At 38.3% G+C, this 143,692-nt stretch overlaps 8 protein-coding genes across 8 annotated transcripts; 4 read left to right on the top strand and 4 right to left on the bottom strand.

The window, feature by feature from the left end:
• Window positions 1-642: 642 nt before the first annotated feature.
• On the bottom strand, window positions 643-12,346 carry LOC117305142 (activating molecule in BECN1-regulated autophagy protein 1-like). Its single transcript, XM_033789923.1, has 12 exons — window positions 12,102-12,346; window positions 11,236-11,478; window positions 10,557-10,729; window positions 9,732-9,818; window positions 6,650-9,192; window positions 6,256-6,442; window positions 5,600-5,709; window positions 5,105-5,215; window positions 4,443-4,628; window positions 3,750-3,847; window positions 3,057-3,256; window positions 643-2,390 (listed from the first exon to the last, which is right to left on the bottom strand). The coding sequence occupies exons 1-12, from the start codon at window positions 12,237-12,239 to the stop codon at window positions 2,111-2,113; spliced, it is 4,356 nt and encodes a 1,451-aa protein (XP_033645814.1). The 5' UTR covers window positions 12,240-12,346; the 3' UTR covers window positions 643-2,110.
• A 756-nt stretch (window positions 12,347-13,102) lies between these two features.
• On the top strand, window positions 13,103-23,190 carry LOC117305448 (histone-lysine N-methyltransferase PRDM9-like). Its single transcript, XM_033790315.1, has 10 exons — window positions 13,103-13,169; window positions 13,642-13,896; window positions 15,025-15,156; window positions 16,108-16,187; window positions 16,850-17,030; window positions 17,789-17,890; window positions 18,242-18,507; window positions 19,017-19,272; window positions 19,872-20,216; window positions 23,186-23,190. Exons 2-10 carry the CDS (start codon window positions 13,764-13,766, stop codon window positions 23,188-23,190), a joined length of 1,500 nt encoding a protein of 499 aa, XP_033646206.1. The 5' UTR covers window positions 13,103-13,169; window positions 13,642-13,763.
• Window positions 21,842-33,787, top strand: LOC117304997 (autophagy-related protein 13-like). Its single transcript, XM_033789671.1, has 13 exons — window positions 21,842-22,118; window positions 25,107-25,241; window positions 25,953-26,033; window positions 26,269-26,388; window positions 26,875-27,106; window positions 27,491-27,584; window positions 28,881-28,994; window positions 29,716-29,862; window positions 30,172-30,256; window positions 31,035-31,139; window positions 31,887-31,994; window positions 32,819-32,935; window positions 33,184-33,787. The coding sequence occupies exons 2-13, from the start codon at window positions 25,116-25,118 to the stop codon at window positions 33,280-33,282; spliced, it is 1,428 nt and encodes a 475-aa protein (XP_033645562.1). The 5' UTR covers window positions 21,842-22,118; window positions 25,107-25,115; the 3' UTR covers window positions 33,283-33,787.
• Window positions 33,788-35,977: 2,190 nt separating this feature from the next.
• On the bottom strand, window positions 35,978-42,239 carry LOC117304998 (protein C12orf4 homolog). The gene is made up of 12 exons (XM_033789673.1): window positions 41,996-42,239; window positions 40,713-40,861; window positions 40,217-40,398; window positions 39,697-39,796; window positions 39,264-39,483; window positions 39,057-39,141; window positions 38,693-38,814; window positions 38,104-38,241; window positions 37,559-37,654; window positions 36,984-37,186; window positions 36,618-36,743; window positions 35,978-36,220 (listed from the first exon to the last, which is right to left on the bottom strand). Exons 1-12 carry the CDS (start codon window positions 42,153-42,155, stop codon window positions 36,128-36,130), a joined length of 1,674 nt encoding a protein of 557 aa, XP_033645564.1. The 5' UTR covers window positions 42,156-42,239; the 3' UTR covers window positions 35,978-36,127.
• Window positions 42,240-42,490: 251 nt separating this feature from the next.
• Window positions 42,491-46,964, top strand: LOC117304999 (RAD51-associated protein 1-like). Its single transcript, XM_033789674.1, has 8 exons — window positions 42,491-42,636; window positions 42,780-42,829; window positions 43,752-43,914; window positions 44,468-44,622; window positions 44,907-45,167; window positions 45,288-45,506; window positions 45,928-46,143; window positions 46,505-46,964. Exons 1-8 carry the CDS (start codon window positions 42,611-42,613, stop codon window positions 46,624-46,626), a joined length of 1,212 nt encoding a protein of 403 aa, XP_033645565.1. The 5' UTR covers window positions 42,491-42,610; the 3' UTR covers window positions 46,627-46,964.
• A 1,163-nt stretch (window positions 46,965-48,127) lies between these two features.
• LOC117305000 (GRIP and coiled-coil domain-containing protein 1-like) lies at window positions 48,128-59,433 on the bottom strand. The gene is made up of 18 exons (XM_033789675.1): window positions 59,311-59,433; window positions 58,356-58,466; window positions 57,036-57,229; window positions 56,375-56,536; window positions 55,877-55,966; window positions 55,514-55,642; window positions 54,752-54,801; window positions 54,464-54,605; window positions 53,649-53,830; window positions 53,195-53,394; window positions 52,507-52,649; window positions 51,674-51,790; window positions 51,422-51,502; window positions 50,816-50,952; window positions 50,476-50,581; window positions 49,994-50,196; window positions 49,612-49,741; window positions 48,128-49,241 (listed from the first exon to the last, which is right to left on the bottom strand). The coding sequence occupies exons 2-18, from the start codon at window positions 58,438-58,440 to the stop codon at window positions 49,185-49,187; spliced, it is 2,208 nt and encodes a 735-aa protein (XP_033645566.1). The 5' UTR covers window positions 58,441-58,466; window positions 59,311-59,433; the 3' UTR covers window positions 48,128-49,184.
• Window positions 59,434-60,137: 704 nt separating this feature from the next.
• Window positions 60,138-68,913, top strand: LOC117305369 (solute carrier family 45 member 3-like). The gene is made up of 4 exons (XM_033790238.1): window positions 60,138-60,285; window positions 63,765-65,002; window positions 66,304-66,569; window positions 67,169-68,913. The coding sequence occupies exons 2-4, from the start codon at window positions 63,859-63,861 to the stop codon at window positions 67,382-67,384; spliced, it is 1,626 nt and encodes a 541-aa protein (XP_033646129.1). The 5' UTR covers window positions 60,138-60,285; window positions 63,765-63,858; the 3' UTR covers window positions 67,385-68,913.
• Window positions 68,914-85,518: 16,605 nt separating this feature from the next.
• On the bottom strand, window positions 85,519-91,210 carry LOC117305328. Its single transcript, XM_033790188.1, has 2 exons — window positions 90,632-91,210; window positions 85,519-85,756 (listed from the first exon to the last, which is right to left on the bottom strand). The coding sequence occupies exons 1-2, from the start codon at window positions 90,975-90,977 to the stop codon at window positions 85,578-85,580; spliced, it is 525 nt and encodes a 174-aa protein (XP_033646079.1). The 5' UTR covers window positions 90,978-91,210; the 3' UTR covers window positions 85,519-85,577.
• Between the last annotated feature and the right edge of the window lie 52,482 nt (window positions 91,211-143,692).

Consider the following 143,692-nt stretch of genomic DNA (forward strand, 5'->3'; position numbering starts at 1 on the left):
GTCCATTTATTACTGACACTAAACCCTTTGCCTTGACCACCACACCTACAACCTCCAACAAAACTCTCATCCCCATCTTCTAAATTCAAAAAGAACTTACAACCTCAACTTATTCATCCTTACTTACTTATGTACCCCCTTAATTTACATAGTTACTTGTAACATTGATTGCATGCTTCTTCATGCATTTTTTTATAATTTATAAATATTTTTGTTTTTTTACATGAGAAACAAAGTTTTCCATATGGACAAATGCATGTACATAGTACACAGTCAACCCTCCTACTGTCTGACCATTAAATAGTGATAGATGTACGCATTAAGAATTCGGAGAGTGCATCTACAAAGTACACAGTCGACCCTCCTACTGTCTGACCATTCAATAGTGCATTAAGAAAACGGAAAAATGCATTTACAGAGTACACGGTCAACCCTCCTACTGTCTGACCATTCAACATTTTAAATGATGCGTTAAGATATCAGAAAAATGCCTACGTACACTGTAGCACATAGAAAATTACCTCATACAATACATTACAATAACACAAAAGCTGACATTTTAATACATTTTATTCTACTGCACAAATAAAAAAACAAATAAAATTTCATCAGCTGCCTAAGAAAGAAAAAACACAAGAAAAGTTCATGCAGGGATAAAAATTAAAACTAATATTTCTGCTACATTTTGTAACAATTGAAAGAGAAAAAAACATAAGCCTAAAAGCACCAATTTTACATACAATACACACCAAAAACTTATTTCATCGGTTTCTTTTACTAGAAAAAATTAAAATATGGTTTGCATTAATATTTAACAAATATTGCTTTGTTTCTTTAAGTTTAGTTTTACTTTAAGTAAGCATCACGCTCAGGAAATTTCACTGATGCAAAATTCTCTTTTTTTTTGTAAACATTGATACTTCTTTAACCATACATCTTTGTTATCTTTCTAACTTAATATCATAGTGGTTACTGTCAGCACAGGAAAAAAAAACACATTAAGTGTAAAATCCACCGCCCAAAAAACACCACCGACAACAAAATTTGTCCTTAAAAAATGATCAAAACAAGGCAGACTATAATATGCCCCTTCGGCTTGCTTTGCCGGCAGGATACACACATAATTTGACAGCTAAATACAATCTATCCATGAATTCTTAGATTTGCATTAATGAGCACAGTAACAAGGTTACTAACTAAAATGTGATAAAATTTACTTTTTTGCCGGGCCTCTGTAAACGTCTTCTCCTCAGCAGCTTTCTTTCAACATTAATACTTCTCGTCATCAAGGAAAAATCAGGGCACCAGTCGCCAGCTGTTTACATAACATGGTAATTTATGCTGGTTACCAATTATGCTTAGCATTTGCTTTAACAAGACCAGAATTTAAATGAGAAAGAATAACTTTTAAGGTTCAAATTATTAGACTGGCCATCAAGTCATTTACTGTTCATTACTCCTTGTGTAAATGGATTTGGTTCTTGCATCGCATGGGTACATGTATGTTATGAAACAGCTGTAGCAGACACTCTACAGACTCAATCAAGTCTAGGACTAGACTGGCCATCAAGTCATTTACTCCTTTTTTCTCCTTGTGTGTGTGTATTTAGTTATTGTACCACATGAGTATGCTGTGACTCAGTTAGCGGCAGACACTCTATCAACTGAATCAAGTCTAGGATTAGACTGGCCATCAAGCCATTTACTCTTTTTTTTCTCCTTGTGTGTGTGTATTTAGTTATTGTACCACATGAGTATGCTGTGACTCACTTAGCGGCAGACACTCTATCAACTGAATCAAGTCTTGGATTAGACTGGCCATTAAGTCATTTACTGTTTATTTCTCCTTGTGTGTGGATTTAGTTCTTGTGTCGCATGAGGATGTTGTGACTCAGTTAGCGGCAGACACTCAATCGACTGAATCAAGTCTAGGATTAGACTGGCCATCAAGCCAATTCCGTTCATTTCTCCTTATGTTTGGATTTTGTTCTTGTAACACATGAGGATGCTGTGACTCAGTTAGTGGCATACACTATCGACCAAAGGTGTCCAGTGCCTTTAAGCATACTTTTGTGTTTGACATTTTTTTTTTGACAAGTCACCCTTCCCTTCATGGTGATCCTTGATCGTCCGTCTGCGTAGCGGTGCTGAACAGCGCCCTCTGTGGTGTCTGCGTTCCTCTAGCCCGTCTCTCCGGTGCAGCAGATGATGGTGAGGAGGAGGAGGAGGTCGGTGGGTGAAGGCCGAGACCTCTAAGTCCGAGCTCTTGATACATGTACATGTAGCTGCGTCGTCGATGGACCAGATCATGCCTTGGGTAGTCATCATGGGATAGGGAGTCAAGCTGGTAGCTTTGGTCGGCGGAGAAGTCATCTGGTGATGTGAAACTCCTGTAAAAGCGGCAAAAACATATACATGTATGGATGAAATGGCCGAGGGGTTAAGAGCAACAAATTCTTGATCGTGTGGTTAAGTCATCAGAGTGTGGGTTCGAGTCCTGGTCATGACACTTGTATCCTTGAGCCAGACACCTTACTCTAATTGATTCTCTTCACGCAGGGGTATAAATTTGTACCTGCAAGGGTCTTTTAAACTCCGCCCCTCTGCACACAACCAAAGGATCCCCCTCTTTTACCACAATGGCTCCGCCCCTTTCTTATTTCAATTTATTTATTAGACCTCAATGTCTCAAACACTCATCAGCCTCTCCCACCCCGCCTTCTTTATAAACTCTAGAAACCCCCCTCTTCTGACAGGGATGAGAGTCATTACTAACGAAAAAGTCTGAAACTTGGATACAAATTCAAAGGTTTGTTGAAATGATGACATTTCTACCTATTGGTAACCACTGGGGCTATAGATTACAAGGAGCTTTTGGAAACAGTATCCAAAGCACAAGAGAAGTAGACCAATGAGCAGGATTTCTTTATTTGTGGAAACAAATATTGCCTGATTTTCTTCACCAGGCCGACATAAAAAGTCTGAATTCAGCAAAAAGTCTGAACAATCTCATCCCTGTTCTGACCATGCTAGCTCCACCCCCTTTGTGGACTTACGATGGGGAGCAAATCCGCAGGTCTCCTCTGTTGGTTCCATACACCAGCCCTCTACCGGGTTGAGGGATCCATTTCACTGTATTTACACTGACGTGATGACGTCGTTCGGTCTCGCTGCATGTATGATCGACGTCGCAGACGTGAAGTAAGGACTCCTCTCCTGCTCCTTCCTTGTGGAGTTTATAGATCATACCAATAAGCTGAAATTCAAAGAAGACAAAAAACTCAATATGTACAGTCAATTTTTCATCATTCATTTCCTTGCGATAAGAACACTGGACTCAAGCTCTGGTGTTTCTGATCAGCAGAGTGTGGGTTCAAGTCCCAGTCTTGTCACTGTGTGTTGTGGCCGAGTGGTTTTACACACTGGACTCAAGTGTTTTTGATCAGCAGAGGGTGGGTTCCAGTCCCACGCTTTCTTACTTGCGTAGCAGCTTTATGAACAAACTTCAACCCAGTTCCAAAACATGTTTGTAAGCACAATATAATTTGCTAAGCAGAGAAAAACTTGCTTAGTAGAAGTAACTCTACCTGCCAGAGTGCCATGAAGTTAACTTTGTTGTGACTGGGTTCGAATTTTTTTGGGCTTAGCTTAGAAATTTGCTAAGCAATAATTCTTCCCTTTTTCCCCTTTTTCTTCCAATTCATAAATGCAAACAATTCAGTAAACACTTTTAGACTGGTGTACAGTACCTGTTTAGATGACATATGAAGGTGTAGTTTACGGGATGCCAGACCGACCATCACGAAACCACTCAAAGGAGATATAGATACTGTGATGGCATTGGGACCTAAATGAAAAAACAAAAATAACAAATTAACAAAAAACATTGAAGGTTAAAGTTTTCTTGTCTTGTAAGTTCTATACAAAGTTGCATTCCTTTAAGGTAATCCCTTGAATACTGCATGCTCCGGGGCCCAATTTTATGCAGAAAATACTGCTTTAAAAATCAGCAATAATGAGCAGAATACCAGCCACAAGTTGTACAATGTGACATTGTATTTTGGTTGGTAACCTTATTCTTGTAAGCATAATTAAGCTTAAGCATAATTCTGTTTAACTTTTGTAACTAAGGACCAGTCCTAGGACTCTTTTAGGAGTGATTAAAACTTAAGGCTAGTCCTCCTTAAGATGAGTGACTCGTCCTAACTCAAGATAAGACTAGTCTTAACTCTTTGTCTGCGCCTTGAACACCCAGCAGGGTGGATACGTGCGCATTACAAGTCTTACTATTATTATTATTATTATTTGTGAAATCCACCCCTGATGTTCTACTTTATAAAAATCTTTCTGGATCACAATAAAAACCAAATTTCGGTCATGAGCTTTTGCCTTGTTGGTGGCACTTACTGCAGAAAACAACACAGAAGGAAAACTATACTCACCAAAGCTTTTTGTGTGGAGCACGTCCCCAAAGTTATGAGGCATGAGGGAGTATATGGCAAGAACTCCGTCGTCAGGAAAACCGAGAGGACTCGGGACGAAGGTTGCTAGGTAACGGCTGTCTTGGGAGATATCGCAGCTTGCGTCGTTGTAGAGCTTGCAGTGGGGTACGATAACGTTATGATCGGCTGAAGAAAAACAACAAGTTTCACCGGTAAAACCCACTTCAATACCTTAAAGGGCACTGGACACTATTGGTAATTACTCAAAATAATTGTTGGCATAAAAACTTACTAGGTAAATAGCAATGCAGAGCTGTATAAAACATTGTGAATAACGGCTCCCACTAAAGTAGCGCAGTTTTTGAAAAAGAGGCAATTATCTCACCCAAAATATTAAAAGACTTCAGGCCTGAAGCCTTTTATAATGCATCTGAAAGCACACACATTTGTTCAACAAGGGTGTTTTTTCTTTCATTATTCTCTTGCAACTTCGTTGACGACTTACAGATTTGTTATTGTATGCATATGTTGGGATATACCAAGTGAGAATACTGGTCTTTGATAAGCTTAGTCTTTGACAATTAACAAAGTAACCGGTGCCTTTAAAGGGAAGTATACATCTGGTAATCACTCTTTTGGGGGGATAAAAGAAAAAGATTTACCGTCATTAATATCTGGGAGTTCAAACTCTGAGAAGTCCCACCACTGTAACCTGAAGGTGGTACTTCCAATATTGTTGGCCACAGCTGTCTCCCCGCGACCGGCAAACGCACCTGAAAGAAAACCATTATTGATGTTTGTCTTACATCCCTAACGATGCTAAACGCAACAATATGCACCACCAAATGGTAGTTATATTTGACGAAATCTGTCATTCTTTGACTGAATTTGTTGCATTTAGCAGTCTTTTTGTTGTGTTGTTCGAGAGAAATAAAATAACAATAATGTTGGTGATCATTATAGGAACAAATTTGATACACCTCAAAAAAAGTTTCAACCATTCAAAATCTGAAATAAGTAGAGAGTTAAACTTTTCGCAGGAACATTTCTTTCACTCGTCAATACTATCAGAGTGAGGCTAAGAGGTAGAAATAGTCTGGTACCAATAACAGTATGCTATGCATTAGTATTACTGGTATAAAGGGTGTGAGACTTACTGGCGATGGTTCTGTTGATAGCTGCATGGACTACAGGAGGGGGTGGATGGTATGTCTCGTCGAAAATACTGTTTCTTGGTTGGTGATGATGTGCTGAGAACTGGTTTCTCCTAAAGGCCACATACAAAAATATGATAAGACTTTAATGGGAAACTTTAGACTATCTGCAATTCACCAAGAGAGGGCGCTCTTCACCAGGTAATGTCAACAACTTAGGAATAGGAGAAGCATGAGTGACGGTCACTGACAGCAAATACCTTGTGTTTTGTGTGTTTTTGATTTTGCATTTAGATTTAGCCAAACTGTATTTTGTTTTTCATAACACAATGCCAGCATAAACCAAACTGTTCTGGAACAGGATGTACTGGACACGAGTTCCCCCAAGGATAAAAAGCGGTGTACATGAGTTTTTGGGAGTGTTTCTTCTAGGGTAACTAGCAAAAATTCCAAAATGCTGACCTGCCAAAAATTTAGAAGAAATCTGAAGTTTAGTTGTATGACAATGTATCTGATTTAATTGGACTTTTGGCTTCCGAGTATTTGTACTGTTCTTCTATGAGTATTGGTACTGTTCTTCTATTTAGAAAGGACACTAAGGCAATTTCTAATTGATAAAGGACACCACGTTTTGATTGAATATCATTGCTGGATCTTACCCAAGTTGAGAGCGTAGCGGTCCTTGTCGAGACTGCCTCAGAATTCTCCTAGGAACTCTGGCTGGCATGTCCATCCTCTCCGTTTCGTTCAGCTGCCGGGACGGGGCGTTCAAGAGAGCGACGTGAAGATGTCTCCGAGTATGGAGAGGGGCGACACGTCGCGCTCCGTACGCTACACCCGGAGGTCCTATGAAAATAAATACAAGAGCAATTAACAAGAAAGTTGGAGTACTGTTTTCACATTTTGGCCGGAGCTTCTGTCTGTCATTTATTTTTATTAGATAGAGTGCAGAAGAGTAATTGTTAATTATGTTGGTGAAAGGTTGGGATCAACATAACAACCCCTTCCCATCATAATGGATTTTCCAATCTGTAAATACTAGTCTATACCAACCTGTGGGCTGGGCGACGCCTTGTGATTCAGGTGGTCCGAGTTCGACATCCCCCTGGGGCAAGCGCTGCCGATTCGACCCATGGTGACTCCGCCACAAGTTGTAGCGACGATACCGGGAATACCCATCAAACTGAGTAACCGGATTCATCGGATTTACAGTAGAGAGAGAGTCTGAGATTGGTTCGGCAAGGGTTTCCTCTCTTCCTTCTTGCATGTACGCCGGACCTCTTGAACCAATATCCTGGGAGGTTGGTGCGCGAGGTGCGTAACGTGGTCTGGTAACCGGTCTCGCATTGTGCATTGATAGGTCCATTCCCTGACTCGCTTGGAACCGTAACCTGAATGGGTTTTGGGAATCTCCTTCAGACATATTGGCGGAAAATCTAGCGTCCCGTCTGGCGAGATTTCTAGGTCGGTACTCATCCTGGGGATCGGAGCCCTCCTCCTCTTGGTGGTTAGCTATTTCAGATGTTTCAGAGCTTTGAAGCTGCTCAACATTCACAGGAGGTACATGTGCATTGACCTCACGAGGTGCTTCTACATTGTTCTTTTGCCGGGGTAGATTTCTTGGCGAGTTGGAGTCCGCGTTTGAGCGAGGTACATTACACCCCTCAGAGCTACCTCGAGCTACAGATAGATCTAAAGGGTTCAACTCGGAACTAACTGGATTCCTGTTTTGGTTTGTAGATGCGTCGTAAGGCGGGATATTGTACGAGGTGCTGATACTAGTGACGGGATGCGACAATGTCCGCAAGGATGAAGAGCTAGGGGACGGCAGATTTAGTCCACTCGAATGCGAGGTGCTACTTATTGGGTGGGAGGCGCGACTCGCAGGTTGAGCTGTGCTAGCGGCAAGGTGGGAGCTCCTACTGACTGAGTCGGAGGTACTGTTCACTAAGTTTAAGGTACTAGTCATCGAGGTACTATTAACCGAGTGTGAGGTGCTATTCACCGAGTGTGGGGTACTATTTACAGAGTGCGTGGTACTCAACATAGAGGATATGGTTCTATTAGAAGCACTATTCAGTGAGGACGACGCTCTTGATTGAGGCGAGGCATCAGTATCTGACGTGCTGTCTGGAGGCGCCGTGAGGGGAATCGTTCCAAGATGGGCTGTGTAAGCACGAGGCTGCTCACGCATTACAACACCGCTCTGCTGGACGACAGCGGCCTGGGGACATGACAGAGTTTCTGAGAGGAGAGCCGGTTGCATGTCCGACTCCGAGTCTGTAGATGTTGTGACCAGACCTCTCTGGTTGGCAGATCCTCCACTTCTTGTTGGTTCTGAATCAGATCGAGAAGGGCGACTGGCCTGCGCTACCGCCACAGCCTCCGACGAGAGGCGAGTTGATCTTTGGTTTACATTGTTCAGTGTACGCTCATCGCTTGACGTTATTCGATGACAACTTGACGACGGGCCAACGTCTTGGAGACCACTTGACACTTCTGCGTCTGAAAAGGATAACCTCTGACGGCTTGTCCTGACCAATCTATTGCCTGTACTTGATGATGACCCTGCGGGACCTGACGATTGAATGGTAGGGTGTATTAGATTGCTAGGACCTGCAGGTTGGTCTTGCTCAGTCATGTTCGGACAGTGACGCTTTGCTTCCGGTGAGTGGCAATCCTTTGTTGAGCCGTTTTGGCTCTCACTATCCAGGACATGTTGTGAGCTTGTGGAGGGTGCAGTTGAATGCCTGCTCCCTGAGGCTAAATCAAGAGGTCTTGAATCAGACGTAAGAGCAGAGATTCCCTGATCATTGTCCGAGCTCACTGACACTGAAGCTTCTAGTTCCGGGCTTTCTTGATTTGAGGCTGGGGGTAGTTGTTGGAGCCTCCCTACATGTGGTAGCAGAGGCTGCCTTGCCTCATCAGAGTGCTCCTGAGGAACATTCGATGACGTTCTCGCCACTCTAATCTCATCTCCGCCTGTGACATCCATATTCACATACATGGATGTAAAGTTCCCTGACTCCTCCTGTGAAGCACGAGTGCGACTCTCACCATGGCCCTGACCGTTTTCGGCGGAGGTTTCCAAGTCGGACCATTCTCCATGCACTCTTCCCACATTGTCGCTGTGTATTCTTGCTTCCTCACTTCCATCACCCTGGTCTCTTATCTGAGAGCCAATCCCACTTCTGCTACTAGTTGCTTGGCGAGCTATACCATCTGCCTGATGCATTAAATATGGTTCATCTTCACCGTAATACATTCCTTGCGGTGGGACTCGATCATTCCGAGTACCTCTGTGGAACCACGAGAAACTGTTTGAGAGGCTGCTCTCACGGTTGACTCTTCTTAATCCAAGAGCGGTCAGGGTTACAGCCGCAGCGTATTCCCTCGCCTCTTCGAGAGTCTCACTCTGAATCGGAGACATTGGTCTCTCTGGCTCCCGAGGCAGAGAAGAACCTTGGGACAGAGGGAGGCCCGAGGAAGAAGCTCTAGAGAGACAAGGGTCTAGGCGCATTGTTCTTGGGTATGGTGTTGTATTGTCAGAGACTCCATAAAGCCGATGCCTGCTTTCTCTGCTGTCGATCTGTTGTCTGCAAAATGAATAACGAAAACTGTCAATTAAAGGAATAAAAAGAGTGGTGACGAGTTCTTAATTAGGCGTTTTAAAATCGGCTGAGTCGTGGACAAGGGACTTCACTTGGAACAGTGTTCGTTTAACAACTTGGAATGCAGGCTTTGTGATTCACGCTGAATGAATTGCATACTTACTCAAAAGAGAACAATCAATTCTAGTGCTTTCTTTAAAAACTTTTATAGTCTTGGCATTGTTGAGGTTTCATTGTGAGAATGAACTTCTTTTCTCCAAAAAAGAAACTATTTTCTTTTCTCCAAAAGAAACATCTTGTTGATTACCGCAGTGAAGTTGTTTATATCTTGTTGCGCTAACAAAACAAGATGGGATTGCAAGATGCAAATTGAACCATCTTGTTATCGATACAACTGTCTTGTTTTCTCCTGCACAAGTCAATGCCACCAAACCGAGGCTGAAAGGGAAAATAGACTGGTCCCATTTGCTTGAATGAGAAACAGCATTCGAATATCTACTGGGAACATTGGGTTTATCACTTACAGGTTTTCTGGCTCTGGTTCCTCATCAACAGGAGCATTCGCAATTCCAGTCAGGAGGTTTTGACCGAGCGGACTGAACCTCACAAGTCTGCGTAGAACAAAAAAAAAACATACAGTTTATCAAATTTTTATCTGTGGTGAAGACGTTAAGGCATTGTAAACCTTTGGGTTTTTTAACCGTTCGACAGTTTTAATCTAAATGCCTCCTTCTTTTTGAAATGAAATTCAAACAGGTTAGTTTTATTGTATACACTCTACATCTTATAAGGATTAAAACAATCAAACGGTTCAAAAATCCAAGGTATACTCTGCCCAAAAGTATGATGATAATTATCAATTTATAGTTTTCCGTTAAACTTTCCTTGATGTGTACATAATATTAATAATAGTGGCTTCTTAATAGCGGGCATATAGTGATAATAATAATAATAATATTGAAGTCTTATAATGCGCACGTATCTACCAAACAAGGTACTCAAGGCGCTGAGTATTTTTTATACAAACTTTCAGAAAGATAGGTTACTGCAGTGATGAATTTTGAGACCCTATTAGTTAGCACCATATAAGGGTTTACAAGGTGCTACGGTGCATTGAGCAGTCACAGCCAGGAACACCGGGGCGAACCCCTTCTCTTTTCGATAAGTGCACTGGGTTCTTTTACATGCGTTACACAACACACGGGACCAACGGCTGTCACTGAGAAACGCTCAAGGCGCTTCACATGTACTCAATTGTCATGCTAGTGAACAATTGTATAAAATGTTGCTATCTTATGGAAATTTTGAAGTAAGGATTCCAAATTTAGAAGATCTGTATATATTTTAACCTGACTTTCTCTTGTGATGACGAGATCATGACTGACGCAAAGGGTACTGGCTGCCGCCAGTCCCAGAGTAGAATTTGGTCATTGGTTGCAATTGCCAGAACCTGATCCCGTGGATGAAAGGACAGAGATGCTATCATGGAATGATTGTCTGACTGCCAAACTTCACTGCTACCCTGTGATAATGGGAAAAATAAACCAAGAGAATCAATACTCAAAAGTATATCAAGTTGGCAAAGTTGGTTCTTTCCCTGTCTTTCACCTCTGTGGACCACCGTTTCAAAACCACACCTCAGACTGGAACCTTGCATTTGATTTTGGGTTTTTTTTCTGATTGGGATTTTTTTTTCTAAAACAGTTCACTTTTAAGGCATCCTTGGTTCATAACCTGACATGTACAATAATAAAAACATCAATCGACAACTTCAAAAGAAAATTAAAACACACTAGTTCACTTATACTAAATACTTACATTGGGTTTAATTTAACTAGGGGCCTACAAGAAGTGCTCATTATAAATCCATATTATTATTATTATTACTAATTAGTAACAAGAATTGAGTTTGTTGTAATATTGGAACTAGAGGCTGTGGCTAAGGTTTGATCGTCACGTTCTGTGTTGAAGCATAGGAAGCCATTAGCAACAGTCTTAGCAACAGCCGTAGCCACAACATTGGCTTACCTGCAAGTCCCATACTCGCACCTCCCCGCCCAAACATCCCGATGCAAGGATTTCATTCGACGAAGGGTGAAAGGTCACACACCACGGACTCCTTGGGTGACCAGTCAACGTCTGAATGTGTTCGCCGGTAGACAACCGTGAAATGTTAATGCAATGGTCGACGTGAGAAGAGGCTACCAGCTTGTGGTCGGGACTAAACGAGACTAGGAAAGTACAGCGAGGTGTTCCTGGCAAGTTGCAAGCCTTTTTGGAAAGGAAACAATCAAAAAATGTTGTGAACAAAACATTCCAGATAAAATTAAAGTTAAAGATCACATTTCAATCACAAAAAAGGTGTGGTGAAAAAATACCTAATCTGAATCCCATTATTTTAAATACCAGAATTCTCTCCCCAGCCAAATATTTCATTTTTACCTGAAAATGAGCAGTGTATACTCTGCTTTATTTTTAACAACGAGATTCGAGACCCCTACCTGGAAGATTGTGTGGGTTTTCCCCATTTGGTGTGGGTATTCCTTCCACACCATGAATTGAAAGAAACTGAACATATTCTAGTGTCATTCATGAGTGTGTTTGTACAAAATACAATTACAAATACAAGTAAATGCATAAAATAATTGATAATAATAGTAAACAAATGAATAAATTATAAATAAAACAGCGCTAAAATGAAAATCCAACAAAGCAGAAAACAACCTCTATTAATTATTATTTAGTATTAAAACGAAATATACAACAGATTTCTCAATCTATGCTGAAAAGAGGATGCAAAACTGAAACAAGTCAGTTATTATAAGATTAAACAGTGATTTCTTGCAGTTGCACTATGTTTGTGAAAATGTTATGATGGAAAAAACAACCCTCACTTTGTTGTCTGTCGAAGACGTTGCAGCGATCTCTTCCGCGAAATATGGAAGAGTATTTCTTCTAGCATGTATTCGACCTCGAAATCCGATCTCCCTGTTCTTGAGGCTGATGTAAACGTTCCTATGTTGCCGCACCATCTTTGCTCTTTTGGTTCTTCCCAAATAGCTCAAAAATAGAGATATTTCAGTTACATTTGGGAGCGGATATGGAACGACTTTCCGGGGGCAGCTGCTGCTTTGACTACTTTTTGGGGACCATTATCATTTTGTATACCGCCCTCATGCGTTCTGTATATATAAGGGGCAAAGAAATATTTTTTGATACAAAAATAATGGTTGAGCGCGCCCTCACGTGGTCAAGATTACGGCGCATTAAAGTTTTGTCTATAAAGTTTTCCGCAAAATAAATATATATAATAGCAATCTCTTTTCAGGTCTTTATGCAGAAATCTTATTGTATTACTTTGTTCTTTACTATTACAGTTTAACTTTTAAAAGAATTTTTGATTTTTTCATAGCATTTTTTTAATCCACCCGACGAGCGCGGGGGTTGGGTGGAGCTATCTCTTCCCACGCCCCTCTCTCTAAAAAACCCCGAAACGAAACAAAAACAACAAACAAGAAAATTAGCCGTTAAAATGTGTGCCCCTTGTATCAGAAAATCTTGGACCCCCTGTAAACAAATAATTATTCATATTAATTTTGACATTAATTTTGCATTGATTTAAATCAATCATGCATTGCTTGTTTGTATGAAAATGAAATGACCCAAAACGTGAGCAGACGATAACTTCCTTCTAACACTAAAACGGGCATTTCAACCAAGTGAAGTGGTCTATACAGTAAATGAAAAAAACGTTGACTCCAACTACACAATATAAAATAAAATGATAACGCGCTTGCGTATCCCAAAACTTTTTTGCCTGTGAACTAGAATGTTGTTGATGGGGGCGCGCGTTGTGTGTAAAAAGAAGTTAGTTAAGTCATTGTTAGCTAGTTGTGTCTGTTTGGGCAAGTACGTTTCCGGACGACTTCTGAACTTTGTTTGCTGTTTTGAAAGAAAAAACTGTAAGTTGACATTGAAATGTATTACTCTCTAAAACGCACCTCCGACAATCTTCAACAAAAATGATTTTCATGTATTTAGGGATGGCTGTAGTGTAGGCTCATCCATCAAACAGACTAATTATAAATTAATAATAAGTTTAGACTTAGTTTTAGAGTGACCGATTTTATTTTTAGTTTGTCCCTTTTTCCACGTAACATTTTCCAGTTTGACACTGACAGGACACTGCACTGACAATGACACTGACACCTGCCATATCATGACTGCTGACCTGCTGACAGTGACATGCTGTACATATTATAATTTCTGTTTGTTGAACTGCATTTCAACTTAAAATATTGCCATTTTTTATTTGTTATTAAAATATTTGAGAATAAAAAATGGGGCTCATCTAGGTTCAGGCTGTTGAGCTTGATGGTAGAACTACGGGTTTCAATATTCATACTTTATGAACTTTTTTTCCACTTGTTACAGGACATACTCTTCTCGATTTCAAACAAGCTTAGCTTTTGACAATCCAGCTGAAGTTTTTAAATAGCTTAACTTTTGACAACCCAGTTGAAGTTTTGGCCAAACCGATTGCAGTTGTGTTCAAGATGGCCAGGCCAAAGAGACCAGATGATGGCATTGAACAGTTCTTCTCTGCCACTGAATTTCAAGAAATGTCCGACTATGAAAAGCTGAGGCTGAGAAATATGAAAGCCAACTATGAAATGATGGTTGAAATTGGTAAGCAGCATTGTTAATTAAAGGACAAATGATTAAAATTAAGGGTTAGGGCACAAATTTGGGTTGAAGCAAAACAAAACATTATTTCCAGCTAGATGAACAAAATTATCTTTCAGCCACTAGCACTTACTTGGTTATTTTATTTATTCATTTTTTTGTGGGGTCTTATGCCATCATGATGTGCATAGAATCACCATAAAATAGGATTGTCAGGAAACAGTTATATTCAACACTTTACTGACCTCAACATACTTTAGATCATGTACTAAGGTGAACATTATTTCTTGAAGGTCTTTGAAAATACACTGTTGGTGGTTTAAGGTTTAATGGTTTATTTAAAGTCAACTGGAAGTGGTATTTTTTCAAAATAAAGCTTTTGTCACTTATGTGTTTTGATGAGTGGAATGTGAATAAAACTGTTTGGGGGGCTGACTCCGCCTACCCCTTTTTTTGACGTCAATCGAGCAGACTTTGCCTGCAATGCGTATAGTAAACACACGTGCAAAGTACATGTACGGACCAAGTCGTGAGTTTGTACGTTTCAAAAAAGAAAAATTTTTCTTGTCCGGCAATGCCGACCAGGTGTATTGCTGCTGAATGCAGAAAAACACTTTTTGAAATGTACCAACTCACGCCTTGGACGTACATGTACTTTGCACGTGTGTTTACTATACGCATTGCAGGCAAAGTCTGCTCGATTGACGTCAAAAAAAGGGGTAGGCGGAGTCAGCCCCCCAAACAGTTTTATATATTTTTTAACATACAAATCGTGACAAACAATTACTAAACAAGTTGTTTTATTGTTCGTAAGCATATACTCTTATGTTTGAAAGAAAAATAATTCTATTTCCAGGTGACTTTAACCACCAGAACTTGAATTTGATGCTCTTAACCACTCGGCCACAATACTCTACATTCTGAGTTTACAATTTTAAAAGACATTCAATTCACACAAACAAAAGATAATCAAACTTTAGGGTGTGCACGTATTTGTCATTGATGGAAAACTTAATGCAAAACAAAATTCTCAAATTATAGTTAATCAGATTTTGTTATAGAAAAGGAGAAGACATCAGCATAGCAAACAGGTTTATTATTTAATTATCATATTCCTTGTTTCTATTTCAGGTTTGACAATACCCAAACCAGAGTTTATGAATGGTCCATTTCGTAAGAGAAAACCTAAGTTTGTAGAGAGTGACAATGATGATGAAGAGTGGAAACCTGGGTCATCTGCGGATAAAACAAACAGAAAAACAGGTCGGTTAATTGTTATATAATAATGACGTCTTCTATAGCGCCGGTATCCACAAAAAAGTGCTCATGGTGCTTAGGCTATATGACAGAGAAAGTGGGCCAGTGCTTTCACTAAAAAAACTGTTGGTTCACATAATCTAAATTAGTATATTTTTCAACCTTTTGCTTTGCCTATTGTTGAGTGCCATGTGCTACTGCGTGGCAGGAGTGTGCGGTAAGAATCCACTAAATAAGTTGGTATTATTAGTTACAGTAATCTTGGATTCATGTTATAAGGGTAGTGGAAGGCTGCTTGGGAAGTAAGGGACTTCAAAAACTGAGATTGGGCTTTGTGGTCTAAGCAAACAAAAATAAGAAAACCTATACCCATTTAACTGGCCTTACTTTTGCTGCTGAATGTACAACATTGAAAGTTTCTTGTGCAAAGTTTAACAAGGAGTAGATGTTCACACGGATACTTTGTGAAGTTTGTGGTACTATTTTGACAAATGAGATGGTAAAACTCACTGATGTTTTTAACACTTCAATACTACACTTTTTCATACAACTACTTTTAAATGAGATAAACACGGTTGAAAACCGGCCTGAGATTTCATTAAAACCCTATGGGTTCACACTTTAATCCAATTTAGTATATTATTTTTTTAGCTTTTTTTGCTTAGGCTTTTGTTGAATGCAATGTGACACTCTGTGGCAGAATTGTACGCTATAAGAAACCAATCACTTGAATTGATTTCTTTATGGTCTTTTCTCTAACTGTCTTGAAACATTTAGTTGCGGGATGAAACAATTTAAAATTTTATCTGCGTTTAGACATGTTTTCATCTGCCTGGTAAAAAAGGGGAGCTGTATTTTCTTCAAATATTCAACACAGTTACCATTCTTTCTTCTCCATGTAAATTTTTTTATCTATTAAACCTCTGAATAAGTTTGGCTTTTCATTCTTTGCTGCAGTTTATAAGAGAAAAAAGACATTCACAGTTCCACTTAAAGGTACCCAACAACAGTCCACTTCAGTGAACTTGATGGCAAAGGTAAATTCTAAATTATTTCTTAAAGAAATTAGTAAAACAGATAAAAGTAATTATTGAATCAATGATGAGCAATGAGCATAACTTGTTTGTACAATTGGCAAAACACGAGAAAGTGAAGTTAAAAGAAGTTACCATAATATTGTAAATTTGCTTTCCACTTATCTCCCAAAACTCATGGGGGCGACAAATATAATCAGTTTTGTTTCATTGGAAATACTGAGGCTCACCAGTTTTTATTTTAATATTCAATTATTTTTTAAAATGCAGCAAGTAAAAAATAAACGCAGTCAAAGTTCAACCATTTAATAAAACTATGCGCAAATTTTTCTGATTTTTTTACTCTAGGAAAAGTCAGACTTTTAGTATTAATAAGTCCTGAAAATATTTTACATACAGCCTATGTGTACATGTATGTCAGAGCTGTACTGGAAAAAAAAACTGTTCCTACTTTTTTTCTTGGACTAAATATCATGCCTGTTATTTGACGGTATTGAATTTTTTCCCCGTCTACTACCATTTTGCAGGAAGTATCTAAGTTAAGTTATATAAGGCCTGAATGATATGCATCTTGTATTTTTGTTTGAGAAGAAAAGAACAAAGTGTCAGGAAATTTCAATTGTAATTTTAATAAACATTTGTAAAATTATTTCTTCCTTGTCTAGACTTCCTCATCAAGTCACACCTCACCACCAGAGCAGCCAGAGCAGGAGGCAAAACAACGAGAAGGTGAAGATAACTTTGATTTCCTTGGCCGTGTCACAATCAGTGACTCTGGAAAACTCATCCCATGTGGAACTCAAAATCCGGAACCTCCAAAAAGACAACCAGCTAAAAGAAAAAGAGGTACTCCCATAATTAGAAATATTTCTTTACATGCCATGAGTCAAAATTGTTTAATTTATTACTGTTTATTCTTGGTAAATTACTGTTTATTCCAAGGTGCTCGGCAAGAAAAAAAAACCTGACATGAATATAAAAATTGACAAACATAAACAATTTTTGTTTTATATTCAGGAATGCACTTTTCAGCCAATGTTTTGTTTAGTGTAATGCCAAAGAAATCTAAAACAAAAACTAAAAAAGTTGAACCTGTTCCTTTTTACTGTTATTACAAAGTTAATAAATAGAAAGTTAATTACAAAGTTAGTTACAAAGTTAATACAAAACTGCTAAAAACAACCCCCTAAAAAAACTAATTATTTTAGCATCACAAACAAAAAAGAAAGAAAAGAGAAATCTGAGCCGGCCAGATATTGTAGAATAAGTCAGCTTAACTTAGGGCTTGCCACAAATTTGAGTTTAGAATATAGTTCTTTAAAAAATATAGCCATTGGTACAAATTAGTGTTAGCAAAACTATAATGGTTCCACAGTTATTAAATAAAAACAATATAATATTGTCAATAAGAACTGAATCCCCCGAAAAAAATTCAGAAAGTTTTTCATTTGTTTTTAAATTTCGTAGATCAGTCTAACCTTTTTGTGTAACAGTTGCCCAAATGAGGAGACTAATAGTACAAAATGTAAAATATTTATACAAGTTGCAGTCTTGAAAAAAAAAGGTTGGTCTAAAAATGTTTCTCCCATTTTCCACATCTTCAGTTGTTGACACGTCACAGAGAAAAGAGCAACGTTATCCACGGCGTGCAGCAGCCAAGAAATGCTACAAGGACTTGGATGGACCTAACGATGACAGTTTTGTGTGTATGTAAAAAAGTGCTTATGTTAAAGCTTGAGGTTTACTGTTGTAAAACTTTCTAATAAAAGTTCCAGAGAAACCAGGGGTGAAAACTTACTATCAATTTGGATAGTAAAAAATAATATGGGATCATCACAAAATATGATTGATCATCTTTCTGGAATGTTCTTATTCTTTCATAAAAAAATTGTTTAAAAGTCATATATGACTTTTAAAACTTTTGTTTATTTAGTATCTACTTAAAAAGATATGCTGTTTATATGGGGTTGGTTATTAAGACATTTTGCAATAGAATATAAAAAGAATATACAACGTGTATATATATGAGTTTAATTATATCTTCTTTTGGAAAACAGATTGTGAAGACTGCCATGAGCTTTTTGAGAATAGCTGTCCTCAACACCCTCTGACCGTCATCGAAAACACCCCAGTCACAAAAGGATGTAGAGATCATGCTAAGCGTAGTCTTCCAGATGGACTTATCGTCAAGGAAGCTGGTATCAAGAATGCTGGCCTAGGTGTTTGGGCTGAGAAGGCTTTCCCCAAAGGAGTGAGGTTTGGACATTATGGAGGTGAAATTGTTGGGGAAGAGGAAGGCAGAGAAAGTGGCTATGCTTGGGAGGTAAGTGGGTACCTAGCCTGTGAGGGCAGAGATGGTTCTTGTGATTGATTTATTAAACCGAGTAGTGCATTTGTAGTGTATCAGGGAGCTGAGATGGTTTAAGGAATGATTTAAGGCCCAGGGAACAGGGGTAATAGTAAATATAATAGATATTACATATATGGGGTATAAATGTTGGAAGTGCTTCAACAGGGGTGAAAAGTGCGATATGAAAACTGGCGATTATTATTATTTGGACTTTGAAAAACTGAGATTGGCTTTCTTTCCTACTCCAAGTTTACCAATGGAATATGTCCACAGCAATTCTTTGTAGTACTTTGACGTAGTGACTCGAATTAACCTGATGTTTTTAATACTAATGCTCTGCTTTTCCAGACAACTAATTTTAAAAGGTGTTAATAAAAACAGCAGACAACAAATAAAATCATCTGCATAAACTTGGAGAGTTCAATAATAATTTTTAAATTTGTTGTTGTTGCATAACCAACCTTTGTTTCATATCACAACAGATCTTTGATCACAATGGCAAAAGCCATTACATTGACGGCAAGAACCCCAGCAAAGGCAATTGGATGCGATACGTGAACTGTGCATGCAATGAGGCAGAACAGAACCTTGTTGCCTACCAGTACTGTGGTCAGATCTACTATAGGAGTTTTAAGACGATCTCACCAGGTCAGGAGCTACTAGTTTTCTATGGTGAAGAATACGCTTCTGAGCTTGGGATTGTGATGACAGAAAATGATGGCAAACAATGTGCCAAAAGTAAGTTTAAATTCCCCTCAATGTGAACCCAAAACAACTTTTTGTACTAAAAAAAATGTTGTTTTATAAAGTTGCAGGAACTTCTTCAATAAATGTTATTGGCATTTTGAAGGAACCACCTGAATGTGGCAAACCTCAGTTGACTTGCATAATGTAATTATTATGGCTGTAAAATAAAAAAAATTAAGTTGCTTGAAAAATAGGAGGTGATCTTGTTAGCAAACTGCCAGAATTCTCTTTGATTTTTAACATCTAAAAAGAAAGCTAAAAAACTTACAAGTTTTACTTTTATTCGGGCTTGAATAATCTTAATGGTTTATAAATAATTTACTTGAGACAAAAAGGTGTACATTGGTGAATGATTGGAAGGTTTCCCCTTGCTCAGTTTGCTTTCAATGTTTCCTAAAACTCTCTGTATAGTGCACTAATTGCAATACATTTATTCCAAAAAGGGAATCATGTGAAATCATATCCAAGAGTTCTACACCTTAAAAAAAGATGTAGAAGACAAGAAGGGGGGGGGGAATAAAAAATTAATACAATTTTTAATTTAAAAGATGTTAAATGATTATTACTTTAACCCGTTTTCTTTTATACAGATGACCTGCACCCATGTACTCGATGTGACAAGATCTACACAGATTTTAAGTATCTAGCCGGGCACATGAAGTACTCCCATGGATCATCTACTGAGTGGTACGACTACTTGAAATCAACAAAACACTCTTTCAACATCACAGCATGTAATCGCAAAGTTGCTTCTCAAGTACAGAGTTCATTCAGAAACATGAAAGTACCCTTTGGCTGTAACACAAATACAAAATTCATGAAAATAAGCTCAAATGTAACTGAATTGCAACAGTTTGCTTGCAGTCAGTGTAGCACAAAGTTCAACTCAATAAATGACTTGGAAGCTCATGGATTAACGCACATCAACGAAGATGGTGAGAAAAGGGCAAGTAGGAATTTAAGAAAGGGACGATGTAAATCATCACAACAAATCGGGAATGTTGACCTCAGAAGGGAACAAGGAAAGGGCAATTCTAAACTACCTACCGAAATAGATGATGGTGTTTCAAGGAATGCCTCCAACAATTACAAAAGCATAACAAATAATTCAAATGTTTTGAAAAAAGATACAAAAGCAAAACAAAGCTCTAAAAACAATTTCATATGTGACAATGAATTTGCACTTAGTACCAATGAAGTATGTGAACAAAATACATGGAGTGGTAACTTTAAAACACATCAAAGAACTCACACAGGAGAGAAACCATTCGCTTGTAACCAGTGTGAGTCAAGATTTGCCCAAAGGTGTGACTTGAAAAAACATCAAAGAACTCACACAGGAGAGAAACCATTCGCTTGTAACCAGTGTGAGTACAGATGTACAAAGAAGGGTAACTTGAAAACACATCAAAGAACTCACACAGGAGAGAAACCATTCGCTTGTAACCAGTGTGAGTACAGATGTGCACGGAGGCATCACTTGGAAACACATCAAAGAACTCACACAGGAGAGAAACCATTCGCTTGTAACCAGTGTGAGTCAAGATTTGCCCAAAGGTGTGACTTGAAAAAACATCAAAGAACTCACACAGGAGAGAAACCATTCGCTTGTAACCAGTGTGAGTACAGATGTACACAGAGGGATCACTTGAAAATGCATCAAAGAACTCACACAGGAGAGAAACCATTCGCTTGTAACCAGTGTGAGTACAGATGTGCACGGAGGCATCACTTGAAAACACATCAAAGAACTCACACAGGAGAGAAACCATTCGCTTGTAACCAGTGTGAGTATAGATGTACAGAGAAGGGTAACTTGAAAACACATAAAAGAACTCATCACACAGGAGAGAAACCATTCATCTGAAATAAACGTGCAATGAGCAAGTACATCAGTAAAAGTACAATTATTGTTACATGTATAAGGATTATTTTTGTTATTATAAAAAAAGTATAAATGTATTTTCTATCTATTTTTAAGGAAGTGTTTTTATAACTGATTTTTTTTCCCGGTAAAGACAGTTGGGTTGCAGTTAAATTGTTTTCCCTGAAATTTAATAACTATGCCTATTTAAAATCAATGAACTGATGGGACTGACTAAACAACAAAGCAAATTTAATTGCTTTTATACATTTTTTAGAGGGTTTGGGGTACACAAAGAATTTATAAAAAAAAATTAAAAACAAAAAATTTACAAAAAAGTGTTTACCAATTTGAATTCAACTTGCAATTCACTTCAATGTATTATAAACATCACATTTAAAACATGAACAATGCCTCCCAGTGTGCATCAATGATCAATACACATTTTTTTTAAATATTCACTCCAAATCGCTCCAAGTGTACAAAACAGTGTTCATTTTATCCTGTTGTCTAGTATTTATTGTTTCTCCTTCGTATTGTTGGATGGAGATGTGTAATTTACAAAAATTGAAAATATATTGGTTTTGAATGTTTCAATGTTAACCTAAATAAAAACATTGTCCCTTGTTCATGTTGAAAACATATCCCACACTTTTTTAAATCATAAATTTTAAATTTATTTTCATCCTTCAATCTTATTGTCCCTACCAAACATAATTACTCTAAAAACGGTGAGAAAAAAGACTACACCCAATGACCTTTAACCTGCTTGATCTGGTGTCCACTGTACTCGTGTGGCATTTAATGCATCAGTTAGCCTGTCCACAGACTATTCTCATTCAGTCAGGATCACAGCGTACTGAACAATATTGTTACATATTGACTGCCATAAATCGCCTGTGAACTTCTTTTTCCTTACACAATTACACAAGAGAAGACCACCTCAATTGGAGATGAAACTTTGCCCGATTTGGTAATTATGTTTTAACAATGTATGTTGAGGAAATTATGTTTTTGTCCGAGTTCCGTAAAAAATAAAGATTTTAGTAAATGTAAAATTACTAATTTTACATTCAATAACATGGCGACGTCTGATGAATGGGTTGTATTTCTTTTTATTTTAGTTTCTAACTAAAAACACTTTTATGAAAAGTATATGTCGTTCAGTTTTGATTGTTTAATAATCTTTAATAATATTATTGGGTAATCTTCCGGTCGTCGCCACCAATTTATCCGCCGTTAATTAACTCCAAAACCACTGAATTTTTTTCTTACCTTAGAAGAAGGGTTAACGCATATATACATCCAGAAAAAAAAGAGAGAAAAAAAACGTAACAGTTTGTAAACAAAGGTCAAAATTGGGCCGTTTTCGACTCCCAGTGACATCGAACTCCGCCATGTTTATGTTGTTTGTGTGTGTGAGTGTTGTTGTTCAACGCTCCAATCAGTCGGTCAGCGTCCATGCGCAATGGAAAAAATCGCTAGGACTGATTCATTTCCGAAATGGGTACACTGAAATTATTTTGGGAAGGGAGGAGGGGAGGGAGGGAGGACGGAGGGAAATTCGAACAAACCACAAAATAACCACGTGCGTTTATGAAGGTAATGTTATGTTATAAGAATAGGCTGTTATGGTTTCAATACAATGACCGTCATTGCATAATAAGCAGGTTGAACTAGTCTACGGGCCTGTACGGCGGGGGTATATCTTATTTTAGCCACCCAGCAAAAATAAGGGGAAATGAAGTCCAACATCCATGTAATGTATAATAATCCCTTTAAATTGCAGTTGGATGATATGGACATTTTGCCTTATTTGAACTAATGTAACAATTTCTATACCCTGCCACCACTAATTTAATATTACTCACACAAAATTCCAAATGAGATTCCTTTTCTTTGTTGTTTGTAAAATGAGTGAAAATGTGACAGTAACTATTAATTATTCATCCCCAGCTAGACTAGATTACACTTGGTATACGATCACTGTATGAACGTATTCTGTGTGAAGACTACATTCGTACTTTGTTCTGTCTCTAGAGTAGTGTACTGACTGTTGTAGTTGTACCTTTGGTTTATTATTTTTTTTATAGCTCAATATTGCGTGGTTAAACTGCTGTCTAGTCCAAGCAAGCTAGCCCACTTTGCTGGGCTGTTAGTGTTATGGCTCTCTTTTATCATCGGTATTTTGTGCTTATTAATATTATTAATCATGGCGCCTATTGATGTATGTTGATTGATAAGAGTAAGACCGATGAATCGATGATGAAATAGAGCCAAATAATCGTAGCAGTCCGACAAGGTCCCTTGCCCACCACACAAGCACAAGTGGAGATAACAACTTGTTAGTTGCGATAACGTAACTCTTCGGGAGGAGTTATATAACTAACATACAACTAACATAGGCCTAATTGTAAATATCTTGTATGTAGACCTAACTGTAAATATCTAAGGGATTGAGTTCGAATAAAAAATACAATAATAGAAAGTAATAAGATGTTGAGAATAAACAGATTGCTTTTTGATTAATTGTTTTTATATACAAATTTTATGGTGAATTTGAAACAAAATGAAGCCATACACATTTCTTTCTTCATGGAATTAGGCCGAGCCAAACAAAAATAAAGGGTACATTTTAGTTTAGTTCATTACGAAAGTTTTGGATGTTTTAGCATTTTAACCAGCAATCTGCATTTTTGCTACTTCCAATTCCAGCTGTAAATATGGTGTTCGCTTGTTTGTATTTAAATTTTACATAATTTTATTGCATCACTATTTAAGATCATTTCAGTTAGAACAAATGTTTTTGACTTTTTAAACAAAACTTCAAGTTTATAGAAGTGCACTGCATGTGAAAGGCAGAATTTGACAGTTATTTGAATAAATTCAACAGTTATTCAAAATGCATTTCATTGTCTTCTAACAATTATAAAGCCATTGTGTAAAAGTACGGGCAGGCATTGTGTAGTGGGAAACGGGAAGTTTTAGCTGCATGTTACGCAAGCAAAAAAGTGAATGTGTACGTCAGACAATTTTGTTGTAAAAATCTCATGTTTTAAACTTACGTGAAGTTACCATTTCTCACATCAGGTACGTACGTGCTGACGTCTCTCGTTACCATTAAATAAGCCCAAAATGGTGACATCACCTAGAAACGAACAAAAATTATCTGAGACGTTCATGATCACGTTTTTGCCCGCGTAACGTGCAGCTGAACCTCCCGATTGTGCCTAAGTTGATGAGACTACAAGCGTGGAATTCAGCACGTCACAGTTAGAGCAAAAAAAAGTTAATGGCCTGACGTCAGGCCATTAACTATTTTTTGCATTTATACCAACTATTTTTTGCATTTATACCATCGGTTGGTTGGTAAATTGTTTGCAACAGCTAATTTTATTGTCACAGTAAGAGCGTGGAAATAACGGAGTATTTCGAGGAGTCGAGAAGGAGTCCCGCTTCAAAGGTTCAGTATCTGTTGCTGCATGTTGGCTTCAATGCATGCTTTCAATCAACAAGCTAACAAGGCATCAAATTGTTAATTAATGTACTCGCAGTATTTAAAGATTTATGTCTGACCAAATCAACCTCTAAGGAAGTTTAGGGCTGCGCCAAGTCAATGTTTGGAATGGGTCTTGCGAATAATGGCGCAAGGGCTAATTGTTCCCAGAAGCTTGGAAGTTTTACAACATACTTGGAAAAAAGTGTTAATTTGCCAATTCTAGAAACTTTCCAGGAACATGTAAAAAACTTCCAACCTATACGTAGGTATTTCTTGCTGGTATTCATGCTTGGTGCGCCAGGCCAGAAACACGGGACAGTGTTCAGATTATTCTGACAAAATTTGAAAAAGCTGTGGTCGTCTGTTTTTGTTTTGCATTTATGGCTTTCCATAGTTTTCCAACCTCGATTGACGAAAAACTTGGGCTAAGCATAATTTTTTCTTTTCCATCTTTTTACTTAGGTATGAATCATGATAGCCAAGGGTACCAGTGAAGAGCCAAATCCATTGCGGAACACGGCAACCAGTGCCTCAAGTAGCCTCAGTGATCGAGAACAAAAAGATCTGAATAAGTTCATTAAATTTCTTGTATTCAAGGTAAATAAATAATTGCATCAATAAATTTACACTAGGAGCAAGTTCAAGTTCATGATTGACTGGCAAAGTAAACTTTGCGCAGTGACTCACTTCTCATCAGAATGACTCGTTTGTAAGGCTAGTCAACAACCACGGTGTATTCAACGCTTCCATCTCCTTCTGCCTTGTCGCGTATAGTGTCACTGATGCCAAACAAACCTTAAACAAAATTTGAACTTAGCAATCATCTTTTAGCAATTTTGTTTATAATCGTTTACATTAAAGCTAATTTCAGTTGAGCAGGATTTCAGATTTTGATATAATTAGTGAGAAAAAATACCAAAAATCAAAACTGAGCCAGTTTTCAATTTTAGCTCTGTTGAGTATTTGATGCATCTATATGTAGGGTTTCATTTAGACTTTTGAAGAAGTTGTAAAATGGTTGTCGCAGTGAAAGCGTTCTGACTCTTTCTCCGTGCATTCTGAATCGCCCCGGGATTCACGTGACACTGGCGGTATTCACGTGAGACTGCTGGCAACCGCAAGAATTCTCACGACTTCGGTCCCATTTAATAGGGAGTAGAAGGTATTCGATCGCGGAAACCTGAATCATATGCCACCGTGACTTGACTATCTCACCGCGACAGACAATTAGTGACTTGTCCATAAGTATTTGATCTGATCTATTTAAACATGTTTGGTTTCATTTGAACTTTTGTTTTGTTTTATCAGTCAGTTCAGGTAATTGTGCAGTCTCGTTCTGGAGAAAAAACAGATTCTGCGTCAAAGGCAAAATCAGATGGTACTGATTGGGTAAGTGTTTCTGTGCCATAATTATAGCGACCACAAATGGCTGCTTTATCGGCGTAAAATGGCAGCTTAATCGACCAAAAAAGGCTGCCATAACAGCCACAAAGGGCTGCATCATTTGTATGTTTTTTCCCAGACAATTTTTGGAAACATCGTGTCAAAAAAACAAAGAATTTAATCATCTTAATTAAAATGTCTTATTTGATAGTTTTGTTCTTTTTTCCCGTTTTTTTTACAGTTCAATTTAGCAATTTATGACAACCCGAATGTGAAAAGTAATGTCAAGAAGCTACTTTCCCAGGAGCTGCCTAGGGTGGGCTCCCCCTTGAATGTTGAGGTTTCCCTGGAAACAAGTGAGGTAAGATTGCTGAACTTAAGAAATGTTTATCATTCATTTAATGTCTGTAGCGTAGTGGTTTATTAAAAACATTTAAAAAGTCACGGCAAGAGGCCAAATTAAATTTTAATTACAACTATACAATTATTAGAATAAATATGTTACAAATATAATTATATATATGTAAAGGGGCACAAAGGCCACAAAAGGCCACGACACAAACACGGAACACTAAGAAAAAATAATGATATTAAAACTAATCAATTTCATTATCTTGTATCTTGTCTTCATCATACATTTTGAAACTCTAGGGAGACAAGATGGTCCTAGAGGGTTGGAGTCTAGTTCTTAACGACAACTGCGACCCAGGCGCAAAGATACACTACGCAGTCTACAACCGTCTTGGTCTCCTTCTCAAGTCGCTTATTCAAGAAAAAATAATGATATTGAAACTAATCAATTTCTTTAACTTGTATCTTGTCTTCATCATACATTTTGAAACTCTAGGGAGACAAGATGGTCCTAGAGTGTTGGAGTCTAGTTCTTAATGACATCTGCGACCCCGGTGCAAAGATACACTACGCAGTCTACAACCGTCTTGGTCTCCTTCTCAAGTCGCTTATTTGTGTCTCGAGAGTGACGCCTGCGTATCGCATCGCGAGGCACCAGCTAGGAGCAGACTACCGGGTGATCTCTCGGATGAACTTAAGAGAGAAGAAGCTCTCCCATCTCGGTGAAAGTAAGTGTTATGGGTTCATAATAATAACAAGAATTATACTAATAGTTATACTAGGTTCTTTTTTATACAGCACTTTTTCACATCCATTGGGGCATATATGTTGAGCTTCGCTTTGAAGTATGAGACCTATTCCTTTAAAGCATTTTAATGGTTTACAAGGTGCTGTGGTGCAATATGCTGCCAATCAAACCAGGAACACTGGGGCAAACCCCTTCTATTTTTTCATAACCGCAGTTCTTTGAAGTAAGCGTTTACTCAAAATGCACTAGACTATCCATAATTATTACCAAAAGTGTACACATCCTTTAAACAATTTCCGTTTGAAAAAACCCAGCAATGCCAACTGTTATTGTAACCGAGTGTCTCTTTTCTTTTCATGACTAGATTTCCACTCTTTGAATGTTGGTTCAGTGGCTACACCCATCGGCTCCCTCGTTCTATCCGTGGCTTATCGGACCAAACTAACTCTCTCTGTTCAGTAAGTGCTAATCGGACTAAGGCCAGGGGCCAATTTCATAGAGCTGCTTAAGCAAAATAATTGCTAAAGCACGAAAATAGCTTGCTTATTTTACACATGTTACTGGCCAAAATTTCATGCCATATATATTGCTTGTGACTGGTATTTAGCTGTTGTTTACTTAGCATAACAATTGGGTTGAGTCTTGGCCTTGACTCTGATTTTACTAAGCAATGATGTTTCTGCTTAAGCAAATTCTTTTGCTTAAGCAGCTCAATGAAATTGGGCCCTGGTTCACACTTCCTATGAAAGGGAATGCGATACGAATTTCGATGTCACACATGGCTGTTTTCGCAGCGCATGTTTCGCAGGAGTTGAACACTAGTCAACTGATGTGAATTATTTGTTGGAATTTTTGACGTCAAAATCGTATAGTATCGCATCTTATTATCATCTTAACTGTGTCAAAGTCGTATAGTATCACATCTTATTATCATCTTAACTGTGTCAAAATCGTATAGTATCGCATCTTATTATCATCTTAACTGTTTCAATTGAAAAACACACAAAGAGAAGATTGTTTTAAAGGCAGTGGACACTATTGGTAATTGTCAAAGACTAGCCTTCACAGTTCGTGTATCTAAACATATGCATAAAATAACAAACCTGTGAAAATTTGAGCTCAATCGGTCGGCGAACTTGCGAGATAATAATGCAAGAAAAAAACACCCTTGTCACACGAAGTTGTGTGCGTTTAGATGGTTGATTTCAAGACCTCAAGTTCTAAATCTGAGGTCTCGAAATCAAATTCGTGGAAAATTACTTCTTTCTCAAAAGCTATGGCACTTCAGAGGGAGCTGTTTCTCGCAATGTTTTATACCATCAACCTCTCCCGATTTCTCGTCACCAAGAAAGGTTTTATGCCAATAATTATTTTGAGTAATTACCAATAGTGTCCACTGACTTTAAAGGTGATACTCTGCAGAATTGAAACATATTTGTGAAACCCGTAGAGTAAGGACTGGCCATGCTCTTTGGTGAGACCGATAAAACTCGACATTTGAACATCATTCAAAAATACAAGACAATATGACTTGCCCTGTCTTGAGCTTACTGGCCAAACATTGAAAATCAGGCCAGTGTTTTATTGTTTAATTTGAGCCCTGCCAAATGTCTTAATGAAATCAAGAGGATTGAAATGAATGCACTTTTTTCATTTATGTCTATCCAAAGAAAGAGTCTAAATTGAAAGACCATCACCCGTTCTTAGTAGAGTTGAAGCAGTAAACTATATTTCTTGTATTATTTTCTCCATAGACAACTGCACACTAGTGGAGTCAACCCAGTAGCCGTTAAAGATGACTACTACAGTAACACCAGCCCTAAAGGTCGAGGGTCATCTCCAGCAATGCCTCAAAATTACTCACCAGGGTAAGCTGAAGGTGGCCTTAATCAGGTTTCAAAAGCAGGCTTGATATATTTCCTACTGTAGAGTGTCAAGTTTGAGCGGATAAGAGCAATGGGTTCGAGTCCCAGTCGTGACACTTGTGTCCTTAAAGGCAGTGGACACTATTGGTAATTACTCTAAATAATTATTATCATAAAACCTTTCTTGATTACGAGTAATGGGGAGAGGTTGATAGTATAAAACATTGTGAGAAACGGCTCCCTCTGAAGTACTGTAGTTTCCGAGAAAGGAGTAATTTTTCACGATTTTGATTGTGAGACATCAGATTTAAAATTTGAGGTCTCAAAATCAAGCATCTGAAAGCGCACAACTTAGTGTTACAAGGGTGTTTTTTTCTTTCATTATTGTCTCGCAACTTCAACGACCGATTGAACTCAAACTTTCACAGTTTTTTTTAAATTTATACATATGTTGAGATGTTGAGATGACCAAGTGAGAAGACAGGTCTTTGACAGTTACCAATAGTGTCCAATGCCTCTAAGCAAGACACTTAACCTACAAGTGTCATGACCGGGACTATAAACCCACACTCTGCTGAACAGAAGCACATAGGGCTTGAGTTTGGTGCTATTATCCGCTCGAACACGACACCCCATAATAAATAAATAAACATATCGGGCATAAATTAACATATCGAGCATGACAAAGAAGCAGTAAATTTTTGACTTGAATTGTTTTGATCAGGTTGGACGAATCAGCGATCATGGACGGATCGCAAGATCTGTGCGCTACTTCATTCTCTACCTCACCGCCTGATCCGTATACGTTACATGGTTACCTAGCAACATCTCCCCCGAATAGGTCAAAGGTCAATGAGGAGAAACCACGCGGGTAAGAGTTTTTCTTCTTCAGCTAAAAAATTTATATAAACATTCTGGTAACAACATTTTTTTTTTTATTTAGCCTGTACAAAAACCTATTGGCTGTTGTCAGTAACGCATGTCGTGTGGATGGGGCTTTACCTCAACCATATTCATGAGCGAGGGCCGAATTCTCATCCCTGGTTCCTTTACCATCATGTACATGTAGCAAACATATTTTTGTTGTTTACCAAACAAGCGCGCAACTATTAAGCACAGGATAACACGCAATCTTTGAATTAAAAGTTAACTTCTTGTTTTTTCTTTTTTACCTTTTAAGGGGAAGCCCAGCTTTGGGTACGTCAGACATCAACTCAGGAAGATTGGGAGCCTTTGCCTCTCCAAAACAGTCAGTAACAGATCAGGTAAAAACTTACATATTGGTTAAGAAATGCCGAACATCAGTCACCCTAACCTACAAAAAAACCCAATAAATGTGTGCTTGAGAGCTTGGGTTCGCCCTGGTGTTTTCTGGCATGGGTGGCTGCATTCTGACTGAGCCACATTACCTCGTAATCCAATAATTTTCTGAAGCAACATTGAAGCAATGTATAAGTGTGCCATGGTGGAGCGGTCTAAAGTTTTGGTGGGTTACTCCTAGAGTTGAATAGGTTTATGACACTTCCGTCTCTGAGCAAGATACTTCGCTATAATTGCTTCTGTTCACCATATTTGCTTCTGTTCACCCAGGCGTGGGTACCTGCAAGGGTAGAGGTTGATATTGTGTACGAAAAAGGCTTTTGAATGCTACGGCAGCTCAGTGCTGTAAACTCCCCAGGGAGCTGAGAGTGATTAAAGGATTTTATTGGCAAATGACAGGACTCAATTTCAGAGAGCTGCTCCTCAAGCAGAAAATATTGCTTGAAACGTTTCTGCTAAGCAAAGAAATTCGCAGGAAAACAGTCACAGTCATGTGGCATGATAGTTTGGCTGGTAACCTTAATCTGGTTAGCATGATTTTGTTGTGCTTAGCTACTTTTCATGCTAAGAAGCTCTATGAATTTTGGCCCTGGGCACTAATGTAAAGCGCATTGATACATGTTGTTGTAAAACCGCTATACAACATTTATAAGAACTAGTTTTTGTTTTTATTGTAAGAACTGTTTATTTAATTATGAAGCTATTTCTTATTGATGTTTGTAGAGTGAGATGGTTCCCAGTGATATACCATTTCTGTCTTTACTCCAAGAACACACATCTTCTTTAGACCAGTCTAGCATCAAAGATAAATCAAGTTCCTCAGATCAGGTAAGTGTCCCCTTAAAGTTGTCTACATTTTAAGCATTTCTTGTATTCCCTACCTACTCATGGTCTTATTTTTCAGGAAAGTTTTGGAGGTAGATGAGTAATATTTTTCCTTTGAAAATAACGTTGCCAAAACCCTGACTTGTCAAAGGAAATACAACAATATTTTAACTGTTGTATCTACTGTCTTTATGTCAATGCATTTTTACTATTGTATCTACTGTCTTTATATCAATGCATTTTTACTGTTGTATCTACTGTCTTTATATCAATGCATTTTTACTGTTGTATCTACTGTCTTAGTGTCTTTATATTAATGCATTTTTACTGTTGTATCTACTGTCTTTATGTCAATGCATTTTTACTGATGTATATACTGTCTTTATATCAATGCATTTTTACTGTTGTATCTACTGTCTTTATATCAATGCATTTTTACTGATGTATATACTGTCTTTATATCAATGCATTTTTACTGATGTATATACTGTCTTTATATTTGCATTTTTACTATTAGAGAAGTCCTGCATTAGGTCTTGTGTTTTCATTTTTTTTTTCGCGGGGGGGGGGGGGGGGGGGGGGGGGGTTGTGGTATTTCCTTACTTTTACCAGTTGTTAGCTTTTAAATCATTGTGTATAATGAAGAAAACAAAATTAGGCCAAATTATTTCGTTATGAGTTTTTTTACATCTTATGGAATGGGCTCAATATAAATCAATAAATTATTATTGTTGTTATTGTTTGTGACAGACGTCGTCAGATCAGCAAGACCCACAAGCCTCTTCATCATCGCAACACTCTAAGGAATCTTCACAGAGCCAACACTCTGTAGCGGAAGACTTTGTCATGGTAGAATTTGTGAGTAATCATTAATTATGCTCCAAAATGTACAGCATTTAAGGAAATAGCTATATTACAAAAAGACATAAGGCTGGGCTATACTTCTTGGGAATTGCAAAAGAGAAGCCAGCTTCCTTAAATCACAATTTGGAAAATGTTTCATAACTGATTGTTTGCCTCACATAAGTCGCTTCAAATTTCCATACTTGTTGAAGGACTTTAACTGACAATGGTTATAAGTTATTGTTAAAATCTGTTTTTAACATTGAAATGTGTTACAATCAAATGTGCAATATAAATGAATTAGTTATAAAAGTAAGAGTATAGATAAACATTCTGTCAAAGCAGGTTTCCTTCTTTTTACATCACTAAAAAGAAGATTAGACTGGTCTTCTGTCTTGTTTTATAGTAACCACTATGTGGCAGCCAGGGGTTAAAGGCAGTGGACACTATAAGTAATTACAAAAAATAATTGTTAGCATAAAATCTTACTTGGCTTCGAGCAATGGGGAGAGGTTGATAGTACAAAACATTGTGAGAAACGGCTCCCCCTGAAGTAATTTAGTTTTCGAGAAAGAAGTAATTTTCCACGAATTTGATTTCGAGACCTCAGATTTAGAATTTGAGGTCTCGAAATCAAGCATCTGAGAGCACACAACTTCGTGTTTTTTCTTTCATTATAAACCTCGCAACTTTGACGACCAATTGAGCTCAAATTTTCACAGGTTTGTTATTTTATGCATATGTTGAGATACACCAAGTGAGAAGACTGATCTTTGACAATTACCAATAGTGTCCAGTGTTTGCCATTCAATTGAGTTTTGATGACTTATTCCTTTCAGAATCCTGCCTTTGCCAAACCAGAGAGTAACAGCGACGTCGTCAGTTTTTATCGTCAGTTCCAAATGGCGCCCCCATTGGCCATGTTTGACAACCAGCCAACCCTTGAAGAAACACTAGTGAGAAGAATCTGAAATTTTAATTTAGTCTTTATTAAAGACACTTTGGCAATTGATGTATATTTCTATGTTCATTAGGTTCATATGAGAATTTGATGTACTTTTATCTTTTTATCTTCTCCATTTTTTGAGGTTTTGAGGAAATAAATATAGAAAAATAAATAGGATTAAAACAATTAAACGGTTCGAAAAACAAAATGTATATTCAAAACATTAACTTCATTTTTTGTCCCTGTTTTTTTTTTCAGGAAGTGCTACCCACACAACTTGCCAAATTTGAGGAAACTCAGGTTGACTTTGACAATTTTGTCCAGTCACTTCAACGAGATAGTGAAGAAAGCGACTAACGAGTGAAAGCAATGCCAGTACTAAATCAAGTATTATAAGGAAGTTGTCCTGACGATGACTAGAGCAAGCTATAGTCGAAACGCTGAGACCTAAGAACTGACTCCTCGCTAGTGCAGGTAATAACGACCCGTTAAGCTTAAGTAGTAGTCCCAGCCAAGTTTCTACCTTCTGCGCAGGTAGTTGTTAAGAAGCAGAACAGTTCTTCTCAGAACTGAGAAGTCTCCCAAATTCTGAAAATCTCCTCCGCGGTAGTAGAATATAAAGCAAGACAGCTCTCTAAAGAACAAAATCTACCTGGCAAGTAGATATCGGTACTACCGAAACAGGCTGGGACTACCTTTGTTTGCCATGATCTGCAAAACAAAACTCAAATTGTTTGGTTGCTTCTTACACTCACATCCTTTCCTGCTTTACATCTTAACAAGTGACTAGCCCCTTAAAGCCATTGGACACTTTCGGTAAACAGTATTGTCCAAGGCCCACACTTCGTGTATCACAACTTCTATATAAAATAACAAACCTGTGAAAATTTAGGCTCAATCGGTCATCGGAGTCGGGAGAAAATAACTTGTTTCCGCACGTTTCCTCGTGTCATGACATGTGTTCAAAATAAATTCGTAATTCTGGCTATCGAGAATTGATATTGTTTTAATGTTTTCTCAAAAAGTTCAGCATTTCATGGAATAATATTTCAAGAGAAGTCTTTCACCATTATCTTCTGTAAACCCTGTAAGTTATTTGTAAATCTGTGAACTTTTTTGTTTCTGTACCGAAAGTGTATAATGGCTTTAAATGTACATGATTGGGGACGTGATCAAACCAATTTTGTAGTTGCAACTATTTTCTAAAAGAAACAACTTTTGTTGCCCAGAGTTTTCTCAAAAGAGAGTGTCATTTGTATTTCGCTGCAGCCACTGATCGTGTTGGGGAAACTGTAAGCGAGAAATGAGGCTGATGTTGTTGGGGTCTGGATGGGGGTTAGTGGTTGGGGCGGGGAGGGGGGCGAGCGCTCCGACATCCGTTGATCGAAATGTAAACTTTAGCAGACTGTTGTATCAGTAGATTGTGACGGTCGAGTGAAAAAAAGGTCCTAAAACTATTTGTTTGGACAATAAACAATTACAGTAGAAGTTTTGCTCAGAAGCTTCAGTGTTGATTTACTAAGCCTACCTTAGGCCTCTTTAGTTCTTGAATTTGCATCTCCTCGAGTGTGTAATTGTTGGGCATGGCAGAGTTTGCAAAGGGCACCAAGGCAATGAATATGGGCAGCATGGATACATTTGCCTCTTTTTCTTCTGTGAAGTATTATGAATGCAGTGTTCTAACTGTTTGACTATTCAATATCATCCACTGTTGTTTTGGATGCATCAGAACAGTACACAGTCAACCCTCCTACTGTCTGACCATTCATTATCACCCACTTTTGTTTATAATGCATCTACACAGTACACAGTCAACCCTCCTACTGTCTGACCATTCATTTTCATCCACTGTCATTTTGGATGCATCAGAACAGCCAACTCTCCAACTGTCCAATAGTTCATTATCATTCACTGTTGTTGTGGATGAATCTGCACAGTACACAGTCAACCCCCCTACTGTCTGACCATTCATTATCACCCACTGTTGTTGTGGATGAATCTGCACAGTACACAGTCAACCCTCCTACGGTCTGACCATTCATTATCACCCACTGTTGTTGTGGATGAATCTGCACAGTACACAGTCAACCCTCCTACTGTCTGACCATTCATTATCATTCACTGTTGTTGTGGATGAATCTGCACAGTACACAGTCAACCTTCCAACCGTCTAACCATTCAAAAAAAAAATCACTCTGAGGCTTATTGTAAATTTCCAATTGATTTTTAATTGTTCTAGAGCACACCTGTGATGACCAATGTTAATAGCATTCTTAGTTGAACTTCACTTGATATACAAAGAACATCATGCACATGAGCTAATGCTTCAACTTTTTAATTTTAACAAAGTGTTAACATTTTAATTAATGTTCAAAGTTAATCACTGTTTTGTCTGATGACAATTTTGTACTGTGTGTATATATTATTACATTGATGGAAGTGAATAAAAATGTTGAACAAATAATTACAAAATAATGATTTCCCAGTATGTTTGCTTTTTCTTTTTATGATTGTTCCTGAGCGGGTTGGAACTCAAGATGCTGGGTTCAACATTCTATCTTGTATTTTATGCTAGTTCGTCGGGAGGCTGTGTATTTGTTTATATTTCAACCTTTTTACAAATAATACATATATATACATATATACATAAATTCTTCTTTTTCCCCGTTTCTTCTTAGGAAGTGCTACCCACACAACTTGGTAAATTCGTAGAGAACTTTGCAAAAAATTTAAAAGGCAATTTTTCATTAAAGGCAGTGGACACTATTGATAATTGTCAAAGACTAGCCTTCACAGTTGGTGTATCTCAACATATGCATAAAATAACAAACCTGTGAAAATTTGAGCTGAATTGGTCGTCGAAGTTGTGAGATAATAACAAAAGAAAAAAGCGCCCTTGTCACACGAAGTTGTGTACTTTTAGATGGTTGATTTCGAGACCTCAAATTCTAAATCTGAGGTCTCAAAATCAAATTCGTGGAAAATTACTTCTTCCTCAACAACTATGTCACTTCAGAGGGAGCTGTTTCTCACAATGTTTTATACTGTCAACCATTCCCCATTACTTGTCACCAAGTAAAGTTGTATGCTAATAATTTTTGTTGAGTAATTGCCAATAGTGTCCACTTCTGATAAGTGTTGGAGCTAGTTTGTGTGGAGTTGGCATAGCTCACTGTGGACTTAAAAATGTACATTCATTCATCTATTTATGTTGTGAGAGGTCCAGTGTTCGAGACAGTCTGAAGATGTGAGGCAACATTCCACTGAGCTGGGAGAACAAATCGTCCGATATTCCCTGCAAGTTAAAAAAAATCAAATCAATTAGATTTAATATTTTCATGAAGGCCTTCATGAAAATAGTTGCTGATGAAACGCCATACAATTAAGATAACTAGGGGAGAGTTAGTGTGTTGTGTATATTTAAAATGTGTTTTCAAATGCATTTTCAAAATATGGCAAAACCCCGGACAGAAATGTTTTTAACAATAAGTCTGTTTATAAAAATGATTTAAACTTGTAGATTGTTTGTAGGTACAATGTACTCAGTGCCTTGACAAACTGAAATATTTAAGACAGGATTTTGAAGTTTTTGAACTATGAGACCGATTATTGTAGCCACCTTACAAAGGTTTACAGTGAAGGGAAACAATGTAAATGGTAACGGACTAAAAAGTGAATTTTGTTCTTTTTACCTTTGGAACGACAAACTGGATTGTTCGACTCTCACTGCCTCCCCACTGTGCCATCTCCATCATGAACCCCTTCACACACTTCAAGACAAGCTCCGCCCTCTTTACACACCATGGGATTGTCATTTCCTGAATAAATTAACAAATTTGCATAAGTCAATTGATTTGCATAACTTAGACTATTTCCTGAGACTCATTCCAGAGTTTGAGTCCAATGCTCTTGACCGCTCGGCCACAACACATCTGCTGTGATTTAGCAACTTCCGCCCAACTTCCCCCAAGACACATCAATGAATATTCATGAATGTTAATCTTATCCACTTGGCCATGACACTCCAATGAATATTCATGATTGTAAATGTGGCTCACCTCATACATCTCATAGAGCAAGAATAGCGGCAAGGTGACGGAGAGAACATCAAACCGAACACAGCTCTTGAGGATGTTCCTAAGGGCAAGGATGCATGGATGACGAGAGTTGATGTCTCCGTTACGAAGGTTGTCATCAGTGACGAGATGGAACAGAACGTGAACCTCCGCTAAGTTAGAATGCTTAGTGATGTAGAAATCCCCTGAAAAGTAATTATTTATGTCCTTCGTTAAAGGGTTTGGGGATTTTTGTATGACAAAAAAACATACTTAACGTCCAAAGGTTTACACCAAACACAAACGTCCACAGATTTACAGTAAACTTACCGGTTTAAAAACAATAATTGTAGAAAGCTCCCCTGAAAATATTATTTGCTGAGGTGCTGTAGTTTTTTGAACATGAGTAAATTTTGATCAATATTTAATAGTTTTTAGTTTCACCCTTCACTATAAAGTCCTGAAAAAAAAACATTAATTCTTCTGCGCTTTTATGTTGTCCGCCATTTATCAAAATGTAGGCTAGTAATAGGCCTCAACTTTTCAACTTGCATCGGAATTTCAAAACTTGTTTCTACCTGCTTTGAGGTTCGATGTGATTTCTCCATCCTCGGAGGATTGTCTTGACTCGCTAGATGCTACTGATCGCCGGTCACCCCCACCATTGCTGGAACCTAACCAAAAAAGAGGAAACACAACTGTAAATTATAACTATATGCCTAGCTTCCAGCTCTACGATACCCTACCAAGAGTATCTGTCAAGATCAGGGACAGGAGGATGAGACTGGATGGCTACTGTTTCCGCCAACCAGAGCTAGCTTTGATCCCCTTAGTTCTTTGGAAATCCATCGATCGAAACAGGAGCAAAGGCAGGAGGAGACTTACATTCGCAGATAAGCTGAAGAAGGACGCAACTCAACAAGAAACAACTGAGCTTAGGACGTTGATGCTGGATCGAAATGCATGGAAGACGACCATTAGAGTTTCCTGAGAAGGCGTCGGCTGAAGACAACCTCTCGCTAAACTCACTCATACATTAATGTTCCTCAGAAGATGAGAAAACCAAAAGAACAAAAGGAAAATATTCTGAGGAACACGCCAAGGGTTTTCAATTAATATTTACCATCTTGACTGAGTTTTTCAGCCTTCCTAGTCCGGCGTAGTGTATTAGCTTGCACAGCATGCTGCTGGATCACACGTAACTGTGTGTCCAAATCTGGAAAGTGGAAATCTGTAGACTGCTGACAGACAGCTGCAAAGTCTACAAATGAAAAATACAAATAATTCATAATTATTTTAAAGTTATAAAATTCCTAACCTCTGAAGAAGGTTTATGTAATTGGTTCTGTAGGCCTACCCCTTAACCACCTATCTCTTAGCAAGAAGCCAGGTATATATCAATCTTATCAGTCTAAACATTTGGTTGTTCAGTTACCATAGTGTGGAGTATTTTTATTGATTTTTTGCAGCTTCTATACACCAGAGGAAGTTTGTAAATTGTACATTTTAAAATTTGTCAGAATTTCTTGAAAGAAATAGGTCACTTTTTGGAGTCAGAGGAACAGCGACCTTGCTTTGCTTCTGTTCACATTTATGCAAGCCAGAGTTAGGCTGGAAGGGAAAACTGTCTGGTACCCCTTTCTGGCTTGGGGGGTTGTTTACCACAATTGCCTAAGGGTATACGGGGAACATGACCCAAAGAGTGAGCTCACCTCGTTTGATTCCCGTGTAGGAATTGATCCGGTCATCCACCATGAGTATAAGCCCGGACAACGAACCAGAGAACAAGGACATTGCTGTCTGTAATCTCTGGGGTTGAGGTTGAGGAGTTCCCCTGTAAAGGTTAAAGGTCAAAGGTTAAAGGTGAATGAAGGGGAAATACACCTGAGTAAAGAGGAGCAATTATGGTTAAGTGTTTTGCTCAAAAACACAAGTAATATTACCGGAATCAAACCCCTCTGATGATTCAACTATCAGAACTTAAGTTTGAGGCAGTAGACCATTGATCCAGTCATGGCAAGTCACCATCTTAAAATCTTGTGAAACACTCATTGACCAAAAAATAGTAGCACTCACCCATCTCTGTTGGGCTTGTGTTTACACAAATCCAAGACGTCTCTGGACATCAGACGTATGTTGTGCATCGTCTTCATTTGGGCACCTGAACGTGAAAACAGGTAAAGGAAGTTGTTAAATATCGTTTCAAGCAAATGGTTTTGTTAATCTTCACCAGGTAAAATGATATTCTTAACTTGAGTCTTGAGTTTTTTTGTTTTCAATTACCAAGATGAATTGTAAAGCTCTCCTCAAGTTTGGGTTCTTCAACGATAACTTCTCTCCTCGTTGGGGGCAGCAGATCGGACATGGCTCGGATCCGCCGACTGACGGGTCCTTCTGTCCCATTCTCCATGTCATCTCGTATCTGCTGGATCCATGTTCTGAATTCCTCTCTCTGTGAGTCTTGTAGGTTTTTAAGCTCGCTGTGCCATTTCGCTTCTTCACGCTGGGAAAAAATGTCAAATTTCACTTTTTTCGTTACCAAAGGTGACTTATTTTTACTTGACTCATACTCCCGCTTCCTTACCATAGGTGACTTTAATCAACTACACTCATATACCCTTTATTCCTTACCAAAGAGGCATTTGTCACTTTAAGACCAGTGCACTTTGCTGTTGTGCACTAGATGGCTTGCCATCACCACCACAACAATACATACCTGTATATTATCAAAATGTTGCGCAGCTAGCCTGTTAACTTGCTGGTCATTGTGAGTGTAGTCCAGGTTCTGCACTGCTTGTTGTATTTGCACCGCTTGCCTTTAAAAAAAAAAATGCATGGTTAACAAAACATTATGCTATACTTTTATATTGATAATTTGTTTGTAAAAAAAAAAAAAAAGTAAAAACTGCCAATTTGACATCCCTTTGTATAAACATTTTTCCATTGTCTTTGATTCTATTAGAACAGAGTGTGGGTTTGAGTCCTGGCCCCGAAATTCATTGCTTCTCTTAACCGTGGTGTATAAGGAACCTGAGACAGTCTTGTCGCTTTAACTGAGCAGCTAGGGGTTGTTTGTGCCAAGGTGTTGAGAAAGTTAAAGAAATTATCTTAAAGTATGCCCGATAAACAGGGACTTGCGCCTTGATCTAGTTGCTAGGATATGTGCACTTATTATAAGAACCAATTAGTTGGTGGGCGTGAATAAACCCTCTTGTAAAGTATACTGAAGACCGTACGTTTCTTGAAGTTTAGCTAAAGCTTGATCTCTCTGTATCAGAACATCCTCAACGGCCACAGCGTAAGTGTGTTCCAAACGAAACAAAATCTCCAATGCCGGTGAGTGTATAAGCTTGTGGTACAATTCCGCAAATCCCACTTCTGGTTTGGGCTTACTGTCTGGTGCATATGCCACACACTCCTGTTGATTCATAAACCATTGAGAGAACACAAGTTCAGAGTCGATACAAATTTATTTTCAAAGTCTTTCACAGTTCTAAGTGTTGCTAATAAAACAAAACATGTTGAAGCTAAAGGTTAATTAGCTTCTGACTGACAAAAAAAGAAAGAAAATATATTGTCAAAATAAAAAGACTGCCAACATAGGGCTAGATATTTATACAGGCATGATACATGTATTTGGTCCTGTAAAATGAAACACATGTTTAATTATAATGTCAGGATTAAAATGTATTCTATCATGTCTTTAAAAGTTTATTGACAAGTTCCAAATACCTGTGTGTAAGCCTTTGCCCATTTGTCAGCAATATTTCCGATGTCGTCATCGCCGGCCTTCTGTAATGATTCAATGGCCTCCTGGGCATTGTTATTATGAAAGGTTGTCGTTTCCTTGGTAACAAATTTGTCAAGCTTCAACGTTATGTCTGTAAAACAAAGATCAAAAGTGAAAAAAGAAAAATTGATTTCACTATCTTTGATGCTGGAATCTTACTTTGACTATCAGGAGGAAGGGGATGTTTAGGTTATTGCAGTACAATTATTACAACTGAATATGTATGTATGATTTGGATTGTTTAACGTAGGTAGCATTCAATTAACAATGAGCTGAGGAGTGAGTAACATTAGGTTTTTTTGTGTGAACAGAATATATTCAGGTTCAGTCATTTACTTGATCCACCATGTTCATTTTTAGCAATTGGTCCTCTTTTTGATTTTTTTTACAAAAAATATCAGGCTAGCTCGAGCTCTCAGAGTGTCAGTGGTAGTGGTAACAAGACATCTGGGGTGGATTTCACAAAGGTAGTCCTAACTTAGGACTAGTCCTAGGCAATGCTAAGAGATAGGACCAGTCCTAAGTTAGGATGAGTTACTGGTCCTAACTTAGGACCAGTCCTATCTCTTACTTAGCATTGCTTAGGACTACCTTTGTGAAATCCACCCCTGCCCTCACAAGCAAAAGGTTGTTAGTTTGAATCCACCACAAGCGATTTGCCAGAGTTTTTTGTTTCACAGATTGACAGATCCTGGAAAAGTACTGACTGAGTGTACAGAACAGAACAGCAAAGCACACTGCCCCAACCAGTTAATACTCAGTCAAATTGAATTTGTGGATGTGGGTAATTCTACCTCCATGGTCTAACTCTGTAGGTGTAGCAGTCTTGTCTAATTTTATTTTTATAAATATAAAACAAAAAACAAACAAAGAAACATCTTAAATATGTATCTGAATGCATTATAATTATATGCTTTAGAAGTTACAGAATGTTGCGTAGACGAGCAAACTGAGTCGGAGTGTGACTTTTATCACAGTCAGAGTAACTTTTATTAGAGAGAAACAACAAGTACATGTAACATCAAAACATGGTCTCTTATAATACACAAGAAGTAGTAAACAAGGTCGCTTGAGGGCGCTATAAACTTTGTCTAAGTCCTCAATTCAACACAGAAAATTAGTTTGGCATTCATAGTATTATTATGAACATAATTCTTTGTTCAAATTTTCAATCCAAGTACAACCACACACACTGACAGTGACTGGGCGTTTGTTTACGTTTTACCTTCCTCAACAAAACACGGTAGATTGTGGGCGGTGACCAGCCTCCCGACAAACTCTCGAGTGCTTATTCCAAGAGGGATTGGGACTGGAACTCGGAGCTTAGAATATAATTCCTTTGTCTTGAACTGAAAGTTGAACTCTTTATCTACCCCTGCCGACATTTTGATGAAGATCCTCCGTCGCGATGACAATGAAAAGGGAGAAAAACCAGCGAGTTTCTATTACACGATGAAGGAATAGGAAGGTTGACCTTTCAAAGTGAGGTCAAATTTAGAGGCACAGTCACTATTTCTAAAAAAAACACTGTTTTTTAATTTATTAAAATAAAAGTTAAAACGTGCTTTTGAAATAATAAATAATAATTTAATATCAAATTAATTTTTTAAATTGAAATAATGTGAGTTATTTGTCAATAATTACGTTAAAATTAAGTTTAAAAAGAATTATTTATTACTGACCTCTGACCTAAATTATATTTCAGTCCGAGTCGCGCGAACTTACAAATTCTCAGCACAAAATGTGAAGTTTGTTTACTATATTTTTCATACATCAAGCAGGCTTAATACATTGATAGAATTGTTTCGAGTTTAATAGAAGGGTCAGGAAATTAAGGAATATGTCAGACAGTCGCAAATCATCCAGGTAATCTTTTTATTCTAAAGTTAAAGTATAATTTGGTAAACTGTTCGTTGGCCTGAAGTTGAATGAACTGTGATATGAAGAAGCTCACCGACTTTGGTTGGTAAAAATTTCAATATTGTGATATTTAAAAAATTAATTTTCAGATCAAGGAAGACGGTGTGCTATTCAAAATTTGGTGAAGACGATAGTGATGGTAAGGTTACTTTTATTTCTCAGAGTTTTTAGACCCCCTTTTTGGACCAAAAATGTGAACATTTTGTGATGATTGTTATTGTTTTGTAAAATGTTTTGTAACTTTCCTCTCTGCAATTTTTATCTCTGTTGATTGACCCCACCCCAAAATGTGTCAGAGTATTGAAAAGAACAGTTTTATTTTGTCAATACTAACTGAGCAGTGTCTTGAAACAATTGGTGGCCGGATTGACCATCTTCTCCCAGTTCTGATAATTCCTTGCAAAGTGAATATATGAATGTTGTAATATTTATTTGCTGTTGTGATATGTTTCTGTGTTTGTTTATTTATGAATATTTCTTCCATTTTAGGTTTTCGCGTGCAGCATTCTGTAAAAATGTTCAGTAATTGGTCAACTATAAATTGTTATCAATTTGATTTTGCTTGCATTGTTTTGCTTTAATTGATACACTCCCAGTCCCAACCCAACCCACTCTTTCCTCCTGAGTTTTTTTTAAAGGAATTTTGTTAATTGATTTTTAGTTTAGGGTAGGCTTACGTTGTAGTGTGCATTTTTGTACTAATTTTCACGAAATGTATTAAACGTCTTTAAATTCACAGCAATTCTTTTTTGTTTCATATTTTGCTCATAACAAGTGTATTATAAAATCTCTTTGTCTTTTCTTCTGAAATTTGATAGAAATTTGGTAAATTATTTTGGAAGTAATGTGCAATTTTGTATCTTTTGGGGGGCGATATTTAAGCCTAACTGTAATCTGTAACATCTCTTAATAACAGTTACTAGAGGCCTACCCCTAAGTAGATACTTTAATTTTATGCTCCATATTGTTTCTTAAATCAATTTGAATCAACTGCAGTAGTTCAACTGTACTACATCCAGACAGGAACAAGTTAAAACTATGATATTTTGTTTCCCTTCAAGATGACTTTGCTCGAGCAACACCCCCTCCGCCGAAAAAATCTAAGGTGGAGAAGAAAGACAAATTATCCAAGACCAACAGGAGCAAAGAATCAAAAGAGAAGAACTCGGCAGTTACAAATGACGACAACAACAGGGCTGACAGATGTAACAAAAGGACAGAGAGGTATGTGTGTCCCACCCCCCCCCCCCCACAAAGACATTTTCAGGCATGCAAACTTTTACTCCTAGAACTATGAGGTTAGTTCCACGATCCTTCGTGGAGACGATAGAGGAATAAAACTCATAGCTCTAGGGGTAGCAACTTTTCAGCTCTACAGCTGAGTTTCTCTTAGTTTCATCAAAAAAGTTTGGTGAATTATACTATCTGTTGTTTTCTGCCATTTTGTTTTCTTAAAATATAAACAAATTGTGTTCCAGGCAAGGAGGAGCAGATGATTGGTCCCAGTTTCAAAAAGCTGCTTATAAAGCACAAAATAGCTAAGCAGTATAAAATTTGGCTACCACAATAGGGTTACCAGCCAAACTACCATGTCACATTTACAATTTGTGACTGGTATCTTGCTAATACTTGCTTAGCAGAAAATTGATGAACACTATTTGCTGTTTAAGCAGCTCTATGAAATTGAGCCCTTCTTTTCTACCAGGTTGTCCTCGTACACAATTTGTCAACTAATACTCCCCTTGCATCTATTTTTCCTTCCGTGTTCTGGTCTAAGAATCTCCCCTGATGATAAAGCCTTTGATCGTGAAATGCAACTTGCTCTGGAGCTATCAATGCACGACTCTGAAGAATCGCAGCCGACTGAGGCACCCTCAAACCATCCTCCATGCGGCAAGACGAAGGCAATTGAAGCGCAAATACACTTAACAGGTAAACTAAGTCAGGGCATTAAGCGTTAATATGGTATATAAATTGTTTACTTCTAATAGTTCTAATAATAATAATAAGACATTTGTAAAGCGCCTTGCAAAAGTCAATAGGGTTTTAGGAAAAGAAAGAACAATAATTTCAAGAAAAAAATTGAAATCTCGCCGATTACAATAGCTGTTCTTCTCGGAACATCTAATAATTGAATCACAAAGGATATAAAGAGCAAGTTGACACAAAAAAAGCTTCAAAAGACCAAATCTTCTTTAAATTTTTGTTTCTAATAGCACCCAAAACAGAAAACTCATCCACCAGTGATTCAACCAGTGACGTCACAGACAACAAGGAAAACATGGTTGTCATGACGACCAAGCCGCCACCCTCCTTCCAAGAACCTGATGATGAGATCGTCTTTGTAGAATCTCTGGATGAGGATGAGGTTGTTGGAGGAAGGCGGAAGAGGAAAGCGGCCAAGGAGGCGGTTGCCAAGCAACGGAAGATGGCCGGTGAAGAGTGCGAGGAGAAAGAGGACACAGAGTTTACAGTTGGTACGAGAAATAGTTTAATAAGTGTTGTTTAATAAATCTATTTACTGTTGTTATTATGAACCGAAAGAAGTCGTGATGGCCATTTAAATTAAACTATTTCAATTTGTTTTTGCATATTAGACTGCAACGCAGCAATCAGTTCTGATGAATTCGATAGTGGCGACGCCGACAGCGATTATGAAGAATTCACTGCATCAAAGAAAAAGACGAAGCGAGTAGGGAAGGGCAAAGGAAAGAGCCCCAAGTCTGCAGAGAGGAGTGCGAGGACTCCAGCAATCGGGAAGAAGGGTGCTGGGGACAGCAAACCAAAACCAACACCTAACAGAATGGCCATTACAAGTAAGTTGATGAGGTTGGAGGCGCTTAAGGGGCTCAATTTTTGAAGTTTTCCTTTTTTTAGCAGACCTGCTTCTTGTCATTCTTCCCAAGTCTTCACACAGAATTAAAGATCCAGCAGAAAACTACTTCAAACTTACCCCTAAACTTCTGGACGTACATTCCCTCCACACGGCATATATTTAATGACAAGTGGTGAGAGTTATCGTTGAACAACAAGATTGCGCTGTGTTCAAAGTTTGCGCCCCAAGTGGTGAGAGTTATCGTTGAACAAGATTGCGCTGTGTTCAAAGTTTGCGCCCCAGCTATTCTGAGCGGATATTTAAATCAGTCAGATTTGAGAATTGGATGTACAGTGTACTTAAACTTACAAAGGACCCCCACTTGATGGCACTTTTTTATTTTTCCCACTGTTTTTCTTTAGGTAAGACAAATAAACCTTCCACCCCGGTAACCCCCCTAGCAAGACGCCCCCAGGCCGCTGGTCCAGTGAGCAACCCAGTCACCCCCCTAGCAAGACGCCCCCAGGCTACAGGTCCAGTCAGGGGCTTCACACCGCCAGGGAGCCTCGAAGGGAACAAGCGGGCGACCCTACCATCCCCGCTACCCGTCAAACGAACGACTTGGTCCTCACCATCAAGTGAGTATTATTAAAAAAAAATAATTATTCAGTATTAAAAATTAAGTTGAGGTAATAAATGTGAATTTGTTGCTCAAGAAGTTATCCAAACAAAACATAAAGCTCAGTTTTATAACACTAATTTTGTTTTTTTAACCTTACACCGATATGTGTTAGCACTGTGTACTCCGTACTTTCTTGAGTTCTGTGGGGAAAAAATCACGGGCATATTACTCAGGATTCAAACCCAAAAGGGATATTAAAAGTTTATTTATCTATCTATCTATCTGTCAAAACATTTCTGTATCTCCTTAACCTTTGAAAAAAACAAAAACGTTTTGAACAAAAATCTCATTTTCTCAATTTTGTTTGTGTTTTACAGGTTCAAATGAGGCCAACCCACTGGGAGGAGTCAAACTAGTCTCCCCCAACCAGCACATGAGACTCGGTCTGTCCAGAAATATAAGGATAAAACCACTGCATCCGAATGCTAAGGCGATTTGATGCCTTGATTGAAGACTAGCTGCAACTTAGGGTTGAGGGCGCCCTTTAATCTCATGAAATTATGTTAGATGCATTTTTAGCTTATTTTTTTAGCCTGTTTTTTTTTTTTTTTTTATGCTTTTCATTTGATTCACTATGGGTATTTGATGATGATAAACATTAGAAATGTAAAGTGTACATTTTTTATGGTGACTGCTTTATATTCTTCCAATCTCGAACTGTATAGTCTTACTCAGTGCGCCCTATACTCATATTTTATCTAAATATTTGTAAATAAATTACTGTAAATTAACACACGGCATACTAGCCGGACCAAATCAAACTATTGGAGTGACAAATAAAAAAAGGATGAAGTGTGGCGAAAACTTTTCTCTCAGACAGTACTATCATTGGTGTTGTGTTGCCTCATGTGTCAAATCAATTCGATTTAAATAAACTATTTGTGTTCTTTGATCAAAGTTTACAAATAAAAATCAAAACAAAATAAAGAAAATAACAAATAATTCTCTTAAGAACTGGTACTGGTATGAACTTTTTCGGCCGGATACTTAGCTCTGGAGGATTGGTACTGGTATGAACTTTATGATCAGTGAGCTTTCAGATGGAAACTTAGCTCTGGAGGATTGGTACTGGTATGAACTTTATAATCGGTGAGCTTTCAGATGGAAACTTGGCTCTGGAGGATTGGTACTGGTATGAACTGTTCAATCAGTGAGCTTTCAGATGGAAACTTAGCTCTGGAGGATTGGTACTGGTATGAACTTTATAATCAATGAGCTTTCAGATGGAAACTTAGCTCTGGAGGATTGGTACTGGTATGAACTTTATAATCAGTGAGCTTTCAGATGGAAACTTAGCTCTGGAGGATTGGTACTGGTATGAACTTTATAATCAGTGAGCTTTCAGATGAAAACTTAGCTCTGGAGGATTGGTACTGGTATGAACTTTATAATCAGTGAGCTTTCAGATGAAAACTTAGCTCTGGAGGATTGGTACTGGTATGAACTTTATAATCAGTGAGCTTTCAGATGGAAACTTCGCTCTGGAGAATTGGTACTGGTATGAACTTTAGAATCGGTGAGCTTTCAGATGGAAACTTAGCTCTGGAGAATTGGTACTGGTATGAACTTCAGTATCAGTGAGCTTTCAGATAGAAACTTAGCTCTGGAGAATTGGTACTGGTATGAACTTTATAATCGGTGAGCTTTCAGATGGAAACTTAGCTCTAGAGGATTGGTACTGGTATGAACTTTATAATCAGTGAGCTTTCAGATGGAAACTTAGCTCTGGAGGATTGGTACTGGTATGAACTCTATAATCAGTGAGCTTTCAGATGGAAACTTCGCTCTGGAGAATTGGTACTGGTATGAACTTTAGAATCGGTGAGCTTTCAGATGGAAACTTAGCTCTGGTGCTAGTATATGAACTTAAGAATTAATAAAGCTTCAGTTCGAATCTAACAATATGATTGAAGAAAAAAATGAACAAGCCGATTCCTTGTTGTATAACCTTTACCTTTATTATGATCATCAACTTAAATATTTCATAATGCGGTTAAAATAATGTGCTTAATAAAAATAGGAAGACACCATTTAAAATCTTTCCCCCAAATTTAAAAATTAAAATTGTCAACTCCTAAAACATACACTATGTTTCTGTTCTGCAGGGAGTTCAGTTAGGGTACTCTAGAGCACGTTATAATTCAAATACAAGGACTTAAAGAATGGTGTACTTTTTGTAGTAACTCTACAAGTTTGAGCATTAAAACATACTTGGGGTGCGTTTGTTTAGCTTCCCTGGGTCAGCCCCCAGTGCCCTGCTTGTGGAGTGGGTCACGTGGGGGCTGGCCCCGGGTACACGACGTCACTACGAGAGCGGTGAGTGGTCGTTCGTGTAGCTCTTGTCAGTGGCTCACCCGAGTTATTTTATAATAAAAAAAAACAAGTTATTTTGTAATTAAAAAACAGATGCCCGGTGCTTAAACAATGGCTCTTGGTGGTGCCATAAATAAAAACTTCCATTTTACTTTTTTCAACAAAGTGCCAGATTTCGAAATTATTATTTTGGCATGGGGGTCACATTTATGCTATTGAATGACAAAAGAAGAGGCTATTTCTTTAGCGATACAATGTGGTGTTTGCAGTTTTGCTTGGTGTGTGAAAAACAAGATATGAATTAACAATAATTAATAAGCTTGAAGGTACAAATCTCTTTTGGAGGCAAAGTTGTTGTGGTTTTGACATTTCGAACAGTTTCCTCTGCTCATCTTCAGGAGAAAGCCAGAATATTCTTTCTCCGGAAGTAAGCAGAGTATACTGTTTGAAATGTCAAAACCACATTTCAGAGCCAACACTCCTAAAAAAGGAGATTTTACACAAAATGGTTCCCGCAAGTTTTTTTTAATAACTCCTTCCTATCTCGATTTTGCACTTACAAAAGGCTTAGCAAAAGATCAACATAAATACGCCCCAAAGTTTAGCTTTTTGGTACCATTAACCATTATTAATATGATAAAAAAAATATATTAATTTATTGAAGATGAATAATAATTTGGAGGGTTATGTGGTCCCATATCCCCACCAGGATGCGCCTTGTTTCTTCAGAACGCCTTCTTTCTGTAGAAAATAGAAATAAAACAGAAGACAAAATATTTGTCATTGATCTTTTATTACTCATTGTGTTACTGTTTGATCAATGACAATGTTTTTGAATAAGATATATACTATGCCAGCCTGCAATATGATCGTGTCATAAATACCACAGTTCACAGTCAACCCTCCTACTGTCTGACCATTCAATATAATCATCTGTGGTTTTAAAGGATATACCCTATGCCAGCCTACAATATAATCTTGTGCTATGATTACCACAGTACACATGTTTGTGTTTTGTTGTACAAAAAGTATCCAAACCCTTCAAAAAAGTAGAACAAACATACGTAATTTTCTGAAAAAATTGTGGTTTTAAAATGTAGAAAACCTTTACCTCTCTTCGTGTAAACTGCAAGATGGTTGATATAGCACTGAACATCTGTTGTCTTTTCGAGTGGCTCTCTGTCTGTAGGTAACACAGTACCACGTTCTTCAAGTATTCCAAGTTTGTGCCTTCCCTAGACCTGCAGTAGATGCAATCAAAATATGCAAACAATAATGGTTATTCGAAGGAATACTTGTAAAGCATATGAAGTAAAAACTGAATGGGTAAACGGCTTACAGTGATTAAAAGTTCTGACTTGCATATCCAGCGCCCCCCCCCCCCCCCCCATTCCCGATGGAGTACTACGATTACATTTGGGCCAAGCTTCTTCATGTATATAAAGAAAACAAGTTCTCCCCCCCCGGGGAAAAAAAAATTAGGATAATAATACCTGTTCCTTTTCCATCTTTCTGCCTCGTCCCTCAACTCGTCCAACTGCTCCTCGTGGAGCTGCACAGCCATTGCGTGTTTCTCCTGCAGCTGCCGTAGAGCGCCCTCTACCTGCTGTTTCTGTTTCTTTATTGTAGAGAGCTCAACCTCGCGTCGGGCGCGCTCCTCGGCAAAGTGGAGCAAGGATGGGTTATTACTCTGAACCTGTAGGCAATGACATATTTCAGATTAATTTCACATTTTTTTTACTCTACCCTGAAATAAGAACATCAAAGAAAAATTGCATTCAAAATTCTTTATAACAGGGATGTGATAGCGATTTGATAGAATAAACTTCAAGAAAAAATTGGCCTTAACACGTTGTCCATGAAAGAACCGATGGTGTAAGTTCTCAACATTTCGATTGTTATGCTCGAGTGTCTTCAGGAGAAAGAGTGCACTTTCAGTGATTGAAGTTGAATTTCTTTTAAAAAAATGTTTTACCATGGACACCTGGAGTTGTGAGACTGTTTCTGCTGCTTCGGACCTGGGCCTGTCTTCATCGTCTGTGAAGACGTCACTAGAAGTCTGTCGGGACAAACTGTAGTCACTAAAAATAATATATATATATATAAACGATATTAAAAATCTTCTTTTATTTCGAGTGGTGTCCTCGGTCAATGATAATAGCAATGACCTGCAAACTGCCCTCCTCCTGTGCAGGTTTTAGCACTAACTGACTAAGCTTGGGAAACCCGAGATAGAGATCTGTGTTTGACAGTGATTGACCACCCTTGAGTTTATGCTTGTCTGGCTCCCAGACCCCCATTGGGAATGCATATACCTTTCCATGGTAGTCCCACCAAATCGGTTGTTGAGTTGTTGTCGTAGCAAGTCAATCTCTTGCGCTTTCTCAGCCAGTAGCGCCATCGTTCGGTCTCGTTGCCGATGGATCTGCTGCTCCATATCGGCTGCTCTGTGCTAAAGTCGCAAAAACAAATACCAGAAAAACAATACCAGGTTACTATGGTAACAAATTGTAATCTTCTGGGTTTCAATTTTTTTCATGGAAAAATGCCAGTTTTGCCGCAAGTGAAAATCTGGAGCAAAATTGTGACAATGAAGAGCACAAGAAAATTTGTATCTTTCGGTTTAATACAAAAAAATGTCATGCAACAATTTGTTTTCTTTCTGAAAACTAAGACATACATTTGTGGATTTGGATGTAAATACACAAGTGATCGAGGTCCATTCCTTTTTTGTTGGGTTGGGGGGGGGAGGGGAGGAGAATGCCTTTTGACTAATATTTGAAAATGTAATCAGAACATCATGTGACACGGTTTACAGGTTGGTTTAAACAGTGGCAAAAAAGGAAATTTGAAAACAGAACTTCTTTGGATTTCTAAGCGTCACAGTCGCAGTAATATTGACTTATCGATTAATGAATTACCTTATACTCTGATTCTGCTTGACTTAAGGCTGTGCGATGTTGCTCCTTCAATTTGAAAATCTTGTCCTCGTAATTTGTCACCTAAAGAAAAGAGAAAAAAACAAAGCTTTAGTTTACTCGATACTTGAAAATGGTTGAACAGCTGTTTTTGGAGGAGTGAATTTGGAAGTAACCTTTTTTTTGGGGGGGGGAATGCAATGTTTTGGCAATTACAAATCCTTGTTTCAGTAAGTGCTATTTTAGAACATTTACCGTTTGTTTGTGGTTGGCCTCTTCGTCGTCGAGTTGTTGTCGTAAAATTGAGATGCGTTCCCTCATTTCACTGACTTGGTTCTGCAAGGCCTCAATCTCCTTGTTACTGGATGTATCCTACCAAAAAAACATGTGGTTTTAGTATACTACACACCCTCTCTTCCTTAAAGCCATTGGACACTTACAGTAAACAGTATTATCCAAGGCCCACACTTCGTGTATCACAACTTATATATAAAATAACAAACCTGTGGAAATTTAGGCTCAATCGGACATCGGAGTCGGGAGAAAATAACAGGAAAACCCACCCTTGTTTTCGCACGTTTCGCCACGTCATGACATGTGTTTAAATCCGTAATTCTCGTAGTCGAGAATTGATAATTGTTTTAATGTTTTCTCAAAAAGTAAAGCATTTATTATTATTATTATTATTATTTATTCGGCCAAGATTTCAACAAACAGTACAAGATACAATATTGAAATATAAATAAAGAAATATAACAGTATAAGAAACAATGAATGTAAACTTATGACATCTAGAACAATATTCATGGAATAATATTTCAAGAGAAGTATTTTACCATTACCTTCTGTAAACCTTATAAGTTATTTGTAAATCTGTGAACTTTTTTTTTTTTTCTGTTCCGAAAGTGTATAATGGCTTTAAAACATAGGCCACTTTAGTCAAATGCACTCATACCACGCTCTTCCTAACCATTATGAATTACTTTAGAGCATAGAGTCAAATTGATACTTGCTCACAGTTGAAATAAATACTAGTGCCATTTAACCCATACAACAATACCTAAAAGCACACAGGGAACAAAACCAACCTTGACTGTTTTATTCTTCAAGACGCCCTGTGCTCTAAGTTTGTATCTCTCAAACTCATCCTTCAACTGTTTCAACTCTTGCTGGCAAGACCTATGATTAGGGTGGCCCTCTAGACTTGCATGGTCTTCAATGTTACACAAATCTATGGAGAGTAATGAAAAAGAAGATTAGGTAACAGACTAAAGAAAGAGGTTAGAATAAAAACATTCCTTTCATCTGACAACTAACACCTGTCATCTCTATGTAATTCCTTTTGCGAACAGTTGTCCTATTTGGATTATGCAAAGACAAGTATAGGCACTGTTTGACCTGCCCCAGGCAGATTTTACCCTTCATCTATAAAGTTTAATGACCCAAGTAATTTAATGTAAACACACCAACTGGTGAAGGGATGTGTAGTTTCTGAGTTTTTGTGGTGAAACTTGAACGGCGTTTTCCCGTACTGAACAAAAACCATCAGAATGCAGCAGTGATGATTTTTCTTAGACGGATCTGAATTTGTTGGCTATAGCTATTGCTACAACTCATGCTGAAGGATGTCCCATACACCAATCCTGGAACGCAAGGGTTGGGCACCGTGTGCCACTGCTGCTGTGTACCTGTGCCTATTTTTGTGCACAAAGACATGAGATAATTGGTGTATACTTCAGCACGTAATGACGGGGCGATCAAGCCATGGGGCCTTACCATCTATGTCGACAGGTTTTTCTGACTTCTGACTGGCCAGCTTCAGAAGTCCTTTCAAGTTAAGGATTTTCTCCGTCAGTTCGGACACCGTTGCGTCTGGGTTGATAATCTCTTCTGGTTGATTGCTCTGAAATTTGTTGACCGCTTTGGCGAGGGCCGTGTTTTCAAGATCAAGTTGGACGATGCGCTCTTTTAATCGTCTGCAAGCCAAAATAATAAAGCGTAAGAAATACAAATATATGAGGAGTTGATTTAGCTTGGTGCTCTATTTATTTGGCAGCACAGGTTGAATAATTCCAAGGGAGCTGAGATGGGTTTAAAAGGAATGAAATAAAATGGCCTAGTGACCAGGATAATAATGATGAAGTGCTGTGTGAGCGTCTGTGAGTTACGGACCTGAGCGCTATATAAGAAGCCACTATTATTACTGTTATTATTATTAAAACCCACATACTGTATAGCTTGCAGATCTTGTTGTTTAACTCGATCATAACTTCCGACAACCTCCGACAACTCAGCGAGTTTACTCTCCAGGGTAGCGACTCTCTCCTCTTCAGCTTCCCTGAGCTGCTTTAAGATCTCTCTCGACTCCTTCGCCTTAAGCTGCTCCGCCTCCACTTGTATCCGATGCTGTGCCTACATAATAATAAGAAGACGAATACCAGGATCTCTTTAGCGCCATTCCATCTACAATCCCGGCCCAAAATTCTTAGGCCACCCTTTCCTGACGTTATATACAGCAGGGGGCCCAACGAGATATGGCCAGGATTGTAGATCATGGCGCTCAGCAACAAACAATGTAAAACAAATACATTTAGAGAGCAGGTGGAAACAGGCGAGTTTTGAAGTTGTTTTTGAATGACCAAACAGTGTCCATTGATCTGATATGAGATGGTATATTGTTCCACAGTTTCGGGCCAGCAGTTGTGGAGTCTTTGTTCGTGTTAGTGTTCTTGGACCTTTAGTCTGACGGCAGTGTACCATCTTAGCAGGGTCGAAGACGGGATCGACCAGATGCATGGAACTGGATTACAGCGATCAGCGATCACGGTTTCCAAATCCGAAGTTATATTCAGAGTTTCAAATCATACTCCTGTACAGGGTTTGTTTCAATTTCTACTTATCTACAATCTCGGCCAAAATGCGTGGGCCAACCATTCGCAACGTTACCATAATAATTTCCTGTCCGTTGGAGCGCATAAGACCGCGCAATGAGAGCCAACATTGAAAGGGGGTACAGGGGCCACGTAAGGCCGGGAACGTACGTACCTTCATCTCCGCCATTTCCTTCTGGAGTTGTAGGAGAAGTGGGGAGGGTCGTGAAGCTTTCTCTTCGGCCGTTCTCAACTGCGTTTTGAAGATCTCAAGATCTTTAGTCAAACGCTTCACATGTTCTTCATACGCTGCAGACCTTCACATAAAAAAGGGAGCAGAAAAAAAACATAATTGAAATGAGTTGGTATTAACTTATCATGGAACAAGATCAATTATACAGTGCACATCATCCCAGTTACAATGCTAGTGAATACATTGGAAAGTAGAATAAGACTGTCTTACTTGTCCGGCTGTGATTGCGCAATCGCTAACCCATCTTCCATGTCACTCAACTGCAAGAATACAAAAATTGAAATAAATAAACAACAACAAAATTTAACAATATTGCTTTTGGCAAATCTAGTTGTCAAACAAAAAATGAAACACTATAGACCAGAATTGTGTAAACTACCTGGTCGTTTTGTCTAAATTACATCTCTCCCTTCACCACCAGGTATTACAGGATCTGTCTGTTTGTCTGTCTAATGTTTGTATTTGTTTGTTTGTCTGTCTAATGTATTTATCTGTTTGTCTGTCCAGTGTATTTATCTGTCTGTTTTTCTGTCTAATGTTTGCATCTGTCCCACCTTGATCTCCACTAGCTCTTTATTGGATCTTGTTGAGTCAACAGTGTTTGCAGCTGTCCCCTCGTCACCTGGTTTGTTTGTCTACGATCTCATCTGGCTGTCTGTCAGTCTGTCTGTCTAATGTTTCTTTTTAAGAGCTCTTTATCACTCCTCTCTCGAGTCAACAGAGCTAGTAAATATCTGATCATCACCTAGTCTGTTTGTCAACCTAATGACTTGTCAGTCTGTCTGTCTAATGTATGTATCTGTCTGTTTGTTTGTCTGTCTAATGTAGGTATCTGTCCCACCTTGTTCTCCAATAGTTCTTTATCACTTCTCCCTCCCTTCAACACCTGGTCTGTTTGTTTATCATGCTAATGACCTGTCTGTTTGTCTATTAATCTAACAACCTGTCTGCTTGTCTGTCTAATATATTTACCTTGTTCTCCAATAGCTCTTTATCACTCCTCTCTCGAGTCAACAGCGTTTGTAACTCTCTGATCATCACGGCATGGTTGACTTGTTCAGCTTCTCGTTCTTGCTGTTGAAGCCTCAACTTGTTCCGAGACTGCAAGTACAAAAACAAAATCGTTTTAAGTCTCTGTTTAAAACTCATTTGTTTGAAGCTGCTTACTTGTTATCTATCTTTCATTCTCTGTATATTTTATTGATCTCTTTATGCGCTTAGAGGCATAGTGCTTTACAAATGTCGCTATATTGTAATATTTTATGGGAAACATTTTGTCTTGACTTGACTTGCTGCCTTGTTTCAGTGTTGCCTTTCAGACTGTTCATGTCTTACCTCGTTGATTTGCTCCTGAAGTCTGGTTTTGGTTTCTTCAAATTGCTCCCTTCCTTCTTGTTGACTTCGTAAAGACTCTTCATATTCTTGCTGCAGACCAAGAAAATTGTCAGCAAATAAATAAATTTGACTTGAGTGGGATTATTTGACAATTAATTTCTACAAATAGGTCAACAGATTCAGTCAATAAATTCAGAAGTCAATAAAACTTTTAATCCATAAATCAGTAAACTAAGAAATCTTGAAGTAAAACAAACCCAATAAATCTTTCAATCAATAGATCAAAGAACAATCAATCCTAAACAAAAAAATCAATAAACCATTCACTAAAAAAAAAAAATCAACGATAAATAATCAACCTAAATAAATTTGTGAATAACCAATAGTCAATCAACCATAAATAAGTCAATAAATATTTAAATCAAGTAACTAATCAACAATAATTTTGTCAATAAAAACATAAAATAAAACAATAAATCTTCAAAACAGTATTCCTACCCTAAGCTTCTTCTTGTCTGCTTGGAAGCTTGCCTCCATCTTGGATTTCTGTCCGGTAACCGTTGCTAGGGCAGTTGTGAGCGTGCTCAGTTGGTCCTTAAGCTGCTGGTAGTTGACGTGATCTTCTTTCTCCATTGATTCCGTATCTGAGCCATCTTTACCCTAAAAATTGTAAAAAGAAAAAAACAAATACTCACAAGAAATTTCTCAAAAATGAAGCACAGATTGAAGCATCTTCACAGCACATGGTCAACCCTCCTACTGTCTGACCGATTAACACCGCGCTACTTTCCCAACTTTTTCTGAAGCATCTATGGTCAAGTGCCTTGCTCAAGTGCACAAGTCTCATGACTGGGATTCAAACCCACACGCTAGAGCTTGGGTCTAATGAACTGCAATGCCTCAACTCCCATAACCTGTTTCTGTTAAACATTACTATTATGTGCTTAGCAATTTTTTGTGCTTATAGGAAAATTGAGCCCTGCGGTTGATTTTACTAAACACAGGATTTATCCTATCTTGAGTTAGGTACTGAGTTCATTGCGCATCCTTTTGTCTGTGGATACAGAACTAAGATAGGAAGAGTTTGGTAAAATCGACGGTTGGACTGTTGGCCATGATACGCCGCCACAATGTTTAAATGCAAGGTCTCTACACGTACCTCATCTTTGGTACCTTTCGGTTCACCACCTCCCTCTTCCTTCTTCCCTTCTTCTCCATCATTCTTCTGCCCCTTGGGCTTGGATCCTTGGGATGCGCCTCCCAACCTCTGAGGGGGTGCATTACTCAAGGCTTGGACGCTGGCCTCCAGAGCTTCCTTCTCTTTGCTCAAGCTTTTGTAGGCCTGGACGACATCTTGAGTGCAAGGAAAAAGAAGACGAATTACCATCTTGAAGAAAAGAACACTTGATCAGGTTTGAATGAAAGACGATCAGGTTTTAATGAAAGACTAAGTACAAAAGGTTATCAGCAAGGAGAAAAAAATCGCAAGGAGAAAAAAATTGTTAAGTTCAGTCTCAAAGCTCATTGATTATATAAAGTTTATACTACAACCAATCCCACAGAGAAATGCAAAAAAATACTGTCAAAATCATTAAATCGCAATGGCATAATTTGGCTGCAGCAATTTAATTGACAAGCAAAAAGTCAATTCATACTTCTCTGTTGGAGAAGTGAGAGTTTTGGAGTTGCTACACTATGTTTAAATTAAAGTGTCGAAGGTTGTGAACAACTACAGTTTGCTCTCGTTATAAAGTGCATTGTTAAGAAAAGATGCTGATAACAAAGAGTACATTCCAAAATCCTAAATCTCTCTGCTTTGAGTATCTTTGTTTTGCTGTCCTTTTTTTTTTTTTTTTTTTAACAAATTCTTATATAGCGCATTTCACAATAAACCGTATCAATGCGCTTTACATCAGTCCCCTGGTCATTGGGCCAATAACATCCCTTTAATCTTTCTCAGCTCCCATTAAGGAGTATATAGCCCCGAGCTGCCGCGGCGCTCCAAAAGCTTTTTCATTCACAATATCAACCTCTACCCTCGCAGGTAGTGTTTTATGTTCCTGTTTAACAACGCTCCTGTTATACAGAGGTTCTTCTTATAAATAATTACAAGAGTACATTCTGAAGTACCAAGTCTAATTTCTGCTCTGTGTTTCTTAGTTTTGCTGTCTTCTTATTTATTTGACCAATTTCATAGAGCTGCTAAGCACACAAATTTGCTTAGCATGAAATTTCTTCCTTGATAAAAACAGGATTACCAACCAAATATCCACGTGATTTTCAGGATTTAAGCAAACAACAGCTGAATACCATTAACATGGAAAATGCAACAAATTGAAATTTGGTTGGTAATCCTGTTTGTTTCACGGAAGAAATTTCATGCTTAGCAGTTTTGTGTGCTTAGCAGCTCTATGAAATTGGGCCCTTGTTTTAACAAGAGTTGTCTATGTATTCGGTTGTTTCTCATTGCCTAACCAACCTCTAAGTCTGCCTTCGTATCGACCCAGTTGATCTTTCTGCTTCTCTATCGTTTCTAACAAATCTTTCCGAGTTCCTCTGTCCATCCTTTGAATCTTTTATCGAAATTTACCTGAAAAAAAAAAGATAATTAGGTTACAGAATTTTCATTTTCTAGAATATGAATTGGTTGTTCCCAACATTTGTACCAATTAAACAGTAGATAGAGCTGCTAAGCAGAACACAGCAGCTAAAGCCGCTTGTAACAACAACAAATAATTATATTTAGCTTACCACACCAGCCAAGCATTGTTCTGTTGTGACTAGTATCATTTCCATTTTCGCTCAGCATAAAATTTTCAAGCAATATTTTCTGCTTAAAGCCAGTGGACTCTTTCGGAACAGAAAAAAAAAAAGTTCACCGATTTACAAATAACTTACAGGGTTTACAGATGGTGAAAGACTTCTGTAAAAAAAAATTTTATTCCATGAAAACTTCATGGAATAATATTTCGTTGAAATGCTTTACTTTTTGAGAAAATAGTAGAACAATATCAATTCACAATATTTTATATGTAAGTTGTGATACACAAAGTGTGGGCCTTGGGAAATACTGTTTAACGAAAGTGTAAAAAATGGCTTGAGGATATCTCATTGAGGTAAATTAGATACTATGTTATTTCATATCAAAAGAAAAAGTGGTGGCGCCATACGGAAACTTTTCCATTCTAATTGACACTATTCAGCTATTTAGCTTTTTTTAACCCAGTTTAGGTTAGGGTCAAAACACTTGTTTTCATTGGCAAATACACAATAGTACTAGTAATAGTAAAATACACAATACAAACAACAACAGATAATTTAAAAAACACTGATTGAAAATGAATGTAAACTTTTATTTAGAAACAGGTGACGATCGCCTAAACTAAAACTAAAATCCTATTCTATTCAAAGTCAACTAACTCAGATGCACTTACAACTTCATATCTCCACGTATTTTGGGCCGAAATGATTAACTTAAATGTGAGATTTCCCAGTCAAATGTTCCACGTCATATGGTTTATAAGGTTGTTATTACACCGTCGATAATCAGGAGACTGTTTATGATGAACAGCGCCCTCTTTTGAAATTAGTTCCTTCCTCCATGATCCGACGGCTATTTAAAAAAAAGTTGGAAATGGAAAGTGAAACAGATTCAACACAATTTTTTAGTTTGTGGTGAAGACCGAAATGATCGTTATAATGGCTGAATTTGTGTTCTAAAATTAACTATGGATGAAAAGTCAGTTCAAAAGGCTCATCAACTAATTTGTTTACTTATGTATGAGAGACCACCGAAAAAATACCACACCTTTTTTTTCATTGTAAAAAAAATATCAAACCGAAAAGTTTTGCATTGATCGTTTGGTTCCGAATTCTCACCACACCCGGCCCCCACATCCACAATGAAAATTGTGTAAGAATTCACAACAAAGTTAAAAGGGACAAAACGTAGGGCTGGAAGATATACGTCCACACCCATTTCAAACTTCCAAAACCCCTCATGCATATAAATGCCATTGATCTATATTTATTGATAAAAAGTGATCATGCATGCCGCCCGTAAACCAAATAGAGCAAAGCAAATGTTCGACCAAAGAGTCGCGTACGTGCAGAGATTTTTTTTAACTTTGGTCCAATTACGAAAACTACCCATATGCGAATACAGATCCATTGCATTGAAGATAACGTTTCATGGATTCTCAATCAGGCATAGAGTTGCAACTTGGCAAGAAATCTTAAATCCTTTTGCAGAAGGCAACAGAGAACACACACGGACGACGTGTCCAAAATATTGTAGACACAATGTAACTTCCGATGATAAATATATGAAGAAAAGTAAGCTTTTCATGGCAAAATGGAGGAACATGTTGAAGAAAAATGTTGGTGTGTATAGCAGACGATAAAGTGAGGTAAGTTGGGTAGTTTTAAGGGGTGTAAATTTGGGCAAAAGTCATAACTGGGTTTATTAAAACTTAGCATGTGGATGTTCCAAACCAGTTAAAACCGGCTTTAATTTGGTTTTACCTCAGTCACCATGGAGGTAGATTCTACCTCCATTCATGATTTTACCATGGATACTGACGACTAAAATGTTAAGTTAATAATTGTTAAATAATGTTCTCCTGTCCTGTCTAGTGTCTGTCTTGTTTTCCTGCCTGCTGCCAAATACTGAAATTCCTAAACATGCTTAACTTTTCATTTAATTAATGTTTTACAAACTTGTAATTTTTTAGTTTTTTATTAAACCACACACAATCAGTACAGAACACTGTATTTTAATACTTACTAACATGACATAAACAAGTAAGAACTATTCAGGCCAGCTCACTCTTCTAAAATTAAAACATCTTTAGGGTTGTTGTTGTTGTTGTTGTTGTTGTTGTTGTTGTTGTTGTTGTTGTTGTTCAAACAAACATGACAACACTTGCAAACCCCTGCAAACCCCCGCTGCAAACCAATTGCAGCGGGGGTTTGCGGTAACACCATCCATGTGTGTATCCAACTTGCCTGGTAGAGTTTGTTCTTAGAGAACTGTCTTGCTATAGACAGAGTAGATGTTCGGGGGTTTGGGAGACTTCTCAGTTCTGAAAAGAATTGTCCTGCTTTTTTAACTATTACTCGGGCGGATGGTATAGAAAATAGGCTAGCTGGGACTACTAGCTACTTAAAAATCGTAAAGCGCAAAACAATGTGCTAACTGGAAAAACAAAAAAACAATAACATGTCAGCAGAAGTCATCTGTATAAAATGCCTGTAATTTGTTACTGGCTTCAAAATAGCCCACAACACCTACAGCAATTGCCTTGGTGCCCTGTGCTTAATTGCCTTGGTGCCCTGTGCTTAATTGCATTGGTGCCCTGTGCGTAATTGCCTTGGTGCCCTGTGAGTAATTGCCTTGGTGCCCTGTGCTTAATTGCCTTGGTGCCCTGTGCTTAATTGCCTTGGTGCCCTGTGCTTAATTGCCTTGGTGCCCTGTGCTTAATTGCTGTGGTGCCCTGTGCTTAATTGCCTTGGTGCCCTGTGCTTAATTGCCTTGGTGCCCTGTGCTTAATTGCTGTGGTGCCCTTTGCAAAGTTCCTGTACAAATTTACATTGTCCTCATATAGCTGTGCCCTTTCATAAACAGAATTCAGGGCCTGTTGTTGGCAACTATCTGAAAGTAGACATTCTGGCTTTCTGGCCAAAATGACAAATGAATGAGAGAGAAAAACAATTAGGCCTACACACAGTATTGATTCATTATATTTTGCATTGTGCAGACTTCAGTAAACTGTTTGCTAAACTAGTTGTGAATTGAATGCAGTGCACCATGTGGTATGGCAACTCAAATACACCAATCAATGTTAACAAATGGTGGCTGCGTGAACAAGTAATGTTGCTCTGCTCCATCTGCCGTTTGTACAGGCCTTACTCATCTATTGTTTGGAGTTTTATTGTCTATGCAGTTTAAAGACACTGGACACTATTGGTAATTGTCAAAGACCAGTCTTCTCACTTGGTGTATTCTAAACGTATGCATAAAATAACAAACCCTGTGAGAATTTGAGCTCAATTGGTCATCGAAGTTGCGAGATAATAATGAAAGAAAAAACACCCTTGTCACATGAAGTTGTATGCATTTAGATGCTTGATTTCGAGAGCTAAAATTCTAAATCTGAGGTCTTGAAATCAAATTCGTGGAAAATTAGCCTAATTCTTTCTCGAAAATTATGTCACTTCAGAGGGAGCCGTTTCTCACAATGTTTTATACCATCAACCTCTCCCCATTACTCGTCACCAAGTAAGGTTTTATGCTAATTGAGTAATTACCAACAGTGTCCACTGCCTTTAAAAGCAGAGTACTTGATTAGCAGAACTTAATTAGAACAAAACTTCATCAGTTTATCTGGTCCTGAATGAAGATGAGTGACAGAATGTTTGGATACAACAAGGAACATGTGAAGAAGAGATGAGAGATGAGGGTAGATTGAGTAAGGACAGAAAATAGGGTGGGAGAGGGAACATGGGGAAAATTGTATTTATTGACTTTCAGTATAGTTAGTGTGGCGTCTATGAATAAAGGAATAAATGTGTGGTGAAGAGGTTTTCAACTAGTTTAATCCCAACAAGGCCTTGTTCTTGATAACTTTACCGAGACGGATTCGAGGTAAATTATAAAAAACCAGGCCTTGGCGGGTTTAAACCACTAGTTGAAAACTGATTCAACACGCTTTGATTCCCATTCATTATACCTTTTCTGTCAAAAACATCATCACTTTTTGGTCAAAAAGTAAAATAAGCGCAACAATTATAATTGTTAAATGATTTCTTTCATCACAACACCCCTCCAGCTATGAAATAGTAAAGCCCTCCGTCGCCCTCGGGTAAACACCTCCTTATAAGGGAATGCTGTGCGCGTATCGCGTTATGTGGCACAACTGTTTCAGCAGTTGCTCTCGACCAATAGGAATGAAGAAACTGTCTCATACGAACAGGTGCGAGGTCGTGTGTCACTTTTTACCGGTCATACACACCCACGTGACGCGCTCTCCACCAATAGGAATAGCGAAACTGTCTGAGGTATTTATGAATAGATGTTAGGTTTCAAATAAGTAGACTTGTTTCACTATCTGACTTTGACATTACATTGTCTATTGATTTTTTTTTTACAATTGTTCCGATAAAATAAACACCTGCTCGTCCAAAGAATATATATTTGCTATTATAATATTAATATCAATAAAGGTTTATGCTTTCAATTTGCCAATGTATTCTAATTCGCTACAGCTGTCACAGAAAAACTGTTAATTACATTACCCCATTGGTTTTAGAATTAACATTCAGTTCCAATTTATTATTTGCTGGTGAAACTAAACTTTGGTTGGACGGTGGATGAAATATCTCGCTTAAGAAATTGTGTGATGTATGTAAATTGTTACAATTAGTATATTAAAAGCATGGCTTGAATTTGGGGGGAAATCCACACAGGGGAGTGTGGCTAAAAATGTGCTGAAGATTACAAAAAATGTGTACAAAAATGGGCCTTTTTGATCTACATTGTGCACTGTAGGGAACTGACTACGCAAAATTTGAAGTTGTTTTTAGATCAATTTCTGGGGGAGAAGTTGTCTTACTGCATGAAATTGTTTTTATGATGTAGAACCCAATATCATAGTAAAAGCCTACAGTAAGCACAAACACTTGTTGGGCACAGAGTAATATTGCTTAGCAGAGTCAAGGTTTCGAGCCCAAATTACATGAAGTCTTCATTGCTGTTGCTGGTGCCCGACTTAATTTCATCTTAGCAAAGAAATTTGTGAAGCTTTGCTTAACAGCTTAACAAAATTGAGCCCTCTTCCTGATGATTTTTTTTGGATGATTAATGGTCTGATAATATGCCTCCTTACAGATACGGATTGGGAGTGGAGTCCCTGCCCACCTGCATCCTTGCGACCCTACGACTACGAGACCCACCGCCTTGAGCCTTGCCAGAAGTCAGAATCATGGAGAGGGACACCATTGGCCAGTTCACCTACACCTACCTCGTCACGGTGAATTTATTCACGTGCGGGGTGGAGCTCTGCGTCTCCGCAGCGTTCAGCTACCTTCCTCCCATGCTCCTTGAGACGGGCTTCTCCGAAACGTGGATGAGTATCATCATGGCGACCGGCCCCCTCTTGGCGCTTTTTGTTCTTCCTTGCGTCGGAACAACGAGCGATCAGTGCACCAGTCGCTACGGTCGGAGGAAACCAATCATCTTCCTGGTCATCCTCTGTATTGTTTTAGCGCTGATACTGCTACCAAATGGAATACTCTTGGGAGAGAGGTTGAACACCTTGATCCCAGGGAGGCATGTGGGTCTCGCGATTGTCGCTTTCTCTGTCATCCTTCTTGATTTCGGCTCCCAGATCGCCTTGATGCCCATCGAATCTCTCCTGTCCGATCAGAGCAAGACGGAGGATCAGTTGAACAAGGCGTACTCAGTCTTCAACTTCATGCTCAGTCTTGGCTCTTGCTTTGGGTACTTTGTCCTCTGCATGGATTGGAACAAGACATACTTAAGTCAGGTCCTAGGTGGACAGGAGCACATGCTTTTCGCAATCTTGCTTATTCTATTTCTCGTCACTGCCATACCTTCCCTCATTATTGCTAAAGATAAGCCGCTCAGCATCCAGACAACGGACCAACCACAAGATGCGCATCCTCACGGCAAACAAAACGGGATATCAACAACCCTCAACGGTAACCCGCCGAACAACTCACTGCTGAGCGAAGAGATCCCCCCGAAACTTTTACCCAACACGCCTTCCTCAATCCACCTCAGCATGCCAGTTGTGAGAACAATCAGCCGCCGCCCCTCTCTTCCAACTCAAATTATGTATCAAATTATTAACATCCCAATAACGTTCGTCTGTGGTTTATTTTATTATCTCGTTCCAAAATCGTACAAACTGTATCTGGCTGACACCATACAGAGCGTGAGAACTATGCCGGCAGTTTTGCGTAAGCTCTGCTTGGTGAACTTGTTAACTTGTATGGCCGTGATCGGCTTCAGGATGTACTTCACTGATTATGTTGGGGAAGCGATGTACCATGGTAACCCGGAATCGCCTGTGAACTCGTTGCCAAGAAAATTATATGAAGATGGTGAGTAGCCTAATGCACAAGATCAAATCATTAAAGGCAGTGGACACTATTGGTAATTACTCAAAATAATTATTAGCATAAAACCTTTCTTGGTGACGAGTAATAGGGAGAGGTTGATGGTATAAAACACTGTGAGAAACGGCACCCTCTGAAGTGCCATAGTTTTCGGGAAAGAAGTAATTTTCCATGAATTTGATTTTGAGACCTCAGATTTAGAACTTGAGGTCTTGAAATCAACCAAATTAACGCACACAACTTCGTGTGACAAGGGTGTTTTTTCTTTCATTCATATCTCGCAAGTTCGACGTCCGATTGAGCTCAAATTTTCACAGGCTTGTTATTTTATGCATATTTTGAAGGCTAGTCTTTGACAATTACCAACAGTGTCCACTGCCTTTAAGGCTTAATCAAATTTAAAAGAAAAATACAGCAATACGTTTCAGCTGAGTACTGAGTTTCTTGTTGAGCAAGGTTGTAGCTACAATCCCGCCCATACATGTATCTCGTTGGGCCCCCTTGCCCCCTTTCAATGTTGGTTCTGATTGCACAGGTTTCTGTGTTCCAATCAACATTGAGACAGGGGACGGGGGAGAGAATGATTTCTGTCAGTGGGAAGTATACAGAGAATGTCGTTAGGAATGGTTGGCCCAAGCATTTTGTCCAGGATTGTAGACCATAGGCAATTAAAGGCAGTGGACACAATTGGTAATTGTCAAAGACTAGCCTTCACAGTTGGTGTATCTCAACATATGCATAAAATAACAAACCTGTGAAAATTTGAGCTCAATCGGTCGTTGAAGTTGCGAGATAATAATGCACGAAGAAAACACCCTTGTCACACGAAGTTGTGTGCGTTTATATGTAGATGGTTGATTTCGAGACCTCAAGTTCTAAATCTGAGGTCTCGAAATCAAATTCGTGGAAAATTACTTCTTTCTCCAAAACTATGGCACTTCAGAGGGAGCCGTTTCTCACAATGTTTTATACCATCAACCTCTCCCCATTACTCGTCACCAAGAAAGGTTTGATGCCAATAATTATTTTGAGGAATTACCAATAGTGTCTACTGCCTTTAATCAATTTTTTTAGAAGTCCACTATTGAGAGTGAGTGAATCAACCAAATTACTCATGTTTAGTTCTTATTTTTTCCTCAGCCACCATTGCTGATACTATTTCTCCTAATTTCATTCAAATGTATTCATCCCCCAGGAATAAGAATGGCAGACATTACTCCTGCATTTTTCCACAGATTGTTGATACTGTTTAAGTTCCTAATTTCTTCAAATTAATTCACCCCCAGGAATAAGAATGGCGAGTGTCGGACTACTCTTCCAGAGCATCACATCTGCATTGTTTTCCTTTGTACTGAACCACCTGATCATCTCGTACGGTCCAATCGCGACGTATTTCTTCGGCATGGTGACGTTTACGCTGATGACCGCCCTGATGCTGGTCGTCGAAGACATCTCCATGACGATGCTACTCGTAGCCTTCACGGGGTTTGCGAGTGCGACGACGAATTCACTGCCGTTCACACTGTTGTCGGCCTACCACCAGAGGAAAGAGGTTAGTGTTCTATTATAATAGGGTTTATTCCGACTAGGCCTAGGCAACTAGTGAACATTACTACTCGACTAGCCGCACCTCAAATAGTCATGACTTTGACACTAGTCGCGACTGATTTTTAATTCTCAAGAGGCATTGTGGCAAGCACAATAAGGTAAAATTCAAGCTGAAAGGATTGCAGGATTGTTTCGCTTATGTCTGATTTCTGTTTTGTAAGTAATTATGTTGTCGTGAATAGTGTTGAGCCACAAAGTTGGTTCACCAAGCAGGAAGTCGCGACTGTTTTTGAAATACATGTAGTCGCGACTATCTTTGTAGTCAAGCGCATTGATACGGTTATTGTAATAGGGACACCACCACCAATATAGGGCTAGATATCTCTAAGCTCAGTTGGTAGAGCGCCGGCACATCAATCCGGAGGTCATTGGTTCGAATCCCACTCTAGTCAGTTCCAAAAATCATTTAAAAAGTTACCCAGTCGGTTCCCTTGTTGTTTATATTGATAAAATGCGGTTAGTTAGAACTTGTTTTTATCACCTGCAAGTCCGAATCCACTCAATTTCTTCTTTGTTCAACCCAAATTTTATTTATTTTTGCAGATGTACTATACGGACGTAGAGTTGCAAGACTTCAGGCTGCATGGAATCGGCTCCAACATAGCCCTACTGGACAGTGCGTACGTCCTGTCCGAAGTACTGTCCTCATTTCTGTTTGGCATGGCAGTGGAATTTACTGGCACGACGTCGTCGTACATCTTCTGCTCTTGTTTGTGCGGCGTGTTCAGCTGTTACTTCATTCTACAACTGAAGAGTTAAGTATTGGTCTTGAGGCAGTTTTAAAGTAACTGGACACAGTTGGTAATTGGTGAAAATATCGGTCGGCCCTTTGTGCTTATTTGGTGGCATCAACTTTTTACCATATTAATAGGCCTAAGGAGCTTTGAACTTTTACACATTTTGCATATAATAGACAATGAAGAGAACTGAATTCATAGTCAAGGCTATACAAAATTGTTCTTCCACAAAAATGTTTGCATTATAAAGAAATATTTCAACACTGCTTCTTCCTTTTGACCCGACTCAGCTGGGCCAATATTCATACACACCAATCTGGGCGTCACAGGGTGCACAAGTGTTGAGTACCTCGCGCCACTTGCTGCGGTGTCTTCAGCGCCTAGATTATGCACAAAAAGACACCGCATTGTTATTTCTTTCAATAGAGGGCTACCAATTTGTTTTTCGTTGGATTGGTGTTTAAGCGCAACAAGTACAAGGTTCACGACAAGATTATGCTTACCAGAGTATGGTTACCAGCCACACTAATATGTCACGTGTACAATTTGTGACTGGTATCCTGCTCATTTCAAGCAACTTTATGAAATTTGGCTCGGGGGCCAATTTTAGTGTGCCATGAACTCCACCTAGCATTTCCGTGATTGCTGTAATTTTTATTAAAGTGAAATTTGACCCCCCCAAAATGGCAAGCATGGCATACAGTGCAGTATCTCCATGTGACGTTTGGTGCAAAGGGGTTAATCAAAACTGGACATCTTCTGAAAAACGTATTGTTAAAACATTTACTAGTTATATTTATTGGACAAAAACATGGTGCAGCATTAAAAAACCAAGTCACAAATTGAGACAAGTTGAGATGGGTAAAGGTCGTGATTGTTCATTTTACGGAATAATTTCTTTGAGTAGTTAAATTTTCTTTGCATGAGAGTTTTATGATACCACCATAGCTAGGGTCGTTGGTCCAGATCCACTCTACATATTATGGTTTAAAAAAATAATTGTTGAAGTTTGGATCCCTGTTGAGGGCCCTTGGTTATTATTTCACAATGATAGCTTTCACACGAGAGGACAAGTGCTATTTCTTTTTTAACATCAATGTGATTGACCCAAAGATCCCGTTAGATGCAGAATGTGCATTGTTCAATTTATCTGCTTGTGTGAAAGACATTCAGCATTGGATGGTGGCCAATAAACTCAAACTAAACGTGGATAAAACGGATTTCATCCTAATTTCCTCCAAAACTGCCAGTAAAGCTCTTGGTCACCTTAAGTTTACTTTTAGAAAAGCAACTATCTCACCTGCCAAATCTTTCATTTGAACATCTTGAGTTTGGACTTCTTTGTTGCATCTTCTGTAGGCGCTTTGTAACCTTGGGAAAAAGGCGCTTCATATAAATGCTGATATGTATACATGTTTATCTTCAGGTACGCTGCAATCAGATTCGCAGAATGGAGTAGTGATAAAAACGTATATTGCGGGCTAATATCACTACCTGCGTCTTGTGTGTTCTATGGTTACGGGCCAAGTTTGCTTGAAGATAACTCGTGGAAATACGGAAAATTTAGCGCGTCTGCGTCCCATATCCAACTCGGCCTTCGGTCTCATTGGATATGGGACGCAGAGGCGCTATATTTTTCCGTATTCTACTCGCGCTTGTGTGATAAACGTACTTAACACTGTATGTATTGGACTACAACAAGTGTATTATATAGCCCTTTTCACACAACAGTAATTTAGCAGGGGTCACTTGTTAATTTAGCATGGCTGTGAAAGTTTACAATTTTCCACTTCGTGTGAAAGGACACAAATGTTTGAATGGTCCAAGGTCCCTAGTGAATCAGTGTAAACATTTTTGTCCTTTCATACAAGTTGCATTTGGTAAAATGTTTTATAGACAGTGGACACTATTGGTAATTGTCAAAGACTAGCCTTCACAGTTGGTGTATCTCAACATAAGCATAAAATAACAAACCTGTGAAAATTTGAGCTCAATCGGTCATCAAACTTGCGAGATAATAATCATAATGAAAGAAAAAACACCCTTGTCACACGAAGTTGTGTGCGTTTAGATGGTTGATTTCGAGACCTCAAGTTCTTAACCTGAGGTCTCTAAATCAAATCCGTGGAAAATTATGTCTTTCTCGAAAACTATGGCACTTCATGTTTTATACCATCAACTTTTCCCCATTACTTGTCACCAAGAAAGGTTTTATGCTAATAATTATTTTGAGTAATTACCAATAGTGTCCACTGCCTTTAACCATGCTAAAATTAAGCAAGGGACCCTTGTTAGATTGCTGTCGGGTGAAAAGAGCTTAAATGTAAACTTGACAGTCTATTTATACTTGTTGGTTGTATAGAAATGGGGAACTGACACTGCCTTCCTACTCAACAAACTTAAACATTTTGATTTTAATGAAAATTTGTTATATTTTATGGTATTTAGAACAAGAGCAAACAAGGTACAACATATATTTTTTACCCGTGTGGTATCATAGAGGTTTATCTATTTTATGTTCATTCTGAACAAATAATGCATGCTTTCAATGTTTTTTGGGGTGGTACTAGAAATTATTTCCTTCAGAACAGTCAATATAGTTAATAGAAATATTTGCTAGTATTTTTTATGCATTATGTACGGTATATTTACAAAAATAATCGGCAACTGAAATTCCTTTTTTTATACTTTTTATTTAAACGTTTTAAACTTCCTTCAACACGTTCAAGAACCAACTGAAAAGCCACCTCATCACACCAGCTGCTTCTCCTTCTGTTTATTTTGTTTAATTAGTTTCTTCAGTTGTAAGCTTTGTTAGGGTTCCTGCGCCAGGAGTGTCACCTGTGACAGACATGGCGCATTACAAGTTTTCTTTATTATTATTATTATTATTATTATAATTATTATTATTTACTCATGAAGGTGTAATATCGAAACCTGATGTAGGTTTTTAACAAATTTTGTTTAAAGGGGCCTGTTTAAGAAACAAATCAAACAGAACCTATATATAGTTTTAATTGATCAGAAGTGCCCCTCGCCCCCTAGAAAAAAATGGTCTAATCCTTTAAATGTTACCATTGTTTTTTGTTGCTGATACAAAAATCTGATTTTTGGTTTTAAATATGAAATGTGCTGCAAGATTCTTTTGTTAAAAAGTCATATATAGTTAAATATATATCATAAAAGTGTGATGCATTTTGTGTGGGGTAAATTTAACTTAAGTTAAAATCAAAATATGAAAGTTATGATTTTTTTGATGTGAAACAATCGATCATTATACAGTGTATGTGAACATTTATTTGCCAAAATGTAAACAAAATTATGAAGTTAATAATTTTATCAAAAATATGATTATGCATCTTGTTACAACTGTTTTACGAACTGCCGAATAAATTTTACGTATTTTTGTGTGAAAATGCTTTCAGGAATTAGACCCAAAAAGGGAAACTTTTTGGTAATATTAAAAAGTATTTCAAGGAAGGGGAAACCTACTGGGTAAATTCAACACAGTTTGGGCTGATATAAGAAAAAGGTTGAATTAAATCGGTTCTTGTAAATGTTTTTTTGTTCACCAAATGAAATAAACTTTGAGTGTTTCAGTAAATTTTAGAAAAATATATGTTGGTTTCAACCGTTGGAGTAGAAACCAACGGTTCTTTTCAGAACCACCCCAACTCATTAGAGATAGTCATTACATGGTGTTACCGCAAACCTTTCTATATCGTATTTCCACCATGCAAAGTTTCAAATCCTACTTATGTGTGTTGTAATGTTAGAAAATATTTTATTTGAAATTTATTTTTTTATAATATTTGTTTACTTTAGAACATGTAGACTTGTTGTATAATAGAAATATTATTTGTTTATTTTTATGGATATTTATTTCTTGCTTTTGATTTCAGGTGTTAAAGTATATATTAAAGAAAAACATTTACTTTATACAAAAACAAATACACAAATCTTGTCTGATTGGATGTCAAGTTTGGTTGTTGTAATCGTTACTGTTATTATTTTTTTTAACTTAGGCCCTTTTCGAATCCACGGTTTTGGCTTTGGATTCGGCTTCAGGCTCTGTTCTCTCGTCTGATGAAGCCCTGAACGCGTACAACCAGCTCGTGCAATTGTCAAAACAACCGCGGGGCCAAGCTAGCCTGATCCGAATCTGGAGCCGAAGCTGTGGTTTCGAAAAGGGCCTGTGTGAGACACGCCCACAAAAAAGAAAAACATTTTGTGGTGATGTCGCCCTCTATCGCTTTGTAATCATCCGTCTTTTCGTTTCCGACGGCTGTTTTATGATGAGTAAATAAAATAATATTTTATTCTTGCCACGTATTATTAGTCTTGCGCCCTCTTTCGCACACCCAATGCCATGCGAGTATAAAAATGGAAACCCGAACTACCACTGCAAAGAGTAGAACAGAAAGATATTATTTTATTCGTTTACAAGTTTTATCAAAACTTTTTCTTATATAAAGTTTTTCTTATATTCGTTAATTTTTTGAGTAATTACCCTTTACTTTTTTATGCCCCGTTGTTGTCCCCAAATCAGTGTACAGTGTCCATGCTGATTCTCCGTTAGCTATGCGTGGAATGTGTGCTCCTTTTGTCGGGCCGAATTTTTCGAATGCCAACCAGGTGGTTCCTTAATGCAGTCAATTTAAACTACAAAAGACCCCCACGACGCTATTATGCGGTATTAGCACGTTGTATACACACAACATGGCGCCGGAAATGTGCACATGATAGCTCAATGCTGTTGTCTTAAATTGCGGCATTTGTTTCTTGAGCTGGGATTTAAACTCTGTCATGATGGAAAAGGAATTGGTCTCTCCCCATAGACGTCACTGTTTCTGTTTTATTGCAAAGAAATTGAGGTAAGACCATTTTGTTTTGAATGTTGTGAGTTTCAGAAAAGCAGACGATAATGTTTGCTCGACGGTCGAGAACACAATGTTTTTGTGCTATAGTGCTCATTCTCATGCTTTTCTCCCAACGAATTCTGTAATTTTGTTCGACATGAGCCTTACAAAATCATGAAACTCAACTAATGCTTACTCTTGTTTATTGTGCAAGGGACATTTTGACCAAAAATACCGAACTTTCTCTCTTTATTTTGATATTATTTTTTTAACAGCGTACGTCCATCAGTGGTCATCGGTCATAGAGATTTTATCCTTGCGCAGCCATTATTGTGGTTTTTGTTTGCGTCCATAGACAAAGTAAAAATGAGCTCGGTCAAGAACTTTAATGTTTCTCTCGCTGTGAAACAATGAATAATGGTTGATGTAGTATATAGAATAATAGTGTACAATTTATATGTTTTTGCTGACAGACAGTGTGGGGGGGGGGGCCGTTGTCATTAAACAAAATTATCGATAGTGCATTATTGTATCTTTTTGCTCTCTGTGTGGTCGTGTTCATCGTGGCCAAAGGTGGCGGGATTAGAAGCATTTAGCAATTTTCTCACATATAGCCTTTTTTGTCAATTTTATCCCACGAGCACAGAGTTATTGACATTCAATTTGAGGAAAACATAAAGCTTAACGCAAAATAATCTTAATGAATAAATACTCGAGTGTCATTGGCATTAAAAGTGTAGATTTTGCATGAAATGTCCATTCCCTTAAAAAAGGAAAATCAGTTGTGCCAAAGGTAACCTTTTTTTTGACAGGAAATAATCAGTCTCAAAACATTTGACACTCTTAGAAGTCCACATTGTTAAAATGCCAGGATGACCCCTGGACTGGTCAGTTTAGCCCTGAGGGTCGCAAAAACACTGTGGTTGGTCGGTCGTCAAAATAATGCGTGGGTGAAATTCATGGTCACAGACTCACAAGAGGGCGTTAAATTCATGGAACACAGGGCTCATTATTAGGCTTTCGCGGCACCCGTCCTCAATTTGTTTATGTACATCGAAACTGCCACTGTCATAGAATGCTTGGGGGGGGGATTTGTGCGCACTAGAGTAACCTTTTCAAACTAATTACTGAATGAAAGTAATCGCAAAGTGACCGCTCCCCGGATCCACATTAGTGATTGGTTTTAAGTTAAAGCAAGACATTACGTCATTGTAAAGCACAAATTCTGCGTTGGTTTAAAATGTCACAAACATAGTAAGATTGACTTAACAAATTAAATACAGGTTCTTGTAAACATTTGAATAGAAAAATCTGATGAAGCCACTGGTGTAGTGGTGGCGAAACGTCAACTAAATATTAATATTAATTTGTGTATTTGTATTCTATTTTCATCAATTATTATTGGAATTGGTATAAATGAACATCTTTACTGAAGGAAACATACCCCAAACTGAATTTTATATCACACCAACAAATATTCAAGGAGTGCGAAGTGACCTTATTTCCCTCGAAACTCAGTAGAAGTTCTGCTGTATTAAACATTAAGTGTACCACCCATCACCCCTTGATTATTAATAACATTTGGGTTAATATGATCATCATTGAGCCAGAAAAAGAAAATGTGTTTACAAATAAACCTAACATGTTGTCCCGCCCCTCAGGCGTCAGTTTACATTTACAAATCCAAGTACATGGAAAGTGTGTACTGGAATGCGAGTAAACCTCCGGTCGATTTACGCCTTTACCTCACACGTCCTGGTATTACAATCCCTCTAAGCTGATTTAAGTGGCAGGTTTTAAACCTGTTAGATTGGATAAGTTGTTCATCTCATGACAGATTTCTCCCGAGCCACTCCGGCTTGTTACCGAAAAAACGTCACCATCTTAAAGGCACTAGACGAATTACTCAAGATAACTGTTATCGCAGGACTGTATAACACGCATGCCTCTTGACGGTTGGCCCCCTGGTCTTGGCCTTGCATATTATGGTGCCCTTCAAATATTTACAGATTTTCCAATGCAAAATAAAAATGGCCTTGTCCTTTCAATGTTCAAAGATGTAATTCCGGGCCTGTTAGCATCAAAACTGACATGTTACGACATGATGGAGCAATGCACTAGATAGTATACAAATTGTGAGAAACGGCTCCCTCGGAGTAACGTGGTTTTTAAGAGAAGTAATTTCTCAAGCAAGTAGAAAAATACTTCAGCTGATGCCTTTTATTATGCATCTGAAAGCAAACAAAGTAATGCAACAATAGTGTTTTTTCTTTAATTATTCTCATGCAAATTCAATGACCAATTGAGCCCAAGTTTTCACAGATTTGTTTTTATGCATATAGAGGACCAGTCATAAAACCACACTAGACCAACGCGTCTCGGTTGAAGGGTCTGGCTATTAAATCTAGCTCGAGGCCAGAGATACTGGCCGTTCAATTTTGCTGAAATCTCTGCCGATTTACCTTTGACCTTTCGTTGGTGTCGCCACGAGTTTGATTGAGGCTTCAAGAGTGCGGGCACCAGGCAGTAAAACCCGCGCGTAATGTATGCAAAACACTCGACCAATGAAACCACAGACTTCTCAAACCAAGTATTGCCTGTATCTTCAAAGGTTGATTGCAAGGGACAGGTATTTGAAAAGGGTACTTGAACTTGTGATTTAGTGCCCTTGTAGCAGAAGTGGACTAACAGAAAGAATGTTGTAGGTGCGTCATGATAGGCCCACTTGAGGAAAGGGGGGGGGGGGCGTATATCACCGGTGTCTTTTTAAGTTATTGAACTTCAAAGTGTGATTTGCGATCGTGAAAATTGTGGGTCGTCTATTTTTGGAGAAACACTTAGAGATTTAGTAATGTTTGCAGAAACACTGTACCATTGAAACCACAGACTACTCAAAATAGGCCTGTTTCTTCAAAGGATGATTACAGGGGACAAGCTTGAAAAGGGTAGGCCCACTTGAACTTGGGATCTGCCCCTGTAGTAGAAGTGGACCAACAAAAATAATTATCTAGGTACGTCATGCTACTTGGGGGGGGGGGGGGGGTATCCCTTCGGTGTCTTTGAAGTTATCTGTCCAAAATTGGAACATCATAAGTGTGACTTGCGATTGTGATAATACTGAGTAGGTCAACTACACGGACAAGGAATATTATAGGCATTTGCATTTCAACAACCATCTGTTTAGGGCGGTCAGACTTGGGTAGTGGTGTCTTGCCTTGCCTTCCTATAACGAGTAATGGGGATAGATTGGTTGTATAAAATATTGTGAGAAACGGCTCCCTCTGAAGTGGAGTAGTTTTCGAGAAAGAAGTAATGTTCCACGAATTTGATTTCGAGACCTCAAGTTTACAATTTGAGGTCTCGAAATCAAGCATCTAAAAGCACACAACTTCGTGTGACAAGGGTGTTTTTTCTTTCTTTATTATCTCGCAACTTCGATGACCAATTGAGCTCAAATTTTCACAGTTTTTTTTATGCATTTGTTGAGATACACCAAGTGAGAAGTCTTGTCTTTGACAATTAGCAATAGTGTCCATTTTCTTTAACATTTTGCTTTTCCGAGCTTCACGTCCAGAATTAGTAATTGAATGACAAAAATGTAAAAGGTCCGTATTGAGAATACATGCTTCCACCAAAGCCCGTTGGGTTTTCTTCCGCACATCTAAAACTGAAACTTGCTTATTGCTTTCTCTCCATTTGGGTTTTTGGCTAAGTAAAGTGATTAACATTTGATTTTCCGAGATTCCTTGGCTTTCTTCACGTCAAAAATTAGTAAATGAATGAAAACAAAATGTGAAGGTCCGTATCTGGCGTGGTTTTCACCAAAGCCTGTTTGGGATGGCAACACAGAAAACGGATTTAAAATGGATCATTGGATCTGTATTCTAAATTAATTATTCAGTCGAACTGGGTATGCCTACTGTACGAATTTGTTTTGCATGTTCGGGCACTCTGGCTGGCCTTCTACGTTTTAAGCTTTTCCATCAAATGGAATAAAATGCGATCTTGTTAATCCTGGTCGAGAGAGAAATTAAAGCAGGATTTCGTTAAGGAAGTAAATTTATAATTGCATATAATTCAGGGACAAAAACTGTTGAGATGCTGTAGATACAACAACTTTTACTACACTCTAAAAACTCCTGGGTCAGAATTTACCCGGATTTTGGTCCCAGGGGGGCCAGACCCATTTCTGGGTCAGTTTGACCCGGAATCCGTGTCAATGTGTCCCTGAATCCGAGTCAAAATCCCCGCTTTTAACAAAATTTCTGGTCACAATGACATGGATTTAGGGTCACACTGACACGGATTCCGGGTCAAACTGACACGGATTCCGGGTCAAACAGACCCAGAAATGGGTCTGGCCCCCTAGGACCCGAATCCGGATTAATTTTGACCCGGGTGTTTTTAGAGTGTACGGTCTCTAAACCAACGCTTCTGTTCACGTTGAAAGGTAATGTGTTGTTCCGCAGGGGGCTGTTTTGGGTCTTCGTACTGTAAAATCAGTAACCATAGGATTAAATGAATTATAAAAATGGTTGAAACTGTCGATATGGTGTTAGATCAAAATAACAATAATCTAAAACAAATACTGAGAAAATATTTCTAAGGAATGCAAATGCATCCGCTATTCACACAGACTAAAATACCACTATTATTTGGTTATCACTCAAAATAAAAACTTACTGGTTATTAAACGAGCAATGATGACCTGTTGATCTAAGTATAAACCATTATGGGAAACGGCTCCTTCTTAAAGTAACGCATTTTTTTTTTTTTTATTAAGAGGTAATTGCTTATTCAAATGTTAAACGATTTCAGGCCTGAAGCCTATTTTGATTGGGCATCTAAAAGCACAAACATTATTGCAAAAAGTGTGTTTTTTCTTCTTGCACTATTCTCTTGCAATATCGATGACCAATTGAGTCAAAATTTTCACAGATTTGTCATTGTATGCATAATAATAGGATACACACCAAGTGAGACACTGGTCTTTGCAGTTACCAAAGATATCCAGTGCCTTTAAGCAAGGCGTTAATAGCCTTCAAACAATAAGCCATGTTGATCGAAAACAACCTCTCTGGTAATCTCCATTAAGTTAGTAATTTACACTTTAATGTATTTATGCTAATAATCCAACCACCCACGCCTCATATCCGGAAGCCATACTTCTTTGTGTCTATTTATATCCGTCAACGCTTTGCTAATGGCGTTCTGTTGTTTTCGTCTAGCTCCCGTCTCTCTTCACACACTTTCACTGGCAAATTGTTAATTGTGTCAGGTTTAATCGAATCAGCGCCCTTGAACTGCAGTCACGGAAACCCCTAAGTGGTATGACGTCACACATAGAGTGTTGCTGCGCAATTGTTGACCCCCTTTTATATAATATTAATTTTCCCGCCCTCGCACGCCTACAACATGTGGTTGTGTTTGAACGAATCGAGTGGGATGCTTTCAGAAACATAAACAAGTATTAATTTGTTAACAGAAGTTGTACTTTGTATAGGTTTACTTTATACTACGAGTAGTAAGACCCTTGTAAAATGTCTGAAATTGAAAAGAAGTCGACTACAAAAAAAGTGTTTATCCCTAATAAAAGATTATTTCCCACAATTATACTGATCCAGTCATTTTAATCGTTTGAAGACCTAAAACAATCCCCAGTGGTGCATTGCCTTTCCAGAAATAGGAGCTTTTATTTATACAAAATAGTAAATTTTATTATTTCGAATCTCATGATCTACACTGCAAAAAACCAGGATGTTTAAAACATTTATACCATAGATGGTGTCTTATGCAGATAATAATTACCATGTGTTATAAAACACTATTTCTGCCAACACAGTTTGGCTATTATAACAACATTATGTTAATTTTGATTCTCTGTTCGGTATCTATGACAACACCAACGGCGACAATACTCATATTAAATAATAATAATTATTATTATTCATCATTTATACGGCGCCTCTTAAAAAAATGAAGTACATAATTGGCGTTTGATGAATACAAATTTTAGCTTCCAACTGAAAGCTCATCTGATCATAAAATGTCCAGTTCTTCCGGTTCCAAATAAAAAAGACCTTGGCGAAATACTATCAACGTCGAGAAAATATTATTTAACAAATCCCAAATAAATACTGCTTATTTCAGTTGTCTCAAGCAAAACAAGCAAGTTCATGTTGAATAAAAGGCAGTCTCTGCTGACAACACATAAAGCCTTTTCGTGCTATATCTGTCCTGGTCAGGATTAAAACGGAGCGTTACTACTTCAGTTGACGGCATTTGAAACCGTTTGATTAGATGCTGTGCGTGTTAATTGAATACAAGTGAAATAATACTCTATACCCAAAACCAATGATACCTTTTAAAAGGAGAAAACGTATTTAAAATAGACTTGGTTTAAAGTCTGTGGTCGTAGCTTTCGGTTAGCCAATAGATACAAATGATGTGTGTGCAGGAGATGAAATATAGTCACTATGTTCTCAGACTTGAAATTAAGTCTAAGCCTATCGTATCGGTAATGAGACTGTACATCACATAGACTTGCTTTAAAGTCTGTGATCGCAGGTAGTGGTTTGCCAACAGACACACATGATGCGATGCAGGAGATGGAATAAAGTCACTGTGTTCTCAGACTTGAAATTAAGTCTAGGCCTATCGGTTATAAAGGAGAAACTATACATTTTATAGACTTGCTTTAAAGTCTGTGATCGCAGGTTTCGGTTTGCCAACAGACACACATGATGCGATGATGAGATGGAATAAAGTCATGTTTTCAGACTTGAAATTAAGTCTAGGCCTATCTGTTATGGATAACCCTCAGAGAAACATTACCGTCTGTGATCGTAGGTTTCGGACACAATTAATGGTATGTGTGTGCAGGAGACGGATTCAAGTCACTGTGTTTTCAGACTTGAATTAAGTCTAGGGCTATCGGTGGAGTATAGAGTACCACAGGCCTCGGAATCGAGATCGCGTGTTTTTGAGAAGAGCAAAGCCTTGAGCGAGTACAGTGTAACAGAAGTCAAAGGACAGGCCATTCCTACCCCAAATAAAATTACATATGATGCAATTATTAATTTGTCCGGTAAGAGGATGTAGCTTGCAGTCACAACACGAAGTCACAACACGAAAATACGACCGCGTGGTCACCCGTCTTAAACGGTCCCCTTTGGCATACTTTTTTTTTTTTTCTTTTTTTTTTTTTGCACTGCGAAATTTCCACTGTCGTGCTGGCTCGAAGTGTTTTTCAATTGGGCATTTCTGTTGTTTAAAGACACTGCACACTGTTTGTAATTACTAAAAATAGCTGTTAGCATAACAACTGACTTGGTATAACGAGCAATGAAGAGCCGTTAATAGTATGAAACATTGTGAGAAACGGCTCCCTCTGAGTAAAGTAGTTTTAGAGAAGGAGGTAATTAATGTTATCACTTTAGGCTAACAGTATGCATAAAATGCAAGCAAAAGTTGTGCGATTGCGCATCCGTACAGGGTGTTTCATTATTCTCAACTTCAATGACCAATCGAGCCCAAACATTCACTGGTCTTTGACAGCTACCAAATGTGTCCAGCTTCTTAAATCGTTTAAAAAAATGGAGTCCTTTATTAAAAAATATCAGGAAAATTGTTAAAGGCAGTGGACACTTAGGTCATTGTCAAAGACTAGCATTCACAGTTGGTGTAGCTCAACATATGCATGAAATAACAAACCGGTGAAAAATTTGAGCTCAATCGGTCATCGAAGTTGCGAGATAATAATGAAAGAAAAACACCCTTGTCACACGAAGTTGTGTGCGTTTAGATGGTTGATTTTGAGACCTCAAGTTCTAAATCTGAGGTCTCGAAATCAAATTCGTTGAAAATTACTTCTTTCTCGTAAACTATGGCACTTCAGAGGGAGCCGTTTCTCACAATGTTTTATACCATCAACCTTTCCCCATTACTCGTCACCAAGAAAGGTTTTATGCTAATAATTATTTTGAGTAATTACCAATAGTGTCCACTGCCTTTAAGGATTGCAATTATAAACTGCGGAACAAAATGCCCCACCCCATTGACCATTGCCTCTTGCTGTTCCCAACCGGACATACCTAAAAGTAGGCTACCGGTACAGGACATGTCCGAAGTACTTTAGCGGTTTGCAAACCGGACGGTATTTACAAGTCTACATTTTATGGTTTTAAAGTCTGGACACACCGGATAATTGAAAGTTTTAAATCCTTGTGTTTATAGTTTGGACGGAAGGTGGGAGTTTCCTTACGGCCGAAGGTTGGCCAATGCACTTATGGGTTGGTAGGCCTGTGTGCTTGAGGATTTTTAACTAATTAATTTGTCTTTATTGCTACAGAGCCTTTACACTACACAATACCCTTCGATGCACACATACTATACAATTAGTGGCTTCTTACAGCGCGCATACCCGTCATTCAGTGGCGCTCAAGGATACAAATTTGTTTTCTTGCAATGTATGTTGGGCTACGTTTGTATTACGAAACCCATTCCTTTAAAGCACCATGAAATGGTTTACAACGTGCTGTGGCGCAAGTATGCTGCCAATCAAACCAGGAACAACGGGCGAACCTCTTCTCTTTGTTTAAGTGCACGTGGTTCTTTGATACGTTGTATTATTTTCCCCAACATTAATGAAACTTTTGCTATGACGTAGTGCTATGTAACATAATCATTTCATAAGAGTTGGTAACAACTATCAATGATGTTTGAAAATAAAGAATAACTCTCATAAAACCGATATAACTCCATGGAATGAAATTTGAAAACTTCTGAAATATATATCGGCTCCTGTAAACGATAACATGCGCCCTCTAGCGTCCCCTTGTCGTCGGCTTTAAATAGCCCGCCCTTTAATCCTCAGTAAGGAAAATATAACATTACATTAAATTAAGATTTTTTTTAAAGAATTTGTTTTAAGAATGCGGCATTAATTATACCACATCAAAACTGCATGGCGGAGCTATAAGCCCAAACCATGTTTTCGAAATAATAAATGGTCCGGTCCTAAAATGGCACCAAGGAAAATTTATCCTGTGCTTATGACGTCAGACCTTTTTATAAGAGTTCATCCATCTTTATTTATCTATGTTGTTATTGTTGCAAACCAAACCGAGGCTGGAAGTTGGAACAGTCAGAACCCTTTCGGCCTTAATGGCAACCACGTGGTCAGTAATGTTGATGTGCACAAGGAACAAGACTGATTGCTCCTGACCACCGACAATCAAAATGGTGGCATTACAGACAAATACAAGAAAACACTCATTTGAGTCAAATGTTAAGTTATTTCAGATGCTTAAGTGGTTTATTAATTATTCTATTTATATACGCTTTTGTCAGTACATGAAAACATGTTTCCACGTCAGTATGTCAATAGTTACGTGTTTAGGCCTACAGGCAAGTTACAAGTGTCAGAACATTATCAAATAAAAATAAATGACTTTTACAAAATGCAACTTTTCTCCCCATAATTGTTAATGGCTCCCCTTGGGCGTTTGGAAACTTTAAAATCGTTTCAAATTTGGTCTTGGAGCATGCACGCGTCCTTTGGAGTCGCTGGCAGGGAAAATGACAACATTTTACGGGTCCTGTTTCGGTCGGTAGAGTGAGGTTGGTGAGATTTGTAACGTAACCTTTGTGATAGATTTACTGCTAGCTAGAAATAGTGAAACTGTTTTCACGTATTAATGACAGAAATGCACTTTCATCGGGCACACTATTTACGGACGTATATTGTGCTTTGAGGCTTTTTCAGTCAATCTACAGCTTGAGGTAAAAGTGCACAGTCTGTCAGGCACACCAGATAAACAGGGCATAATGGCGATCAAGTAACACATCGACTTGTAGAATTTTATTCAATTTGCGGCAGTTAAATGTGTTAAGGGGACGCGGCGTGCCACATCACCAGTAATGAAGTGGTGTTTACGGTGAAAACTCTAGCCTGGCGTGATTTCAGGGCGGTTTTGGAGGGTGCGAAAGGGCCTTTCATCGGCAGGGGTTTTCGGTGCCTCATTCGACCGTTGGCGTCATCATCTTGACATCATAAATGGCACGCGGCACGGTAGGCCCGACCTAATATTACTTACAAATATAATTCCATTAAGGGATTGAGTTTCGGGGATGAGAATCTTCTGCAAATATGCTGTTTCCCCCTTCATACTTCTGCCTTATGCCACGATAGTTTTGGGGGAAAAAACCTCTTTCTTATTATGTATAAACAACAGTTTTTAATAAGCAAGCTCGGTCGCTACGTGGGGGGAAACCACACCGTTGTTTGTCGATCATCGGCAACAGAAATTCATGGGTAAAAAGAGGTGTCATTTAGTACAGTCGACGACATATCAACTTTGAACAAATTTGGTTTTCAATGTTGGCGCTTAAACAACTGTCGTCTACATGCGGACAAAATAATATGGGAGACGAAAGCTGGCCAAACAGAACACCATTCGTGCAGTTTTACACAGCGATGCGAAAAAGGGAAAACGGAAAACGTACCTATAGACTTGAAATCTAGTCGTTGAATGCGGTAATTTTCACACTCAAGTCAAATGTGCTACTTAAACACGACCTGAGACACGGGAAACTTAACATGGATTATGTTTAAAGGAAAATAAAAACGTCCTTAAAACTATCTTTTTCCTCGCGCAGTACTGGTGGACATTATTAAAATATACTCTTTTATACTTTTATAGAAAAGCACATGTAAACAAAATGACGTCATTCCTGGAGCGTCCATTTTGATTGTGGGGAAAATGTTATGGAATGTGATATTTTAAATCACAAACAACTAGACGGTGGCACAAAATGCAGTTACAAGAGTCAACTGAGAAAATTAATGTGTTCGTTAGCGAGAGCAAGGCAATCCAAAAGTAAGAATAATGTTAAATTAAAATTAACCTTAAAGGAACTGGATACTATTGGTGATTGCTCAAAATAATTGCTAGAATAAAAACTGACTTGTTAGCGATCAATGGAGAGGTGTTGATAGTAAAACAAACATTTTGAGAAACGGCTCCCTCTGAAGTAACGTGGTTTTCTCGAAAAAGAAGTTATTTCTCACTAAAATATTTGAATTTGATTTTGAGACCTCAGAATTAGATTTTTGAGGTCTCGAAATCAAGCATCTTCGTTATTCTCTCGCAACTTTGACGATCGGCCAACTGGTTTCAAATTTTCACAGGTTTGTTATTTTTGCATTTTTTTGAGATACATCAAGTAAGAAGACTGGTGATCGATTACAGAATGTGTCCAGTGTCTTTAAATGAAAAGAAATAATATACAAGATAAATGTAACATTCAGCAGCAAAATATTGTTTTAATAGGGAGTTAAATAAAATATAATATTTCGAACCGATTATATCGGTTCGTTAGAATAATTTATACAGCTTTTTGTGCAGATAAAAACCAAATATCTATATTATATATATATCCGGAAAATAGCATTAATATATACACGCAATATGAATAAATACAGTATTGTAAACGCACCACACTATTTTGGACATTGTGGCCTCTTTTATCGCATGGGTTTTCCAATGTAAAGTCAATTGCAGGTTCAGAGTGCTACCCGAAAACTTTGTATTTGTGTTTGAATTCCCAAGTATACACGTCAGGGAGCCAGACATGACCCTTCTATTATGTAGGGCTCAGAATAACTTATGAATACATTTTGGTGACAATAAATAAAACTGTCCATCTTATGAAACCTCGTTCCCAAGGGTGAACCATTTATCTACACCGTTTTCTTTAACGAGAGGGACGATACGGCGGACTACATTATGGGTACGAGGTTGCATAGGTTGGTACTTAAAGGCACTGGCCGGACACTATTGGTAATTACTCCCCAAAAAAATTGAGCATACAAACCTATTTGGTAACGGGCAATGGAGAGCTGGTTATAATGACATGGTGCACAAAAATGTGCAAACGTCATCACTTAACAGACTTCAGGCCTGAAACCTTTTATTAGGCATCTGAAAGCTAACAAATTTGTTCAACAAGTTTTTTTTTACCAAACGTGTCCTTGCCTTTAAGGCCGTGTCCAAAGTCACGGCTACGGCTATGGCTTTGACTGCACGTCACCCTGCGATGAAGCATAGTATATCCAATGGAGAAAAGCTATCCTTAGCAACAGTCGTATAGCCGTAGCTGACAACTTGGATACGGCTTCACATAACTTAACAAATGTACGGAAGCTTACAATGAACGTGGAAACATACCCAACTATTAGTTAGAAACAATAAATAAATAGCAAAATTGAAGGTACATCCATTGTGTGAAACTCTTTTGTGGGAATGTTGGCTCTGAAAAAAACCCGGTGTGGTCTCGACCTTTCGGACAGTATACTCTGCTCGTCTTCAGGAGAAGGATCTAACCCTAGATGAACAAAATAAAGTATTTCAAGTCGCTAAGAAAGAGGCTTGTTCTTTTGTACTTGTTACCCATACAAGAGGGGCTAAGGTAGTAAACGGGCCGATTTTTGTTCTTCTGTCGTATAGAAATGCCATCCTCAAATTTTATTTTTAAGGATTCCCTTATTGAATCGATTTAGGAATCGATGGTGTAGTGCAATTATCTAGCACATTACTTAAACACATTAATAAGCCTACATTCATTAAACGTCATAAGTCATTGATGTCATCTACACTTTGAGTTGTAACACAGATTTTGTATCTTTTAGCGTTGAAACTATTTGTTTTCAATAACTTCTAAAGCACTTGAACACCACAATAAAAACATAAGCCAAAAATATACATATTCTGCAAGGTTTGGAAACAAAAAATATATAGGGCACACATGTTTTACTTACGTCACTAATAGTAGTGCACTATATACATAAACTTGCACGCTCCCTGATGACGTATGAAATAAATGACGTATCAGTTGCCATGGGCAACAATTGTATAAATAATGAAGCAATATAATGTACAACCTACGGTGGCCGACAAAACAAAATCCCGTGTCGCTTTGGCGAACCGCGAGGTGATTTCAGTCTCAAAGAATTGAAGGGAATAACTATTTGATTCAAACGCTATCCGGTGAGTGCGCATGCGTCGTGACCCCTACAGAAGACATGCGCACATGGCAAAGTCATTGTAAAGTTGCTTGTTGGGCGTAAGTGTCACTATGATAATTTAAGCACGTCTTTGCTCTATAGGCTAAAACTATATTCCTCTGACGTCACAGCACCGACGATGCGAAAGGCTGAACTCATGAGCCGGGTGCAGTCCCGTTGTCGTTTAAAGTCACTTTATTCTGACATTTTTTTAGGCGGTCCTTTTTTTTTAATCTAGAACTCCAAGCCGACGAAGGTTGAAAGAAAACATACAAGCTCGCCGTATTCGGTTAACCTAGACGCTCCATAAGGTTCCGAGTCTCGCTTGGTACCCTGACGACTTGGTTGTTTTCATCGATAACTCCCATAGCTCTTAGTTGTTGGAGTTCCCGCATGGCGTCTGATCTCTGTTCGGCCGCCGTCTTGAGCTCACTAACGAAACGCTGAAAGGCAGACAACGATGAGCCGTCTGGAATGGGGAAAGGGAAAACAAAATGGCGGGAAATTAGTAATCTTTCTTTTTTTTTTTTTTTTTACGTGTTCATGAAACGCTAGAATTAATCCTATCTCGAGGTAGGACGAGTTACTCGTCCTAACTTAGGACGGGTTCAATGGCGTCCTAGCGTCTATGGAAACAGAACTAAACTCGTCTTAAGTTCAAAGATTAGTCCTAAGTTGAGGAAGAGTTCGTTGAAATAGACGGCTGGACACCTGTCCTTTGGTATTTTGTCAAAGACTAGTCTTCTCACTTGGTGTATCCCAACATATGCATCAAATAACAAATCAGTCAAAATTTGGATTCTCTGGTCATCGAAGTTGCGAGAGAATAATGAAGAAAAAACACCCTTGTGCGCAAGATGCGTGTATTCAGGCACCTTAACGCTTTCTGAGAACTGAATACCTTTATCAGTAATTCTGTCAACGACTAGGTTGAAGTTGTTTAATTACATGTTATTGGCGCTCTCAAAAGACACCCCCATGCAATTCCAGTTTCCAACGCTAATGGCCGACCTACAAATTAGAATTTCGTTTAGCAATTTTATGTCCGTTATGGATGAACTGTATGCTAAGCTTTTTCTGGGCAAAGTGAGTGTAATGTTATTAGCGAAGGTGTCGGTACGTTTGAAGCTATTCTAGAGAAAAAAAACGAGCAAGGCGTGGGTGGAAAAATGTGACCCCATTTTTGAAGCGAGGACATGGTCAAATTTTGAAGGAGTGGATGTAAAGGTTAATATACATTGACAATGGTTCAGCCATATTTCCCCTATCCAAATCATATAAATGAAACCGATGTTGGAAGGGTCAAAAGTCTGGTACCATTTTGGTATCGTATACATGTACTATATATAGCCTCGAACCGAAGGAACATGACGCATATATTGTTGCAGATTAAATGGTGAACTGATAGAAAAAACTCGATTATCAAAAAGGATTAAAAACGACATCTGACCAAAACGTTGAGTATACATCGGTTCTCGGTTCTGAATTGGTTCTTAATTGGTTCCGCAGGCCTTCCGTTCTTAGTATTATCAAGCTCAACGGTTTAAAAGTGAAATAAATCAAACAAAAACAGAGGTATTTTCTTGCAAAAAAAACCATATGAAAACTGCACACTTTGCACTTGTGGGCTTTACGTGTTAACGACTTCGTCCATGGGGGGCACTAATTTCGCAGTCATTTGCGAAGAATGCAAAACAAACGTGCCGCAAAACCTTGAACTACGCGTTGGTCAGATACAAATTGTTATAGTTTCCGAAAATAATTAATAAGAAACAGGCCCGTCATCACTTTTGATCGTTGAGTCTTAAAAAACGAGTGTGGCAGAAGCATTTGTAATTGGGACTTATAAACATTTTACTGTTATTTATTTATAGTTATTTCCATTCCAAATGATATAAATGTAATTTTCGTTCTTCACCTGGAAAAAATTGTTAAAGCAAAAGCCCTTTACCTCAAGGATTTTTACCCAAGAGATTAGAAAATAACATTTTCCAATTATGAAAAATTCTCCCGGTCGATGTGGCCCAGATACTGGTATGATTGTTTAATATTTGTATTTTAATGTTTGAACGAGAGAGAGAAAACTAAGTTGTGCATGGACAGATCCACGCCCATAATTGGTTTGGTTATAAAGTTACGCTGAAGCGAAGGCACATAGCTGTTGCACTTACTGAAGGCGAATCAATTTAAGTGGCATTTTAATTAAATTGAAATTATTGACATGGTTGTGCTGCGAGCTGAAGTAGGGGAAGGCATTACCTAACACGTCAGTTTCTTGCCGTCGTAACTCTGGGACGGCGTGTACAATATGTTCAAGTGGTCAAGAGAATTGTCCAAGTTCTATGGAATTTAAGGCTTTGTATGGTGAGGTATCAATATATATTTGTTTGCGGTAATACCATGTATATGTCCTCCAGTGTAGAACTGTCTTGGCTTTTTTGTATTAAATTTGAATGGGAGTTGTCTCAACTTGCATATTTACTGGATACGATTTTTGTTGACAAAGTAGGGAATGTTATCAACTGACATGCTATTAAGATGGTGTTTTAAGACCATAAAACTTGCACTTCAAAACATGAGTTTATAACTAAAAACATTGATTTACCATGTCTGATATAAGGTGGTGGAATGAGCTATGACAAAGCATTTTTGTGTGAATTTAAATGTGCGCCGAGTTATTTACCAAAGGTGATCTGCCCTATCGCAAAGTCTGCCCCGTAACAGCGCACCATTTACCCCGTTCTCGTTTTGTAAAGTTGCCACCCGTTGATCACATCAAACTCTTTCTAACTTTAGGATTATTAGGACTTGGGACGAGTCACAGCCTTGAACGGTAACATGTAAACATTAAGATTAGTCCCACGTTATCATGGAGGAGGGATTAACTACTCGTCCTAATTCAAGATAGGATTAATCCTCGCGTTTCTTGAAATCGGGTACTGCCTTGCGAAATACAGTGGCCGTCTATTTTGACCCCTCACTCAAATAACCCAGTTGTCAATCACGGCATCCCCGCCAAGGGGGCTATCTATTTCCTTTCTACTTCTCACATTCCCCCGCGATTATGTCTTGCGACTATTTAACATTCCAACCTCGAAAGGGTGTGAAAAATACACCAACAAACATTGCACTCGACATACCATCACCCGCCACGCGCCCAAACGGGCAACTTAATAGCTATTGTTGCATTGGAATTTACCGGTTGGACATTGAAATATCGCTGTGCAGCCTTCCCCTTGGCTATAGGGGGTTCAAATTGGCACACGCGAAAATCCACAGAGATTAACATTCTTCGGGAGTATTTACCCATTAGTTGTGGAAACATTCCATGGTTATCATCTCTAATTGATAGTGATTTGTGGGACTCAGTGCTAAGTGTCAAAAACACTACAGGTGGAAAAGGTGGACCATGCCTCTTTATGCACAGAGGAATGGTTATGAAATGCGCTTTTTTGTACTAAAGTAAATCGTGCAGCAGTTGTTTTAGAAAAGTGAACAAATGTGAAAACCTGTTAGGCCAAATAACAGAAAATACCAGTTGATCGTCCGGATTTTTCAAAAAAGAGTAGGATGAGGGCCTTACTGTTTACTATTTACTATTTTTTTTCAAGATGGCTGCCATGTATTTCAAATCAAACCGCAAACTTATTTATACCTATTAGTTGCATGAGGACCTGTGTTAACACTAACACTAACAGGGTCGGATAACACTAACAGGGTTAACACTAACACTAACAGGGTCGGATAACACTAAAAAGATTTGCTGGTAGGCATTCGCTCATATTGTTTTATGAAACAGACGGTTACAAGTGTTTGAGAGCATCCCGCTATATTCGGGAAAAGCACCCAGGCCAGTCCTTTTGAAAAGATGGATTTAAAAAAAAATGCGGGCGGGGACGATCAACTGGTATTTTTTTAATTTGGCCTTAGTTCGGAAAATGTTTTTCGATCTGAGCGAAGAAGTTGTGCAGTTGACTTCTTTTCCATACGGGATATGGGAGTTGTATGAAACTAAGTAATGTGTGCAGCAGGACATTTGACAAAATGAATTTGGCGTCCGAGGGGAAACTTTTAAAATGTGAACAAAAATAAATTTGCAAACGATATCAAGCGCTAAATCCAGACTAAAACAAGTTCCGCTCGTGTCTGTGAGTTGTGTGTGGTGTCTGGTTCCCGTCTCTATATCAGCAACAGGTGGTACAGTTTGAAATATCTCATTGAGCAATATTCCCACGTGAATTATTTAATCTTTTAAAGACAAAATTACGAATATAATTTTGCCCACCTTTAAACATTGTCTCAAAACCACTTAAATAACAGAGATTATGCGCATGTGTGTTCTTGCGGCAAACCGAAGTGACGAAAACGGGCGTAGTTCTCCTCCTCGCTTAAACAATGCGCTTATGAAAGTGGATAACCCTTTTACTTTCAGATTAAACAAAAACCGTGGTGAAATGTGTTTTGGTCAGTTATACAAACCATGGTCAAATACACTGCGTTTATAATTCTGTGCTGAATTGTACAAACCGATGTGCGTTTTAATTGAAAAAAAATATGTAAAAAAAAAAAAAAAAGTGTGATTTGCGCTCGTATTCCCGGCTTGCTTCGGGACGGTTCTCACCTCCTCCTCCCGGATATTAGGATAAACAAAACTTCCGGATTGAAAACAAGAAAAGACAAACAGAAGGATTGCATCTTACGAAATACTACTATAAAATACTGTGAAGACTGTCTCTGCAATTTTATGTAAGGGATATTGCGTGCTTAAGTTTCAGATACCATGGGAGCTCTTTTTCAACTGAATTATAATATTACACAATTTTGTTTCGGAGGTTTGCTCTACCTTTTTAGTGGTGTATCGTTAAGGTTAAAGGCAGTGGACACTATTGGTAATTACTCAAAAATAATTATTGCCATAAAACCTTTCTTGGTGATGAGTAATGGGGAGAGGTTGATGGTATAAAACATTGTGAGAAACGGCTCCCTCTAAAGTGCCATAGTTTTCGAGAAAGAAGTAATTTTCTACGAATTTGATTTCGAGACCTCGGATTTAGAACTAGAGGTCTCGAAATCAACCATCTTAACGCACACAACTTCGTGTGGTAAGGGTTATTTTTCTTTCATTATTATCTCGCAACTTCGATGACCGATTGAGCTCAAATTTTCACAGGTTTGTTATTTTATGCATTATGCTGAGATACATCAACTGTGAGGGCTAGTCTTTGACAATAATCAATGTGTCCACTACCTTTAATGTTAGCTTCAGGTGACAAATATTTCCACCTGCAGCTTAGATAAATGCAAGATTTAAAAACAAGATAAAATGCAAGATTTGAAACCTTACCTGATCTTTTAGAAATTGGTTTCTTTCGGCCTTCACCGTCCAGCCACCCGCCAGACCTCTGCTGAGTTAGTCGGCAAAGAACTCTCATTTCCACGGACTGTGTACGGTCGCACAAACTTCGAAGATTCATCCCTTCTGACCGGGTCGCCACTGCCGACCTGTGGGACACTTCATCGGCGGTAACGTAGTCCATTATTGGTGGTCTGGCAGCCCCGTACCTCGTAGTGAGTAGTAAGACAAGAAACGTGGTCTGTATGGTTAGCTGAAGCCATGTTCCCCGCCATGGGCAGGGTGCGAATCCCGGCCGCGTGCCGGCGATGTGTTGAAGCGCTCCTCCACTTGGCATACTGAGAAAGAAAATGATGAGGTTTTGTGAACCAAGTATAAGATATATAAAGGCTCAGAGTCGATGAAGATGAACCTTTGCACAGGATCTGTTGCGAATGATGAAGGTTGATGTAAACAATGTAGTGGGAGGATAGATGTACACGGGTTGTCACTCTGTGTAAATGTTCAACTGATAATTCCAACGTGTGTGATATGACATGATGTCCAACTGATCAGAGCGACCGTCAATTTGAAGCTTTTACGGGGACTTGCTAACGCCACGAAGCGCGACTTAACACGACTCAGTGCGCATGGGCACGTTTTCGTTCACGCAGCTGTTGGCCAATCAAATCACCGGAACGGTGCAGTGGTGATGAGATACACTAAAAAGAAGTAGCTATTTTTGTTGTCTGTGTCAAAGGCAGTAAATGGGTCACTGACAAGCGAGTCGGAAAACAGACATGCTACTAGTATAGTCACTGGTTATTTAACATTGACTGCCTGAGTCAGTGCTTCAGTGGCAAGTTCCGGAAATGTATAAATAGCCGCTCCCGGAAAGAAAAAAAAATCGGAACCTGTTTAGATAAGGAGCAACCCGGATCAAATGAAAAAAATGACAGAAATTTCACAAGCATGCTGGAGTAATTCGGCTCGGAATTATTATCTTCAATACTTGGCGGTCTTTCGGTTGATTACAAAAGTATGGGTTGGAGATTTCGAATGTTAAAAAGATTATCGAGTTCGTCGAACGCTCTCTTGGTTGTTACCCAAAATGGTTGTTAGCATATAACTTTGAATGAGCATATGGAGCAGGATATGGAGAGATGTTGATAGTACATAAGATTGTGAGAAATGGCGCCCTCTGAACGTAGTTTTTGAGAAAGAGGTAGTTCCTCACTCAAAATAGTAAAAGACTTCAGGCCTGAAGCCCTTTTAGGCATCTGAAAGCACACCAATTTGTGCGACGAGGTTTTATCTTCTTTCAATATTGTCTTGCAACTTCGACGACCAATTGAGCCCAAACTTTCACAGATTTGTTATTCGATGCATGTGTTGGGATACACCAAGTGAGAAAACTGGTCATTGACAAATAACCAAAGGTTTCCATGAGTACCTTTAAATATGTGTTTAATTTGATATATTATTTTGATGTTCATATTGACTTTCTTGATCGAGGTGTTTGAATAATAAAAAATAACACTGATATTATATTCTTGGATGCCTATCAGTTACACGCGGTACTCAACCGTTGCCCAGTGCACTCAAAAACAATGCAAGTGTCGTGACCGGGATTCGAACCAACACCCCCTGGTCAGTGGGATTAGCCATTTATTTCATCCGTGAAACATCTCAGCTCCCTGGGGATCCACAGTCTGGTGCTCCCGGGCTTCAGACGAGAGGACGGAGCCTAAAGCCGAATCCAAAGCCGAAGCCGTGGTTTCGAAAATAGCCTTTAGTGCTTCTTCCAATCAGTGGTATGTTTGTTGTGGAACTACGTCATATTTGAATAGGATCAAGGTTAAACTTGCTCAGGGTACGAGGCGCGCATTGGGCAATAAAGGACAATCAACGTGGGCGATCGGTTCATTTTACATAGGGGCCTACAGCTATTACGTCATTGGTATGAGCAGCCTTGTAAACCGGAAACTATAAATATCCGATTGTAATAAACATTGATTACAAACAGCGATAATAGCATCATGGCCAGTTCAACATCGCAAACCCACGCAGTGCTACGGTGGCCATGACAGAACATGACCGTATTTAACAGAGGCATTTCATAAGCACAAACAGTACGCTAAATGAGCCTACTACAAAATTTTGCTTTTTTGGCGAAGGTTACCAGTGAGCCTAAAAATCATGTCACATGTACGATTTGTGACTGGCATCCTGAATATATTTTGCTTAGCTTATTATGAAATTGAGGTCTGTCAGAAATTATGGGTGCGTTCGTTTAGCTTCCCTGGGTCTATCCCCACGGTGCTCACTCAGGTGAGCCCCTGACAAGAGCTAAACGAACGACCACTGTATGTCGTAGACGTTAATCGTGTACGTACAAAATAAGAGCTGGATTTTTGTGTTTATGTGGCAGCACTACACGCTTCCTTTGTATGTCTTGCTTATGAATTTTGTTCGTAATTTAATTATACAGCCCTTTAAAGTATGTTTTCGATTATTCGATTATTAATACGTACACATCCCTCAAAGTAAGTAGCGTGACCTCGGACGCAATTCTCCCAGTTCCGCTTCACCAACTTCCAAAAGCACGGAACCCAATTTCCTCTAAACTGTTACCCCTTTGAGTCAAAGCCGAACCCGGGCAGCCGCTCTCATACTCACCCAGCAAATTGAATATTCGCCCACAAAATAACACTTACTATGCTGTGCGGCGAGCCCGTAACATTAGCGGGTGAACTTAATAAAGTCCGGTAACTCGTTTCTCACCGTGTTCAGAGAGTGAGGTTAACCCCGTGACGGAGGGCTTTTCAACGGCGTTAGAAGTGCGTGTGTGTACGGTTGGTGATTGATACGCACGCGATAAAGATAGTCGATCTTTCGGCAAACAGTGGTTCTGAAAAGTGCAGGCACATTTGCAAAAGGAAGGGAGTTTTTTAATCAAAGAGTGTCGTCTAGGTTTCTTTTTCAAGAATAAAAGTGATAGTTTTGTGTGCACGAACTGCATGTGCGCTAAAAGGTGACGTGCTGTGTTGATTTGGTTAAAGGCACGGGGGTTGATTTCGCAAAGAGAGTCCTAACCAGGACTAGTCCTATATAGGAGTTCTTATTAAAAACTTAAGGTATGTCTTAAGTTAGAACGAGTAAACTTGTGGTTATACTTGAAGTTGCAAGTACTTGGTACTCGGAGATCCACGTACTTAGTACTGGGAGATATAGGTACTACCGAAGTACTTGGTACTGGGAAATTCAAGTACTTATCTCAGAGATCCAAGTATTTGGTACTCGGAGATACAAGTACTTGGTACTTGGAGATCCAAGTACTTGATAGTCAAAGATCCAAGTACTTGGTACTCGGACATCCAAGTACTGATTGTACTCGGAGATCCAAGTACGTGGTACTCGGATGATCGAAGTACTTGGTGGAACTCGGAGATCCAAAAACTTGGTACCCGGAGATCCCAGTACATGGTACTCGGAGATTGAAGTACATGGTACTTGCAGATTGAAGTACTTGGTACTCGGAGATCCAAGTACTTGGAACTTAGTTGTTGGACTTTGTACTTAGGTACTAGAATACATAAAATGACTCGAATCTCGGACACATTGTTCTCTCACTCGATGGCCCTAAACTTCATAATTGAGTGCAATAAACACACGAGTACTCGTCAGTCCTTGATACTGCAAAGTACTTCATTATAACTGATATCACAACACTGTAAAATCATAAATAAATGAAACAACATTCATTAGGGCAAGGGCACTAATGTGATTAATTTATTTCATACAGTCGTCGGTTCCAAGGCTATAATCGCTGGTGCATAACCGATTGGAGAGACACAATAACAAGCCAATTATGGCTATTGGGTATTACTATCATAATCATCATCATTACAGTTTCATATACCTCGATTGCTTTTCGGAATGGACCCATACTAATGCAGGTGTCCCACAAGGCACTAAGCTCGGTGCCATTATCTTCCTGGCAATCATCAATGATGCCGGTTTCAAAGAGAACAATACAAGTATAAAACACTTCGAATATGTTGATGACATGACTGTCATTGAAACCCGTGATGCCAGTGTTGGATCCAACCTCCCATCTGCAATAACTGATCTGGATGTTTGGTCGTCGGACAACAAAATGCAACTCAACGTGAAAAAGTGTTTCACCATGGACATTTGTTTCTCGCGGAACCAACCAGATCCCCTCTCATTGACTCTAAATGACAAAACTATTACACAATGTGCAGTTATTAAGCTTTTAGGTGTCTTTATTCAAGCCGACTTAAAGTGGGACACGCATGTAGGCTCAATGATCAAGCGTGCAAATTCCCGCCTTTTCATGCTTCGTAAATTGAAGTATCATTACCTAAGCATATCTGATCTTGTTGCTATATATACCTCCTTTGTGCGGCCAATTTTGGAGTACGCTGCACCCGCCTGGTCAGGTGCTTTGTCAAGTAAGCAGTGTAATGATCTGGAAAGGGTGCAAAAGCGCGCATGCAGAATTATTCTTGGCAATGACTACGTGCGCTACTCAGACGCTCTACAATTGTGCAGTATTGAAACACTGGTATGCCGTCGTAACCACTTGTGCCAATCTTTTGCCAAAACTCTCCCTTCATCAGTCCTAAAGCGCCTCTTGCCACAGAGGTATGATAGTGGGTACAAACTTAGGAACTCCGGACTTCTGGGTCAGTTTAAATGCCGAACAGAGCGCTATAGAAAGAGCCCTCTCCCTCACCTCACACGCCTTTTTAACAACTGAATTGCAATAGAATGCAGCTTTTTATGCGCCCTTTGACTGTGCCAGCAATATTTTTTAATCCAGGTTTTTTTCCCCGCAACTTTCAGAACAATTTATTTTATACATTGTAAATATTTGTCTCTCCTTAATCAATTATTTCTTAAATAATGTGAAATAGTGTGTTTTTTTTCTTATTTTTTAATCTCTGTATATTTTCCTGTAATTCGACCTCCGGTCGCCATGGGAATTTGTTTTTAAAATAATAAACCAATTATGAATGAATGAATGAAAAAGGCTGTGTTTTTTTAGTGAACGATGTATAGCCCTCCCAATGTAAATGGCACTCATACATATTGTTTAGTTCTGATCCATGTTTTTCCTGCATGAACCCAGGGCCAAATTTCACAGAGATGCTTAAAGGTATCCGGACACTATTGGTAATTGTCAAAGAACAGTTATTCTCACTTGGTGTATCTCATCATAGGCATACAATAACAAACCTGTCAAACTTTGGACTCAATTGGTCATCGAAGTTGCGAGTGAACAATGGAATAAAAAACACCCTTGCACACACAGGTTGTGTGTTTTCAAATGCTTGATTTTGAGACTGAGGTCTCAAAATCATTTTTTGTTTATTATAGTTTAGTGAGAAATTACTTCTTTCTCAAAAACTACGTCACTTCAGAGGGAGCCGTTTCTCACAGTGTGTTATACTATCAACAGCTCTCCATTGCTCGTTGCAAAGTAAGTGTCTATGCTAACAATTATTTTGAGTAATAACTATTAGTGTCCAGTGCCTTTAAGATGTCATCTCTCCATCTTCTTCTCTGTCTACCTCTTTTTATTTCCCCCGTCTTGGATTGCCAATCTATTATTCTTGTTGTCTTTCTATTGTTCTTTCTTCGGGTGGTGTCTGTCCAGCCCGTCTGTAAAGTTAATTAGCTTTGTTTCATTTTCTTTATGTCTCTTACTCCAGTTTCTTTTTTTTTACACAAAAAGCACAAAACAAGCTAAGCACAACCAAATTTTGCTTACCAGAATATTAGCCAGAATGTTACCAGCCAAAATATCATGTCACATGTACGACTTGTAATTGGTATCCTGCTCAATATTGCTAAGCAGGGATTTTCAGGCAGTATTTTCTGCTTGAGCAGATCTAAAAAATTGGGCCCATGCTTGATGAAATTTGGCCCTGCTGTTGAATTGTCGATTTGTTTACACTGACTCACAATGGACGAAACAGTAAACAAAAACAAGAAAGTGCGGCGCGTGCTGAAAGTATTTATATAGCATTTTTCAGTCAATAACTATTTTGTTTCAACTCATTACGACCACTTGGCCCCTCTTAAATTTCCTACAATTTGGTTTGATTTGTTTTCTCTTCCTAACACACCGAGAAATCCAACCCTGACTGTCTTTGACGAATTTAAGCAGAATGCTCGGATATAATTCACTCGCAACTGCATCAGGCACGTAACCTTGGCCCAGTTGTTTATCAGGGCCCAATTTTATACAGCTGCTTTAAAACTGTAAGCAAACGTTTGTGCTTACTGGAGCAGAACTAAGCACTTTCCTTGGGACTTAAATCAGTCGGACCATGGTCGGACACAGTCCAAGCCCAAGCCCACACTGACGCCCGTAGTTTCGAAAAGATCCCTATGACTTTGCACGTGCGATTTGAGTGCGGGACTTCATAGGTAGGCGTAACAGAAGCCTAAGCCGTGTTTGGTAAAATATTTGTTTTTATTAAAGCAAACAAGTACTTATAAGCAAATATATCTGCTTAGCTGAATTTAGCTGGGACGACCAATGTAATGTTGCATGACAATCTTGTTGGTTATCCTTCTTTCGCTAACCTTGTGCTTAGTTAATCCTTGCTCAAACTGCTTAATGACATTCGGCCCTGGTAAAAAGTAGGGCCTATATTATAAAATCACTTTTTTAATTTCTGAATTATGCTCCCCGTACATTTTTTTTCACATAGCTTAATAAAATCATCGCTGATTTTGAGTTTGTATTCGGTCCTTTTTTTTTATATGAATCGATAGAGTTGTGCGTAGTATGACGGTCGAAGTCAATTATCTCAATGTTACCGCAATATATCAATTACTTATGACCTAAATAGGGATGAGCGGCATATGAATGAAATGTTTACGTTTACGGGGCCCACTTTTTTAAATATGTATTTCCACACATTTGTAATACTACAAACATTGCCAAACCCTTTGGTGAACTGACTTGAGCACTGTCCACAATTCATCAAACTACTTCACTATATTGTAAATGAACACCTAAATGCTTGAACTCTGATAAGATTGGTGTGCCTGGCCTCACGCTAAGAGTGGGTGGTTTTGGGTACAGTACCAAATCCATAAAAATACTCCACTCTATGCATGGAGGTAGAAATGCTCTATGGTAACTCCACACCCAAATGGCCTCATGCTAAGAGTGTGTGGTTTTGGGAACAGTACCAAACCCATAAAAATACTCCACTCTATGGTAACACACCACCCAAATGGCCTCATGCTAAGAGTGTGTGGTTTTAGGTACAGTACCAAACCCATAAAAATACTCCACTCTATGGTAACACACCACCCAAATGGCCTCATGCTAAGAGTGTGTGGTTTATGGGTGCAGTACCAAATCCATCAAAATACTCCACTCTATGGTAACTCCACACCCAAATGGCCTCATGCTAAGAGTGTGTGGTTTTGGGTACAGTTACCAAATCCATCAAAATACCACACTCTATGGTAAATCAGCACGCACATGTACCTTGCCTCCTAAGTCAGAGCAGGGCCTAAGGAGTGTTTGGATGTATGTGGTGTTTAAAACAAAATGTGCGTGCCATGTTAATCCTTCCTTAGGAGATCATTAAAGTTGTCTTATGTCTTGTGCTATCATGTTCCAAACCATCAAAATACTGTCTCCACTCTATGGTAAATCATCACCCAATTAATGTTTGGACTCTAATAAGTTTGGTAAACCTGCCCCCTTTTTTTCGGGGGGGGGGGATGGGGGGCAAGTATACAGTAAACCAAACCCATCATGTACATTATGCATTGATACTGGCCAAAAAATGCATTAACTGCACAAACTCTTTTTTACTTGTGTGTGGCCAACGAACAGGTTAAACATATCCTTCTTTCGGTGTGAAGGCCTATCTTAAAAAGACGGTGCATTATTTCCTATATCTTTCTGGGGTAATCTACAAAGGATATGCTTCAAGCCACGAGGGTTATAACTGTATATTAGTATGGGCAAGGCTAGTGGTTATTAAAATCATGATAAAACAAAAACGCTGGAATTTTTTTTTTTTTTTTAAATTACATACTGGTCTAAGACTCAGTGTGTCAGTTAAAGGCACATTTTGGTAATATTGTCAAAGACCAGTATTTTCACTTGGTGTATCACAAAATATGCATAAAATAACAAGCCTTTGAAGTTTTGGCTCAATTGGTCATCGAGTTTGCAAGAGAGTAATGAAAGAAAGAAAAAACATCCTAGTTGCATTACTTTGTGTGCTTTCAGATGCAAAATAAAATGCTTTCAGCTGAAATGTGAGTAGTTACTTCTTTCTCAAAAACTACAATACTTCAGAAGGAGTCGTTTCTCACAATGTGTTATACTATCAACAGCTCTCTCCATTGCTCGTTAACAAAGTTTTTGTGCTAGCAATTAGTTTGAGTAATTACCAATAGTGTCCAGTGCCTTTGAATCCCCAAAAGGGTTTCCTGAGTTTCTGAGAACACAACAAAGACACTTTAGGAAGGGGTGAGGGGAGGGGGAAGGCCACAGATATCGAGCACAAATTGCTGCGCGAGTCCCATCGGTGCAGCTTGCTACACTTTGCTGTGACGTCCCGGCACCGCGCCCGCTGCAATGTCAATAATTGCCCACCTGAGATACACGGGTTCTGATGGTCAGAAGTGGTTTGAGTTAAAGACACTGGAATCTATTGGTAATTGTCAAAGACTAGTCTTCTCAATTATTGTATCTCAACACATGCATATACATGTAATAACAAACCTGTGAAAATTTGAGCTCAATCGGCTGTCGAAGTTGCACCCTTGTCACACGAAGTTGTGTGCTTTCAGATGCTTGATTTCGAGACCTCGAATTCTAATTCTGAGGTCTCGAAATCAAGTTTGTGGAAAATTAATTCTTTCTCGAAAACTACTCCACTTCAGAGGTAGCCGTTTCTCACAATGTATTATGCTATCAAACTCTCTCCACTACTCGTTACCAAGTGAGGTGTCATGCTAATAATGGTTTTGAGTAATTACCAATACCGTCCCCTGCCTTTAAATTGCCCACAAGATATACACGGACCCTGATGGTGAGAAGTGGTTGAGTTAAGTGCGTGTCTTGACGTTACGCTTTTTAACGAACGGTTTTGCTAATTAACCTCAGAGGGTAAGAACATATAATCCATAGGGGAGGATCCAGAACGGAAATATAGGCTCATTATTTTTTTTATTAAAGGCACTGGACACTATTGGTAATTACTCAAAATATCTGTTAGCATAAATAAAAGCTTACTTGGTAACACGCAATGGAGAGCTGCTGATATTATAAAACATCGTGAGAAACGGCTCTGTCTGGAATAACGTAGTTTTTGAGAAAGAAGTCATTTCGAGATCTCAGCTGAGGTCTCGAAATCAAGGATCTAAAAGCACACAACTTGAGCGACAATGTTTTTTTTTCCTTCCATTAATATAAATCTCGCATTTTCAACGATTCACAGGTTTGTTATTTTATGCATGTATGTTAATTTGTTGTTGAGGTAGACCAAGTGAGAAGACTGTTATTTGACAATTACCAAAGGTAACATGGTGTTACCGCAAATCTTTCCATATCGTAATTCCACCATTCAAATTTCAAATCCTACATAATTACCAATAGTGTACAGTGCCTTTAAAGGCAGTGGACACTATTGGTAATTGTCACAGACTAGCCTTCACAGTTGGTGTATCTCAACATATGCATAAAATAACAAACCTGTGAAAATTTGAGCTCAATCGGTCTTCGAACTTACGAGATAACAATGAAAGAAAAAAACACCCATGTCACACGAAGTTGTGTGCGTTTAGATGGTTGATTTCGAGACCTCAGGTTCTAAATCTGAGGTCTCGAAATCAAATTCAGGGAAAATTACTTCTTTCTCGAAAACTACATCACTTCAGAGGGAGCCGTTTCTCACAATGTTTTATACCATCAACCTCTCCCTATTACTCGTCACCAAGAAAGGTTTTATGCTAATAATTATTTTGAGTAATTACCAATAGTGTCTACTGCCTTTAAGAGAACCCCACAATGTCAATTAGCTGCGGCAAGGTTAGTATTGATCCTACACTGACACTCTACCGAGACCTAAACCCAGTATTAAAAACAATGGTCTAATTATTGGTAGTCTTCCTTTTATTTGTTTTGTTTTCTTTATCCTTTTACATGCATGTATTGTGTTATTGTTTTGCGCGGGGTTTTATTGTAGTCATCGTTTACATTGTTTACCGTTGGTATTAATGTGTTATGTCTGACTCGAGTTTCTTCAGCGATGTTTTTATTCGAGTCCAATATTAGGCATGCGCTAAAACTATACATACTTTTTTTCTGTTCTTTTCTATTCTGTATTCTTTAACTATTCTTTTCTACTATTCTAATTAATAATGTCCTTTGTATTGCGAGTCCAATAGAACACCGTTTATGTAGGAACCAATAGTACAACTTTCTAGTGGGATCGGTTCATTAAAGACTAAAAGTTAAAAGATAAAAAACATTAAATTAATTTGTCTTCCCTGTGTATAAGAAGCATACTGATCGAAACGTCGAGTTGAAACCAACGGTTGTTCTCAGAACCACCCAAACCCATTAAGATATTATGTCTACATGGTGTTACCGCAAACCTTCACTACATGTTCTACTGTTCGATTCTAATAATAATGCAGTATGGAATGTGTTCGGTATTTATAAGGCTAGGGGTAGTGCAATAGTTAAGATAACAGAATCCATGTGTTTTCCGAAGTCATATTGATGCTACCTGCCATTGTATCATCCCTTCAAATCGAGTCATGAACTTAAACCCCACGGGGCCTTCCCTCATTTTTAACGAGAAACTTTCGCCTAGATATTAAAACAGAGATCTAGCGATACGGTGTTTCGAAAATACTCCCGCGGGTTTAAAAAAAAACACACATCGCTAACAAATAAAAACCGTCGCAGTAAACATTGCTTCTGCAGCGCACATTAGAACCATGTGTGTATTGCAGTAAATTACAACAAACGTAGCCTTTATGGGCACTTATAGGTAATTACTCACTTTGTAACGAGCAATGGAAAGCTATGGTGGCCCTGAAGGGACACAGCCAGTCGTGAATATTTTTGCGACGTCGTGCCTTCAGGGCCACCATAGAAAGCTGTTGACGGTATAAACCATTGTGAGAAACGGCTCCCTCTGAAGAAATGCAGTTTTTGAGAAACATGTAATTTCTCACTAAAAACTAAAAGGCTTAGGTCATGGCGCCCTTTTTTGGCATCCCAAAGCACATGAACTTGTGCGACAAGGGTGTTTTTTCTTTCAGCATTCTCTTGCAAATTAAATGACAAATTTAGTCAAAGTTTTCACAGGTTTGTTATCTTATGCATATGTTGGGATACTCCAAGTGAGAACACTGGTCTTTGACATTATTACCAAAACGTGTCCAGTGCCTTTAAGCATACCTTGAAAACTCAATATTATTTCCCCGCTCTTCGGGCACCCAGGCAGTATTTTTCAATAATAATAATGACAAGCTTGTGTATAAATCGCTCTCAAGACGGGTTCCAGTAATAGCTCACAAATTGTTGGACTGTTATTCTAAAGGACATGACCCGGCTTTGTGGATATTTGTTTAAATCAATTCATTTCAATTTCACATTTGTGGATATTTGTTTAAATCAGTTCATTTCAATTTCACATGTTATTTTCAAAAACAATTACGGAGCAGGTCAAGAACGCAGGGATTATAGACAGAAGAATGAAAAACAATTCGACCTTCATGGTGTAAACATATATAATAGAAAGGGAAATTAATTTTGTTTTAAACTTGAGCTTGTGGTGAGCTGACTCAGAAAAATAATGAACAATAACGAGTATTTGGAAAGGCAAGTTGATCATCGAATACCATTAATTCAAAAAGCGATGAAAGAAAACACAAAGAAACTAAATTCGCATAGTAGCAACATTTTGCTGAACAAATTTTGCTTTCAGATGCCCTATAAAAGGCTTCAAGCCTGGAGTATTTTATTATAGTGCGAAATTACCTCTTTTCTCGAAAACTACGTTACTTAAGATGGAGCCGTTTCTCACAATTTTTTACACAATCAACAGTTCTCTTTTGCTCGTTGTCGAGTAAGTTTTTATGCTAAAAATTGTTTGACGATACCGATATAGTGACAAATGCCTTCAAATCATATCGGACTAACTGTGTTGTTTATCTTGAAAATTGGTTTAGAGTAAACTTGACGTCGTTTCCCCCTGCAAGTCTGCTCTCCGTGACTTCTAGAGAAAAAAAATGCAATTACTTCCCATTCCGCCAAATGCTCACGATTATTTAGTGACGTTTTTTCTTCTTCACGGGTTTAACTCAATTGTTTCGGTGGACGGTTTTATAAATGAACACGTCCTTCCAATAACCAATAACGCAACCTACTCCTCAACTCATCTTCAATTCTTTTCACACTGAAGGCAATTTAACAAGGGTCTCTTGCGTTTTTAACAATGGTTGCGAGTTATTACACAATGCACCTGGTGTGAAAGGTGTTAATAAAGTGATATTCACACGACAGCAATTTATGGGGACCCTTGCTTAGTTTTAACATGGTTGTAATATCATATTGCAGGTACAAATAGAAGTTCAGGTTTATTTTCTAAAGAAATTGGTTGTTCTTATGCGATAACATTTGTCATTTTTAGTTTCCACGGTGACGTCACAGCTTCGAGAATTGAATTGTGGGCAGTTTAAGATTATTCTTTAAAAAAATGGCTGTTCTAACGCGAAAACATTCGTCATTTTCACTTTCTTAGGTGACGTCACAGCTTTGGAAATTAAATTTTGGTACGTCAACATATTGTCAGGAACATTTCCTATTACTTTTTTTTATTTCGCAGAATTATTATTTCCCACTGACCGAGTTTGCCCGATGGCATCAACAGATAAACGTTGCTTTTTGGGGATACGTAATGCTGTATTTTGTTGTTGTTGTGTATACCACCATGTAGTTCGTGTTAAAGGAGACGGACGCAGTTAATTTGGCTCCTAAAAATGGCAGACAACCATGTATATCGTGGTACCCTATTCTGTTATAGCCTTATCTCCGAAATTAAATAGTCTCGTCATGCAAGTCATTCTCTAACCAACTTAAAAATCACAATTCGAATTTGTAGATCTACACACATGTGCAAAGACTCTTGTTTTGATACTTATTTAAATTGATTAGTCTGGTCCCATTGTCAATGTTAATTTTGTCATAGTCGTGTCCAAGTCCTGTTCTGCCACAGGGATATGTACGAAAGCTCTATGCCTCACTTTTCCCATGCATGTTGGCTAGAATAATGTTTAAATCATGTGGTATCCATCTCTTCATATTCATTAGTGTTTCAACTGAAGGCTATGTTTAATTGTCATTGTCAACATGAAATATAAAATATGCATTGAATTGAATTGACCGTGACGAGAGAGGGCGCTGTTTGGGCTAGTGACGTCATATAATGCAATGGGTCTACTTGTAAACGTTGACTTTTCGAGACTCCTGTCATGGTTGGATAATCATTTATAGTCGGTGATTCGTGCTTATTTATTATAAGCTCGAAAAGCTGCACAACATAGTCTTGCCTCAAGGCGTTGCATATAAGTTTCGTATATTACTCCTGGAAACTCGTCAATGCTCGAGAGCACATCAGTCAGAAGTCACTTGACCGTGCTGCAGCTGCTATAGGTGCGAGGTTGTAATCTGCATCGTACCCACATCTGCTGATCGGAAATACTTTAGGCTAGACAATTTATGTAATGCACAATATAGTTTTTGAGCGTGGCTGATTCTTGTAATGTTTTGCAGATGTTCGTGATTTGTTTCAAAATTTATCATTTTCTATCATCACAAAATGCCTAAGGTTCTATTAAGTGATTTATTTTTTTCAAATTACATGGTCTTATATGAGTTTCTTTCGCGCCGCAAATCTTTATTATACTGAATTGAAACAATCAAACGGTATACAGAAACAGAGGTATACTTTTCCTTTAAAGACAGTGGACACTATTGGTAATTGTCAAAGACCTTTCTTCTCACTTGGCGTATCTCAACATATGCATGAAATAACAAACCTGTGAAAGTTTGAGCTCAATTGGTCGTCGACGTTGCGAGATAATAATGAAAGAAAGAACACCCTTGTCACACGAAGTTGTGTGCGTTTAGATGGTTGATTTCGAGACCTCAAGTTCTAAACTTGAGGTCTCGAGAAATATGGAAAATTACTTCTTTCTCAAAAACTACTTCACTTCAGAGGGAGCCGTTTCTCACAATGTTTTATACTATCAACCTCTCCCCATTACTCAGTACCAAGTGAGGTTTTATGCTGATAATTATTTTGAGTAATTACCAATAGTGTTAGTGTCCACTGCCTTTAAGCTTGTCTAAAAGGAAAATACATGGGAGCTGAAATTGCCGAACGTCGCAGGCTTCGAATGCAATTTTCATGAGAATCCTGATGCTTTTTTTTTTATTACGTATTTGTTGCGGTTCAGTGAAAAGTTAATGGGGCATACGGCAAATTAACGCATGGAGTGAAGACTAGCTTCAGGGTAGTTGGAGGCAAGATGCGTATTATGTGATGATAGAGCTAATGACACGGTGCAACAGATACAATAGTGTTTTCAAAATGGGAATTAATTTTGATTTGGAAATTGGATGGCTTTGTGACGGGCAGGTGAGCGTTTCAGTGGGCGTGTGGGGGAGATCTTGCTAAGCTCTTGCGTGACTATGGTTTCATGGCTATGGCGTTTGTGTATTGTCCATAAAGTGAATATAATTGCCTAGAGATCTATCCAATGTGCAATAAAGGCACCGGGCACGTTTGGTTAATATTAATATCAATGACCAGTATTCTTACTTTATGTATCTCAAAATATGCATAAAATAACAAATCTGAATAAAAAATTGGGCTCAATTGGTTATCGAAGTTGCATGAAAATAATGAAAGAAAAAACCCAACATTGTCTGTGCTTTCATATGCCTGAAGAAGGCTGCATCTTTTTGGAACTCCTTTTCTTGTGCTTTTTTCCCTCCATCCTGCAATCTAGACTGTCTTAAGAGAAAACAAAACTACTTTCTACCTTCAACTCCCCTAGTGTTGTATTAATTGTATATCGATAACTTTCCTTCTTGCCACTTGCCAAGTGTGGATCGTAGCCTTGTCAATGGCGAACATGCAAAAACAAAAAAAAGTAACCCGTCACTTGTATTCTAGGAACAATACAACTTGTGGGACCACATGAATCACAAATACATTGGGTCTGCATATAATTATTAAGGATCACAGGTTGGTCTGATGTCAATCCATACCCCCCCCCTGACGGTTTTCTATTCCGTCTGCGCTCCCCAAGGGATCGATCCAATGCGAGGCGAAAAAAAATTTTTTTTTCAGGAATTATCGGATTGACGAGCCGGATTCATCGGACAGATGCAATTTCCGCTCGTTCCAGTTTATTAAACCATGTTAAAGGCGTGTTGCTGAAGTAATGTCATTACTGGATGTTTACTTTCATGTTCAAAATTGGACACGTTAAAGGGTGTGTGTACTCTGTGTATGGCACCCAGCATACTATCCAAATATTTACATTAAAGGCATTGGACACTATTGGTAATTACTCAAAATAATTATTAGCACAAAACCTTACTTGGTGACGAGTAACGTGGAGAGGTTGATAGTGTAAAACAGCTCCCTCTGAAGTCACACAGTTTTCGAGAAATATGTAATATTTTCCACGAATTTGATTTTGAGACCTCAAATTTAGAATTTAGAACTTGAGGTCTCGAAATCAACCATGTATAAGCACACAACTTCGTGTGACAGGGGTGTTTTTTCCTTTTATACTTATCGCGCAACTTCGACGACCATTGAGCTTAAATGTTCACAGGTTCCACTGGTTTACCATCCGTTTCTGATTTGTTTCGTACAGAGGATAGTAATGACTTTTATACAGTTATACGTAGAGCCTATAATAGCATCCCTGTATAATAAAGTTTCTTGATAACTAGATGGATTAAAATGAATTTTACTCTTGACTTCCAGTAACCCATGGTGCACCATCCGTTTATGGTGCATTTTCTTGAAAACTAAAGGATTGGAATGAACGTAGGCCTACTCGTCTAAATATCAGTAATGTACCCATCTGTGTACAGAGGATTGGAATGAATGTGCTCTTCCAAAAACGAATGTTGTATTATCCCTTTATGTATGTAATTTCAAAACTAGAGGATTGAAATGAATGTGCTCCTCCAAAAACCAATGATACCCTTTTATGATACGTGTCTTGAAAACTCGATGACTTGTCTGAGTGATGCACCATATCCCTTTCATGATATGCGACGAAAACTATTGGAAAGAATATGCCATCGTTTTCGATGACTGACTGAAGCTGCCTGTAAGGCAACATCCATGTTTAAAAACAAAACATGTCAGCGTCAAAACCTAATATGCTAGCATCTTTATATTTCGAAGAACATGTCAGAGGGATGTTTTGCTTCTGTGTATCACACGTCATTGGTTTCCTTAGACGTTCACATCCGTTATCTTTCAACAAACACATCAGTCAACGAATCTTTGGAAATTTTCCGTAAATTAGATGACCATGTTAAGAGATTTTGTTATCCTCCTGTACAGTGTCCACTTTCGTTTATTAGAAAAATGGGTCTTGAATGAGCATTTTTCTAACACATGACAGTATTTTAAATAGAAGTATGTATTTCTCTATCGGCAAATGCACTATAATAATTATAAAGAGATTATTTCTTTTCTGAGAATTTTGCTTGAGAATCTAACTTCACGTTTGTTTTTTATAAGAAAGACCTAAAGTCTAACTGCCCTGTATATACCTCACGGTATACTAAACCTCAAAGACACAAACCGTTGAGAAAAAAGAGTATCACTGTTCTTAGTGTGCATAGAATGAGTGTGACGACTACTTATATAAGATCTAAACATTGTACATACTCGGCACGAAAGGCAGATAAATAAACAAATATACGAAGCTAAGTTTTGGCCATTATGAAAAGTGTTTGGGGGGGGGGAAAATAATTTTAGATCGCGTATAACGGCATAAAACCTGACCAAGTACACGGAACCCATGAGGCTTTGGGGGGACACAAGGTCAATGTTTTATTCCTTGAAGACAAAATTTTAACCAGTGCCTTCAAAGAGGAATTTTACGCAGTTTTTCGATTTTTCTGTTTTTTCATTAATTTTGTTTTTGGTTAATTCTAAAAAAAAAAAATTCCCATGGCGACCGGAAGTCAAATTCCAGGAAAATAATCAAAGATTTAAATTATAAAAAAATCACACTATTATAACGAGAGACAAATATTTTCAATGTAAAAAAACAAAAAAGTCGCGAAACAGTAACCTGGATAAAATTATTGCAGGTAATAATTTAGTGAATTTTCAAGGCCATCACTATTTCAAATTATTTTAAATTAGTTTATTACCCAAGCGTTTCAACTAAAAAACCTCTAATGTTGAATGGGAAACATTTCACCGTGAACTTAAAAAAAAGGGTCCAATATATTCATCTTACCAATGGTTAATCATAGGCTAGTATTAGTATTATAATAACGGAGTGAGTTTCCTATATGGGACACAAAACCGCAATTACGACGCAACAATGGACGTCGTTATTAGTAAGAACATTATCTGGTGATTTAGGGGACAAATTGTTGGCGCTTAATTTAACTTAGACCTCGTTGAGCAATTAACTCATGCTCTCAAAGCTGTTAAAATAAATGACTCTTATCATTACATGCTAAGCCATTGTCACCCGGAGTGTCTCTTTGTGTGGAAGTACAAGGTCATATGACGTCACAGAGTGGTTGTATACTTATGTAAAAGCAAAACATGGAAAACTAACAATTGTTTGGAAGGTTTAACTCAATTTGAGTACAATCTGTCTTAGGATGTGAAATGCTTACAAAAGAGTCACAATTTTAGACTGGACTTTCTGAAAGCACAAAACATAGCGGAAAATATTTAATTATATTAGTGTGGCTGAGTATGCAACTAATTAACTGACGAAACATGCTGTATGCATAATGATGCATAACTATCGCGGGCAGTAAGGGCAAACCAAAGTATATTCTTTATCCCCGATGCAACTTCAAATCGAATTTGTTTCACTTTTGTTGATAATAATATAGAAACTGTTCTTGAAGTTGTTTTCAAAATGTTAAATTGTGTGCTGTTTGTCCATCGTAAAATATTTTTGAGAGAACAAAGTAAGAACTGGGTGCAAAAAACAGCAAAAGAGGAAGGGATATATTTATTTACCCCTTGAAACTCAAGAATGACAAAATTTCCAACAAATAAATAGAATTTACCCTTTTTTAAATGTCAGCCTAGAGGAATAAGATTTAATCGTAGATAATCTAAAGCATGTTTTTTCACAATTTATAAGGAAAAAATGGGGGGAAAAATGTGTTGCTTTAAAATCATGTTTCAGTAATGACAATTTTCTTTAAGCTGCAAATTTGAAAATGCAGTTGAAAAAGAGCATGTGTATATTTAATTCGTAACTGGGTGAACGTAAAAATGCAATGCACGGAGTGCCATTGCTTGCAGCGTCTATCTCACGATATGGTTCAATATTTGCAATTATTGTGTAAACCGTCCTTCTTTTCCTAAGGCCAAATAAAAAATACCACATGTATAGCGTCCTGCCTGTTTAAAAAAGGGAAGGAGAAGAGCACTTTTCCCCTTTTTTTCTTTCACAAAATTGCCGCACGTTTAACAGCTCTCCATTGCTCGTTAACAAGTAAGTTTTATGCAAACACATTTTTAAAGACAACTGGCTCGTTTTTTTCTTCAAAACTTCCTTTTCCGTCAGAGATCGTTGAAATGAATAATGTCATGCTCCTTTGCTGCGCTCATACACAAAGTATCATTGTTTTGTTTCATCGGGTTTATTAAAGCATGGGAAAGTGCCGGTAGTATGCCGATTTTAAAACTCCTTTTTCCCGTCCGGAGATCGTTGAAACGTAAAAATATTGTGTTTTGTAAAAAAAAAAAAGAGCGGCTTCTAAAAAGGAAGAGGGCGGTTACATGTTTTTATTTTTACTTGGCCTAATTTTCTTGAATCGTGCCTTGAGGATTAGCGCGTAGAAACGGAAAGAGCAACTGGTTTTGGTTTAGCATTCTATTGATCCGCGCTGGTTTATCGTTAATCATGTTATTAGATTGGACTGTGTTTGCTCGGCGAGTCTCGTTCCCCAATGGAGGGGAAGTTGCAAGTGAAACACATGTCTTATTTAAAGGTGGTGTTGGCTTAGGATAACTATATAAGCACATAGGATTCGAACTGTCTCTAGCTACCGGGCAACCTCGGTAGTCTAGTTGGTAAGACACTGCTCTAGAATTGCACAAGTCGTGGGTTCGAATCCCACCCGAGTAACATGCCTGTGATATTTTTGTCACAGAAAAGTACTGAGTATACAGTGCTAACACACATGTGTATGGGTAAAAACCAAAATTAATAAACTATATAAGCGCGTTTAGAAGTGCAGTTTTCACCCATAAATATGTGCACAACATACCTAAACAACAGTTAAATGCACTGGACACCTTTGGTAACTGTCAAAGACAAGTTTTCTTACTTGGTGTATCCCAACAAAAATACAAAAATTAAATCTTTGAAAATTTGGACTCATTTGTTCATCGAAGTTGCAAGATTATAATAAAAACAGAAATAACACCATTGTTGCACACTTGTGTGGAGTTTCATATGCCATATAAACGATTTCCGGCCTGAAGTCTTTTTATAACTGGAGTGAGACTGACCTCTTTATCCAACACACATTATTTTAGATGGAGCAGTTTCTCACAATGTTGTATACCATCAACAGCTCTCCATTGCTCGTTACCAAGTCAGTTTTTATGCTGAGAATTATTTAAAGTAATGTATTTTGAGCAGATTCTGCGTCTGTAGTGATCATTTCTTGGTCTTTTTGACACAGATTCCGGATCATACTGACCAGAAATGGGTCAAGTCTCCCACGGGACCCGGTATACGGGTCAACTCTGATTTGTGGACACATCTTGCCTTCTATTTCTGTCACAGTTCGGCCTGCATGCGATTTTACCGGAGGATGGTAAATAATAGAGTTGTTCCATTTTTAGCATCACCCCAAAATCTGTATCTAATAAATGATTTATTGTGGACATTGATCGTGACATAGATCGTGACATCGCCTCGCCGTAAAATGCCCATAAAATACCCATGAATTTACAAAGCGCCACAGGCGAAGTGTTATAAAGCGCCCGTAAGACGAAAATCAGATCAGAAACTGATTACAAAATTATTATGATTTCTTTTACCAAGGCTTCGTGTTGTATGAATTCGTACTGAAATCATTCGGTATGAACATGTCACTTCATATAGTTTTCCCTGAAATAATTCTCTGAGGTTTTCCTCCCACTTCTAGAACTGGATATATATTTCTTACATGTCTTCTCTCCAAGGGGTTCTTGGCTAGAATACAGAGATCAAGATTTATTTTGGGAGTTATTGGCTTCACAACCAGAATAAAACTAAACATTTCTTCATTGTCTTCTCTCCATGGGGTTCTTGGCTATTCGCTGATAAAGTTCGCTTTTAATGAAAGTTCTGGGCTTCATAACCAGAATAAATGAAATAAATTGATAACAAAAGAAACAATTTCTAGATAAAATCGGTCAAGATGTGCTCAAAGTTCCTTTTGCGACATTTTCGTAGCACTAAGGATCGTGACATTCTACTTAAATCAAGTCAACTCAAACTTTAAAAAATCTCATTCATGGTATACAGTGACACAAGAATAATAACCACCAGAACGCCACCGCCACGCCGGGCGGTGCAAACATAAAAATTCACGGTAGACCCTTTCGCTGAAGTTGCGTTTAACTTTTCACGGTTGAACGCAACGCATCGGCACTGAAGTTGCACTTGTCACCCGTACGGAGGCGAACGGACGATAAAACAACCCACACTTCAACGTTGCTAACCTCCAGTTTTCACAAAATTTCCATCTCCATTGAATGAAACATTTCCTCGAATCAGACTCCTTTGAAAAATCGGTTGCCACATCAAAGGAATGGTTCAACATTCATTTATTTTAAAGAGTGCACTAAATGCACTTTATTAACACGTTTGGTAGTATTGCTCAAAGACCAGTACTCTCACTTGGGAAAACATCCCAACATAATAAATGCATAAAATAACAAATTTGTAAAAGTTTTGACCCAATTGGTAAACAGAGTTGCAAGATAATAGTTTAAGAAAAAAACACCCTTGTTTGCAGAAAATTGTGAGTTTTCAGATGCCAAATAAAAGGCTTCAGGCCTGAAGTCTTATTATTACATGACGGTTCAAAAATAAAAACTCCAAGGTCAATTAAAAATAAGAGGCACATACATATTTTCTCGCACAACAACAAAACAACGTTTACTCGCAAGGGGGGGGGGGGCGTGTGGGCGTGCGGTGGGGTGGGATGGTGTCTAATAAGTTTGACTATACATGCCGTTGCCATTAGCAACGGTAACCCATAGCGACTTGTTTAGAATTTATCCCCGATAGTATGTGATCAAGAATTAGATGGGCTAATTTAGTTGAGGAGCAATCAAACATCGTGGGCCAGGCGGTATACAAATCGAAGCCCCATAATTACATTTCATGAAACTATATATCAAAAGATTTAAAGGCACTGGACACTACTGGTAATTACTCAAAGTAATTGTTAGCTTAAAAACTTAGCTGGCAATAGTATAAAACAATGTGAGAAACGGCCCCCTCTTAAAGGCAGTGGACACTATTGGTAATTACTCAAAATAATTATTAGCATAAAACCTTTCTTGGTGACGAGTAATGGGGAGAGGTTGATGGTATAAAACATTGTGAGAAACGGCTCCCTCTGAAGTGCCATAGTTTTCGAGAAAGAAGTAATTTTCCACGAATTTGATTTCAAGACCTCAAGTTTAGAACTTGAGGTCTCGAAATCAACCATCTAAATGCACACAACTTCGTTTGACAAGGGTGTTTTTTCTTTCACTATTATCTCGCAAGTTCGATGACCGACTGAGCTCAAATTTTCACAGGTTTATTATTTTATGCTTATGTTGAGATACATCAACTGTGAAAGGCTAGTCTTTGACAATTACCAATAGTGTCCACTGCCTTTAAATAAAGTAGTTTCAAGAAAGAGGTAATTTATCACTCAAATAATACAAGACTTCCGGCCTAAAGCCTTTAAATAGGCATTTGAAAGCACACAAAGATGTGCAATCAGGATGTTTTTCTTTCATTATTCTCTTGCATTTTTGAGGACCAATTGAGCCCAAGCTTTCACAGATTGGTTAGTTTATGCATATGTTGGGATACACTAAGTGAGAATACTGGTCTTTGACAATATTGAGAAACGTGTCCAGTGCCTTTAAAGGCAGTGGACACTATTGGTAATTGTCAAAAACTAGCCTTCACAGTTTGTGCATCTCAACATATGCATAAAATAACTAACCTGTGAAAATTTGAGCTCCATCGGTCATCAAAGTTGCGAGATAATAATGAAAGAAGAAAACACCCTTGTCACGCGAAGTTGTGTGCGTTTAGATGGTTGATTTCGATACCTCAAGTTCTAAATCTGAGGTATCGAAATCAAATTCGTGGAAAACTACTTCTTTCTCAAAAACTATGGCACTTCTGAGGGAGATGTTTCTCACAATGTTTTATACCATCAACCTCTCCCCATTACTCGTCACCAAGAAAAATGTTATGCTTATAATTATTTTGAGTAATTACCAATAGTGTCCACTGCCTTTAAAGGCGGAAAGGTCTTGTGGTGTGGATAATATCCCTGACATGCGTTCACTCCGAATGTCTCTCTATTGCGCAGACGGCAAATTAACTACCGGTAATTTTAAAGTGGATGTCTCTACTCTCAGGGACGACCGCGATGTCCCAATCAACTTAAAGGTGCAGACTGAGTCTCTGAACGTTTTTATTTTATACGCGCCCACTACAATGTAACTTTTGACCAATGAAGTGGCTTCTATAGTCGCTTCAGTAAATACCGTTTCAGAATTAGTAGCTGCTACTGTGGCTGCCAACGGATCAGGGCAAAATTTCACAGCACTGCTTTTAACGGTAAACACATTTTCGTGAAGACAATCTTGGGAAGGTGTAAGCGTATATCACAGGTTAGCAAGAGTTGTTACGTCATTCATTTTCGTGCAGTAAGCACCGGTAGGCAATAACTTGCCTTTTCGTGTGAATAGCAGCGCTGTAAAATAAAAATCGCATAGTGAGCGCAAAATGGGCAGTTAAAGACACTGGACACTATTGGTAATATTGTCAAAGACTAGCCTTCACAGTTGGTGTATCTCAACATATGCATAAAAAAACAAACCTGTGAAAATTTGAACTCAATTGGTCGTCGAAGTTGCGAGATAATAATGAAAGAAAAAACACCCTTGTCACACGAAGTTGTGTGCTTTCAGATGTTTGATTTCGAGACCTCAAATTCTAAATCCGAGGTCTCGTTACTTCTTTCTCAAAAACTATATTACTTCAGAGGGAGCCTTTTCTCACACTGTTTTATACTATCAACAGCTCCCCATTACTAGTAACTAAGAAAAGGTTTTATGCTAAAAATTAATTTGAGTAATTACCAATAGTGTCCACTGCCTTTAAGCAGCTCTATGAAATTGGGCCCAGTACATAAATCGCACATTGTATTGCTCTAACTTTTTGTTTGAAAAGTTGTTCATAATCCTGCTCCCGATTATTCGGGCAGAAATGGTTCTGTTTTTAATGACAGCTAGTTCCAGTTAACAACTGATGAAAAAGTGAATTAACTTTCTACCGTCAGACAGTCGTTATAATCTAATTCAAACAATGTGACTCATTTCAGTAATTTTCACCACTTTTATTTACCCTTTAAAAAGAAAGAGACAAGAAACGACATCCTGTGTCGCTTAAGATACGTTACGGTCGGCAAGTTATACACTTTCATCGCAAGCTATCAGTGGCAGATATTTTAAGGGCTGGGTGTACTCGAGCCAAGCGTGTCGGCAGCTCTGGGTCCCCCGTGTAATCGACGCTCAGAGACGGCGCTACTTTCTCGATTGTCGCGGTCCCTCGTGAGTTTTCTTTATATTTGATAAGGGTTCACTTGGTGCGGCTGAATAAATACAACTCCGGGAGTGGGTTGGGCAGACTATTGATCAGGAGTTCTGTCGATTTTTTCCTCTCGAATCTACTCTTTGTTGGTGACTGTGTTTTTTTTCTGAGCACAGTTCCTGCATGTTTCTTAGTGTTAGGATGTACCTTTGAATAAGGAAATAGCGTGTGTAGGAAAACAATTTAAACTAACGAAAATGGAATACGGAAATAGCGTGTGTTGGGAACATTCAAATTGACTTATTTAATATTGGATGAGAATTAATGAACACGGAAATAGCGTATGTTGGGCAATATCAATAGGACTTTATTAAATTTCGGAAATGAGGACTGACGAAAATTGGAAACCAAACGAAATGTTCCTGTAGGTTTGTGGATAATTTTCTATATTAAAGGAAACGAAAAAGAACAGGTTGATTGTTATTTGTGACGAATACTATAATTCTATTACAGTCTGGTTCACTATGTGCAGTCCCCATTGGGGATGCTGAATCCCTAATCACTAATAGAGGGACCTGACTATTTCTGATCCAGTCTCGTTTTGATAAAGATAGTTTAAGGGAAATAGAAAACGGAATTGACTGTTTAGTTTATTGGACATTGGGCATTCATATAAGTTCAATTGTATAGTGACTTGTACATCAATTATGGACTTTAGACATTCACACAATGTTAAATTGTATAGTGACTTGTGCATCCATATTGGACATGAGACATTCACATAGGTTAAATTGTATAGTAAACTTGTATATCCACATTGGATATTGAACATTCCCGTAGGTTTGTACAGTGAATGTCTACCTTGTGCATTACTATTGGATATAGGACATCATAGGTTTGTATCGTGAATGTCTACTTTGTACAACGATATTGGATATCGAACACTGATCAGGAAAATTAATATGAACTATTGAAAAGTACTTTTTTTTCTAAACACTATCGGGGACTCGCAGTCTAACGTGGGCGGCAAACTTGACTAAGAGGCTAAGATCTTTACAGATTGTGCCCCCTCCCCCTCCTCCTCCCTCAAACAAAAGTCGATAATGCCCCACGATTACTAAACATGGTCGCCTCTTTATCGGGAAAATATTTACTCTTTCGATGCGGAGCGAGGTGGCATCATAGTCTGAAATTAGGCGCGATAGTTAGCCGAGACCTTGTCATTGATCTGTCCGGAGTGCAAGTGTCGCAAATACTCAATGGAAAGGACTCTCGGGCGCTCAAATAGACTTAGGACTATGATCATCAGAACCCGTACAGTACACTTCAACTTGGTGCCCTCCCCCCCCCCCGCATTTTTTTCTTCCGTAGTATAGAATTGCCATAGTTAAGGATTCACTTTTTTAAACGATTTTGAAGAAAAAAAACCCCAGAAACCCATTGAAAAGCACTAGCATGCGACAGTGTGTATCAAACGTCATGGTTTGATGACGTCATCGGTGACGTTTGAAAGAGTGCATTCGTTTCATGTGCTCTAGATTTCAATAGACGAGCTTTACGGCAAATTGGTGAGAGAAACTCCTCTCGCAATGTCAGGTCTATCGAAGGAGAAACCATCGACTTCGTTGGTAAAGACACTGGACACTATTCGTAATTACTCAAAATAATTATTATCGTAAAACCTTTCTTGATTACGAGTAATGGGGAGAGGTTGATAGTATAATAAAACATTGTGAGAAACAGCTCCCTCTGAAGTAATGTAGTTTTCGAAAAAAGAAGTAATTTTCCACGAATTTGATTTCGAGACCTCAGATTTAGAATTTGAGGTCTCGAAATCAAGCATTTGAAAGCACGCAACTTCGTGCGACAAGGGTGTTTTTTCTTTCATTAATATCTCACAACTTCGACGACCGATTGAGCTCAAATTTGTGCATATGTTGAGATACACCAAGTGAGAAGACTGGTCGACTAGACAATTACCAATTATTGTTATAAAAGTGAGAATTGAATTGAACTTTTCCCAAACCAATGATGTATCATCACTCTCTTTGAAAATAAGAGAATTTTAATTATTTCCAATAAACAGATAATGATGTATCATCTCTTTATGATATGTTTCTTGATAACTAAGAAGATTGGAATGATGTACTCTTCCAAACCAACGATGTACCATCTCTTTATGAAAAATGGAGGATTGGATGAATGAACGTTTTCCACGTAACGCGTCCAATAAAAAAAAGTTGACCACAATTTTAGGCTACGATTCTTGAAAACTAGAGGATTGGAATGAATGTACTCTTCCAATAACCAACCATGTACAATCCCTTTATGCATACATTTATTGAACACATGATTTAATTGAATGTACTTTCCTAAAACCTTTTTTTGTTTTCAGTTTCCACTAAAAGGGATGACTCAATTTCTTGAATGTTTCTAATTCACAAATTGAATCCTTTTGTGGCTTTATTGACAACTTGAGAATGGAAGAATCGTCCTAATTGAATTATTGGATTGACTGTACTTTATAAAATAAAAATCGATAGTGCCCTTTCCTTGTTTATTGGTGACAATCAATAGTCGAGCTTTTACTTCCAAAATGCATTCGTTAAAAGCCTTCTTTAATTAAAGGCAATGGACACTATTGGTAATTTGTCGAATACCAGTATTCTCACTTGGTGTTTCTCAACATAATAAAGCACAAAATAACACACCTGTGAACACGGAACTCAATTCGACGACCATTTTAACTCAAATGTTCACAGGTTTGTTATTTTATGCATATGTTGAGATACGCCAAGTGAGAAGGCTGGTCTTTGACAATTACCAATAGTGTCCATTGCCTTTAAGAGCAAAGGTAAGTTTCCAATCCGTATTTCGAGCCTTTAAAAATTGTGATAATGCAACTGTCAGCTAACCATGTACATACTGTTGCGAAGTCTTCGCGGGGCCACGCCTCGCGGCCTCTAGCCCGGCAGTTGAAGTTCCCATCCCGTCCGTTTCTGGAAACCAAAACTTAGAATCTGCCGGGTCGCGACTATTGTCCGTCCTTTTAAACACCGATTTCGTGTTGAATTCCAAGTGTGCAGCGGTTTGGGGACAAAGATGAGAATTGCGGACACCGGTTAACTCGATGGGACTTACGTAAGGTTGCATACAACCCGAATTCTAAAACACAACTATAAACTCGAATTCTTAACAAAAGACCATTATCACGGTTTGGCCATCTTTATTTTACTCCATTCCAACTCATTGTAACCAAACTGAGTCTCGACGAAGTAATAGTTAGGTGCCATGTTTGCGCAATAAAGTTTGCATTTATTGCTGTTATGGAAATAGGGAACATGACTAAGATGGTGACTGCGTCTTTACACGACAAGTCCAAAAGTATAAGACCACGATCACTCTTATGTATACGTAAAATTTTGTTGAACTGCTTGCAGCTCTCCATTGCTCGTTACCAAGTAAGTCTTTATGCTACCAAATATTTTGAGTAATTACCAATAGTGTCTAGTGCCTTTAAAAATGCTAATTACTAATTTGAGCTTGAAATCTGCTCCTTGACATGCTTTTTGAAACTCCTTGCAATGGTTGGCAAGCTTCCCATTAACTTGGACGCGGAACGCATTCCGTATCCAACCACCCACATCTGAAAAATAATTTATTTAGCATATTGTGTACGACCCGAAAATTGAAGTTCACCGATGGCGAGATATTTCCCGAAAATGCATTTAAAAAAAAATCTGTGGATGTATTCAAAGCCACTGGACTGGTTATTGTCAAAGACCAGTCTTCTCACTTAGTGCACCCAGACATGCGTAAAATAAAAATCTGTGAAAATTTTGACTCAATTGGTCATCGAAGTTGCAAGAGAAAAATGAACGAAAAACCACCTTTTTTGCTCTAAGCTGTTTGCATGCCTAATAAATGGCTTCAGGCCTGAAGTATTTGAATATATTTGAGTGGGGGAAAACTACCTCGTTTTCCAAAACTACGTTGCTTCAGAGGGAGCCGTTTTTTTACAATAATTATCAACAGCTCTCCATCGGTCGTTTCAAGTATGTTTGTATGCTTACAATGATTTTGATTACCAAAATATCCAGCGCCTTCTAACCAGTGACAGGGGCTATTATGTGGCATGGTTGGCTTGTGCGCGTAAAGCGCTTGCCTCTCACAAAATGTGACCCCGGTTCGATTCCCGGCCAGGGCCATAATACATGTGAGTTGAGTTGTGCGTTGGTTCTCTGCTGTGCCAAGGGTTTTCCAGACCATCAGGTTTTCCTCCCTTCGGAGAAATTCAAACACTTTCGATCTTGGCTGTGCTCCGTGGTCATAATGGGTTGATGTGGCTGGCAGCCAAAGGCGCCCTTGCATGCCTGCTTCTGAACACGTTGTAGTCTTGTCCTTCGCAATTCAGCTCTTAGCTGCGAGTAAGGATTATACGCCCCCCCCCCCCCCCCAAATAAAAAAATAAATAAATAAAACAAATATATATAAAAATACAAATACAAATTGTATAGTAATTACTATTATTATATGTACCATCCCTTAATGATATGCGTCTCGAAAACTAAAGTAGAGGACATAAAATGGAATGCTCTCTTTCGCGTCTATATGCTTATGTTCTTCCTAATACACGGACAATTGTAATCGAGTTTTCACTGTAGAAGGAGGTATCCATGACACTCCAAATTATGTGAAATTATACAAATCTCCCAGACAAATCTTGTTAGACAATCGCATTATACACAGTTTTTAATTCAAAATTTGTTTCAGTAAACCTGTTATCCTTGAGTTTAATTCTATTTTTATGATGTTTATACAAAACGCCCCTGATCTCCCTTTTCCCATGCCATCTGCCCCCTGCTGCGATTGCAAAAAATAAATTAAAAAAAATAAAACAGTTGGCATTTGCCCAATTTGACTAATGCCCCCTCTGACTTTATTATTCTAAACAATAAATGTCATAACCAATCAACAGTTTGGCGTTTTGTCTTTTCCAGCTTGGCCCCGCCCACATACTTTACCCTTTCATAAGAAGTATCTATTTCACATTAGTCGAGGAGCGATACATACCGTAACCTTCTGTTGTATACGCTGATTGACATTACAGTTGTATTGCACTAAAACAAGCCACCCAAATATAACACAAACATTTTCCGTAACCTATAAGGACTTATAATGGATTTCAAAAATTGCATGATTTTCCTTTTTGTGGAAGGCTTTTTGGTACCCTTTGTTGGTGGATTTTTCTTTATGTATCAATATCAGAGATAGATTGACATTTTTCTTTTGTGTTCATAAATAGCATTAACCTTTTTCGTGACATTTAAGAGCTAAAATGGATTTCACAAAATAAAATGGCCGGCGTTTTCTTTAAAAATTGTGGCATGGATATTGGTACCCTTTGTTGAGGACTTTTAATTGTGTATCACTTCCATCAAAGATAGATTGGCAATCATTTTGTTTGACTTGATCAGTGTTTGTGTTTATATCATAGCACAAACATTTTTCGTAGCCTATATAAGGCCTTCACAAGGATTTAATCAAAATGGCACTTTGTGCCTTTAAAGATTGTGGCATGGTTGTTGGATCCTTTGTTGGTGGACTTAAAGCTATTTTCTCTTTTCTAACAAATCGCCTTGGTTGGTCCATTGTTCCATTGTGTAGTACAAGACCCGATCAAGGGCATTACCTTAAAGGGAAGGTACACTATTGGTAATTGTCAAAGACCAGTGTTCTCACTTGCTGTATCTCAACATACGCCTAAAATAACAAACCTGTGAAAATTTAAGCTCAATTGGTCATCGGAGTTGGGAGAAAATGATGGAAGAAAAAACACCCTTGTTGGGCGAATTTGTGTGCTTTCAAATAGGAATAAAAGACTTCTAGCTAGAAGTCTTTTATTATTTTAGTGAGAAATTACCTCTATTTCAAAATCTATGCTACTTCACAGGGAGCCGTTTCTCTCAATGTTTTATAATATCAACCTCTCTCCAATGCTCGTTACCAAGTCAGTTTTTAAGTTAATATTTGTTTTGAGTAATTACCAAACGTGTACCTTCCCTTTAAGGTCACGCGCTTACACACATACCAAATTAATAAAACAGTAAAGTAATATATATACCATCAGAAAACCAGCTAGCGAAATGTGCATCAATATTTTCGAGAACCTTCCGGATTAAAGAACGTTTTTTTTTTTTTTTTTACTTGAGTATTGGAAGAATTATTTTGCTTGCGGTGAACAAAATAAACAATGGTGACTTAATTTTGACCATGGGGAGAGTGAAATCTTTTGGATTAGCAAAACCACATGCCGCGGCATGCCTTGTATGCTTTCATCGTCCATTTGTTTTTGGATTAGTAAATGATGCATTCATTTAAAACATGAACCTTTGAAAATATCATACAATTATTTTGTGGAGTTAAAAAGTTTGGTTAATGTCAATATCTTCAACTAATAAAAAGCAATTGAATATTTGATAATTAAAACTCAAATTTTTCAATATTATTGACCACGAGGTATTATTCTCTTGCAACTTCGATGACCAATAAAAGACTTCTAGCTAGAAGTCTTTTATTCCTATCTGAAAGCACACAAATTCGCCCAACAAGGGTGTTTTTTCTTATCATTTTCTCCCAACTCCGATGACTAATTGAGCTTAAATTTTCACAGATTTGTGATTTTATGCATATGTTGAGAAACACCAATTGAGAATACTGGTCTTTGACAGCAACCAAAGTGTCAAGTGCCTTTAAGCAGAAAATAGTGCTTATTAGGTAAAGAAAGTCGGCCATAGATTGTACAACTCGACACATGCTTTTTTAGCTGGCTACCTTAGATCTATTCTTGTAAGCGTTTGCGTTTTTGCTTAGCTGCGTTTTGATCATGAATTTCGAATCTGGTTGTGGTTTTCTCAAAAACAAACAAAGTATACTCTTAAGCGATTCCAAGAATGTAAAACGAAGTTTTCAAAACAAAATATGGCGAGTAAAATTCCTCAGCAGGTGGTTGAATCCTGGAGTCCGGGGGTACGGTGGGGACATTTTAGTATCCCCTGGGGACGAGCTCAAAACATATTTTGGTTTAGTGGTATTTCCCTTTTTAGTAAGGACACCTTAAAAGCACAGTCGTCGAGTTCATTAATCTTAGGACTTAAGGTCTCAGGAAAACAAAGTTAACAGATTTACAGATAATTTACATGGTTTACAGAAGGTTATGGTGAAAGACTTCTCTTGAAATATTATTCCATGAAATGCTTTACTTTTTGAGAAAACATAAAAACGATATCAATTCTCGATATCGAGAATTACGGATTTATGTTAAACACATGTCATGACACGGCAAACCGTGCGGAAACAAGGGTGAGTTTTCCCTTTATTTTCTCCCGACTCCGATGACCGATTGAGCCTAAATTTTCACCGGTTTGTTATTTTATATATAAGTTGTGATACATGAAGTGTGGGCCTTGGACCATACTGTTTACCGAAAGTGTCCAATGGCTTTAACACGAGTTACAGTTCGGCATACAAAGACGTTACGGCGCCTTGAACCCACCCCAAAGTTGACGAGAGCTACCTGTTGCACGAGCTACTCATCCTAACTCGAGATAGGCTTAATCGTAGCATTTCTTGAAATCGGCTGATGGACACCTTTGGTATCGTCAAAAGCAGGCAGCCGATTTCACGAAACGCTAGGATTAATCCTATCTGGAATTAGGCAAGTAACTCGTCCTAACTTAAGATGGGTTCAATGCGTCCTAACGTCTGTGTATACGGAACTTAACTTGTCAAAAGTTCTAACTTAGGATGGGTTCAATGCGTCCTAACGTCTGTGGATACGGAACTTAACTTGTCAAAAGTTCTAACTTAAGATGGGTTCAATGCGTCCTAACGTCTGTGGATACGGAACTTAACTTGTCAAAAGTTCTAACTTAGGATGGGTTCAATGCGTCCAAACGTCTGTGGACACGGAACTTAACTTGTCAAAAGTTCTGAGACTAATCATAAGTTAGAAGAGTTTGATGATATCCACGGCAGCATTCTCACTTGGTGTATCCCGACATTATGCAGAAAATAACAAACCTGTGGAAAGTTGGGCTCAATTGGTCATCGAAGTTGAATAATGAAAGAAAAATCACCCTTGTTGCATTACTTTGTGTGCTTTCAGATACATTATAAAAGCCTTCAAGCCTGAATTCTTTAATTATTTGACTGAGAAATTACCTTTTTCTCAAATACTACATTACTTTAGAGGGCCTCAGCTGTTGTTCACATTACTATCAGCAGCTCACCATTACTCGTTACCGATTTAAGTTTTTATGGTAAGTTTTTTTAAACTATTTTGAGTAATTACCAATGAGTGTTCACAAAGAGTTAGGACTCGTCTTATCTCGAGTTAGGACGAGTAACTCTTCCTAACTTAGGATTAATCTTAAGGTCTGCATGCTACAGTGCAGGGTTGGGACTCGTCCTAAGTCCTAAGATTAGTCTTAAGTTAGGAAGAGTTTTGTGAAATCGACGGCAGTGCCTTTAAGGTTCAGTGGAGGTCCGGGTGCTATTTCACACTCACAAGGGTTCTATTTATAGAATCTTATCGACTATTTTTAAAGTCCGGTCGAAGCGTCGCACGCGTGCGGTGTCCAACTCAAGGCCTATATATGGAGTCAAACTAACCACATTTCGGTCGGTCCCCTGGGGGCTTTTATCCAAATGCTGACCTCCTAACGTTGGAACGAGGTTGTGACATTGTGAGTGTCAACCCAGATTAGTTATTCCCCTATAGACCTTTATACTTCAACGTCATAGCCCGAGTTTTTGCCAACCGAGATTGGAAAACTATGGAAAAGCCACAAATGCAAAGAAAACACAAATAACAACATTAACAAATATTGTTTAATTTGTTGGAAACAAAACAACCAATAAAGGGATGTCTTTTTTCTTTTCTTTTTCTTTTAAATATTGAAGAATGGTGAATTTGACCGTCCATGCCAACCAGCGCAGTTTGTTTTTTAGCAATGTGATTAACAACCAAATGACCATGTCACACGCACCATTTGTGGCTGGTAAACTGCTTTAATTGTTTGCTTAGCAGGACATTTTCTGACGTGCTAAAGATGGGATTGCGGAGGGAACCCCACCCCCCCCCCCTGCCCCGACCTGCCCCACCCACCCAATTATTCTTGCCCCCCCCCCCTCACTTGTCACGTCCAGCACTCGTCCCCGGTGTCGATAAACAAAATCAAGAGTTTTACACAGGTTCAAAATAAAAGTAAACACTGCTTTTATGTGTGCAACTGGGCGTAGTGCTTATAACCGTATAATTTTTTTTTTTTTATTATGCTGGGTAAAACTATTTCCGCGGGAAAAAACACGAAGTAATATGTAGACTAGCCAGGCGTGCTGCGTGTTTTCACCTGTCACCAAATTCAATTATAGCAAAGAGGTGTGGACGAAATGCGTCGAATTCAATCAATGTTTATCTTTTTTTACAAATATTGCGTCTGTATAATAAGAGATGACATCTCACCATGTTTTTATGTCATTGGATTCTATTGGTTCACACGGTCTGAGGGTCTTTATCTAACCAATGAATTATGCTGTTCTATTGAGACTTTCAAACATGGCGTTTGTATTAAAGAGACACACCCGGCTCACCGTTTACGCAATTTAGGGCTGTAGAATCATCAATAATGTTTTTATGGACTGTTCTTCTTCATTCCTGGAAGACTGCTGAATTCATTTCTTAGTCTATTTTGTAGCCCAAATAGCCCAATTCGGCCGGTGTGTCCCTTAAAGATATTACATAATGGTATCTCATCATGTATTGTGTCATGGGACTCTATTGGTCTATGGCGGTTTAAGGGTATATATCTGACCAATGAAATATGCCGTACTACATGTATATTGAAATGACGTACCGCCCGTGTTTTCAGGAGATGCTATTGGTCAGTGGTGGTTTGAGGGTATATATCTGACCAATGAAATATGCCGTACTATATGTATATTGAGATGACGTACCAACCGTGTTTTCAGGAGATTCTATTGGTCAGTGGTGGTTTGAGGGTATATATCTGACCAATGAAATATGCCGTACTATATGTATATTGAGATGACGTACCAACCGTGTTTTCAGGAGATTCTATTGGTCAGTGGTGGTTTGAGGGTATATATCTGACCAATGAAATATGTTGCTATTCAGATGACGTACCAATTGTGTTTTGTACCGGGTTTTCCAATTTATTAATGGCAGACTGGTCTAGTTTCTGACCCTTTTAAAGTTAGTGTTAAGTGAATATAATGAGACCCGAGAAGTTTCCCGAGTTCCGATAAATCCAGCCCGCGGTAGTAACATGTATAGCAAGACAGTTCTCTGAAGAACGAAATCTACCCGGCAAGTTGGAGACAAACATGGTGCTACCGCAACCAATTATGTTGATACCTCTCACCATGCAATGCCTAAAAAATCCCATAATATGCAGTGTTCTTTTGTGGGTGAACTGTCGTCGATTTCACAAAACTCTTCCTAGTAATCTAGAGTCCAAACCCTGCACTGTAGCATGCAGACCTTAAGATTTTACTCGTCCTAACTCGAGCTAAGACGAGTCCTACGTCTTTGTGAAATCGTCTGTGCACATTTCCATCTGTTAAAGCCTTACAAAATATAACATTGGACAAAAAAATCAGTGAACAACCAAGACAAATTATAAAAAGAGATAACAAAGAAAGAGGAGCTCTTATACATCCTGTACATGGATTATCAAAGGTTGCTTTTATCATCAAAGCTTGGTTTTGAATGTAGAGCATTAACAAACATTCAACAAAATTGCTTAAATATACGTACATTTCGTTAATTCAGCACTTTATGAAGCTTCATTGCGGTCAAATTGTGTACTTAATCCGTTTGAAAAAAGTGCGAAATAAAATGTACGCTTCAAAATGCACTTAAGAGACTATTGTTATTACTCAAAATAATTGTTAGCATAAAACCTTACTTGGTAACGAGTAATGGGGAGCTTTTGATAGTATAAAACATTGTGAGAAACGGCTCCCTCTGAAGTAATGTAGTTTTCGAGAAAGAAGTAATTTTCCACGAATTTGATTTCGAGACCTCAGAATTAGATTTTGAGGTCTCGAAATCAAGCATCCGAAAGCAGACAACTTCGTGTGACATCATAGGTGTTTTTTCTTTCATTATTATCTCGCAACTTCGACGACCGAGTTCAAATTTTTACAGGTTTGTTATTTTATGCATATGTTGAAATATACCTAGTAAGGTTTTATGCTAATAAATATTTTGAGTAATTACCAATAGTGTCCACTGCCTTTAAAACCTACCTGACTATCCCCACCAAGTCTAAAACCCTTTTCGCATAAAAGGTACCGACTCTTTGTTATGTTATTGATAGACCCTAGTTTCATACTTAAATAAATCAACGAATATTTGACATTCACCTAATTTTATCCAAGTTGTACAAATACAATCTAAGTGGTTATAGACTTGGGTCAAGGCGACCAATGGGAAATTGCAGAGAACTCATCTCATAATTTATCTTGACCTCAAAGCAAGAAGACACTTTTAAGATCACCTCAAACGTCTTATAGACATTCTAAAGATCGAGTATTTTCTGCTTTCTCTTTAAGTTCGGTTGCTGAAAGTTGTGCAATGGTTTTCACTACTTTCTCCTGCGGATTAAGCCCCGATTTTCAAAGCTTTGTCATTTCATGATCATGGTTGTTGATCACACAAAATATAAACACTGTCTGCGACTTCTATTAGCAAGTTCGAGTGAGGGGCTTTAATTGACTATTGTCGACCATTGGGTGACAGGTACCAGGAAGTACTGCACAAAAAGACCAGTGGTTGACACAATTATCGCTGTGCGAACTTGCTCTTTGATAACCATTTTAACAAATCTTGTATAACACCTTGTGTAACGACTGAGCTTCTGGATTAGCTAAGCAGACCTTATAGTACCTAACACTAGGTAACACTAGGCTGTTAAAGACACTGGACACTATTGGTAAGTGTCAAAGACCAGTCTTCTCAATTTGTGTTCTCAACGCATGCACAAAATAACAAACCTGTGAAAATTTGAACTCAATTGGTCGTCGAAGTTGCGATATAATAATGGAAGAAAAAACACACCCTTGTAACACGAAGTTGTGTGCTTTCGGATGCTTGATTTCGAGACCTCAAATTCTTAATCTGAGGTCTCGAAAACAAATTCGTGGAAAATTACTTCCTTCTCGAAAACTATGCCACTTCAGAGGGAGCCGTTTCCCACAATGTTGTATACTATCAACAACTCTCCATTGCTTGTTACCAAGTAAGTTTTTATGCTTACAATTATTTTGAGTAATTTCCAATATTGTCCAGTGTCTTTAACTGTAAATAGCTGTGAGACTCCTAAGTAAGTAGTGTATTTGTTTTAATATTTAGCATTGTGCGCTGTATGCTATGGAAGTTTGTTTAGCACAGTGCACCCTGCCCAGAGTAACGGTGCGTACCAGACATTCGCCCAAACAACAAAAAGGATAACCCCACATTCCAATCTATTGTACTTTTTAAGTTTATGTTTACTGCAGCTCATTCTTGAAGACAAAAACAAACCCCAATAAAAGAATGCTTGAAAGAGACTCTCAAGGGTGGTGAAAAACAAGCACGCAAGCGACGAGATATTTCGGGTATGAGTAAAAAAATACCAGAACAAGGTGGGGGTTTTCAGGGGTCTTCTTCAATAATAATTGTCGGGAAAACCACCGTGGTTTTGGAGACTTTAACATTTTATTTATTTTATTTTTCAGTTAAAGTAAAAGATCGAAATTTGCATCGGGGAAAAACAATATCAATGGGAGAAAACCCAAAAAATTAATATATAGTTTTTTACAAACATTTGCTGCGCGTGCAAAACATAAACGTGACACCGAAAGCGAAACCAGATTCGCATCATTTTTTAAGGATACATTTTTGGTGGCTCTGCTGTATTGGGCGTGGTGGTAACCCCCATCTTTTGTGTCTTCTTTATGGTCTTGGAATCTTAAGATTTTTTTTAAAGGACTTCAGGGGGATGTACTTCCGTACTAGAGGAACATAGTGTGAGAAAGTATGGGTCCACTCTGCCTCCATACTGGGTAGTGTAAAGATACGAATGCAACAACTTGGCAGCTTTGGAAATGTGATGACCAAAATCACTTCTTAGTATTCTGTGATCCCTTACTATGCAGGAATGTGCATCCGCAGCGGTTTCCCCCGGAGAAAAACAAAGACTCGAGGCAGACGGTTGAGGATGAAAACAACTTAGTTAGGATAAAAGAGTCATGATGGATGTAGGTAAGACCTTGTTTGTTCCTCGGAAAATCAAGCCAGTTAGCTCAAGAAAGAAAGAGACGCAATTAAGAAATGATGGAATGTGGTTTGGGCAACCTCAATGACAATAGGATGGGGGAGGCACAAACATGATTCCTCGCATACCAATACCTTTTCTCGAGAGTTGTTTTTTCCGGGAACAATCTTCACCCATCAACTATTTTTAGATGATTGCGCGAAACAAGTGAGCTGTCACACTAGTCAATCAAAGAACCAAAATGGGGCGATATGTCGAGAAACATACAAGGACGTATACGGTGTCCGGGAAATGACGTGCAAAATATATTTACGTCTTTGTCTAGTTTCTTATATGTTTTCTTCTCGAACCGTTGTCGAGAAACATACAAGGACGTGTACGGAGTCCGGGAGGTGACACGCAAAAAAGTGTTTGTCTGCGTCTGGTTTATGAGAGGGGACATTTCATTTCTCACTCAAAACATTAACAGACTTCAGACCTGAAGCATTTTATTGGCGTCTAAAAGCACGCAGCACTGGACACTGATGGTAATTGTTCAAAATAATTGCTAGCATAAAAACGTACTTGGTGAAAGAGCAATGGAGAGCTGCTGTTGATAGTATACAACATTGTAAGAAACCGCTCTCTCTGAAGTAACGTAGTTTTTGAGAAAGAAGTATTTTCTCACTAAAATATTAAAGGCAGTGGACACTATCGGTAATTACTCAAAATAATTATTAGCATAAAACCTTACTTGGTAACAAGTAATGGGGAGAGGTTGATGGTACAACACGTTGTGAGAAACGGCTCCCTCTGAAGTAACGTAGTTTTCGAGAAAGAAGTAATTTTCCACGAACTTGATCTCGAGACCTCAAAATAAGATTTTGAGGTCTCGAAATCAAGCATCTAAATGCACACAACTTCGTGTGCAAGGGTGTTTTTTCTGTCATTGTTATCTTGCAACTTTGACGACCAATTTAGCTCAAATTTTCACAGGTTTATTATGTTTATGCATGTTGGGATACACCAAGTGAGAATACAACCGTTGATTTCACCAAACACTTCTTAACTTAGGATTAACCTACAAATCAAGTTTCGTCCCCATAAACGTAAGGACGCATTGAACGTTAACTCGAGATAGGATTAATCTTAGCGTTTTGTGAAATCGGCTGCTGGCCTTTGACAATTACAAAGGTGTCCAGTGCCTTTAAACATTTTATCACAAAATGTAGTTCGTGTGTACATCGTCACAAACACGAATTGACTAATACACACGCACGAAGCAATGTCTGCAGGGAAAGTAAAATGATCGTTTTTCTTGAGATCCACGTACGGGAAAAAAAATAGCCTCTCTCTTTCTGTACTCAAGATAGAGAAGAAAAAAAACATAGACTATTAATAATTCCAAGACGGCAGTTTGTACCATCCAAACCCTCAAAGAACACTTGATAAATCTTAAGTGTGTTCGGATATGCGCCTGACATCCCTGAAGTCTCCTCGAATGCTCCGGAGATGTTCACAACACCACGCTTCAGGAAGTCTCCAACTCAGTTCAATAAGTTATTAAGTGGGCTGGAGTGCCCCTTTAAGGTGCAGCTGCACACACGATTGACAATTGGATGAAATTGACATGACGGGATGCGGTGCTTGAAGTAATCGCAGCTTAAAGAGGTGCTAAAGACCCCTTTTTATACAATAGAAATGATGGATCACCTGCTGGTTATGGTACCTGGATGGCATTCACTTAAACAATGTATCAACATCGTTTAAAGAGAATCATTCACTGTGAAGACATTATGAAACAATGAAACCATCCCTGTAGGGTACCATGATGTATCCTTGCCCTTTGACCCTTTTCGAAACCATGACTTCGGCTTTGGGTTCGGCTCAGGCTAGCTTTGCCCCGCGGTTGTTGCGACAACTGCATGCACGTACATTTTGCCTATTAAAGCGCTCGAGGCTTCAGACGAGAGAACGGAGCCTGAAGCCGAATCTAAAGCCGAAGCCGTGGTTTCGAAAAGGGCCCAAAATGTAACCAAGCCGACGCCGATAAGAAAACAAGTCTGGTTCTTTTCTGAATATGAATCGATGCCCCCTGTCAAACACAGGGAACACGACCAACAGCATTTATGCAATTTATTAGCTAGTTTTGATGCGAAATGTTTTGATACATAGTTTAGAGAGACAACAACGCATAGCACTTCAGAGGGAGCCATTTATCACAATGTTTTATACTACTCTGCTAACAATTATGTTGAATTATTACCAAAGGTGTCCAGTGCCTTTAACATAAATGAATGTTGTTATTGATGCACAACTTCTTATCATTTATTCAAGACTTATTTTGGATGATAATAACAAATAATGGTCACCGCAGGACTTGCAATTATTGGGTTCGAATCCTACCAAGCTAACAGCTTATTTCAATCCACAATGACTGGGATAAGTATTGTCGTCAAGTCATTTGATTAAGTGCAGTTTATAATCACGGACGTTACAGAAAGTAGCTGTTGCCAGCTTGTGCCACCCCCTTGTTGCTGACCTGGCCCCGCCCTAGATCAAAAACCCCTACGGGTAAATAATTTAAAACTTCAAATGCAATTTCAATAAATATCACTATACACATTTGTTTTTATTCATAACGGGGAGTTGAAATTCAATAAGGGAAACATAATTGTATTATTTGGAATAATTCACTCGGCAGGAGGTGCTGGGTATAATCAAATTTTAATATCCTATTTTTATAGCTGTTTGCGAGTTGACTCGCAAATCAAATCATTCAAAAGGAAGTAACATATTCAATATCACGGGCTCGCTCGCTGATTTCTTTTTCACCGTGGAGCTCTGGGTTTGTTCGACCGTGAAAAATCGCTCAGTTACGGCGGGACGCCCAGTGGTGTGGATCGAACCCCCGGAGTATCCGAAACTCTTAAGAGACAAGTTCCTTTTTCCTGTTATAATAATATGCGCAATATGTCATCGTTGAGTGCAGCTGTATGGCTAATTAACCATACTTTGGATGACGTCATCGATTCAAGGGCACAATGAAGGACAGCAAATGAGACAAAATAATGCTCTTTGAGAAACCACGGCTTCGGCGTTGGATTCGGCTCAGGCTAGCTTGGACTTACATGCTCAGAGCTTCAGACGCCAGTACGGAACCCGAAGCCGAATCCAAAGCCAAAGCCGTGGTTTCGAAAAGGCCATCTCGCTACCGTATGGGCAGCGCCGTTTATCGTAATATAAAACAGAAAATCTGTACAAATTTGGACTCAATTGGTCATCGAAGTTGCAAGGGAATAATAAAAGAAAAACTCTAATGTGCTATAACTAGTAATTTTGGTTTATAAACCAAAATTTATTTTGGTTAATTTTCAAGACAAGTCGACCTTTTAAGTTCAATAACTTGTTTTGGCGAGAAATGTCATGACAACAGGTCCATCATAAGCAATTATTGAAAGATACATTGTGAAGACAACTCGACCTTTAAAGTTCAAAAAGCCGTTCTTGGTGAGACTAGTGTCATGACGAGTTGACCTACTCCACAACATAGTCGTCTTCGTGATATTGTTAAGACAAGTCGATCACTTAAGTTCATTAACAAGCTGTCTTGTAAAGTCATCTTATCCCTTTATACATGTATGTCGTCTTGGCAAGACTATCAGGTCAACTTGACCTTTTGCATGAGGTAAGTCGTCCTGTCAGCCTAACTTATCTTGGTATTATATCAAAAACAAGGTAATGACACATTGTGGGAGCTCCGTATACGTTTCTGCTGAATAAGTAACTAGTACTTTATCAGTATATCTGCACGTTGTAAAAGGAACCAAGATAGTTGAGGGACCTCTAACAGTCCGTATCTCGGCAACATTCTATAAATTGTACGACCTACGGGGAAAATGACAGTCTATTTGAATATTTCTATGCATTTTTATTCTTCATTATGAGGCTCAGGCGAAGGCCGGTTCACGTTTCAGCGGTGGCCATGGATAATATTATGATCCGTCCAGAGCGCCGCGAGCACGGCGTACATTCTCCCTCGTGCACGCTGCTTAGTAGGCAACCCTGACCGTTACGGGGCTCTTCGTTTCTTCCTTTTCTTCGCTAACCAAACACAGTTTCTTCACCTTCTCACAAAGGCATGACAAGATGCTTGTCTCTTTGTTAAAGGCACTGCCGTCGATTTCACCAAACTCCTCCTTCTAACTTAGGATTAAACTTGTGTCTTAGGACGAGTTAGACGTATCCAAGTTAGGACGGGTTACTCGTTCTAACTCCTAGTGTTTCGTGAAATGGGCTGGAGGGCACGTTTGGTAGTATAACATTCTCACTTTGTGTATCCCAACATACTTATGCATAAAAAAACAAATCTGTGAAAATTTTGATTAAGTTGGTCATCGTGGTTGAAAGAGAACAATAAAATAAAAAACACCCTTGTTGCACAGTCTTGTGTTCTTGCAGATGCCTTTAGTTAAGGGCTTCAGGCCTGAAGTCATTAAATTATAGGTAAGGAATTACCTTTTTTCAATAACTACGTTTCTTCAGAGGGAGCCGTTTCTGACACAATGTTTCATACTTACTACAACAGCTCTCCATTGCCTGTTACCAAGTAGGTTTTTATGCTGAAAGTTATTTTGAGTATTTACCAATAGTGTCCGGTACCTTTAAAGTAAGTCGACGTAAAGGAAGATGTTGTTCGAGTGTGGATTATCAGTCTTTTAACAACCTTGGATGCGCTCGAAGAAATAAATTTGATTTAATACTCGCTTCATGCTGGAAATCCTTGAAATAATGTTTTTACTAAAACCCCGGTAAAGACCCTGCGGTCAACGCTGATAGGAAAATTGAAACATTTTTTGGGCTGCCATTCAGAAAAACAAAACGGCGGCCGTACATTATACGTCTTTTAAGACGTTGCTCTTTGAGTGTGGGTTTTGCATTAATAAACTTAAGGAAATGTTGGCTCTGAACATAGCCGGTTTGGTCTCCGTTTCGACGTGTTCGAATTTGTGTGCTTTCAGATGGGAATAAAATACTTCTAGCTAGAGTCTTTTATTATTTTAGTGAGAAATTACCTCTTTCTCAAAAACTACGTTTCTTAAGAGGGAGTCGTTTCCCACAATGTGTTATACTATCAACAGCTTTCCAGTGCTTGTTACCAAGTCAGTTTTGAAAATAAAATTAGTTTTGAGTAATTACCAAACATGTACCTTCCCTTTACTGGGTAAGTGTTGGCGACAGACATTTCAGTTGCTTCTGAAACTGAGGCTATATTTTGTTAGGTTGAAATTGAGCTATATCCATGGTATTATTCAACGTTCAAGTGTGTTGATACCTTTTGTTGACAAGTTTGTGGCCATGACATGAATCCCTACTCACTGTGAATGAAGATGGATTTAATTTGGTATAAGTGTCAGCTTCATTGGTCTTTTAAGACAACAAAGGGAAAATCATATAGCAAGTGTTTTCGGGTGAGTCGCGTTATTATTTTCTCAAACAAAACATCAAATCAGCAAGTAATATTTTAAGGGAAGCTTTCTACCATCAATATCTTTAAAGGCCGTGGACACTATTGGTACTCAAAATAATTATTAGCATAAAACCTTTTTTGGTGACGAGTATTGGGGAGAGGTTGATGGTATAAAACATTGTGAGAAACGGCTCCCTCTGAAGCGCCGTAGTTTTCGAGAAAGAAGTAATTTTCAACGAATTTGATTTCGAGACATCAGATTTAGAACTTGAGGTCTCGAAATCAACCATCTAAACGCACACAACTTCGTGTGACAAGGGTGTTTTCTTCTTTCATTATTATCTCGCAACTTTGACGACCGATTGAGCTCAAATTTTCACAGGTTAGTTATTTTATGCATATGTTGAGATACACCAACTGTGAAGGCTAGTCTTTGACAATTACCAATAGTGTCCACTGCCTTTAAACCATAAGTGAAATGTAAGTATGTGAGCATTTTGAGTTTTGTGTCGTACAAAAAGTACCAAAAAAGTACACTGTCTATTTGAATGCAACCAGATGACTCTTTTGGACAGACAGACGCGACGTTTTTCAAACAAAATTGTCGGTCTAAAATATTATCCCTTCCCCGTCAGGAAAAAAAAAAATCACTGAAAGCTCTCAATCGAACAACTAGAACACAAACCTCAAAAATATGGACATTCTTTCACTCGAGTGTAGCCTCTCGAGACATCACGCGGTTTCTCGCGGGATTGCAAGTGCCCCCGCGGGTGTATAATGTATCCCTCTTCAAGATGCGACACCTGTGTGTCGTGCCCTCTTAACACATTTTGCAATTCTTACACATGCATGGACCAAACCAAAAGAAAATTGTAGCAACACCTCAGAGAGAACTAAAACAAGGTCTATATTTTTTAAAGGTAGGCAATGCGTTTGAGCAGATTTTTTGTTTACATCAGTGTGCCTTTTCGAAGCTATGGCAGCTTTTGTGCAGGCTTTTGGCTTTCTGTTGTGATTAGAAAAACGTGCACTTTTCGTATGCGGGGAACGGATCTTAAGCCGCAGCCAAGCCGCTGCCGGAGCCGTTGTTTCGAAATGGCTCAACGTCAGCCAATAGTCTGACTCCTGTTTTTGTATAACATAAAATATGTATTCATTTACACAGGGAACGCAATAACGTATCGTGTCAGAACTTATGGCTACGGCTGTCGCTAGGGCCATAATGCCATGACGTCACATTCTCCAATGTTTATCGTCGTATAACCAGCAGCCATAGCCATTGTTGCTTGGTTCAGGAGCAGCCGTCCGACTTCAGCGGCTACAGATGCGGCTATGGCTAGATTTTGTCAATTACATGCTCCCAATTTCATCTATCTTTCTCTATAGAAAGGTTTGCGGTAACACCATGTAGTGACTATCTCTAATGAGTTGGGGTGGTTCTGAAAAGAACCGTTGGTTTCAACTCGAAGTTTCGATCAGTATGCTCTGATCGTCTTCTGGAGAAGACGATTCGAAGACGATCAGAGCATTCTGATCGAAACGTCGAGTTGAAACCAACGGTTCTTTTCAGAACCACCCCAACTCATTGGAGATAGTCATTGCATGGTGTTACCGCAAAGCTTTCTATATCGTATTTCCACCATGCAAAGTTTCAAATCCTATCTATCTATCTATTTTTCTATCTGTGTTAGCACTGTATATTGAGCAAAAAAACAAAAAACACAGGCATATAATTACTCTGAACCATGGGATTATCAATAATATGAACTCGGTTAATATTCTTTAACTCCGTTGCAACTCCTATCAAACAATAAAACAACTATCAATTGTGGCTTTAACTTAAACATTTTGTCAAGTAAGTATGTCGCGCCATACATTGTGAATGATTCTAACCTGTGTTACTGTATTTTCCTCCTTTATACACCCAAGGAACTCCCTGCTGTCTCAAATCGAGTTGAGAAGATTCCCAGGGCCAGAACAAATGGATTAAGACGACACTGTACTACCTCAGGACCTAAATTACAACTCTGATCCAATAAAGGTTAGTGGAATTTTTTTTCTGTGAAGTGTAATTTTTCCTCGAGATAAACAGAGCAAAAAGAGCATACCTATGTTTTTGATTTCGATGTATGTCTAAATCGCCTTGTCCGTGTTTTTTTTTTTCGGGACAGCTGCGTGGAATAAAATCCGATTTGGGGAAAAAGCAACAACAGTGATTATTTCCCAGTGTCCTTGTTCCTCTTTTTTGCTCATGGGTCAAGCTAGCCACCTTTTTTACGTATAAAGGCACTGGACACTATTGGTAATCCAAGATAAAGCAGTTGGCACAAGTTGTTTAGCACAGAAAACTCGCTTAGCAGAAAGGGTTACCACCAGCCAAGCCCCGTCGTGTCTCCAAAAGGTACTTGTGACTGGTTCGCCTGTATTACAAATCTATATAATAACGTCTTAGTAGCTACACTGAAGGTACTGGTTTACTCGAAATAATGTTCAGTACTCAATTTGTAATGAGCAGTGGAGAGCTGTTAATAGTATAAAACATTGTGACAAACGGCTCCCTCTGAAGTACCGTAGTGTTTGAGAAAGAGGTAATTTAATAATAAAATACGTCAGATCCGAAGCCTGTTATTAGGCATCTGAAAGCACACAAATTTGTGCAACAAGGGTGTTTTTACTTTCATTATTCTCTTGCAACTTCGACGACCAACAATTGAGTTCAAACTTTCACGGGTTTGTTATTTGATGCATATGTTGGGAGACACAACATGTGAGAATAATTGACAATAACCAAATGATGTTCCTGTGCACCCACATGATGCATTGCACTATAATTCGAAAATTTTAAAGGCAGTGGACACTATTGGTAATTACTCAAAATAATTATTAGCATAAAACCTTTCTTGGTGACGAGTAATGGGGAGAGGTTGATGGTATAAAACATTGTGAGAAACGGCTCCCTCTGAAGTGAGGTAGTTTTCGAGAAAGAAGTAATTTTCCACGAATTTGATTTCGAGACCTCAAATTTAGAACTTGAGGTCTCGAAATCAACCATCTAAACGCACAGAACTTCGTGTGACAATGGTGTTTTTTCTGTGAAGGCTAGTCTTTGACAATTACTGGCTTTAAGTTACATTTATTACATACTTTTTGTTATCACACGGATTCTCAAGTTCAATAAAGGTCAGTCGTCTAAGTTTTCAGCCCCAACAAAAATATTTCCCCAAATAAATGTCTTCATCTTTACAAAATGAAGATCCTTGTGCCTCCAGCTGTTAAAGATTAAACTCGCCCAAGGTCCCTCCTCGTTTAGTCCGACCCGAAAGGATAAACATTATTGTTTCCCCCTGCATCTTCTTAAAGCAATTCATCCATCCTTTAAAGGCACTGGACACTTTTGGTCATTCTCAAAATAACTGTCAGCATAAAACTTACTTGGTAACGTACACTGGAGAGCTGTTGATAGTATAACAAATTGTGAGAAACGCCCCCCCCCCTCCTCTGAAGTAACGTTGTTTTGGTAAAAGAGGTAATTTCAAACTCAAATATTAAAATAATTGAGACATGAAGCCCCTTTTAGGCATTTTGTGCAACAAGGTTTTTTCCGTTCATTATTCCCTCGAAACTTCGGTGAACAGTTGAGCCAACAATCTTATAGTTTAAACACTATTCAATAACAATGCAGTTTTATTCGACAATGATATAGTTTTGATGACTTATTAATATGAACACCTCCTCCATCCACAAATGAATTTTCTACATTGATATGGTTTGTTAAAGAATATCCTTTCTTTTTTCATTTTTCTGTGTGATAAACATGTTTTGGGGTTAGCTAAACCATACCAAGTGAGAATACTGGTCTTTGACAAACTACCAAAAGATATCCAGTGCCTTTAAAGTCAGGTTTTGGATTATATGATTTGAGGCATTGCATGGTGAGGTATCAACTATAGATTTGGTTTGCGGTAACACCATGTGTGTATCTGCTAGCCATGTAGAGCTTGTTTTTCGAGAGTTTAGATTATTATACACCAGGGATTTTTTTCCAGAATAACAACGAGTTGTCATCAACGATTATGTAAACAGCATGTTTCAGCAAGGGAGTTGTTATATAATCTCTGGCCCCTTCACGGCGGAAAATAAAATAAAAACATGGTTATTATATATTTTTTCCTCAAACAAATTGGGCCTATATAATGAACCACCTGTTGTTCATTAGAGAATGCCAATTATATTACACCCCTAAGATGTCACCGAAAACAAATGACGTCATTAGGAATGGGAGACTTTCTGGGACGATAGAGTGCAGCAGACTTACCGGGTAAATCCATTGTTCTCAGAATTATGCGCATGTTCAGAACTACGTAAACAATAGACCTTTTTCGCAAATACCGGGGCGCGCGCATAACGCTTGGAATTAGGTGCATTGTGGTCTTGCTGGTATCCAAATTTGATCCATATCTATCCCACAATGCACCTCATTCAACAGTCTGTGCTTGCGCATTGGTATTTGCGATAAGGTCTATGGAAACTTACCCGGTATGTCTGCTGCCACCTAGCGTTGGAAAGTCTCCTATTGACAAACACGTTATTGATTAGTTTAGGTCCATATCAAGATGCGTGGATCTGGAAGAAGACATTCTCTGGATTTGTTTAAACAAAAATATTATACTGGTAAATAACTGAACTTAAATGAAATTATTTTGTTTTTGAGAGTATTATTAGTGTTCTTGTCTCTTTATGTGACTGGATTAACAGGCTTTCGAGCTACAGTGTTTAATTATACTTTGTTGATCCTGGCCACAAAATTACATTTGTTTTGAAAATTTGAGTTCATCCATGGTTTGTTTGGTTACTTATTTACAAAAAATACTTTCTGTTTGTATCGCCAGCAAAGTATTGTAATTTTGACGAACGCCTTCAACGTCCTTCTTAAAAACTCTGAGGTTGGTGCCTATAATTTCTTTGGTCAATAATTACGAAAAAATCAGAAATGTAACAAAAATATCAAAATTACAAATACATGATAAACAAACACATTATAAACAAATTTAAATAGCATTTCCGTAATAAAAAAAAGTTCGCTGAGATAGCTGCTTACCCATAATTGCTTACCATCACACAGTAGTTAATCATTTCGTATGAGAGAACGTATTTGTTAGCAACTTGATGCGTCAATAAAACTGTGTATTGCGGCCAGATGAAGAGGGTTAAAGACACTGGACACTATTGGTAATTGTCAAAGACTAGCCTTCACATTTGGTGTATCTCAACATAATATGCATAAAATAACAATTATGTGAAAATTTGAGCTCAATCGGTCATCGAAGTTGCAAAATAAAAATGAAAGAAAAAAACACCCCTGTCACACGAAGTTGTGTGCGTTAAGATGGTTGATTTCGAGACCTCAAATTCTAAATGAGGTCTCGAAATCAAATTCATGGAAAACTACTTCTTTCTCGAAAACTACATTACTTCCGAGGGAGCCGTTTCTCACAACGTTTTATACTATCAACCTCTCCCCATTACTCGTAAGGTTTTATGCTAATAATTATTTTGAGTAATAAACAATAGTGTCCACTGCCTTTAAAGTGGAAGAAACTTTGTTACTTTGTAAAAAAGAAAAACAGCTTATCGAATCCTATTCCAAGACATCACCGCACAACGTATCCCTTATGCCCCAAGGATCTGTCATAAGAATATATCTGTATCCGAGAGTATTGCCTTCACGCAGTAGATCTACTCTCGCTACAAAATGCGCACTGCAAAGCAATAACAACATTTTCAGTTATTATTTTTCTTCTTAAAGGCACTGGACGCTATTGGTAATTCCTCAAAAAAATTGTCAGCATAAAAACTTACTTAGTAACGAGTATTGGAGAGCTGATGACAGTATCAAACATTGTGAGAAACGGCTCCCTCTGAAGTAGTTTAGCTTTAAAACAAGTAAAATAAACCTTGACGGCTATATGAAGCTGAAACTTCTACAGGTAAATTATATTCATTCATGTCATGGCAAAAAACTTGATCCACAAAAGGAATCAAACCCTTTAAGGATGCGCTATACCGTATATCCATCTAGATGATTGGTACCTTCCACTTCGAGTGCGCTTTCCAAATCTTTTTCTTCTTGAAAACATTCAAAAGTAGATTCCATTGAATTCTGGGGGTTTTTTTGTCCTGAAATTTAGTTTGCAAATTTAAAAGACAGCAATTAATGAGAAATGGTCTTATGGTTTTGTAATCACAATATATGCATGCAACTCACTGGATAATGGCCACAACAGAGTTTTATAATTCATATATAAATAACAACAATTAAGAGTTGCGTTCTTAAAAAAAAAAATGTTTTATTGTTTACAAAAGTCAATTTTAGGCTCACTGTTCATGTCATGGTCCACCCGTACACAAATATATGTTAAATTTGTGATGTTATGGTTGATTAAAAAGGACTCATTACATCTGGTTTGCTCGCTCCTTGAGAGAAAATTTGTTGAACTTCGAAAGTTAAGAAGGAAGATCTAGAAAACGGTTTTACAACGGGAGGGGGAAAAACACAAACAAACCCGGGACTTTTGTTCAAAGATTGGACCCAAAGGATTCAATTTCCTTGTGTCGAATTAGAAGCTGAAGGTCCTGCTTATACAAACACTCTTCTCTTCAAGAGAAGATTTCAAAAAACTTCATCTACTAAAAAAAATCTTCGTGGTCTAATCTTGAAGCGCAATTAGGGTAGACGTTGTACAATGGCGTTATGAATAACCCACGTTAATGACATTACATTTGATTGTACACGGTAGAGATGCGAGCTTTTGTTCTCTGCACCATAGGGAATACGTAGGTGCACTTTCCTGTGTAGAGTGGGGCCCCACCCACCCCTAGATCAATGGGATGCATGCTCTCTGTGGAAATTTGATTAAAAAATTAAACTGAGACACCGAAATCGAATCAGAGAGAACCTTGCCTTATAGCAAAAGACCTTCTTGAAACTGATATAAGAAGGTATTTGCTTTTAGAGAAATACATGAATTGAAATCGAGGCTGCGAGGACAAAGTGTGGGTCTACAGTCTATTAACTCACGGCCTCGGTCTTTATGAAGTGTACTTATAATTAGCGAGACGGTATTGTCACGTTAGCCATGAGACCCGGGGCGGGGAATGTGGATTGCCCCCACCCCCCCCCCCACCCCCACATCCGGGCAAAACATTGGGGGAACGTCGCGGCCAGCCAGCATGAAAAATGGAAAGAGGAAGCGCACGCAAAAGTAATGAAACAAAATAATAACAGCTATGTGAAACTAGTACTTGTGTTTTTATTTTTTGTTAAGTTTGGGGTTAGTTTATGGGGTCGATTTCAAGCTAGTCATATAAAGGACTCTTAAGAAGTTGTTAAAACATAAGACTATAGTTTTAAATTATAAAGACTAGCTCGCCCTAACTCGAGATAAGACTAGTCTGAACTCTCTGTGAAATCCACACTGCCCCCCTAAACTAAGTCCCTATACGTCCATTAAATTCCTTTCAAGACAACATTTTCATAATATTACTTCTATTTTAAAACAAATTCAGCATAGTACAATTAATATCATCAATATGATATGCACAGAAGACTGGAGACTGGGGGGGGGGGCTAGTCTCAGTTAGACTTAAAAACAATAATGAGTACGAGGCTGTCATCTTAAATGGACTCGTTGCCTTGTATCGGGCGAGTTGGTCTATATGCCTCGAAATTAGTACGATGTATGAGGAAAACCACGCAAGTTTTACTTTAAAATCAGAGGGTACGATTTTGTTTGCTTCCATGATGTTGTGCGATCAGTTTTCGGCGGATATGAATAAAGATTTTGCAAGACAAAATACTAAATAGACTCCGCTTGGATGTCTGTTTTGTTAAATTAATTCTTATCATCGTCTGACAGGCGAAGATATACGATCGGTTGGTTCGTGATCCTGGCTTTTATGGAAGTACGTTCTGCAAAATATGACATCTCATATGTTTTTGTTTTTTGAACAATATTTTTTGACGGAATAAAAAAAAGGAAAGGCATTCAAATGAAATTCCCCGAAAGGGTTAAACAGAGGGATATTACATTCATCCTTTAGAAAAACGAAATGATATGAGAATTTTTTATTATTTGTTTCCTGTTATTTTCACCTTTTCTTTATTGTTGACTCTCGTCAAAAATACATGTGCTTAGCAGGCAATTGGGAAACCAGATGCCAAACCATCACACAGTGTAAGGCTATTCCTTTTATAAAGCTTGTAGCACAAAAACATTTGCTTAGCACGGCACGAAATTGCTTAACAAATGGTTTACCAGCCAGAGCTACATAAGTTGACGTTGCTGTGACTGGTGCCCAACTCAATTTTGGCTTAGCAAAGAAGGTTGTCAGGCAGTATTTTCTGCTAATAACATCTCTATGAAGTTACATCCAGGGCAAAATTTCATAAAGCCTAAGCACAGAAAAGTATCGCTTGACAAAACAGGTCAACAGTGCAAACTACATAGCCTAACACATTGCTGTGTTGGTGCAAAAGTAAATTCTGGCTCGAAATTGTGCCAAGTTCTTTGGTTATTGTCCAATTTGAAGTTACCATTCCCTAAAGGTCAGCGAGACCCAGTGGTGCAAATGTTCCTCGATCAATCAGGGAAAAAATTGGACATTTTTTTTGATATAATTGCTCTACTTGTTTCAGGGAGCCACTTTTGGTTGGGAAATCTAGAACAATGGATGCAATTTTTAAGGTATGGGTCATTTTCGTAGCAGTAAACAATACACGTTCATTAAGAATTCTTTACTTTTTTGTGTTTACGTGCGCCGACCGGCTCTCTCTCCCCACCCCGAACGGCACAATGTTTATTTATTAAGAGACGAATGCTTGTTTTTATCACCCAGATACAAGGCAGCCCCTCTCAAAAATGATGAATTAAAGATGCACCCTTCATGATTGAGTAGGTAGAAAAATCACAAGCGCTAGCCGACTTGAACCGTAGAGGAAATGTCTCTCCGTGCTCGAGCGAATGATTTGCAAGAAGGCGCGTTCGCTACATTATGCAAATGGGAAGAACGGTGAAATTTGCATGTAATTGAATATAGTGTAGTATAATTCATTGAATACAAAATGATTGTATTTTCGTATGTTTTGTTTCACACAGAGCTAAGTTAGTTTTGTACATCAACACTATGAAGGGTACTTTTGTGCACAAACTTTGAGACCTAATCCTTGGCACCATATAATGGTTTTACAAGGTGCTGTGGTGCTGCCAATCAAATTAGGAACACCGGGGCGAACCAATTCTCTTTTCGATAAGTGCACTGGGTCTTTTGCATGCGTTACACAACACACTGGACCAACGGTTTTACGTCCCATCCGAAAGATGAAGCAATGGTTAAAGTGTCTTGCTTAAGGACACAAGTGTCACGACTGAGACTCGAACCCACACTCTACTGAACAGAAACACCAGAGTTTGAATTCGGTGCTCTTAACCGCTAGGCCACGTCACTTCCAATTCATATACTCCAATCGGGAGACAACAGAAAGTCTCACACCCCGATCGAGTCAATAAAGTACCCCATTTGGGATAATAATTAAATCTCCACCGAGAGCTCGAGAGAATTGGTTTTAAATTTTTGTTCACTTAGAGAAAAAGACTTTCACTTGGAGTAGGAAATTTCACGTCCGACTTGGCTCTGTCGATGTAATTTCTTCAATTTTCTTATTAAGTAAAAACCATGAGATGTCGAGGATTGAGTATCGCAGGTTAAATGTACTTGTCTTTGGGGGCTTCGATTTTTTTATTAGGAGAAAGCACAGAGCACAAGAATTGCTTAGCGAAGGAAATCCGCTTAGCAGAAAGGCTTATCCAATAATTATTAGTGTGTGTGACTTGCTCCCCGGTTATACAAAATTACACAATAAAGTCGTATTGGCTATTACTCAGAATTACTGTTTAGCAAAGCAACCACGGCCTACTTAGTAACGAGCAATTTAGAGCTGTTAATAGTAAACACATTGTGAGAAATGGCTCCCTCTGAAAAAACGTAGTTTTTGAGAAAGAATTGTTAATTCTCAGTCAAATGTTAAAAGACGTCAGGCCTGCACATAGCCTTTTGTTTGCAAAG

The sequence above is a fragment of the Asterias rubens genome, chromosome 22 (genome assembly GCF_902459465.1).
Source record: "Asterias rubens chromosome 22, eAstRub1.3, whole genome shotgun sequence".
Classification (NCBI taxonomy): Eukaryota; Metazoa; Echinodermata; class Asteroidea; order Forcipulatida; family Asteriidae; genus Asterias; species Asterias rubens.

What these genes read in the sequence shown, in the direction of transcription:
- LOC117305142 (XM_033789923.1), bottom strand. Translation starts at nt 12,239, where the DNA reads ATGGTGCGGCAACATAGGAACGTTTACATCAGCCTCAAGAACAGGGAG. An exon ending in GCTCCACACAAAAAGCTTTG is followed by an intron (nt 3,848 to 4,442) that starts GTGAGTATAGTT and finishes TTTTTCATTTAG; the next exon opens with GTCCCAATGCCATCACAGTA. An exon ending in CTGCGGATTTGCTCCCCATC is followed by an intron (nt 2,391 to 3,056) that starts GTAAGTCCACAA and finishes CCGCTTTTACAG; the next exon opens with GAGTTTCACATCACCAGATG.
- LOC117305448 (XM_033790315.1), top strand. Translation starts at nt 13,764, where the DNA reads ATGGCCAGGCCAAAGAGACCAGATGATGGCATTGAACAGTTCTTCTCT. An exon ending in ACCAGCTAAAAGAAAAAGAG is followed by an intron (nt 17,031 to 17,788) that starts GTACTCCCATAA and finishes CCACATCTTCAG; the next exon opens with TTGTTGACACGTCACAGAGA. An exon ending in AAAGTGGCTATGCTTGGGAG is followed by an intron (nt 18,508 to 19,016) that starts GTAAGTGGGTAC and finishes ATATCACAACAG; the next exon opens with ATCTTTGATCACAATGGCAA.
- LOC117304997 (XM_033789671.1), top strand. Translation starts at nt 25,116, where the DNA reads ATGATAGCCAAGGGTACCAGTGAAGAGCCAAATCCATTGCGGAACACG. An exon ending in GCTCTCCCATCTCGGTGAAA is followed by an intron (nt 27,107 to 27,490) that starts GTAAGTGTTATG and finishes TTTCATGACTAG; the next exon opens with ATTTCCACTCTTTGAATGTT. An exon ending in CAACCCTTGAAGAAACACTA is followed by an intron (nt 32,936 to 33,183) that starts GTGAGAAGAATC and finishes TTTTTTTTTCAG; the next exon opens with GAAGTGCTACCCACACAACT.
- LOC117304998 (XM_033789673.1), bottom strand. Translation starts at nt 42,155, where the DNA reads ATGTCGGCAGGGGTAGATAAAGAGTTCAACTTTCAGTTCAAGACAAAG. An exon ending in TGCTCTATGAGATGTATGAG is followed by an intron (nt 36,744 to 36,983) that starts GTGAGCCACATT and finishes TAATTTATTCAG; the next exon opens with GAAATGACAATCCCATGGTG. An exon ending in TCCAGTTTGTCGTTCCAAAG is followed by an intron (nt 36,221 to 36,617) that starts GTAAAAAGAACA and finishes TTTAACTTGCAG; the next exon opens with GGAATATCGGACGATTTGTT.
- LOC117304999 (XM_033789674.1), top strand. Translation starts at nt 42,611, where the DNA reads ATGTCAGACAGTCGCAAATCATCCAG. An exon ending in TGTAACAAAAGGACAGAGAG is followed by an intron (nt 43,915 to 44,467) that starts GTATGTGTGTCC and finishes TTCTGGTCTAAG; the next exon opens with AATCTCCCCTGATGATAAAG. An exon ending in AGCGCAAATACACTTAACAG is followed by an intron (nt 44,623 to 44,906) that starts GTAAACTAAGTC and finishes TGTTTCTAATAG; the next exon opens with CACCCAAAACAGAAAACTCA.
- LOC117305000 (XM_033789675.1), bottom strand. Translation starts at nt 58,440, where the DNA reads ATGGACAGAGGAACTCGGAAAGATTTGTTAGAAACGATAGAGAAGCAG. An exon ending in ATACGAAGGCAGACTTAGAG is followed by an intron (nt 57,230 to 58,355) that starts GTTGGTTAGGCA and finishes CTTGCACTCAAG; the next exon opens with ATGTCGTCCAGGCCTACAAA. An exon ending in CAGACAAGAAGAAGCTTAGG is followed by an intron (nt 55,967 to 56,374) that starts GTAGGAATACTG and finishes CTTGGTCTGCAG; the next exon opens with CAAGAATATGAAGAGTCTTT.
- LOC117305369 (XM_033790238.1), top strand. Translation starts at nt 63,859, where the DNA reads ATGGAGAGGGACACCATTGGCCAGTTCACCTACACCTACCTCGTCACG. An exon ending in AAGAAAATTATATGAAGATG is followed by an intron (nt 65,003 to 66,303) that starts GTGAGTAGCCTA and finishes ATTCACCCCCAG; the next exon opens with GAATAAGAATGGCGAGTGTC. An exon ending in CCTACCACCAGAGGAAAGAG is followed by an intron (nt 66,570 to 67,168) that starts GTTAGTGTTCTA and finishes TTATTTTTGCAG; the next exon opens with ATGTACTATACGGACGTAGA.
- LOC117305328 (XM_033790188.1), bottom strand. Translation starts at nt 90,977, where the DNA reads ATGCCAAGTGGAGGAGCGCTTCAACACATCGCCGGCACGCGGCCGGGA. An exon ending in ACCAATTTCTAAAAGATCAG is followed by an intron (nt 85,757 to 90,631) that starts GTAAGGTTTCAA and finishes TCCCCATTCCAG; the next exon opens with ACGGCTCATCGTTGTCTGCC.